The sequence below is a fragment of the Daphnia magna genome, unplaced genomic scaffold (genome assembly GCF_020631705.1).
Source record: "Daphnia magna isolate NIES unplaced genomic scaffold, ASM2063170v1.1 Dm_contigs131, whole genome shotgun sequence".
NCBI classification, from domain to species: Eukaryota; Metazoa; Arthropoda; class Branchiopoda; order Diplostraca; family Daphniidae; genus Daphnia; species Daphnia magna.
The window spans coordinates 2,026-146,204 of NW_025533134.1; the positions used below are offsets into that span (position 1 = coordinate 2,026).

Here is a 144,179-nt window from a genome sequence, read left to right on the forward strand (position 1 = left end):
TACACTGTTATACCATGAGTTTTTACTTCTATATGTAAACAGCATCAAATATACTTGTATTCAATGTGAATACACTGTTATACCATGAGTTTTTACTTCTATATGTAAACAGCATCAAATATACTTGTATTCAATGTGAATACACTATTTATACCATGAGTTTTTACTTCTATATGTAAACAGCATCAAATATACTTGTATTCAATGTGAATACACTGTTATACCATGAGTTTTTACTTCTATATGTAAACAGCATCAAATATACTTGTATTCAATGTGAATACACTGTTATACCATAGTTTTCTTCTTATGTAAACAGTGAATACACTGTTATACCATGAGTTTTTACTTCTATATGTAAACAGCATCAAATATACTTGTATTCAATGTGAATACACTGTTATACCATGAGTTTTTACTTCTATATGTAAACTGCATCAAATATACTTGTATTCAATGTGAATACACTGTTATACCATGAGTTTTTACTTCTATATGTAAACAGCATCGAATATACTTGTATTCAATGTGAATACACTGTTATACCATGAGTTTTTACTTCTATATGTAAACAGCATCAAATATACTTGTATTCAATGTGAATACACTGTTATACCATGAGTTTTTACTTCTATATGTAAACTGCATCAAATATACTTGTATTCAATGTGAATACACTGTTATACCATGAGTTTTTACTTCTATATGTAAACTGCATCGAAATATACTTGTATTCAATGTGAATACACTGTTATACCATGAGTTTTTACTTCTATATGTAAACAGCATCAAATATACTTGTATTCAATGTGAATACACTGTTATACCATGAGTTTTTACTTCTATATGTAAACTGCATCAAATATACTTGTATTCAATGTGAATACACTGTTATATACGAAGGTTTTTACTTCTATATGTAAACAGCAACAAATATACTTGTATTCAATGTGAATACACTGTTATACCATGAGTTTTACTTCTACTTTATGTAAACTACATCAAATATACTTGTATTCAATGTGAATACACTGTTATACCATGAGTTTTTACTTCTATATGTAAACAGCATCAAATATACTTGTATTCAATGTGAATACACTGTTATACCATGAGTTTTTACTTCTATATGTAAACAGCATCAAATATACTTGTATTCAATGTGAATACACTGTTATACCATGAGTTTTTACTTTATATGTAAACTGCATCAAATATACTTGTATTCAATGTGAATACACTGTTATACCATGAGTCTTCTATATGTAAACAGCATCAAATATACTTGTATTCAATGTGAATACACTGTTATACCATGAGTTTTTACTTCTATATGTAAACTGCATCGAATATACTTGTATTCAATGTGAATACACTATTATACCATGAGTTTTTACTTCTATATGTAAACAGCATCAAATATACTTGTATTCAATGTGAATACACTGTTATACCATGAGTTTTTACTTCTATATGTAAACAGCATCAAATATACTTGTATTCAATGTGAATACACTGTTATACCATGGTTTTTTACTTCTATATGTAAACAGTGAATACACTGTTATACATGGTTTTACTTCTTATGTATACTGCATCAAATATACTTGTATTCAATGTGAATACACTGTTATACCATGAGTTTTTACTTCTATATGTAAACAGGCATGCAAATATACTTGTATTCAATGTGAATACACTGTTATACCATGAGTTTTTACTTCTATATGTAAACTGCAGTATCAAATATACTTGTATTCAATGTGAATACACTGTTATACCATGAGTTTTTACTTCTATATGTAAACTGCATCAAATATACTTGTATTCAATGTGAATACACTGTTATACCATGAGTTTTTACTTCTATATGTAAACAGCATCAAATATACTTGTATTCAATGTGAATACACTGTTATACCATGAGTTTTTACTTCTATATGTAAACAGCATCAAATATACTTGTATTCAATGTGAATACACTGTTATACCATGAGTTTTTACTTCTATATGTAAACAGCATAAATATACTTGTATTCAATGTGAATACACTGTTATACCATGAGTTTTTACTTCTATATGTAAACAGCATCAAATATACTTGTATTCAATGTGAATACACTATTATACCATGAGTTTTCTTCTATATGTAAACAGCATCAAATATACTTGTATTCAATGTGAATACACTGTTATACCATGAGTTTTTACTTCTATATGTAAACAGCATCAAATATACTTGTATTCAAGTGAATACACTGTTAAATTTTTTTATATGTAACATTTTTATACCATGAGTTTTTACTTCTATATGTAAACTGCATCAGAATATACTTGTATTCAATGTGAATACACTGTTATACCATGAATTTTTACTTCTATATGTAAACAGCATCAAATATACTTGTATTCAATGTGAATACACTGTTATACCATGAGTTTTTACTTCTATATGTAAACAGCATCAAATATACTTGTATTCAATGTGAATACACTGTTATACCATGAGTTTTTACTTCATATATGTAAACAGCATCAAATATACTTGTATTCAATGTGAATACACTGTTATACCATGAGTTTTTACTTCTATATGTAAACAGCATCAAATATACTTGTATTCAATGTGAATACACTGTTATACCATGAGTTTTTACTTCTATATGTAAACAATATAAAAAGTGAATACACTGTTATACCATGAGTTTTTACTTCTATATGTAAACTGCATCAAATATACTTGTATTCAATGTGAATACACTGTTATACCATGAGTTTTTACTTCTATATGTAAACAGCATCAAATATACTTGTATTCAATGTGAATACACTGTTATACCATGAGTTTTTACTTCTATATGTATAACTGCATCAAATATACTTGTATTCAATGTGAATACACTGTTATACTATGAGTTTTTTACTTCTATATGTAAACTGCATCGAAATATACTTGTATTCAATGTGAATACACTGTTATACCATGAGTTTTTACTTCTATATGTAAACTGCATCAAATATACTTGTATTCAATGTGAATACACTGTTATACCATGAGTTTTTACTTCTATATGTAAACAGCATGGAAATATACTTGTATTCAATGTGAATACACTGTTATACCATGAGTTTTTACTTCTATATGTAAACAGCATCAAATATACTTGTATTCAATGTGAATACACTGTTATACCATGAGTTTTTACTTCTATATGTAAACAGCATCAAATATACTTGTATTCAATGTGAATACACTGTTATACCATGAGTTTTTACTTCTATATGTAAACTGCATCAAATATACTTGTATTCAATGTGAATACACTGTTATACATGAATTTTCTTCTATATGTAAACAGTGAATACACTGTTATACCATGAGTTTTTACTTCTATATGTAAACAGCATCAAATATACTTGTATTCAATGTGAATACACTGTTATACCATGAGTTTTTACTTCTATATGTAAACTGCATCAAATATACTTGTATTCAATGTGAATACACTGTTATACCATGAGTTTTTACTTCTATATGTAAACAGCATCAAATATACTTGTATTCAATGTGAATACACTGTTATACCATGAGTTTTTACTTCTATATGTAAACTGCATCAAATATACTTGTATTCAATGTGAATACACTGTTATACCATGAGTTTTTACTTCTATATGTAAACAGCATCAAATATACTTGTATTCAATGTGAATACACTGTTATACCATGAGTTTTTACTTCTATATGTAAACAGCATCAAATATACTTGTATTCAATGTGAATACACTGTTATACCATGAGTTTTTACTTCTATATGTAAACTGCATCAAATATACTTGTATTCAATGTGAATACACTGTTATACCATCAGTTTTTACTTCTATATGTAAACAGCATCAAATATACTTGTATTCAATGTGAATACACTGTTATACCATGAGTTTTTACTTCTATATGTAAACTGCATCAAATATACTTGTATTCAATGTGAATACACTGTTATACCATGAGTTTTTACTTCTATATGTAAACAGCATGCAAATATACTTGTATTCAATGTGAATACACTGTTATACCATGAGTTTTTACTTCTATATGTAAACAGCATCAAATATACTTGTATTCAATGTGAATACACTGTTATACCATGAGTTTTTACTTCTATATGTAAACAGCATCAAATATACTTGTATTCAATGTGAATACACTTTATACCATGAGTTTTTACTTCTATATCTAAACAGTGAATACACTGTTATACCATGAGTTTTTACTTCTATATGTAAACTGCATCAAATATACTTGTATTCAATGTGAATACACTGTTATACCATGAGTTTTACTTCTATATGTAAACAGCATCAAATATACTTGTATTCAATGTGAATACACTGTTATACCATGAGTTTTTACTTCTATATGTAAGCATGGATCAAATATACTTGTATTCAATGTGAATACACTGTTATACCATGAGTTTTTACTTCTATATGTAAACAGCATCAAATATACTTGTATTCAATGTGAATACACTGTTATACCATGAGTTTTTACTTCTATATGTAAACAGCATCAAATATACTTGTATTCAATGTGAATACACTGTTATACCATGAGTTTTTACTTCTATATGTAAACAGCATCAAATATACTTGTATTCAATGTGAATACACTGTTATACCATGAGTTTTTTCTTCTATATGTAAACAGTGAATACACTGTTATACCATGAGTTTTTACTTCTATATGTAAACAGCATCAAATATACTTGTATTCAATGTGAATACACTGTTATACCATGAATTTTTACTTCTATATGTAAACTGCATCAAATATACTTGTATTCAATGTGAATACACTGTTATACCATGAGTTTTTACTTCTATATGTAAACAGCATCAAATATACTTGTATTCAATGTGAATACACTGTTATACCATGAGTTTTTACTTCTATATGTAAACAGCATCAAATATACTTGTATTCAATGTGAATACACTGTTATACCATGAGTTTTTACTTCTATATGTAAATACAGCATCAAATATACTTGTATTCAATGTGAATACACTGTTATACCATGAGTTTTTACTTCTATATGTAAACAGCATCAAATATACTTGTATTCAATGTGAATACACTGTTATACCATGAGTTTTTACTTCTATATGTAAACAGCATCAAATATACTTGTATTCAATGTGAATACACTGTTATACCATGAGTTTTTACTTCTATATGTAAACTGCATCAAATATACTTGTATTCAATGTGAATACACTGTTATACTACCATGAGTTTTTTACTTCTATATGTAAACAGCATCAAATATACTTGTATTCAATGTGAATACACTGTTATACCATGAGTTTTTACTTCTATATGTAAACTGCATCAAATATACTTGTATTCAATGTGAATACACTGTTATACCATGAGTTTTTACTTCTATATGTAAACAGCATCAAATATACTTGTATTCAATGTGAATACACTGTTATACCATGAGTTTTTACTTCTATATGTAAACAGCATCAAATATACTTGTATTCAATGTGAATACACTGTTATACCATGAGTTTTTACTTCTATATGTAAACTGCATCAAGAATATACTTGTATTCAATGTGAATACACTGTTATACCATGAGTTTTTACTTCTATATGTAAACAGCATCAAATATACTTGTATTCAATGTGAATACACTGTTATACCATGAGTTTTTACTTCTATATGTAAACAGCATCAAATATACTTGTATTCAATGTGAATACACTGTTATACCATGAGTTTTTACTTCTATATGTAAACAACGCATCAAATATACTTGTATTCAATGTGAATACACTGTTATACCATGAGTTTTTACTTCTATATGTAAACTGCATCAAATATACTTGTATTCAATGTGAATACACTGTTATACCATGAGTTTTTACTTCTATATGTAAACAGCATCAAATATACTTGTATTCAATGTGAATACACTGTTATACCAGTGAGTTTTTACTTCTATATGTAAACAGCATCAAATATACTTGTATTCAATGTGAATACACTGTTATACCATGAGTTTTTACTTCTATATGTAAACAGCATCAAATATACTTGTATTCAATGTGAATACACTGTTATACCATGAGTTTTTACTTCTATATGTAAACAGCATCAAATATACTTGTATTCAATGTGAATACACTGTTATACCATGAGTTTTTACTTCTATATGTAAACTGCATCAAATATACTTGTATTCAATGTGAATACACTGTTATACCATGAGTTTTTACTTCTATATGTAAACTGCATCAAATATACTTGTATTCAATGTGAATACACTGTTATACCATGAGTTTTTACTTCTATATGTAAACAGCATCAAATATACTTGTATTCAATGTGAATACACTGTTATACCATGAGTTTTTACTTCTATATGTAAACTGCATCAAATATACTTGTATTCAATGTGAATACACTGTTATACCATGAGTTTTTACTTCTATATGTAAACAGCATCAAATATACTTGTATTCAATGTGAATACACTGTTATACCATGAGTTTTTACTTCTATATGTAAACAGCATCAAATATACTTGTATTCAATGTGAATACACTGTTATACCATGAGTTTTTACTTCTATATGTAAACTGCATGAAATATACTTGTATTCAATGTGAATACACTGTTATACCATGAGTTTTTACTTCTATATGTAAACTGCATCAAATATACTTGTATTCAATGTGAATACACTGTTATACCATGAGTTTTTACTTCTATATGTAAACAGCATCAAATATACTTGTATTCAATGTGAATACACTGTTATACCATGAGTTTTTACTTCTATATGTAAACAGTGAATACACTGTTATACCATGAGTTTTTACTTCTATATGTAAACTGCATCAAATATACTTGTATTCAATGTGAATACACTGTTATACCATGAGTTTTTACTTCTATATGTATACTGCATCAAATATACTTGTATTCAATGTGAATACACTGTTATACCATGAGTTTTTACCAATATATTTAAACAGCATCAAATATACTTGTATTCAATGTGAATACACTGTTATACCATGAGTTTTTACTTCTATATGTAAACAGCATCAAATATACTTGTATTCAATGTGAATACACTGTTATACCATGAGTTTTTACTTCTATATGTAAACAGCATCAAATATACTTGTGTTCAATGTGAATACACTGTTATACCAAGAGTTTTTACTTCTATATGTAAACAGCATCAAATATACTTGTATTCAATGTGAATACACTGTTATACCATGAGTTTTTACTTCTATATGTAAACTGCATCAAATATACTTGTATTCAATGTGAATACACTGTTATACCATGAGTTTTACTTCTATATGTAAACTGCATCAAATATACTTGTATTCAATGTGAATACACTGTTATACCATGAGTTTTTACTTCTATATGTAAACAGCATCAAATATACTTGTATTCAATGTGAATACACTGTTATACCATGAGTTTTTACTTCTATATGTAAACAGTGAATACACCTGTTATACCATGAGTTTTTACTTCTATATGTATACTGCATCAAATATACTTGTATTCAATGTGAATAACTGTTATACCATGAGTTTTTACTTCTATATGTAAACTGCATCAAATATACTTGTATTCAATGTGAATACACTGTTATACCATGAGTTTTTACTTCTATATGTAAACAGCATCAAATATACTTGTATTCAATGTGAATACACTGTTATACCATGAGTTTTTACTTCTATATGTAAACAGCATCAAATATACTTGTATTCAATGTGAATACACTGTTATACCATGAGTTTTTACTTCTATATGTAAACAGCATCAAATATACTTGTATTCAATGTGAATACACTGTTATACCATGAGTTTTTACTTCTATATGTAAACAGCATCAAATATACTTGTATTCAATGTGAATACACTGTTATACCATGAGTTTTTACTTCTATATGTAAACAGCATCAAATATACTTGTATTCAATGTGAATACACTGTTATACCATGAGTTTTTACTTCTATATGTAAACAGCATCAAATATACTTGTATTCAATGTGAATACACTGTTATACCATGAGTTTTTACTTCTATATATGTAAACAGCATCAAATATACTTGTATTCAATGTGAATACACTGTTATACCATGAGTTTTTACTTCTATATGTAAACAGCATCAAATATACTTGTATTCAATGTGAATACACTGTTATACCATGAGTTTTTACTTCTATATGTAAACTGCATCAAATATACTTGTATTCAATGTGAATACACTGTTATACCATGAGTTTTTACTTCTATATGTAAACTGCATCAAAAATACTTGTATTCAATGTGAATACACTGTTATACCATGAGTTTTTACTTCTATATGTAAACTGCATCAAATATACTTGTATTCAATGTGAATACACTGTTATACCATGAGTTTTTACTTCTATATGTAAACAGCATCAAATATACTTGTATTCAATGTGAATACACTGTTATACCATGAGTTTTTACTTCTATATGTAAACAGGATCAAATATACTTGTATTCAATGTGAATACACTGTTATACCATGAGTTTTTACTTCTATATGTAAACTGCATCAAATATACTTGTATTCAATGTGAATACACTGTTATACCATGAGTTTTTACTTCTATATGTAAACAGGATCAAATATACTTGTGTTCAATATGAATACACTGTTATACCATAGAGTTTTTACTTCTATATGTAAACAGCATCAAATATACTTGTATTCAATGTGAATACACTGTTATACCATGAGTTTTTACTTCTATATATGTAAACAGCATCAAATATACTTGTATTCAATGTGAATACACTGTTATACCATGAGTTTTTACTTATATGTAAACAGCATCAAATATACTTGTATTCAATGTGAATACACTGTTATACCATGAGTTTTTACTTCTATATGTAAACTGCATCAAATATACTTGTATTCAATGTGAATACACTGTTATACCATGAGTTTTTACTTCTATATGTAAACTGCATCAAATATACTTGTATTCAATGTGAATACACTGTTATACCATGAGTTTTTACTTCTATATGTAAACAGCATCAAATATACTTGTATTCAATGTGAATACACTGTTATACCATGAGTTTTTACTTCTATATGTAAACAGTGAATACACTGTTATACCATGAGTTTTTACTTCTATATGTAAACTGCATCAAATATACTTGTATTCAATGTGAATACACTGTTATACCATGAGTTTTTACTTCTATATGTAAACTGCATCAAATATACTTGTATTCAATGTGAATACACTGTTATACCATGAGTTTTTAGTTCTATATATATAATCAACATCAAATATACTTGTATTCAATGTGAATACACTGTTATACCATGAGTTTTTACTTCTATATGTAAACAGCATCAAATATACTTGTATTCAATGTGAATACACTGTTATACCATGAGTTTTTACTTCTATATGTAAACAGCATCAAATGTACTTGTATTCAATGTGAATACACTGTTATACCATGAGTTTTTACTTCTATATGTAAACAGGATCAAATATACTTGTATTCAATGTGAATACACTGTTATACCATGAGTTTTTACTTCTATATGTAAACATGCATCAAATATACTTGTATTCAATGTGAATACACTGTTATACCATGAGTTTTTATTTCTATATGTAAACAGCATCAAATATACTTGTATTCAATGTGAATACACTGTTATACCATGAGTTTTTACTTCTATATGTAAACAGCATCAAATATACTTGTATTCAATGTGAATACACTGTTATACCATGAGTTTTTACTTCTATATGTAAACAGCATCAAATATACTTGTATTCAATGTGAATACACTGTTATACCATGAGTTTTTACTTCTATATGTAAACTGCATCAAATATACTTGTATTCAATGTGAATACACTGTTATACCATGAGTTTTTACTTTCTATATGTAAACAGCATCAAATATACTTGTATTCAATGTGAATACACTGTTATACCATGAGTTTTTACTTCTATATGTAAACTGCATCAAATATACTTGTATTCAATGTGAATACACTGTTATACCATGAGTTTTTTACTTCTATATGTATACTGCATCAAATATACTTGTATTCAATGTGAATACACTGTTATACCATGAGTTTTTACTTCTATATGTAAACAGCATCAAATATACTTGTATTCAATGTGAATACACTGTTATACCATGAGTTTTTACTTCTATATGTAAACAGCATCAAATATACTTGTATTCAATGTGAATACACTGTTATACCATGAGTTTTTACTTCTATATGTAAACAGTGAATACACTGTTATACCATGAGTTTTTACTTCTATATGTAAACTGCATCAAATATACTTGTATTCAATGTGAATACACTGTTATACCATGAGTTTTTACTTCTATATGTAAACTGCATCAAATATACTTGTATTCAATGTGAATACACTGTTATACCATGAGTTTTTACTTCTATATGTAAACAGCATCAAATATACTTGTATTCAATGTGAATACACTGTTATACCATGAGTTTTTACTTCTATATGTAAACAGCATCAAATATACTTGTATTCAATGTGAATACACTGTTATACCATGAGTTTTTACTTCTATATGTAAACAGCATCAAATATACTTGTATTCAATGTGAATACACTGTTATACCATGAGTTTTTACTTCTATATGTAAACAGCATCAAATATACTTGTATTCAATGTGAATACACTGTTATACCATGAGTTTTTACTTCTATATGTAAACATGCATCAAATATACTTGTATTCAATGTGAATACACTGTTATACCATGAGTTTTTACTTCTATATGTAAACTAGCATCAAATATACTTGTATTCAATGTGAATACACTGTTATACCATGAGTTTTTACTTCTATATGTAAACTGCATCAAATATACTTGTATTCAATGTGAATACACTGTTATACCATGAGTTTTATCTCTATATGTAAACTGCATCAAATATACTTGTATTCAATGTGAATACACTGTTATACCATGAGTTTTTACTTCTATATGTAAACAGCATCAAATATACTTGTATTCAATGTGAATACACTGTTATACCATGAGTTTTTACTTCTATATGTAAACAGCATCAAATATACTTGTATTCAATGTGAATACACTGTTATACCAAGAGTTTTTACTTCTATATGTAAACAGCATCAAATATACTTGTATTCAATGTGAATACACTGTTATACCATGAGTTTTTACTTCTATATGTAACAGTGATCTTTATGAGTTTTTACTTCTATATGTATACTGCATCAAATATACTTGTATTCAATGTGAATACACTGTTATACCATGAGTTTTACTTCTATATGTATACTGCATCAAATAGTACTTGTATTCAATGTGAATACACTGTTATACCATGAGTTTTTACTTCTATATGTAAACAGCATCAAATATACTTGTATTCAATGTGAATACACTGTTATACCATGAGTTTTTACTTCTATATGTAAACTGCATCAAATATACTTGTATTCAATGTGAATACACTGTTATACCATGAGTTTTTACTTCTATATGTAAACTGCATCAAATATACTTGTATTCAATGTGAATACACTGTTATACCATGAGTTTTTACTTCTATATGTAAACTGCATCAAATATACTTGTATTCAATGTGAATACACTGTTATACCATGAGTTTTTACTTCTATATGTAAACAGCATCAAATATACTTGTATTCAATGTGAATACACTGTTATACCATGAGTTTTTACTTCTATATGTAAACAGCATCAAATATACTTGTATTCAATGTGAATACACTGTTATACCATGAGTTTTTACTTCTATATGTAAACAGCATCAAATATACTTGTATTCAATGTGAATACACTGTTATACCATGAGTTTTTACTTCTATATGTAAACAGCATCAAATATACTTGTATTCAATGTGAATACACTGTTATACCATGAGTTTTTCCTTCTATATGTAAACAGCATCAAATATACTTGTATTCAATGTGAATACACTGTTATACCATGAGTTTTTACTTCTATATGTAAACAGCATCAAATATACTTGTGTTCAATGTAGAATACACTGTTATACCATGAGTTTTTACTTCTATATGTAAACAGCATCAAATATACTTGTATTCAATGTGAATACACTGTTATACCATGAGTTTTTACTTCTATATAATATTTTTTATTCACTTTTCTTTTTAATCTATATATACTCAAATATACTTGTATTCAATGTGAATACACTGTTATACCATGAGTTTTTACTTCTATATGTAAACAGCATCAAATATACTTGTATTCAATGTGAATACACTTCTTTACTGAGTTTTTACTTCTATATGTAAACATGAATACTGTTATACCATGAGTTTTTACTTCTATTTATAAACTGCATCAAATATACTTGTATTCAATGTGAATACACTGTTATACCATGAGTTTTTACTTCTATATGTATACAATATTTGTTGTATTCAATGTGAATACACTGTTATACCATGAGTTTTTACTTCTATATGTAAACAGCATCAAATATACTTGTATTCAATGTGAATACACTGTTATACCATGAGTTTTTACTTCTATATGTAAACAGCATCAAATATACTTGTATTCAATGTGAATACACTGTTATACCATGAGTTTTTACTTCTATTAAATGTAAGCATCAAATATACTTGTATTCAATGTGAATACACTGTTATACCATGAGTTTTTTAGATATGTAAACAGCATCAAATATACTTGTATTCAATGTGAATACACTGTTATACCATGAGTTTTTACTTCTATATGTAAACAGCATCAAATATACTTTATATACTTGTATTCAATGTGAATACACTGTTATACCATGAGTTTTTACTTTTATATGTAAACATATTTTTTTTCTTATGTAACAGTAATATACTTTTTTTTTTTCTTCTTTTTTCAATATTTGTATTCAATGTGAATACACTGTTATACCATGAGTTTTTTTTATATGTATACTGCATAATATACTTGTATTCAATGTGAATACACTTTATACTATGTTTTTTTTATATGTATATTATCTTTTATAATATACTGTTATACCATGAGTTTCTACTTCTATAAGTAAACAGGATCAAATATACTTGTATTCAATGTGAATACACTGTTATACCATGAGTTTTTTTTATGTAAACAGCATCAAATATACTTGTATTCAATGTGGATACACTGTTATACAATGAGTTTTTACTTCTATATGTAAACAGCATCAAATATACTTGGGTTCAATGTGAGAACACTGTTATACCATGAGTTTTTACTTCTATATGTAAACAGCATCAAATATACTTGTATTCAATGTGAATACACTGTTATACCATGAGTTTTTACTTCTATATATTTAAACAACATCAAATATAGTTGTATTCAATGTGAATACACTGTTATACCATGAGTTTTTACTTCTATATGTAAACAGCATCTAATATACTTGTATTCAATGTGAATACACTATTATACCATGAGTTCTTACTTCTATATGTATACTGCATCAAATATACTTGTATTCAATGTGAATACACTGTTATACCATGAGTTTTAACTTCTATATGTATACTGCATCAAAATATACTTGTATTCAATGTGAATACACTGTTATACCATGATTTTTTACTTCTATATGTATTCTGCATCAAATATCCTTGTATTCAATGTGGATACACTGTTATACCATGAGTTTTTACTTCTATATGTAAACAGCATCAAATATACTTGTATTCAATGTGAATACACTGTTATACCATGAGTTTTTACTTCTATATGTAAACAGGATCAAATATACTTGTATTCAATGTGAATACACTGTTATACCATGAGTTTTTACTTCTATATGTATACTGCATCAAATATACTTGTATTCAATGTGAATACACTGTTATACAATGAGTTTTTACTTCTATATGTAAACAGGATCAAATATACTTGGGTTTAATATGAATACACTGTTATACCAAGAGTTTTTACTTCTATATGTAAACAGCATCAAATATATTTGTATTCAATGTGAATACACTGTTATACCATGAGATTTACTTTTATATGTATACTGCATCAAATATAGTTGTATTCAATGTGAATACACTGTTATACCATGAGTTTTTACTTCTATATGTAAACAGCATCAAATATACTTGTATTCAATGTGAATACACTGTTATACCATGAGTTTTTACTTCTATATATTTAAACAACATCAAATATAGTTGTATTCAATGTGAATACACTGTTATACCATGAGTTTTTACTTCTATATGTAAACAGCATCAAATATACTTGTATTCAATGTGAATACACTATTATACCATGAGTTTTTACTTCTATATGTATACTGCATTAAATATACTTGTATTCAATGTGAATACACTGTTATACCATGAGTTTTTACTTCTATATGTAAACAGTGAATACACCGTTATACCATGAGTTTTTACTTCTATATGTATACTGCATCAAATATACTTGTATTTAATGTGAATACACTGTTATACCATGAGTTTTTACTTCTATATGTATACTGCATCAAATATACTTGTATTCAATGTGAATACACTGTTATACCATGAGTTTTTACTTCTATATATTTAAACAACATCAAATATAGTTGTATTCAATGTGAATACACTGTTATACCATGAGTTTTTACTTCTATATGTAAACAGCATCAAATTTACTTGTATTCAATGTGAATACACTGTTATACAATGAGTTTTTACTTCTATATGTAAACAGGATCAAATATACTTGGGTTCAATGTGAATACACTGTTATACCAAGAGTTTTTACTTCTATATGTAAACAGCATCAAATATACTTGTATTCAATGTGAATACACTGTTATACCATGAGTTTTTACTTCTATATGTATACTGCATCAAATATACTTGTATTCAATGTGAATACACTGTTATACCATGAGATTTACTTCTATATGTATACTGCATCAAATATAGTTGTATTCAATGTGAATACACTGTTATACCATGAGTTTTTACTTCTATATGTAAACAGCATCAAATATACTTGTATTCAATGTGAATACACTGTTATACCATGAGTTTTTACTTCTATATGTAAACAGTGAATACACCGTTATACCATGAGTTTTTACTTCTATATGTATACTGCATCAAATATACTTGTATTTAATGTGAATAAACTGTTATACCATGAGTTTTTACTTCTATATGTATACTGCATCAAATATACTTGTATTCAATGTGAATACACTGTTATACCATGAGTTTTTACTTCTATATGTAAACAGCATCAAATTTACTTGTATTCAATGTGAATACACTGTTATACCATGAGTTTTTACTTCTATATGTAAACAGCATCAAATATACTTGTATTTAATGTGAATACACTGTTTTACCATGAGTTTCTACTTCTATAAGTAAACAGGATCAAATATACTTGTATTCAATGTGAATACACTGTTATACCATGAGTTTTTACTTCTATATGTAAACAGCATCAAATATACTTGTATTCAATGTGAATACACTGTTATACAATGAGTTTTTACTTCTATATGTAAACAGCATCAAATATACTTGGGTTCAATGTGAGAACACTGTTATACCATGAGTTTTTACTTCTATATGTAAACAGCATCAAATATACTTGTATTCAATGTGAATACACTGTTATACCATGAGTTTTTACTTCTATATATTTAAACAACATCAAATATAGTTGTATTCAATGTGAATACACTGTTATACCATGAGTTTTTACTTCTATATGTAAACAGCATCAAATATACTTGTATTCAATGTGAATACACTGTTATACCATGAGTTTTTACTTCTATATGTATACTGCATCAAATATACTTGTATTCAATGTGAATACACTGTTATACCATGAGTTTTAACTTCTATATGTATACTGCATCAAAAATACTTGTATTCAATGTGAATACACTGTTATACCATGATTTTTTACTTCTATATGTATTCTGCATCAAATATACTTGTATTCTATGTGGATACACTGTTATACCATGAGTTTTTACTTCTATATGTAAGCAGCATCAAATATACTTGTATTCAATGTGAATACACTGTTATACCATGAGTTTTTACTTCTATATGTAAACAGGATCAAATATACTTGTATTCAATGTGAATACACTATTATACCATGAGTTTTTACTTCTATATGTATACTGCATCAAATATACTTGTATTCAATGTGAATACACTGTTATACAATGAGTTTTTACTTCTATATGTAAACAGGATCAAATATACTTGGGTTTAATATGAATACACTGTTATACCAAGAGTTTTTACTTCTATATGTAAACAGCATCAAATATACTTGTATTCAATGTGAATACACTGTTATACCATGAGTTTTTACTTCTATATATTTAAACAACATCAAATATAGTTGTATTCAATGTGAATACACTGTTATACCATGAGTTTTTACTTCGATATGTAAACAGCATCAAATATACTTTTATTCAATGTGAATACACTGTTATACCATGAGTTTTTACTTCTATATGTATACTGCATCAAATATACTTGTATTCAATGTGAATACACTGTTATACCATGAGATTTACTTCTATATGTATACTGCATCAAATATAGTTGTATTCAATGTGAATACACTGTTATACCATGAGTTTTTACTTCTATATGTAAACAGCATCAAATATACTTGTATTCAATAAGAATACACTGTTATACCATGAGTTTTTACTTCTATATGTAAACAGTGAATACACCGTTATACCATGAGTTTTTACTTCTATATGTATACTGCATCAAATATACTTGTTTTTAATGTGAATACACTGTTATACCATGAGTTTTTACTTCTATATGTATACTGCATCAAATATACTTGTATTCAATGTGAATACACTGTTATACCATGAGTTTTTACTTCTATATATTTAAACAACATCAAATATAGTTGTATTCAATGTGAATACACTGTTATACCATGAGTTTTTACTTCTATATGTAAACAGCATCAAATTTACTTGTATTCAATGTGAATACACTGTTATACCATGAGTTTTTACTTCTAAATGTAAACAGCATCAAATGTACTTGTATTCAATGTGAATACACTGTTATACCATGAGTTTCTACTTCTATAAGTAAACAGGATCAAATATACTTGTATTCAATATGAATACACTGTTATACCATGAGTTTTTACTTCTATATGTAAACATGATCAAATATACTTGTATTCAATGTGAATACACTGTTATACCATGAGTTTTTAATTCTATATGTAAACAGCATCAAATATACTTGTATTCAATGTGAATACACTGTTATACCATGAGTTTTAACTGCTATATGTAAACAGCATCAAATATACTTGTATTCAATGTGAATACACTGTTATACCATGAGTTTTTACTTCTATATGTAAACAGCATCAAATATACTTGTATTCAATGTGAATACACTGTTATACCATGAGATTTACTTCTATATGTATACTGCATCAAATATAGTTGTATTCAATGTGAATACACTGTTATACCATGAGTTTTTACTTCTAGATGTAAACAGCATCAAATATACTTGTATTCAATGTGAATACACTGTTATACCATGATTTTTCACTTCTGTATGTATACTGCATCAAATATACTTGTATTCAATGTGAATACACTGTTATACCATTAGATTTACTTCTATATGTATACTGCATCAAATATACTTGTATTCAATGTGAATACACTGTTATACCATGAGTTTTTACTTCTATATGTAAACAGCATCAAATATACTTGTATTCAATGTGAATACACTGTTATACCATGAGTTTTTACTTCTATCTGTAAACAGCATCAAATATACTTGTATTCAATGTGAATACACTGTTATACCATGAGTTTTTACTTCTATATGTAAACAGTGAATACACCGTTATACCAAGAGTTTTTACTTCTATATGTATACTGCATCAAATATACTTGTATTTAATGTGAATACACTGTTATACCATGAGTTTTTACTTCTATATGTATACTGCATCAAATATACTTGTATTCAATGTGAATACACTGTTATACCATGAGTTTTTACTTCTATATGTAAACAGCATCAAATTTACTTGTATTCAATGTGAATACACTGTTATACCATGAGTTTTTACTTCTATATGTAAACAGCATCAAATATACTTGTATTTAATGTGAATACACTGTTATACCATGAGTTTCTACTTCTATAAGTAAACAGGATCAAATATACTTGTATTCAATGTGAATACACTGTTATACCATGAGATTATGTAAACAGCATCAAATATACTTGTATTCAATGTGAATACACTGTTATACAATGAGTTTTTACTTCTATATGTAAACAGCATCAAATATACTTGGGTTCAATGTGAGAACACTGTTATACCAAGAGTTTTTACTTCTATATGTAAACAGCATCAAATATACTTGTATTCAATGTGAATACACTGTTATACCATGAGATTTACTTTTATATGTATACTGCATCAAATATAGTTGTATTCAATGTGAATACACTGTTATACCATGAGTTTTTACTTCTATATGTAAACAGCATCAAATATACTTGTATTCAATGTGAATACACTGTTATACCATGAGTTTTTACTTCTATATGTAAACAGTGAATACACCGTTATACCATGAGTTTTTACTTCTATATGTATACTGCATCAAATATACTTGTTTTTAATGTGAATACACTGTTATACCATGAGTTTTTACTTCTATATGTATACTGCATCAAATATACTTGTATTCAATGTGAATACACTGTTATACCATGAGTTTTTACTTCTATATATTTAAACAACATCAAATATAGTTGTATTCAATGTGAATACACTGTTATACCATGAGTTTTTACTTCTATATGTAAACAGCATCAAATTTACTTGTATTCAATGGGAATACACTGTTATACCGTGAGTTTTTACTTCTAAATGTAAACAGCATCAAATATACTTGTATTCAATGTGAATACACTGTTATACCATGAGTTTCTACTTCTATAAGTAAACAGGATCAAATATACTTGTATTCAATATGAATACACTGTTATACCATGAGTTTTTACTTCTATATGTAAACAGGATCAAATATACTTGTATTCAATGTGAATACACTGTTATACCATGAGTTTTTACTTCTATATGTAAACAGCATCAAATATACTTGTATTCAATGTGAATACACTGTTATACCATGAGTTTTCACTTCTGTATGTATACTGCATCAAATATACTTGTATTCAATGTGAATACACTGTTATACCATGAGATTTACTTCTATATGTATACTGCATCAAATATACTTGTATTCAATGTGAATACACTGTTATACCATGAGTTTTTACTTCTATATGTAAACAGCATCAAATATACTTGTATTCAATGTGAATACACTGTTATACCATGAGTTTTTACTTCTATATGTAAACAGAATCAAATATACTTGTATTCAATGTGAATAAACTGTTATACCTTGAGTTTTTACTTCTATATGTATACTGCATCAAATATACTTGTATTCAATGTGAATACACTGTTATACAATGAGTTTTTACTTCTATATGTAAACAGGATCAAATATACTTGGGTTCAATGTGAATACACTGTTATACCAAGAGTTTTTACTTCTATATGTAAACAGCATCAAATATACTTGTATTCAATGTGAATACACTGTTATACCATGAGTTTTTACTTCTATATGTATACTGCATCAAATATACTTGTATTCAATGTGAATACACTGTTATACCATGAGATTTACATCTATATGTATACTGCATCAAATATAGTTGTATTCAATGTGAATACACTGTTATACCATGAGTTTTTACTTCTATATGTAAACAGCATCAAATATACTTGTATTCAATGTGAATACACTGTTATACCATGAGTTTTTACTTCTATATGTAAACAGTGAATACACCGTTATACCAAGAGTTTTTACTTCTATATGTATACTGCATCAAATATACTTGTATTTAATGTTAATACACTGTTATACCATGAGTTTTTACTTCTATATGTATACTGTATTGACTCCGCAGACGACAAGTCGAGCAGACGACGCTGAGAGGAGCAAGTGAGTCAGTCTTGGCTAGCTAGCCTATTCATCACGTTGTGCTCTCGTCCCCTCCCGTCTCGAGTTAAGGTAATACACTGTTTACCCCCATTACGCTGGTCTAAACATGGCGCAGTTGGTGCTTACCTATTTCCCCCGAGTTTGAGGTGTTCCTAACCGTGTTGTTTTAATATCCTAGTTGTTTCTTTCGTGTTTTCGCCGGCAAACGTGCACCTCACGTGGCGCCGCACATTTCGGCCGCTAGGTGCGCAAAACCAAAGTCCAGCTCCCACCGGTCAATATTGCCCCCCCCTCCCAACAGTTACCTTATGGTACAATCGAGTTGACGAGCAACGTTTTATTCCCTTCACAGCGTGTCGGAATTCAAGCTTTCTCTCCCTTTGACCGCCATCGTCAAACCGGGCCTCGTCAACACGCGACAACGGTGACGCTGTTGCCGCCATTCGCAGCTTTCCGCGGTAGTTACCCCACGCCTCCGCCAGGGGCGCCACGAGGCAACGAGATTATCGACTATGGCCAACGCAATAGCAGCAGCAGCCGCAGCAGCAGCCGCAGCAGCCCATCAAGCACCACCAGTCAATCCACCAAGGGCTTTTAAGCCTTACGGCTCACCACCACCGTTCGACCTGGAAGCTGAACGCGATTCCTTTCCGGTATGGGAAGAAAGATGGAACATCTTTTTGGCTCTGTCCACAATAGATGAAGTACTCGACGCTGCCGCACGCCCCGCCTACAAAACGAACCAACTGAAATCGTGCCTGTCAACCGCTACGTTGCAGGCCGTCCTATCAGCGGGGCTTACGTCAGCCCAACTGGCAGACCATCTTGAAATCATCAACCTTCTCCGCACCCGCTGCAACGCCGGTCGAAATCGGCACGTATGGCGACACCAGTTTGCGTTATGCTTCCAGCTGCCCAATCAATCAGCGGATAACTGGTTATGCAACCTTCGCGACATCAGCCGCAAATGCGACTTTGGATCAGACTGCTGTGCCCGCTGCGAACCAACTCGCATCTTGGGCCAACTGATTTCCGGCGTAGCAGACAACACAGTCCGCATCAAGCTATTAGAACTAGGTGACGCACTTACCCTCGATCAGGCGCTCACCATACTCTGATCGGCCGAAACATCCCGCCTGCAGGCCGCGTCACTTCAACAAAGCGACCACGCTATCAACGCTATCCGACGCTCCGCTTATAAATCCAGCAAGTCACCAACACGCGACGACAAACAGACACGCTTTGCATCGGACAACAAGTCTCGCGGCCGTACGTCAGCTCCATGCCGATATTGTGGCGGGCCCCGACGACACGGCACAACTCAGTGCCCGGCGTTCGGGAAAATCTGCGACAATTGCGGAAAAGACAATCACTTTGCATCGGTTTGTGAGAGCGAACCCAAGAAGGTGGGTAGCATTCACGTTCAACGAGTGGCAGCGATCACCGAGGAGGAGTCAGTGGCCATTAGCATCGCGGCCCATCCAAATGGGCCAACAGTGACCACCCGAGGGCTACCAGACACCGGATCTCAATTAGATGCCATCCCACACTCTCTCTACCGTATTTCATTCCCAGATATTCCACTCCGCCCAGGGGTTGCAGCTCGCACCGCCACGGGAAACGCTATCACTTGCGTCGGATCATTCGCCGCAACAGTCGATTGGCTAGCAGATGACGGGGTGTCCCGCCCGGTCGCCACCACCCTATACGTGCTGGAAGACCTACAACAGCCAGTACTCTGCTCAGAGACTCAGAGAAAACTAGGCATGCTCCACTCCAAATACCCGCACGCCCGCATCAACCACATAACTTCTAGACCCACGTTCCAGCCATCGGAGGCGCAGAAAGAAGCGGACCTGGCGTCACTCATGGCAGAAGCCCCACGCGTGTTTGATGGAGTCTGTCGGGTAATGGCTGGACCTCCTTGCCACTTTGTGTTGAAAGAAGGAGCAGTCCCCCTGAAAATTCGTGGCTCCCGCCCGATATCGGAACCACTCCGAATACCTTTTCGCGACGAACTGGCGAACCAACTCAAACAAGGAATAATCCGGAAAGTACGACCGGAAGAAGTTACGCCCTGGATACACAGGGTAGTCGTCGTCCCTAAGAAGCAGGGCGGCATTCGCTTCTGCCCCGACTATCGCCCGATCAACAAATTTCTCATTGGCTCGAAGTTCGACAACCCGACGCCTTTCCAATCGGTGCGTTCCATCCCCCAAGGAATGAATTTTTTTACGGTGGTGGATGCACTAAAGAGCTATCATCAATGCGCGCTCGACGAGGAATCCATGGCGCTCACCACGTTCTCCACGCCGGAGGGCCTCTACCAGTACACACGCCTTCCCATGGGAATATGCCACGCCGGCGATGATTACGGTCGCCGATTTTCCGACATTTTCGGACATATCCCCAACACCGCCCGCTGCATGGAAGACCTGGTAATATATTCGCGCACCTATGAAGAACACGTCGACCTGCTACGTATCCTTTTTAAAACGGCCAACGACAACAATGTATCATTCAACAAGAGAAAAACGGTCTACGCCAAAACAACAGCTATCTTCGCTGGCTACGAAATCTCAGCGAACGGATTCCGGCCCAACCCGGAACTTACACGAGCCATCCGGGAATTCCCCCGGCCGTCCAACGTCACAGACCTGCGTTCGTTTTACGGCCTTTGCCAACAAGTGGGGAATTTCAGCGACAAGATCGCGGCAGCTTTGGCCCCGTTATCTCCACTTTTAAAGAAGAATATTGCCTGGGAGTGGTCCGCCGATCATGAACAAGCATTCGGCGCCGCCCGCAGTACACTAGCCATCGTTCCAGACCTCGCCTTTTACGACCCGGGCCATCCAACATCCTTAGCAGTCGACGCATCTCTGTTAAACGGCCTTGAATTTATCTTAAAGCAACAAAACGAGTCTGGTACGTGGCACGTCGTGCAAGCTGGCTCCAGATTCCTCCGTCCGCCTGAAACGAGATACGCCATGATAGAGCTGGAATGCCTGGCCACATCTTGGGGCATGAAACAAAGCCGCCAATTCATAGAAGGTCTCCCCAATTTCGACTTGGTTACAGATCACCGCCCCCTAGTGCCGATCCTCAACGACTACGCTTTAGACAAGCTCGACAACCCGCGGCTCCTTCGACTACGTCTTCAGATGGCGCGATACAATTTTACCGCTCGGTGGGTGCCGGGAAACTGCAATATCGAGGCCGACGCTCTCTCGCGTTCACCAATTTCTCCAGGCACACCTGCGGACGAGCTTGGGGAGGGACCCCAAACATTCACGGCCAGGATCGCCATGATCGGGGCCATCGCCGAATCTCCCGCCACAAACATCGACATTACGCTTGAAAAAGTGAAACTAGCAGCCACAGCAGATCCAGTATTAGTGGCGCTGCGCACCACCATACGGGAAGGTTTTCCAAACGAAAAGAGCAATCTGCCTCTCGCCCTTCGCCCGTACTGGGACGCTCGCCACCAACTCGCCATAGACGACGCCGATGACATGCTCGTTTATGGCGCACGCATCGTCCTTCCACGATCCATGGTGAAAGAAACGATCCAGACACTTGTCGGCATGCACCAGGGCGCCTCAAAGATGCGCCAACGAGCCAGGCTATCGCTCTACTGGCCCCATATGGACGTCGATATTGCCCACGCTGCAGCCTCATGCGAAGAATGCGTAAGCCAACTTCCTTCTTTACCGGCGGAATCCCTGCAACACCACGAACCAGCGACTCGGCCGTTTGAATTTCTTCACGCGGATCTCGGCGAGGTAGAAGGCCGGCACTTCCTGGTCATAGTCGACCAGTTCAGTGGTTGGCCGGCCGTCATCATGTTCGCAGACAAAAACACACTCGCCCGGCGTCTCATCAACGCGTTCCGTACATTCTTTACGGACACCGGGGGAGCCCCAGTAAAGATTTATGCTGACAACAGCCCATTTGGAGCAGCCGAACTCCAATCTTTCCTGCGAGACTGGGGCGTATCATTCGGATCTTCCTCCCCCCACTATCACCAATCCAACGGCTGGGCGGAAGCGGCCATAAAATCTATGAAAAAGCTCGTCATCGGCTCCAGAACCGGGGGCCAACCGGATCCGGACAAGCTGGCAAAGGCCATTTTGCTATTCCGAAACGCCCCGCGTTATGGTGGGGCCTCCCCGGCCCAGCTAGTGTTCAACCGGCCCATCCGTGACAGCTTGCCCGCCCACCGACGATCCTTCGCCCCCGAGTGGCAGAGAGCAGCCGACGTTCTGGATCAGCGGATGCATCGCGCATTGGCGCTAACAACATCCCGTTATAACGCCACCGCTCATCATTTAGCCGCGTTCCCGCTTGGCGCTCATGTGCTCGTGCAGCATCACGCGACAAAGCGATGGGACACCCCCGCCGTCGTCGTAGAGGTAGGCGACAACCGCGACTACATCGTCAAAACGGAATCAGGACGCCTATACCGCCGAAACCGCCGCCTACTCCGCCAACGCATGGTGGTCATGCCGGGAACCGCGGTACCGACGAACGTCCCAGCCCAAATCGCCCCAGCTCCAGCCCCGGAGCCAGACATCGAGCAGCACCAGAGACAACAACGTTGGCCCAGGAACTACGGCCCGGCAACTCGACGTTCAGCCAGAACACACAGCGCCCCGCTTCGCTACCCGGTCTAGCGCCGGAACATGCGAGCCGCAACACGGGTTTTTCTTTTTCTTTTAACACCCTCCCGCTCCGTTTTTCGTTTTTTTTTGTCCCCCTTCGTCTCAACAAACCAGCATTCTCATTTCGGCTCTTTTTATTATTCATGCCCCCCGCCTCAAACCTATTATGGCTACCAGGCCATGTATGTATCCAAACGCTATGTGTCCCTCAAACCATTCTCATCCGTTTCCCTCGCCAATTGAAAACAAAAAAAAAAAAAAAAAAAAAATTAACAAACAAACAAACACGGAAAGAAAGGGCATGTATTGACTCCGCAGACGACGAGTCAAGCAGACGACGCTGAGAGGAGCAAGTGAGTCAGTCTTGGCTAGCTAGCCTATTCATCACGTTGTGCTCTCGTCCCCTCCCGTCTCGAGTTAAGGTAATACACTGTTTACCCCCATTACGTTGGTCTAAACATATACTGCATCAAATATACTTGTATTCAATGTGAATACACTGTTATACCATGAGTTTTTACTTCTATATGTAAACAGCATCAAATTTACTTGTATTCAATGTGAATACACTGTTATACCATGAGTTTTTACTTCTATATGTAAACAGCATCAGATATTCTTGTATTCAATGTGAATAGACTGTTATACCATGAGTTTCTACTTCTATAAGTAAACAGGATCAAATATACTTGTATTCAATGTGAATACACTGTTATACCACGAGTTTTTACTTCTATATGTAAACAGCAACAAATATACTTGTATTCAATGTAAATACACTGTTATACCATGAGTTTTTACTTCTATATGTAAACAGCATCAAATATACTTGTATTCAATGTGAATACACTGTTATACCATGAGTTTCTACTTCTATAAGTAAACAGGATCAAATATACTTGTATTCAATGTGAATACACTGTTATACCATGAGTTTTTACTTCTATATGTAAACAGTATCAAATATACTTGTATTCAATGTGAATACACTGTTATACCATGAGTTTTTACTTCTATATGTAAACAGCATCAAATATACTTGTATTCAATGTGAATACACTGTTATACCATGAGTTTTTACTTCTATATGTAAACAGCATCAAATATACTTGTATTCAATGTGAATACACTGTTATACCATGAGTTTCTACTTCTATAAGTAAACAGGATCAAATATACTTGTATTCAATGTGAATACACTGTAATACCATGAGTTTTTACTTCTATATGTAAACAGCATCAAATATACTTGTATTCAATGTGAATACACTGTTATACAATGAGTTTTTACTTCTATATGTAAACAGCATCAAATATACTTGGGTTCAATGTGAGAACACTGTTATACCATGAGTTTTTACTTCTATATGTAAACAGCATCAAATATACTTGTATTCAATGTGAATACACTGTTATACCATGAGTTTTTACTTCTATATGTAAACAGCATCAAATTTACTTGTATTCAATGTGAATACACTGTTATACCATGAGTTTTTACTTCTATATGTAAACAGCATCAGATATTCTTGTATTCAATGTGAATAGACTGTTATACCATGAGTTTCTACTTCTATAACTAAACAGGATCAAATATACTTGTATTCAATGTGAATACACTGTTATACCACGAGTTTTTACTTCTATATGTAAACAGCAACAAATATACTTGTATTCAATGTAAATACACTGTTATACCATGAGTTTTTACTTCTATATGTAAACAGCATCAAATATACTTGTATTCAATGTGAATACACTGTTATACCATGAGTTTCTACTTCTATAAGTAAACAGGATCAAATATACTTGTATTCAATGTGAATACACTGTTATACCATGAGTTTTTACTTCTATATGTAAACAGCATCAAATATACTTGTATTCAATGTGAATACACTGTTATACCATGAGTTTTTACTTCTATATGTAAACAGCATCAAATATACTTGTATTCAATGTGAATACACTGTTATACCATGAGTTTTTACTTCTATATGTAAACAGCATCAAATATACTTGTATTCAATGTGAATACACTGTTATACCATGAGTTTCTACTTCTATAAGTAAACAGGATCAAATATACTTGTATTCAATGTGAATACACTGTAATACCATGAGTTTTTACTTCTATATGTAAACAGCATCAAATATACTTGTATTCAATGTGAATACACTGTTATATAATGAGTTTTTACTTTTATATGTAAACAGCATCAAATATACTTGGGTTCAATGTGAGAACACTGTTATACCATGAGTTTTTACTTCTATATATAAACAGCATCAAATATACTTGTATTCAATGTGAATACACTGTTATACCATGAGTTTTTACTTCTATATATTTAAACAACATCAAATATAGTTGTATTCAATGTGAATACACTGTTATACCATGAGTTTTTACTTCTATATGTAAACAGCATCAAATATACTTGTATTCAATGTGAATACACTGTTATACCATGAGTTTTTACTTCTATATGTATACTGCATCAAATATACTTGTATTCAATGTGAATACACTGTTATACCATGAGTTTTAACTTCTATATGTATACTGCATCAAATATACTTGTATTCAATGTGAATACACTGTTATACCATGATTTTTTACTTCTATATGTATTCTGCATCAAATATACTTGTATTCAATGTGGATACACTGTTATACCATGAGTTTTTACTTCTATATGTAAACAGCATCAAATATACTTGTATTCAATGTGAATACACTGTTATACCATGAGTTTTTACTTCTATATGTAAACAGGATCAAATATACTTGTATTCAATGTGAATACACTGGTATACCATGAGTTTTTACTTCTATATGTATACTGCATCAAATATACTTGTATCCAATGTGAATACACTGTTATACAATGAGTTTTTACTTCTATATGTAAACAGCATCAGATATTCTTGTATTCAATGTGAATAGACTGTTATACCATGAGTTTCTACTTCTATAAATAAACAGGATCAAATATACTTGTATTCAATGTGAATACACTGTTATACCACGAGTTTTTACTTCTATATGTAAACAGCAACAAATATACTTGTATTCAATGTAAATACACTGTTATACCATGAGTTTTTACTTCTATATGTAAACAGCATCAAATATACTTGTATTCAATGTGAATACACTGTTATACCATGAGTTTCTACTTCTATAAGTAAACAGGATCAAATATACTTGTATTCAATGTGAATACACTGTTATACCATGAGTTTTTACTTCTATATGTAAACAGCATCAAATATACTTATATTCAATGTGAATACACTGTTATACCATGAGTTTTTACTTCTATATATTTAAACAACATCAAATATAGTTGTATTCAATGTGAATACACTGTTATACCATGAGTTTTTACTTCTATATGTAAACAGCATCAAATATACTTGTATTCAATGTGAATACACTGTTATACCATGAGTTTTTACTTCTATATGTATACTGCATCAAATATACTTGTATTCAATGTGAATACACTGTTATACCATGAGTTTTAACTTCTATATGTATACTGCATCAAATATACTTGTATTCAATGTGAATACACTGTTATACCATGATTTTTTACTTCTATATGTATTCTGCATCAAATATACTTGTATTCAATGTGGATACACTGTTATACCATGAGTTTTTACTTCTATATGTAAACAGCATCAAATATACTTGTATTCAATGTGAATACACTGTTATACCATGAGTTTTTACTTCTATATGTAAACAGGATCAAATATACTTGTATTCAATGTGAATACACTGGTATACCATGAGTTTTTACTTCTATATGTATACTGCATCAAATATACTTGTATCCAATGTGAATACACTGTTATACAATGAGTTTTTACTTCTATATGTAAACAGCATCAGATATTCTTGTATTCAATGTGAATAGACTGTTATACCATGAGTTTCTACTTCTATAAATAAACAGGATCAAATATACTTGTATTCAATGTGAATACACTGTTATACCACGAGTTTTTACTTCTATATGTAAACAGCAACAAATATACTTGTATTCAATGTAAATACACTGTTATACCATGAGTTTTTACTTCTATATGTAAACAGCATCAAATATACTTGTATTCAATGTGAATACACTGTTATACCATGAGTTTCTACTTCTATAAGTAAACAGCATCAAATATACTTGTATTCAATGTGAATACACTGTTATACCATGAGTTTTTACTTCTATATGTAAACAGCATCAAATATACTTATATTTCAATGTGAATACACTGTTATACCATGAGTTTTTACTTCTATATGTAAACAGCATCAAATATACTTGTATTCAATGTGAATACACTGTTATACCATGAGTTTTTACTTCTATATGTAAACAGCATCAAATATACTTGTATTCAATGTGAATACACTGTTATACCATGAGTTTTTACTTCTATAAGTAAACAGGATCAAATATACTTGTATTCAATGTGAATACACTGTAATACCATGAGTTTTTACTTCTATATGTAAACAGCATCAAATATACTTGTATTCAATGTGAATACACTGTTATACAATGAGTTTTTACTTCTATATGTAAACAGCATCAAATATACTTGGGTTCAATGTGAGAACACTGTTATACCATGAGTTTTTACTTCTATATGTAAACAGCATCAAATATACTTGTATTCAATGTGAATACACTGTTATACCATGAGTTTTTACTTCTATATATTTAAACAACATCAAATATAGTTGTATTCAATGTGAATACACTGTTATACCATGAGTTTTTACTTCTATATGTAAACAGCATCAAATATACTTGTATTCAATGTGAATACACTGTTATACCATGAGTTTTTACTTCTATATGTATACTGCATCAAATATACTTGTATTCAATGTGAATACACTGTTATACCATGAGTTTTAACTTCTATATGTATACTGCATCAAATATACTTGTATTCAATGTGAATACACTGTTATACCATGATTTTTTACTTCTATATGTATTCTGCATCAAATATACTTGTATTCAATGTGGATACACTGTTATACCATGAGTTTTTACTTCTATATGTAAACAGCATCAAATATACTTGTATTCAATGTGAATACACTGTTATACCATGAGTTTTTACTTCTATATGTAAACAGGATCAAATATACTTGTATTCAATGTGAATACACTGTTATACCATGAGTTTTTACTTCTATATGTAAACAGCATCAAATGTACTTGTATTCAATGTGAATACACTGTTATACCATGAGTTTTTACTTCTATATGTAAACACGATCAAATATACTTGTATTCAATGTGAATACACTGTTATACCATGAGTTTTTACTTCTATATGTAAACAGTGAATACACCGTTATACCATGAGTTTTTACTTCTATATGTATACTGCATCAAATATACTTGTATTTAATGTGAATACACTGTTATACCATGAGTTTTTACTTCTAAATGTATACTGCATCAAATATACCTGTATTCAATGTGAATACACTGTTATACCATGAGTTTTTACTTCTATATATTTAAACAACATCAAATATAGTTGTATTCAATGTGAATACACTGTTATACCATGAGTTTTTACTTCTATATGTAAACAGCATCAAATTTACTTGTATTCAATGTGAATACACTGTTATACCATGAGTTTTTACTTCTATATGTAAACAGCATCAACTATACTTGTATTCAATGTGAATACACTGTTATACCATGAGTTTCTACTTCTATAAGTAAACAGGATCATATATACTTGTATTCAATATGAATACACTGTTATACCATGAGTTTTTACTTCTATATGTAAACAGGATCAAATATACTTGTATTCAATGTGAATACACTGTTATACCATGAGTTTTTACTTCTATATGTAAACAGCATCAAATATACTTGTATTCAATGTGAATACACTGTTATACCATGAGTTTTTACTTCTGTATGTATACTGCATCAAATATACTTGTATTCAATGTGAATACACTGTTATACCATGAGATTTACTTCTATATGTATACTGCATCAAATATACTTGTATTCAATGTGAATACACTGTTATACCATGAGTTTTTACTTCTATATGTAAACAGCATCAAATATACTTGTATTCAATGTGAATACACTGATATACCATGAGTTTTTACTTCTATATGTAAACAGAATCAAATATACTTGTATTCAATGTGAATAAACTGTTATACCTTGAGTTTTTACTTCTATATGTATACTGCATCAAATATAGTTGTATTCAATGTGAATACACTGTTATACAATGAGTTTTTACTTCTATATGTAAACAGGATCAAATATACTTGGGTTCAATGTGAATACACTGTTATACCAAGAGTTTTTACTTCTATATATAAACAGCATCAAATATGCTTGTATTCAATGTGAATACACTGTTATACCATGAGTTTTTACTTCTATATGTATTCTGCATCAAATATACTTGTATTCAATGTGAATACACTGTTATACCATGAAATTTACATCTATATGTATACTGCATCAAATATAGTTGTATTCAATGTGAATACACTGTTATACCATGAGTTTTTACTTCTATATGTAAACAGCATCAAATATACTTGTATTCAATGTGAATACACTGTTATACCATGAGTTTTTACTTCTATATGTTAACAGTGAATACACCGTTATACCAAGAGTTTTTACTTCTATATGTATACTGCATCAAATATACTTGTATTTAATGTTAATGCACTGTTATACCATGAGTTTTTACTTCTATATGTATACTGCATCAAATATACTTTTATTCAATGTGAATACACTGTTATACCATGAGTTTTTACTTCTATATGTATACTGCATCAAATATACTTGTATTCAATGTGAATACACTGTTATACCATGAGATTTACTTCTATATGTATACTGCATCAAATTTAGTTGTATTCAATGTGAATACACTGTTATACCATGAGTTTTTACTTCTATATGTAAACAGCATCAAATATACTTGTATTCAATGTGAATACACTGTTATACCATGAGTTTTTACTTCTATATGTAAACAGCATCAAATATACTTGTATTCAATGTGAATACACTGTTATACCATGAGTTTCTACTTCTATAAGTAAACAGGATCAAATATACTTGTATTCAATGTGAATACACTGTTATACCACGAGTTTTTACTTCTAAATGTAAACAGCAACAAATATACTTGTATTCAATGTAAATACACTGTTATACCATGAGTTTTTACTTCTATAGGTAAACAGCATCAAATATACTTGTATTCAATGTGAATACACTGTTATACCATGAGTTTTTACTTCTATATGTAAACAGCATCAAATGTACTTGTATTCAATGTGAATACACTGTTATACCATGAGTTTTTACTTCTATATGTAAACACGATCAAATATACTTGTATTCAATGTGAATACACTGTTATACCATGAGTTTTTACTTCTATATGTAAACAGTGAATACACCGTTATACCATGAGTTTTTACTTCTATATGTATACTGCATCAAATATACTTGTATTTAATGTGAATACACTGTTATACCATGAGTTTTTACTTCTAAATGTATACTGCATCAAATATACCTGTATTCAATGTGAATACACTGTTATACCATGAGTTTTTACTTCTATATATTTAAACAACATCAAATATAGTTGTATTCAATGTGAATACACTGTTATACCATGAGTTTTTACTTCTATATGTAAACAGCATCAAATTTACTTGTATTCAATGTGAATACACTGTTATACCATGAGTTTTTACTTCTATATGTAAACAGCATCAACTATACTTGTATTCAATGTGAATACACTGTTATACCATGAGTTTCTACTTCTATAAGTAAACAGGATCATATATACTTGTATTCAATATGAATACACTGTTATACCATGAGTTTTTACTTCTATATGTAAACAGGATCAAATATACTTGTATTCAATGTGAATACACTGTTATACCATGAGTTTTTACTTCTATATGTAAACAGCATCAAATATACTTGTATTCAATGTGAATACACTGTTATACCATGAGTTTTCACTTCTGTATGTATACTGCATCAAATATACTTGTATTCAATGTGAATACACTGTTATACCATGAGTTTTACTTCTATATGTATACTGCATCAAATATACTTGTATTCAATGTGAATACACTGTTATACCATGAGTTTTTACTTCTATATGTAAACAGCATCAAATATACTTGTATTCAATGTGAATACACTGTTATACCATGAGTTTTTACTTCTATATGTAAACAGAATCAAATATACTTGTATTCAATGTGAATACACTGTTATACCTTGAGTTTTTACTTCTATATGTATACTGCATCAAATATACTTGTATTCAATGTGAATACACTGTTATACAATGAGTTTTTACTTCTATATGTAAACAGGATCAAATATACTTGGGTTCAATGTGAATACACTGTTATACCAAGAGTTTTTACTTCTATATATAAACAGCATCAAATATGCTTGTATTCAATGTGAATACACTGTTATACCATGAGTTTTTACTTCTATATGTATTCTGCATCAAATATACTTGTATTCAATGTGAATACACTGTTATACCATGAAATTTACATCTATATGTATACTGCATCAAATATAGTTGTATTCAATGTGAATACACTGTTATACCATGAGTTTTTACTTCTATATGTAAACAGCATCAAATATACTTGTATTCAATGTGAATACACTGTTATACCATGAGTTTTTACTTCTATATGTTAACAGTGAATACACCGTTATACCAAGAGTTTTTACTTCTATATGTTCAGGTTGCCCATCATCATTCAGGTTGCCCATCGGGATGGCCGAGCCATCCCTCGAGCAACCAATAATTGCACTCAAACGTTCCGTTCCCCTTAATGGTGATTTTAAAGCTGTACGCTGCTGTCGTTATCTTGAAAAGCGATTTCAGATGGGGCAATGGGTCTATGATAAAATCTAGCGAAGGTAGATTCTCTTGACCACTGGACAGCCGTAAGAACGGATTCAATTGGCACGCCTGAAGCGACTGCCCTTGAGGCCGCTGCACCTCTCGTTGAATGTGCAGAGAAGGTTTGTGTGTCCACTCCGGCCCTCTCCATGTAAGATTTAATCCACCTCGCTACTGTAGATGCCGAGACCGGGCGATATGGGGCGATGTTGCTAATCAATAGCCTGTCTACGTTGCCGGCCGGTCTGATGGGGTCTGTGACGTAAATGTAAAACCCTAGGCAGTCTACCGGGCAAACTATTTTGTCCGGGCATCGAGGGATCTTGATTGAGGAAAGCGGGCCTTGGTGCTGGGTCTTTCTTGGCTTCGACAAAAAAAGAGTTGCGGCTCCATCGTCGAATCGAACGGAGCTCCTCTCGATTGCCGCGATTTCGGATACGCGCAGCAGGGAAGTAAGCGCTATTAACGTGGTCAGTTTGGCCGACATCCTATTGAGGCGGAGTGATTCGTTCTCACCATCCGCCTTGGCGAAATCTAACACGACATTAGGGTCCCATGTAAAGCTATATTTAGGTTTAGGAGGGTTTAAATTATAGGTGGCTCTTAATAATTTGACTACTAGCGGATGTGAACCTACTTGGAAGTGGTCGATTGGCCCTAAGGTCATCGACAGCATTGATCTGTGAAGATTATTGTCTGTGTTGATTAACTGTATGACTTACCCATCTCAAAAAGATGAGTCAGGTATGAGAGGACCGAGCTCAAAGTGCTAGACATGGGATTGGTATGCTGTTCAGCACACCAATCTGACCAAGAGTGCCAGGCGGCCTGGTATGCAGTATTCGTGGCTGGACGGCTTCCTGCCAGCAAAAGGTCGACCACTTTTGACGGAAGGCCTTGGTCTGACAGGCTTGTCCTGATAACATCCAGGCGGATAGAAGAAGCTGACTTTTCTCTACCAGTGGATGGTAGTCGCCCTGGGCTGAAAGCAAAATATCAGATTTGGGCGGGAGGATGCGCGGGGTATCGCACGCTAATTCCAGCAGCGACGGGAACCAAATTTGGCTGGGCCATACTGGGCAGATGAGAAGCAGTCTTGCTTCTTCCGCTTTCACTTTGGCCAGGCAACGGGAGATCATAGAGAAGGGGGGAAAGGCGTAAGCTTTAAACTCTCCCCAGTTCTTCGAAAAAGCATTGACTGCCCATGCTCCCGGTTGAGGCCGCCAAGAAATGAAGCGGTCATGATGGTGGTTCCAACTTGCCGAAAACAAGTCGACGTCTGTCGCCCATATGTTATCGATCGCCTGGAAGGATCGACGGCAAAGCATCCAGTCGCTACTGTCTGACGCCGCTCTCGACTCTTCGTCCGCCTCGACATTAAGTTTCCCCGGAAGAAAAAATGCTTCGAGCGAAATGCTGCGTTCCTCACAGAATGAGTTGAGCAGATTAGCCAGAATCGATAGACCAATCGATCTTGTGCCGCCCCCCTTGTTGATATAGCAAACGGCCGTGCTATTATCAAGGTAGAGTTTGATTGCGATTTTCGATGAACTGCCGGCGAATGACTTGACTGCGTGAAAAGCAGCCAAGATTTCGAGCTCGTTAATGTGGCGATTTCTATCTGCTGCGGTCCACGGACCTCTGGTTCTAACGTCGTCGCAAACAGCGCCCCACCCTGACAGTGATGCGTCTGAATAGATTTTTAAATGAAGGGAGCGTGGGAAAAAAGGTTTTCCGTTTACAATTTGCAAGTTGTTAATCCACCAATCCAAGTTGCTCCGCGCTTCCGCCGGGAGTATAATTCTTTTTGACAAATCACGGTCCCATTTGTGCAATTGTTGTATATGGAAATCCTGAATTTGTCTGTAGTGCATCTGCGCAAAAGGAATGGAATGGATGGCCCACGCGAAGTTGCCTAAAATTTTAGAGATATCCCTTAAAGTGATATCTTTACTTCCGAGCGCCTTTTTGCAGAGTTTCAAAACCTGGTCCATTTTTTCCTGGGGGAGCGCGAAGGAAAGTTTGGTGGAATCTACCACTACACCTAGATAGTCTATGCGTTGGACTGGCTGCTTGATTGATTTTGCTTCGTTAATAACGAAACCAAGTGAGGTCAGCGTTTCCGCCACCACTGCGCAGTGGTCTAACGCTTCCGAAAAGGAACGGCTCAGAATCAGGATGTCGTCAAGGTAGATGATTCGCCTGATTCCTTTTGATCTAAGATGGCCCATGACTACCTTCATAACCTTAGTGAATACCCTCGGTGCGGCCGACAGTCCGAATGGGAGGCAAGTAAATTGAAATTTTTTATCCCCCCAACAAAAACGGAGAAATTTTTTGTGCTCTTTTAGCACCGGGATGAACAAATAGGCGTCTTTAAGGTCTATTTTGGTCATAAAGTCTCCCGGTTCTAAAAGTTGCTTGACTGCGTCGAGGCCTTCCATTTTAAAATGGAAGTATGCGACGAAGTTGTTGAGCGCTTTTAAGTTAACAATGGGCCTATAGCCCCCCGCTTTTTTTGGTATTACAAAAAGGGCACTAAAAAATCCGTCCGAATCGGATGTCTCCTCAATGGCCTTTTTTTCTAATAAGCTAACCACTTCCTCGTCGCAAACCTTTCCCATTTCCTCTGACATACGAATCATCGGTGGGGGAAAGGGTTGAAAAGGGACGGACAAAAAATCAATTCGAAGGCCATTTGAAATGGTCGAAAGAACCCACGGGTCCGACGACAAACGCCCCCAGTTTGTCTGAAAAAAGCGTAGTCTTCCCCTGCAAAACGAGGCTGGAGGGGGATGGGGTATGCTAACAATTAAATCATTTTGAGTGGTTACATACCTTCTCCCACGTCCGCCGCCTCGATCGTTGTCGAATGGAAATTGCCCTCTGCCTCCTCTGCCGGATTTCGATCGTGTTACCGGTCCTGCAGCTGTTTTGGGGGCTGGGCCTGGTGGACCACGACGGCTTAGTTTTTCGTCTTGGTCCGCTTCTTTCAACATGGCTTCGAGGAAGCGTTTGCCAAACAGTGACGAAACTGTTTGCTTGCTTGAAAAGGATTTGGGGTCCTCCAGCAAGTAGTCAGAGCGAGGGTCGGTATGGTTGAGGATGTTCCGGCGTCTTCTACGGTTGATGTCGTAGGACGCTGCGGCTGTTAGCTCCAGCGCCACTTTAACGTTTTCGGACACCTCTTCCATGTCCAGCGGGCGACCCTGCTTCGTCAGCTGGTGGAGATAGACAAGCGGTCCTGCTATGTCCAGCACTTTAAGCTGTACCGAAAGCCACGTTTTCTCTGCCGCCTCGGCTGGTTTGTGGGCGGCGGACTCTTTTAGTCGCCTGGTCATCCAGTCGTCCAGACGTGGAGGAGCCAGGCTGAATTCTTTCTTCTCGAATTCAATCGGGTATTTGTCTGCAAAACCCTTCAGTTCGGCTGGCGTGACGCTCTTGTTAAGCCAGTCGGCGAGGTTTCTCGAATCTTCTTTCGAGACCAGGACTTTTCTTGGATGCTGAGATCTTTCCGATGTCCCGGCTGACGGCGGCGGCGACGGTGGAAGTGCATTTCTCGTGGCGGGAGGCGCCGGAACTACGGGCGTCTGGGACGGTCTGGAGCGGTGCGGGGACCTGGATCTGGGGCGTGCATCGCGGTTGCGACGTTCTTCCCTCGACCGACGATCGGCCTCTTGCTCTCGTCGAAGGCGACCCTCGCGATCCCGCTGCTGGTGGCGTTCTTGCCTCTCCCGTCGACGTCGCTCCGTTTCTTCCTGCCTCTCCCTGTCACGTTGCTGCCTCTCAATTTCCCGTTGCTGCCGCATCCTCTCGATCTCTGCATAGGCTCGGCGTTCCGCCGACGACTCACTTGGCACTGACACTTCATCATCTTGACTAACTTCACCAACTTGATCTACGTCAATTAAATCTACAAAATTATCAACGCGCGGGTCCAAGGACGGGACGGCAGACTGTGCTCTTCTACGCCTGCCGTTCCCGCCTCTGGCCTCGTTAGGATCAATTGACATCTTAACTATTCCGGAGCTGAAACAGGTCTGACGGTTCTGGGGCCTCCCATGACATAAGAAAAGAAAGTGCGCTATCGCGCTATCTATGAAATAGCTGACAAATACAGTGTCAACACCCTTAAGGGGAACGGAACGTTTGAGTGCAATACACTGTTATACCATGATTTTTTACTTCTATATGTATTCTGCATCAAATATACTTGTATTCAATGTGAATACACTGTTCTACCATGAGTTTTTACTTCTATATGTATACTGCATCAAATATACTTGAATTCAATGTGAATACACTGTTATACAATGAGTTTTTACTTCTATATGTAAACAGGATCAAATATACTTGGGTTCAATATGAATACACTGTTATACCAAGAGTTTTTACTTCTATATGTAAACAGAATCAAATATACTTGTATTCAATGTGAATACACTGTTATATCATGGGTTTTTACTTCTATATATTTAAACAACATCAAATATAGTTGTATTCAATGTGAATACACTGTTATACCATGAGTTTTTACTTCTATATGTAAACAGCATCAAATATACTTGTATTCAATGTGAATACACTGTTATACCATGAGTTTTCACTTCTATATGTAAACAGGATCAAATATACTTGTATTCAATGTGATTAAACAGTTATACCTTGAGTTTTTACTTCTATATGTATACTGCATCAAATATACTTGTATTCAATGTGAATACACTGTTATACAATGAGTTTTTACTTCTATATGTAAACAGGATCAAATATACTTGGGTTCAATGTGAATACACTGTTATACCAAGAGTTTTACTTCTATATGTAAACAGCATCAAATATACTTGTATTCAATGTGAATACACTGTTATACCATGAGTTTTTACTTCTATATATTTAAACAACATCAAATATAGTTGTATTCAATGTGAATACACTGTTATAGCATGAGTTTTTACTTCTATATGTAAACAGCATCAAATTTACTTGTATTCAATGTGAATACACTGTTATACCATGAGTTTTTACTTCTATATGTAAACAGCATCAAATATACTTGTATTCAATGTAAATACACTGTTATACCATGAGTTTTTACTTCTATATGTATACTGCATCAAATATACTTGTATTCAATGTGAATACACTGTTATACCATGAGTTTTTACTTCTATATGTATTCTGCATCAAATATACTTGTATTCAATGTGGATACACTGTTATAGCATGAGTTTTTACTTCTATATGTAAACAGCATCAAATATACTTGTATTCAATGTGAATACACTGTTATACCATGCGTTTTTACTTCTATATGTAAACAGGATCAAATGTACTTGTATTCAATGTGAATATACTGTTATGCCATGAGTTTTTACTTCTATATGTATTCTGGATCAAATATACTTGTATTTAATGTGAATACACTGTTATACCATGAGTTTTTACTTCTATATGTAAACAGCATCAAATTTACTTGTATTCAATGTCAATACACTGTTATACCATGAGTTTTTACTTCTATATGTAAACAGCATCAAATATACTTGTATTCAATGTGAATACACTGTTATACCATGAGTTTTCACTTCTGTATGTATACTGCATCAAATATACTTGTATTCAATGTGAATACACTGTTATACCATGAGTTTTTACTTCTATATGTATACTGCATCAAATATACTTGTATTTAATGTGAATACACTGTTATACCATGAGTTTTTACTTCTATATGTAAACAGCATCAAATATACTTGTATTCAATGTGAATACACTGTTATACCATGAGTTTTCACTTCTATATGTAAACAGGATCAAATATACTTGTATTCAATGTGAATAAACAGTTATACCTTGAGTTTTTACTTCTATATGTATACTGCATCAAATATACTTGTATTCAATGTGAATACACTGTTATACAATGAGTTTTTACTTCTATATGTAAACAGGATCAAATATACTTGGGTTCAATGTGAATACACTGTTATACCAAGAGTTTTACTTCTATATGTAAACAGCATCAAATATACTTGTATTCAATGTGAATACACTGTTATACCATGAGTTTTTACTTCTATATATTTAAACAACATCAAATATAGTTGTATTCAATGTGAATACACTGTTATAGCATGAGTTTTTACTTCTATATGTAAACAGCATCAAATTTACTTGTATTCAATGTAAATACACTGTTATACCATGAGTTTTTACTTCTATATGTAAACAGCATCAAATATACTTGTATTCAATGTAAATACACTGTTATACCATGAGTTTTTACTTCTATATGTATACTGCATCAAATATACTTGTATTCAATGTGAATACACTGTTATACCATGAGTTTTAACTTCTATATGTATAGTGCATCAAATATACTTGTATTCAATGTGAATACACTGTTATACCATGAGTTTTTACTTCTATATGTATTCTGCATCAAATATACTTGTATTCAATGTGGATACACTGTTATAGCATGAGTTTTTACTTCTATATGTAAACAGCATCAAATATACTTGTATTCAATGTGAATACATTGTTATACCATGAGTTTTTACTTCTATATGTAAACAGGATCAAATGTACTTGTATTCAATGTGAATATACTGTTATGCCATGAGTTTTTACTTCTATATGTATTCTGGATCAAATATACTTGTATTCAATGTGAATACACTGTTATACCATGAGTTTTCACTTCTGTATGTATACTGCATCAAATATACTTGTATTCAATGTGAATACACTGTTATACCATGAGTTTTTACTTCTATATGTATACTGCATCAAATATACTTGTATTTAATGTGAATACACTGTTATACCATGAGTTTTTACTTCTATATGTAAACAGCATCAAATATACTTGTATTCAATGTGAATACACTGTTATACCATGAGTTTTCACTTCTATATGTAAACAGGATCAAATATACTTGTATTCAATGTGAATAAACAGTTATACCTTGAGTTTTTACTTCTATATGTATACTGCATCAAATATACTTGTATTCAATGTGAATACACTGTTATACAATGAGTTTTTACTTCTATATGTAAACAGGATCAAATATACTTGGGTTCAATGTGAATACACTGTTATACCAAGAGTTTTACTTCTATATGTAAACAGCATCAAATATACTTGTATTCAATGTGAATACACTGTTATACCATGAGTTTTTACCTCTATATATTTAAACAACATCAAATATAGTTGTATTCAATGTGAATACACTGTTATAGCATGAGTTTTTACTTCTATATGTAAACAGCATCAAATTTACTTGTATTCAATGTGAATACACTGTTATACCATGAGTTTTTACTTCTATATGTAAACAGCATCAAATATACTTGTATTCAATGTGAATACACTGTTATACCATGAGTTTTCACTTCTGTATGTATACTGCATCAAATATACTTGTATTCAATGTGAATACACTGTTATACCATGAGATTTACTTCTATATGTATACTGCATCAAATATACTTGTATTCAATGTGAATACACTGTTATACCATGAGTTTTTACTTCTATATGTAAACAGCATCAAATATACTTGTATTCAATGTGAATACACTGTTATACCATGAGTTTTTACTTCTATATGTAAACAGCATCAAATATACTTGTATTCAATGTGAATAAACTGTTATACCTTGAGTTTTTACTTCTATATGTAAACAGCATCAAATATACTTGTTTTCAATGTGAATACACTGTTATACCATGAATTTTTACTTCTATATATTTAAACAACATCAAATTTACTTGTATTCAATGTGAATACACTGTTATACCATGAGTTTTTACTTCTATATGTAAACAGCATCAAATATACTTGTATTCAATGTGAATACACTGTTATACCATGAGTTTTTACTTCTATATGTAAACAGCATCAAATTTACTTGTATTCAATGTGAATACACTGTTATACCATGAGTTTTTACTTCTATATGTAAACAGCATCAAATATACTTGTATTTAATGTGAATACACTGTTATACCATGAGTTTTTACTTCTATATGTAAACAGCGTCAAATATACTTGTATTCAATGTGAATACACTATTATACCATGAGTTTTTACTTCTATATGTAAACAGCATCAAATATACTTGTATTCAATGCGAATACACTGTTATACCATGAGTTTTTACTTCTATATATTTAAACAGCATCAAATATAGTTGTATTCAATGTGAATACACTGTTATACCATGAGTTTTTACTTCTATATGTAAACAGCATCAAGTATACTTGTATTCAATGTGAATACACTGTTATACCATGAGTTTTTACTTCTATATGTAAACAGCATCAAATATACTTGTATTTAATGTGAATACACTGTTATACCATGAGTTTTTACTTCTATATGTAAACAGCATCAAATATACTTGTATAAAATGTGAATACACTGTTATACCATGAGTTTCTACTTCTATATGTAAACAGGATCAAATATACTTGTATTCATTGTGAATACACTGTTATACCATGAGTTTTTACTTCTATATGTAAACAGCATCAAATATACTTGTATTCAATGTGAATACACTGTTATACCATGAGTTTTTACTTCTATATGTAAACAGCGTCAAATATACTTGTATTCAATGTGAATACACTGTTGTACCATGAGTTTTTACTTCTATATGAATACTGCATCAAATATACTTGTATTTAACGTGAATACACTGTTATACCATGAGTTTTAACTTCTATATGTATACTGCATCAAATATACTTGTATTCAATGTGAATAACCTGTTATACCATGATTTTTTACTTCTATATGTAATCTGCATCAAATATACTTGTATTCAATGTGGATACACTGTTATACCACGAGTTTTTACTTCTATATGTAAACAGTATCAAATATACTTGTATTCATTGTGAATACACTGTTATACCATGAGTTTTTACTTCTATATGTAATCAGCATCAAATATACTTGTATTCAATGTGAATACACTGTTATACCATGAGTTTTTACTTCTATATGTAAACACCATCAAATATACTTGTATTCAATGTGAATACACTGTTATACCATGAGTTTTTACTTCTATATGTAAACAGCATCAAATATACTTGTATAAAATGTGAATACACTGTTATACCATGAGTTTCTACTTCTATATGTAAACAGGATCAAATATACTTGTATTCATTGTGAATACACTGTTATACCATGAGTTTTTACTTCTATATGTAAACAGCATCAAATATACTTGTATTCAATGTGAATACACTGTTATACCATGAGTTTTTACTTCTATATGTGAACAGCGTCAAATATACTTGTATTCAATGTGAATACACTGTTGTACCATGAGTTTCTACTTCTATATGAATACTGCATCAAATATACTTGTATTTAACGTGAATACACTGTTATACCATGAGTTTTAACTTCTATATGTATACTGCATCAAATATACTTGTATTCAATGTGAATAACCTGTTATACCATGATTTTTTACTTCTATATGTATTCTGCATCAAATATACTTGTATTCAATGTGGATACACTGTTATACCATGAGTTTTTACTTCTATATGTAAACAGCATCAAATATACTTGTATTCAATGTGAATACACTGTTATACCATGAGTTTTTACTTCTATATGTAAACAGCGTCAAATATACTTGTATTCAATGTGAATACACTGTTGTACCATGAGTTTTTACTTCTATATGAATACTGCATCAAATATACTTGTATTTAACGTGAATACACTGTTATACCATGAGTTTTAACTTCTATATGTATACTGCATCAAATATACTTGTATTCAATGTGAATAACCTGTTATACCATGATTTTTTACTTCTATATGTATTCTGCATCAAATATACTTGTATTCAATGTGGATACACTGTTATACCACGAGTTTTTACTTCTATATGTAAACAGTATCAAATATACTTGTATTCATTGTGAATACACTGTTATACCATGAGTTTTTACTTCTATATGTAATCAGCATCAAATATACTTGTATTCAATGTGAATACACTGTTATACCATGAGTTTTTACTTCTATATGTAAACACCATCAAATATACTTGTATTCAATGTGAATACACTGTTATACCATGAGTTTTTACTTCTATATGTAAACAGCATCAAATATACTTGTATAAAATGTGAATACACTGTTATACCATGAGTTTCTACTTCTATATGTAAACAGGATCAAATATACTTGTATTCATTGTGAATACACTGTTATACCATGAGTTTTTACTTCTATATGTAAACAGCATCAAATATACTTGTATTCAATGTGAATACACTGTTATACCATGAGTTTTTACTTCTATATGTGAACAGCGTCAAATATACTTGTATTCAATGTGAATACACTGTTGTACCATGAGTTTCTACTTCTATATGAATACTGCATCAAATATACTTGTATTTAACGTGAATACACTGTTATACCATGAGTTTTAACTTCTATATGTATACTGCATCAAATATACTTGTATTCAATGTGAATAACCTGTTATACCATGATTTTTTACTTCTATATGTATTCTGCATCAAATATACTTGTATTCAATGTGGATACACTGTTATACCATGAGTTTTTACTTCTATATGTAAACAGTATCAAATATACTTGTATTCATTGTGAATACACTGTTATACCATGAGTTTTTACTTCTATATGTAATCAGCATCAAATATACTTGTATTCAATGTGAATACACTGTTATACCATGAGTTTTTACTTCTATATGTAAACACCATCAAATATACTTGTATTCAATGTGAATACACTGTTATACCATGAGTTTTTACTTCTATATGTAAACAGCATCAAATATACTTGTATTCAATGTGAATACACTGTTATACCATGAGTTTTTACTTTTATATGTAAACAGCATCAAATATACTTGTATTCAATGTGAATACCCTGTTATACCATGAGTTTTTACTTCTATATGTATACTGCATCAAATATACTTGTATTCAATGTGAATATACTGTTATACCATGAGTTTTTACTTCTATATGTATACTGCATCAAATATACTTGTATTCAATGTGAATACACTGTTATACCATGAGTTTTTACTTCTATATGTATACTGCATCAAATATACTTGTATTCAATGTGAATACACTGTTATACCATGAGTTTTTACTTCTATATGTATACTGAATCAAATATACTTGTATTCAATGTGAATACACTGTTTTACCATGAGTTTTTACTTCTATATGAATAGAAGCGGCGGTTCAAGCCCCGTATAAGACAAACTTTTTTCCTGTGTTTATGACATAAAATATATTAGTATCGATCACTAATAATATTTTTATAATAACATATGATTATGCGTTTTTATTTGAATGTTTTCATACGTGCTTGTTTGGTGTAATCATTACAATGACGGGTGAAAGAGTTTGACATCGTGATTGTTAGATAATTCTGTAAATTTTCTTCTTCGCCTGGGGGGGGGGAAGGGTTCGGGTGTCTAAGAAAAATACAACACACACTTTTTTCCAGACATTTATTCCTATCGCCAGAAGCATTACAGAGAGGTGTCTACACTTAAACTACCCAGCCTCCGCTTATGGTGGTTTTCCGCCAAATCCACCCTTCCTCTATTGAAAAAAAGTATACAGTTAATATTACCTACCCATAGATGGCTTTAAAAAAAAAAATCGGTGTTCACCTTTTTGTGCATCATACTGTACATTGAATCAAACGGTACATACCCTTTGTATCCAAAGGGTATGTACCGTTTTACATACCAGGTATATACAGATTGGGATTCAAAAAAAACTATTTGATTTTTAGGATATTCGGATGTAAATTGTATGCTACAATATTGGTGCACACGGTGCATTAAATGTGTATGTACTATTGATACCGAAATTGCTTTAGAAATAATAAATCCAAACGCTGATTAAATCCGGTTAAAAAACTTTATTGTTTAAGCACCGACATGTTATTGGTAAACACGTGAAACTAATAAAGTTAAACTAGGGGTTTCGGAACGGCACGGCACGCCGGCGTGCAAACTTGACATGGTTTGTTCTTGAACATTGAAGTATGTCTTGACTCTTGGTTTTGGATTTTAAATAATCCATGAGAAGGAGTAATTCTTGATTTAACAATGTTTAAATTGAATTTGAGAACGTGGGTAACCCGTGCGAAAAATATAGCTAGCCGTCCCCTCCACTTACTAGCGACAAGCGTGTAATTCTTAAGCATAATGAAAAACAGCTAGCTACAAGGAGAATCCTAACAATTTGAGGTTATCCCATAAAGAAACAAGGTAAAAACTAGGTTGCGGGTAGCTCGAAGAAAAAACTCTTACCGATTTTTACTCATCGAATGGTTGTTTATCGACACTGATGCATTAGCTTTCAGAAAACCACTATGTTGTGCGCATTGAACTACCTTGCACATTTTAGCTACAGAAAATAGTTGTTCGTGACTTGTATATGAACAACATATGTATAACTACCATGTTAATTACATAAAATGTTCTTGCTCTTTTCTTGTTCGTATTTTTTCCATAACCAATATTTAATTAATAACCATTCATAGAATTATTATTAACCGTGGTTTGAAGAATTAATATAACATAAAACCCATTCCCAAAATGAAGATATTGTAATTCAGATTTTTACTTTTTATTGTATTTAATGCTCGCATGTATACATAAGATTAAACATTCAGTATTAGCAAACAGGTTTAAGATCCAAATTAATCACTTTCAAAGTGATTTACCAATGCGGTAATTAGATAAGTATCTGTTAACACATTATTCATCGCCAAAACACACTTTTTCTTAATTTGCAAAGGATCAAAAGCCAACTGATGTTTTGATTTTCCCACAAGTCGTGTTGTTTGTCCGTGAGTTGGACTAAAATCGATTCCGTTCAAAGAGGGAGGCAAAAACGTTTGCTTCGATTCTGAACCATATTTTCTACCTATAATGAATGTCATGAATATCGATGGAAAATAAACTATGCTGTCAATAGCAACAAAGTCTCCGCTTTCAAGTAATGCACAGTAATTTATTCTTTTTGGCGATTTCTCATAATCGGTAGTAGTGAAAACAGAGCCAATAGAATGAAGTTGGAACCGAGGAAAAAAATCAAAACTTTCTTGGAAATCTAATTGGTCTAAAAGATTATAAAACTCTGGGAGGTATCGCATCTTATTTCTTACTGCCACTTCCTCGCTGACTGACAATTTACGACTGCTTGATCCACCAATTAATTTGACTGCACCCGAATTAGTGATCTTTCCCTTACCCAGTTGACGCACAGAGTCGTTGGATAAATGAAGTAATTCTTTAAAAAGGTTTTCGACATTTGGTGGGACCTCTTCATTTGTCAGTAAACTAATTGCCTCCTCTCTAACTGCCAAATTCATTAGATAATTAGTACTCATTTGTTCGGTAATTGCCTGAGTCCCTTTGCACATTGAAATTAATACCCCATTAAACCATTCAGGTATATAAGCCGATGTTGCCCACAAACACCCCCATTTCATTACACATTCTGGCAAATGAATCAAAAAATGCATATTGATTCCAATGTGTTCGATCCCGTAAAGAATTTCTGAATCAATGACAAATTTGTGAAACAGAGCCTCTACTTTGGAAACATCAGCCACATTCACACGTTCTTGTAACAACAGGGACATGCCGTAAACGAGGCCTGAGAAATGTTCAAAAAAAGGTGATGGTAAGAGACCCTCTAACAGATGGAAATAGTATAGGACAAAAGTACGATACATAGAAGCCTTCCAGTCAGTCAAATCGTTGAGTGAATCAATGGTGCGGGATATATCATATGGAGGTTTGGCTTGAGAAAGGCGGGCATTGATAACTGCTAGATAGTAACCTATATACCATTTTTCCTTATGTTTCTTATCAGTCCAAAGCTTGATGAACATCTTGAAAACACCAAGGCAACAAGAGTGCATATACTCCGGGACGTATGCTTCGACATGATCAAAATCAGCCAATTTTTGGAAGGGATTAGGGCCGACAATTCCATGGACTGGTTTATTTTTCAACATACCAACCAGTTCTAGATCCTTTTTGTGCTGTTCCATGGATCTTGGCTTGAAGGTTGGGTAGGAATTTGGCTGCGGATATACCCGGACACTCCCTTTTCCTTTTGGCACTCGCTCACCAGGATGAAGGCAAAAGTCGCATCCAAACTCGCCGTTGAATTGGGTTGAATTGCGAACAAGTGGACGAGCGACAGTATCAGTAGAAATAATCAAGACGCGTACTTTGTAGATAATTCCGTTCACTTCTATGCCATGTTTTTGAAGCTTATTCAGTTCTTCAATGGCTTGTTCAAGCAGAGTATCTCTAGGGGGTTTTTTGTTACCGTACCATAGGGCTAATAGTATAATGCAGGATCGTCGTGTCTTGAAACTTGCTTCATTGATTATCCCCATCAGAGGCCAAATTCCGAACTTGCTAGATTTAAACTTTTGAGCTCCATCAGTATTGATCTGCGTGGTAATGGTGTTTTCATCGATAACACCGGCCTCTTGTAGTCTTCTGTAATTTCCGCCAGAGTTAACATCGCTGCGAGTGTCAGGATCATCTGAAGGGCTTGTTGATTTTTGCTGTTTATTATGATAAGTTTTGATGTAATAAGAAATCTGTTCTGCAATCGGAAGTTGAAGAATGTAGCAGTCACTTGAGCGATTATTTGTGGATTTGTGTCCACAAGGTTGTTTTTCGACAGGGACTTTTTTGTCGTCCAACACAAGGTGAGAATTACAATCCTTTAACCTACAGACGAAGGTCTTTTTAATAGTTGTCTTCAGGTGACAGTATTTTGATAGCAGGTTGTGCTCACTTGTTAGTTTTCTTATGCTAGTCTTTGTAGCCACCATCAATATTTTGAGATGATGCTGTAAGGCAGCCTTAGTCAAATGATCTCTCTTGTAGAAGAGTATGCAAAGTAATGGCAGGTATACCGATGAATCAGTTTTTGTTTTTCCCTAAAATGTATGTTTTTATTAGTATAACCACCAATTAATAAAAAAATTACTATAATATACTTGATATCCTAAATCTTCTTCTTCCATTTCATCACAGCTGCCATCATCTATCATGCTATCGGTATCTCCCCAACTTTCATCATCTATTAATTCATTTGACTTTTCCAGTGGTGGGATGCTAGACATATCTTGAAATACACTATCTGAAGCTTGGTGTGAAGTTTCGCTACCTGCTGCAGCATGAATTATTGCTTGATGTTCACCATCTTCTGCTTGAAGAGGCAATATTGTCTGAGTATCACCGTGTAATGGAGATTCAACTGTAATGTCTCTAGCTTCTTCTCTAGTAAAAACAGTAGTCTATACAAAAAATAAATAAATAATTGTGAAATCCTTAATATTAATTGGAAAGTCTGCATACTTCTTTGTTAATTGTCTCGCAATCAGGATTCAACAATTTATTAACTAATTCAGAGGCTTTCTTTCTCCCCATTCTGTTGAGAGTCCATCTGGAATATCCAGCTCTTTTTTTGTTTTGACGGAAACTCATGGTTAGAAAGAGAATTTAGTCTTAATGTAATGATTAAAATCCAAATTCAGTACAAAATCATTTTTAAAAAAGATCACAATTTTTATTCTGTCATCACTAATCACGATTTTCTATTTTGTCTGCTATACAAGCTTGTCATATTGTTTTCCCCAGCAATAAGTCTTATTATTACATACAATACGTAAATTTCCACATCAAAATTTCACCGAAATTTATTTAATGTTTTTAATATAGTTTATTCTGAATTCACTTTTATCTAAATTAAAATTATGAATTTTTCCCATTTGTTATATTAAATGCAACCTTGTGGCAGCAGAAAATAGCGCCAAAAAACTCTCATCACATATTAAAGTCTGCTAAGTTTTGGCCTATGCGAGGTATATATATGGTTCATCGTCGGTATTTTTTAAATAATTTGATGTTTATCAGCATTTTACTCATTATTGTCAAAAATTGTTGCTTTTGATCGAGAAAGGTAATTCAAGGCGTCATTATATTGGCAATTATTAGTCAAGAACACTGTGTAATGTTTTATTTCTTAGAAATGGAGAAATCGTCAAAGCATGCTTCACTTCCATTGGTTTTGTTCGAATTTTCAGATAATTTTAATGACTCTGTTTTTGGTGTTGGAACACTAAGTTCCATTTTTAAACCTCCCCTTCCAGACAGTTTGAGTGAAAGTGTTCTTGTGGTGCATTCTTGGATCTCAGACAACGAACAACTCACTATTCGGTATAAAACTTCTACCTTTTTATCCATTAAGAGATGTTCAAACTCTTTTACTTATCGTTTTAGGTGGCACAAGAGAACTAAGAACAATTGGAATGACAAAATCTATGGAAGTAATTCAACTGAAGGGCCGGATGATGAATTTAGATCTGGTCGACCACTCATGTTATCTGGTAAGTTCAAAGTCTTGTTCGTCCTTGTTTCCCTGGTATTTTTTTGGACTATTATTACTGTGTCATTAATTCTAATTTCTATGTATTTACAGAGGACAAAGATTTTCTTAAGAAAAATCTACTGCAATTTAAAAAGAAATCCCTGTCGAAAGATGTCACACAGCATAGTAATAATGCAAGCAAAGGTAAACGATCAACAACGAGCAAACCGAATACCACAACATCAAGCTCGGCTGCTATTGCAACCAAAAGCAAGCCTTTGTCTCTTAACCAAACTGCACGAGAGGATGACGATCATACCAAGAAGACTCGAAGTCGTCGTCACCTAGATTTTTATCAAGCAGAAAGTGCAGCTTGCATAGGTGGCAAAGAAAACGATGAAGATCAAACAACCAGCACATCATTGGAAAAGGATGACTCAGCTCGAATTAAACGTCGGTTGGAACAAGTTAGTTATATTCGACTGACTTTGTATTCTGACTCGAACTGATTTTGTTTAAGTAATATGATTATTTGAATATTTGTTTGTTTGTGTATTATAGGAAAACGATGAACTTAAGAAAAAAGTTGCTCGTCTGGAAAGCGAAAAGGAAGAAGAGCGAAAAATTCTTAATGGACAGATAACGGAACTCGAAATACAATTGAATACACTCGAAGATGTCTGCAAAGAAAAAACCAACGACGTATCTGGCCTAAATGATACGCTAGAGAAAATGCACTCCGATCAACTTCTTCCAACAGTTCTTATTCAACGTGAGTATGAAGAATTGCAATAAAATAATAACATCTGCTAACACCGTTACCAATAATACTATTTAGATATCACGGGCCTTATTGATGTCATCAAGGCCGATTCTGAGAAAAGGCAGGCGGAGCTTTCGCGTCTACAGTCAATGAAACTGACCACTGTCCCTGCATCTGCCGTTTCAACTCCTTGTTCTTCTCCACACGCTACTCCCTCGAAGCGATTAGTAAGGAACATAGTTTATTCTTTTTAAAAGTAGGAAAATAAACTAATAGTCCATATACATTCATTTAGGTAAAGCGTGATGGTGATGTATTTATTGATCGAGATGCACTTAAAAATGCCGTTGCCTATGGATCTACTGCTAATACGGATCATAACCTAAACTTAATGATCAACACGATCTTGGATGCATTCTTCACACAAAGCCAATTGGCAGGCTATAGTTTATCGGGAAAGGCGTGCCCAAATATGAAGGGGAGTAAACCGAAGCCCAAGATTCCCTCAAACATCATTCAAGCTCTCAAAAGTACTTTTTTAATTCAAAGCCCTTTTTATTCCACAATATGACAATTTTTTTTCTTAGATTTTGTGCGAAGAAATTGGAAAGAATGGTACAAATTGGTACCAACTGACAAAGCAATAAACAGTGGCGTGGGTGCTAAACTTCGTTCATGTCATACGGCAGCTAAGAACAAACGAAAAAAATCATCACTTACCAAACAGCCTTTGTTTATCGGAGATAATGACAGCGAAGATGACAACGGTAATTCTAAAGATGGTGTTGACGATAACGAAGACAATATTTCCGTACGTAGTTCTGATTTTGAAAATGAAGACTCGTCATCACAAGCTGCCGAAGAAAACGACGTTATCTAGCTTATATGTGTTCTCCACTGTCATTTATCATCTTCCACAGCTTTTGGTCTGATTGTCAACTTGATTTATTTATTATTCCAGTTTCGGCGTTTTAATAACCTGCCCCTTTTTTATAACCGTTAGCTTTTATTGTTCGTCGTTGATATTATGTATACTGCCTCCGGCCTCTCTACTTACGGTTAATTTTCTTTGTGACTTATTTAATTAAGTCATATATGGAAGAGTTTTTGTATGCGCAATAACAAACTCATGTGCAATAAACAGAAATAAAAATGAATCTTTATTTTCGATTAGTGATTTTTTATCATTATTAATTAACTGTTCTATGTAGGTTAAAATTAAGTATTTTAAATGCTGTTGTTTAGCTAGCTTAAAAGTAGGTTTTTTCATAAAACCAAGAAACTAGCTTTATTATTAAATACTCGATTTCACCAAGTAAAAATCTTGCTCGTGGGGGTGCAAAGCTAGCACGCAAAAAACATGCTATTGCCACTTGACACCAACCTTTTTTACCAACTAGCTACTAGCTAGTTTTCAACTACATTTTTCGCACGGGAAAGGCATGATTGTCCTTCACACATCAACTACATCGACATTATTCAATCCACATCATCAGTGGGACGTCCATGGGTGCTTGCTGAGCGCTTACTCTTATTGCGAACTTTTTCAGGAGCACGAATGAACAATTTTTTAGTCTCAAATTCGAACACCGCATCTGTGAGATTTTTGTAAGTAGCGTTCATTTTGATTCCCTCTGTAACGATAAACAAAATGAATATAAAAAAGCGAAAATGTTTATAAAAACGCTTACTGAAAACGGAATCCGTGACCGATGACAATTCGAGTCCATGTTTTTGGTGATTCCCTCTTTTTACACCCTTCCAATTACAGGCTGCGCGACACTCAACTGAAGTTATTTTAATCCAAGCACGACAAATCGCATCTGATTCTGACTGACCACCGCAAGACTTCACCAACTGAGACTAAAAAAGTTTAACATTTCAATATTTTGTAATGTGTAACTTCAGGTAAACTATTACCACAATGCGTCCTTTAGATTGGTCTTCTTGAAGTAATTCTTCAAGATTAATGAATTCTGTAACGCTGGAAACAGGAAAATTGGCTGGAAAATTTTCCACGTCATCAGCTTCAACAGTTCCTGTCTGATTGTCAACCTTCTTGTCGATTGCTAAAATCTTACGATCCTTCTCCTTCATTGTAGCGTTAACTTGCTTCAGGGCACGAAGAATTTCAAAATCTTTTTGGGATACCACAAAACGTGTAGACGTTTCCTGCAAGATAAACACTATTATTTAGAAGTACATCATGAGAAAATTCAAATGTAATTGGAAAATACCGCTGTCTCAGATAAACCAGCAACGACCATCGGTCTATCACTTGAGCCAGGAGCGACCAGCTGTGGTCCACATGGTCTACATGCTGCCAAAGTCTCACGTGGTATTTGTTCAGGATGACGCCAAGAATTATTATTATCGCCAGCATCACTGCCAGACTGTGGTGAATTGGCTGGTAGACGTGTACACGTTCCCTGCAAGATGAACACCATTATTATAAAGTACATCATGAGAGAATTAAAATGAAATCGGTAACTACCGCTGTCCCAGATGAACCAGCAACGACCATCTGTCTATCACTTGAGCCAGGAGCGACCAGCTGTGGTCCACATGGTCTACGAGCTGCCAAAGTATCACGTGGTATTTGTTCAGGAAGATGCCAAGAATTATTATTATCGCCAGCATCACTGCCAGACTGTGGTGAATTGGCTGGTAGACGTGTACACGTTCTCTGCAAGATGAACACTATTACTATAAAGAACATCATGAGAGAATTAAAATGAAATCGGTAACTACCAATGTCCCAGATGAACCAGCAACGACCATATCACTTGAGCCAGGAGCGACCAGCTGCTGTACACATGATCTACCAGCGGCCAAAGTCTCACGTGGTATTTGTTCACGAAGACGCAAAGAAGAATAATACTCGCCAGGATCACTGCCAGACTGTGGTGAATCGGTTGGTATAGCTGAAATTAAAATACAGCACATAAATTTAAAAAAAAAGTAAAGCTCTGCATTTAACTCAACGCGGAAACTTACATTCAGTAAGGACTTGACCACATATCTCTTGAGCTTTTGACATGCTTTCAATGTCATTGGTTGGTAGTGAACTGTAAAATCCTGGTGAACTTTCATCATTTACTAATAGGACAAGTGTAATGTAATACCATAGGCTTAATAATTTAAAAAAATGAAATTACGTGAAGTTGACTGGGCGACCGGCAATGTCAAGTACGGGACAGGTGGCAACCCATTTTCAAGAAGTTGTGTAGCAGATAACTCTTCATCTTCGCTAGACATGTCTTGATGGTTGGCAGTTACAGGAGAAAATGGTCTCGTCACCCTGCAAATCCGCTTACCCCTTCCAAGATCTTCTGGTTCGGAAGCAAAATCAGTGTTTTCAGTGGCAGGAATTTCTTTGGCTCTTGCTTCGTTGTAACTTTCTAAATAAAGAAAAGAAGGCATTACAAAATAATGAAAATTTTAATAGAAACAAGGAATTCTTTCACTTACCAAAAGTTTTTCGCAGATTTGCATAAAATGTGCCCCACTGTTTATTGGGTTGCGTCCTGTTCTTACTTTGCTTTGTTGGTTGAAACTGTGGCCACACACAGCATAATCTATCTTCTAGGTAGTAACACCAGATATCTGGCACCACACATACTTGCAATCCAACAGGTGTGTGTAAGTCTACAATGTAGAACTCCCCTTTCTGAAAACAGAATGAATGGCTTTAAATAAAGTAGCACAGAGAAATTTAAAATGAAAAAAAAAATATATCTTTGAAGAACATTGATGTCTTTTACACTGCCTAAAATAAGATCGAGAAAATAAGATCTTCAGTAGACCAGAAAGCTGGACAATGGCGACCGGCCCATGCTTTAAGAATGACGCTTGGCTTTTTTTACAGTATAGGCATTTATGGTTGCCAGGTTTATAAAAGAAATTTGATTGAAAAACTGGAAAAAACATTTTAATTTGTTTACGACAATAAAAGAGTTTCAACACAAAAATAAAAGGTTATAATATTACAATTTTCCAAATATTTTTCCAAATATTTCTTTACAAGGAGTTAATTGTAAAATAAATCTAAATAAACCCCACTTCACGTCATGCAACGCCGTTGAGTAGACGCCATTGACAGATTCGTGACGTTATTTTAACGCAGCTAACCATCTAGATAGTAAAGTTTTGACAAATAAAAAGTGATAATTAGAAATATTTTAATTGATTGTGTTAAAATGAGTGTTCCGATTGAACTAAAACGTAAGCGGAGGCAGAAAGATGTAGTGTCCAATAGGCAAACTAGAAATAGAATCAATGCTGAAATGAAAAGTTACTCGACCCAATCAAAAGTTACGATATCTGAAGCAATGTCGCCACAAGCTGCTTCTATGTAAGGTTTACATAACACAACTTTTAATTATTACCAGTTTTTTTTTATTTTCTTCTTTGTATCAACAGTACAGAAGGACCTTGTGGGAAAAATGAAATCCCTTCGTTCAATGTTGATCAAGAAAACATAAGGATTTTAAATCCTGACACTTCTGCTGCTACAGTGCTGAACTATCTGGATTACGTAGATGAAATTGTTGATCCTGAAATGTGTTTTAATCCCTCCAAAGGAAATACTTGCTATATTTCTGTTCCATCAGCAGGTACTGTTAAAATTCATTATCAAAGTTTGACGTAACATGAAATGTGAACTAAATGTCCTTTTCTTCTTAGATGTTGATCAAATTTTTGAGAAAGACCCTAGCAGTGAAGATGAATTTGATGACGCTGTTTCTCAAATAATATTGTCGGATGACGAAGAAGATGAAGTGGGCTTAGAATACCAAAGTGCAATTGATTGGGATTTTTACTCTGATTGTGAAGAAGAAGATGATTCATCATTCCAAACGAAACCAGTTGCTGTTGAAGACGGTGAAACTGCAGTGAAAAACAAGATCGCAGAATGGGTCGTCAGTTGTCGAATTCCTCATCTTCATGTGAATTCTCTGTTGAGAATTTTAAAAACTGAAGCGAACCTACAATACCTTCCTCTTGATACAAGGACTCTGCTAAAGTCGAAGAGAGGAAAGCTAACATTCATTGATGTGCCCCCCGGAAAGTATTATCACATAGGAGTCGAACAATTGTTGATTTCATTTCTGCTGGAACTGAAATCTCAAGGAATACCCATTCCAAATCACATATGTTTATTCTTCAATGTTGATGGCATTCCATTGAGTAGTAGTAGTTCCAGTGAATTCTGGCCTATTCTTTTCCGTGTAGTCGGTGAGTGTGAACATAATAAAAATTTATGCACAAAACTTATTTAATTGACAAATGTTTTATAACTAGGATTCCCTAACGTATTTGTTGCCGGTATCTACCATGGCCCCGGAAAACCTAAGGATGTTAATCAATTTCTTTCGTCGTTTTGGAAGGACATTATGGACTTGAAATCAAGAGGCCTCACCTTTATGGGTACACGAGTTGCAGTTTCAGTAACCGGTATGTCTTGTGCTGCCCCTGCCACTACGTTCTTGGTAAATATTGCCACTCACAATGCGTATTATGGTTGTCGGAAGTGTACAACAAAGGGCAGTTGGGTTCGTAACGTATATAAAGATTTAGCGCCCAAAGGGGGAGGTAGAGTAACATACCCGGATATAGATGCAATTCTACGAACAGATTGCTCTTTTCGTAGTAGATCGCAGATTCAACATCACGATAAAAATGGTATTCGTTCTATTATTGAAGACATTTTTTATGATATCGTTAAAGCTGTCGTCATAGATCCAATGCACTGCGTGTACATTCACAAGAAGCTGGTGGGAATATGGTTTAACGATCCTTTCGATAACGTAAGAATGTCAGCAGAACAACTTTCAAAGATTTCAATGTTTCGTGAATGGCTTCGCCAATATGTTCCATCTGACTTCGTTCGAAAACCTAGATCCGTTAAAGATTTTCCACGCTGGAAAGCCACAGAACATAGACTTGATCTGAATTATCTAGGACCTATAGTATATAAATTTTACCTTAATCAAAAGTGCTACGACCATTTCATCTTGCTTCACGTAGCCATTCGTTTGTTGTCCAATAAGGATTTTTGTCATAAATATGCGAACTACGCCAATGATCTCTTGCGACTCTTCGTAAGAGCTAGCTCAAAAATTTATGGTGATAAATTTGTTTCATTCAATGTGCACTGTCTTATTCATTTGGTGGAAGACGTCAAAAATCACGGTTCTCTTGATGAATTCAGTGCCTTTTGTTACGAAAATAAATTACAAGTAATAAAAAACATGTTGAAAAAGAGCGGTAGACCGTTACAGCAAATCGTGCGTAGGTTGGACGAGGAGAATCGCGTTTTATCGTCATTAAGACAATCACAGTGCATTAATCTAGATCGGTTTACACTACAAGACAGTCATTGTTGCGGTCCAATGGTGGAAGGTTTGACTTGTGTGGAACAATTTAAAAAACTTTCTTTCAAAAATACTTTTATTAGTTCCTGCATACCAGATAACTGCGTGTTCATCGATGATGCTAGTAATTCATTCAAAGTTGTTTTAGTACAAAACTGGATAAGAACAAGTGACAGGGAGATTCTTTTATTGGGAAGGAGATACTTGAAACATGAAGACTTGTATACTTATCCGCTTCCCTCATCGCAATTTCACGAAATAGTGGTTTCTCGTCTGTCAAATGCTCTGGAATGTTACTCGTTAACATCTGTAAAATTTAAAGCCGTTCACGTTCCAAACTGGATCGTTCTTGGTAAATCCTTTAATGAATATTAATGTAAATTGAATTTGTAATAAAATGTTTATCTGCTTTATATAAATACAAATCGTGATTTAAAAAAAGTGTGTACTTTTTACAGTTTCTAAATAATGGCTCACGCTATTTAAACCACTAAGCCCATGCATGTTTTTTTTATGAATTCTTATATACTGGCGTCATCCAACTATAAATGAGTCTAGTATGAACCAGACTACATACTGGTGTGTATGTACACTAAATATTCGTTCCCTGTCCTAAACAGGATTACAAGAGCTATTTTCATGTCGGAGTTGGTACGTAAAATGAATACTAAAACCCCATATCCAAACAATATAACAAGGATATACAAACTGGATTAATCGGGTGATCGAATCATAATCCGATTTCGTACATAACAAGAATGTACTATAGTAATACCATCGGATTCATAGTTTTATAATCCAGGTTTGTATGCATCCATCACGTGGATTGTTGGATGAAAAAATAGGTTAAAACTACATCCGCCCTTTTACATTCATTTAACGTACTACGAATGTACAAAGTAGAACGTCCGTTATTTATTTTATTTCGTTCAATTTTTTACATTTCTGTTATATACCGTGGCCATCCCACACGGATGAGTATGGAAAACTGATGAAAGAACATTCATATTATGTTATTTGGATCCTCTGTGTTAGTAGGGCTATACCATGAGTATCTACTTCTATATGTAAACAGGATCAAATATACTTGTATTCATTGTGAATACACTGTTATACCATGAGTTTTTACTTCTATATGTAAACAGCATCAAATATACTTGTATTCAATGTGAATACACTGTTATACCATGAGTTTTTACTTCTATATGTAAACAGAATCAAATATACTAGTATTCAATGTGAATACACTGTAATACCATGATTTTCTACTTCTATATGTAAATTCAATGTGAATACACTGTTATACCATGAGTTTTTACTTCTATATGTATACTGCATCAAATATACTTGTATTCAATGTGAATACACTGTTATATCATGAGTTTTAACTTCTATGTATATACTGCATCAAATATACTTGTATTCAATGTGAATACACTGTTATACCATGATTTTTTACTTCTACATGTAGTCTGCATCAAAAATACTTGTATTCAATGTGGATACACTGTTATACCATGAGTTTTTACATCTATATGTAAACAGAAACAAATATACTTGTATTCAATGTGAATACACTGTTATACCATGAGTTTTTACTTCTATATGTAAACAGCATCAAATATACTTGTATTCAATGTGAATACACTGTTATAACATGAGTTTTTACTTCTATATGTATACTGCATCAAATATACTTGTATTCAATGTGAGTACACTGTCATACCATGAGTTTTTACATCTATAGGTCAACAGCATCAAATATACTTGTATTCAATGTGAATACACTGTTATACCACGAGTTTTTACTTCTATATGTAAACAGCATCAAATATACTTGTATTCAAAGTGAATACACTGTTATACCATGAGTTTTTACTTCTATATGTAAACAGCATCAAATATACTTGTATTCAATGTGAATACACTGTTATACCATTAGTTTTCCCTTCTATATGTATTCTGCATCAAATATACTTGTATTCAATGTGAATACACTGTTATACCATGAGTTTCTACTTCTATATGTAAACTGGATCTAATATACTTGTATTCAATGTGAATACACTGTTATACCGAGAGTTTCTACTTCTATATGTATTCTGCATCAAATATACTTGTATTTAATGTGAATACACTGTTATACCATGAGGTTTTACTTCTAAATGTAAACAGCATCAAATATACTTGTATTCAATGTGAATACAATGTTATACGATGAGTTTTTACTTCTATATTTAAACAGCATCAAATATACTTGTATTCAATGTGATACACTGTTATACCATCAGTTTTTACTTCTATATGTAAACAGGATCAAATATACTTGTATTCAATGTGAATACACTGTTAGACTATGAGTTTTTACTTCTATATGTATACTGCATCAAATATGCTTGTATTCAATGTGAATACACTGTTATACCATGAGTTTTTACTTCTATATGTAAACAGCATCAAATATACTTGTATTTAATGTGAATACACTGTTATACCATGAGTTTTTACTTCTATATGTAAACAGCATCAAATATACTTGTATTCACTGTGAATACACTGTTATACCATGAGTTTTAACTTCTATATATTTAAACAGCATCAAATATAGTTGTATTCAATGTGAATACACTGTTATACCATGAGTTTTTACTTCTATATGTAAACAGCATCAAATATACTTGTATTCAATATGAATACACTGTTATACCACGAGTTTTTACTTCTATATGTAAACAGCATCAAATATACTTTTATTCTATGTGAATACACTGTTATACCATGAGATTTACTTCTATATGTATACTGCATCAAATATAATTGTATTCAATGTGAATACAATTCTATACCATGAGTTTTTACTTCTATATGTAGACAGCATCAAATATACTTGTATTCAATGTGAATACACTGTCATACGATGAGTTTTTACTTCTATATGTAAGCAGCATCAAATATACTTGTATATATGTGAATACACTGTTATACCATTAGTTTTCCCTTCTATATGTATTCTGCATCAAATATACTTGAATTTAATGGGAATACACTGTTATACCATGAGTTTCTACTTCTATATGTATACTGCATCAAATATACTTGTATTCAATGTGAATACACTGTTATACCATGAGTTTTTACTTCTATATGTATTCTGCATCAAATATACTTGTATATAATGTGAATACAATGTTATACCATGAGTTTTTACTTCTATATGTAAACAGCATCAAATATACTTGTATTCAATGTGAATACACTGTTATACCATGAGTTTTTACTTCTATATGTATACTGCATCAAATAAACGTGTATTCAATGTGAATACACTGTTATACCATGAGTTTTTACTTCTATATGTAAACTGGATCTAATATACTTGTATTCAATGTGAATACACTGTTATACCGAGAGTTTCTACTTCTATATGTATTCTGCATCAAATATACTTGTATTTAATGTGAATACACTGTTATACCATGAGGTTTTACTTCTAAATGTAAACAGCATCAAATATACTTGTATTCAATGTGAATACAATGTTATACGATGAGTTTTTACTTCTATATTTAAACAGCATCAAATATACTTGTATTCAATGTGATACACTGTTATACCATCAGTTTTTACTGCTATATGTAAACAGGATCAAATATACTTGTATTCAATGTGAATACACTGTTAGACTATGAGTTTTTACTTCTATATGTATACTGCATCAAATATGCTTGTATTCAATGTGAATACACTGTTATACCATGAGTTTTTACTTCTATATGTAAACAGCATCAAATATACTTGTATTTAATGTGAATACACTGTTATACCATGAGTTTTTACTTCTATATGTAAACAGCATCAAATATACTTGTATTCAATGTGAATACACTGTTATACCATGAGTTTTAACTTCTATATATTTAAACAGCATCAAATATAGTTGTATTCAATGTGAATACACTGTTATACCATGAGTTTTTACTTCTATATGTAAACAGCATCAAATATGCTTGTATTCAATGTGAATACACTGTTATACCATGAGTTTTTACTTCTATATGTAAACAGCATCAAATATACTTTTATTCTATGTGAATACACTGTTATACCATGAGATTTACTTCTATATGTATACTGCATCAAATATAATTGTATTCAATGTGAATACAATTCTATACCATGAGTTTTTACTTCTATATGTAGACAGCATCAAATATACTTGTATTCAATGTGAATACACTGTCATACGATGAGTTTTTACTTCTATATGTAAACAGCATCAAATATACTTGTATGTATGTGAATACACTGTTATACCATGAGTTTTACTTCTATATGTAAACAGCATCAAATATACTTGTATTCAATGTGAATACACTGTTATACCATTAGTTTTCCCTTCTATATGTATTCTGCATCAAATATACTTGAATTTAATGGGAATACACTGTTATACCATGAGTTTCTACTTCTATATATAAACAGCATCAGATATACTTGTATTCAATGTGAATACACTGTTATACCATGAGTTTTTACTTCTATATGTATTCTGCATCAAATATACTTGTATATAATGTGAATACAATGTTATACCATGAGTTTTTACTTCTATATGTAAACAGCATCAAATATACTTGTATTCAATGTGAATACACTGTTATACCATGAGTTTTTACTTCTATATGTATACTGCATCAAATAAACGTGTATTCAATGTGAATACACTTTTATTTTATGAGTAATTACTTCTATATGTATACTGCATCAGATATACTTGTATTCAATGTAAAACACTATTATACCATGAGTTTTTACTTCTATATGTATTCTGCATCAAATATTCTTGTATTCAATGTGAATACACTGTTATACCATGAGTTTTTACTTCTATATGTAAACAGCATCAAATATACTTGTATTCAATGTGAATACACTGTTAAACCACGAGTTTTTACTTCTATATGTAAACAGGATCAAATATACTTGTATTCAATGTGAATACACTGTTACACCATGAGTTTTTACTTCTATATGTAAACAGCATCAAATATACTTGTATTCAATGTGAATACACTGTTATACCATGAGTTTCTACTTCTATATGTAAACAGGATCAAATATACTTGTATTCAATGTGAATACACTTGTAATAGACCGCAGCAACTCCTCCCAGCAGCAGCAGCCCCACCCAGCAAGAAGGTCGTTACGAATGCAACCTTCCCTGCGGATAATAGTTTATGATAAAAGTAAAAGTTATTGTAAACCCCTCCCTTCTTAACCTTCATTCTTTTGGTATATAAGCGCATGGTTGTATCGTCTTAAGTAGAGTTAGTTTACTGGCAAATACACAGTCTAGAAACTATTACATTTGGAGGTCCCAACGAGACACAGGCTAACCAACGAGACACACGGCTAACCAACGAGACACACGGCTAACCAACGAGACAGCAAGAATAACAACGAGACTCTGGAAGAAAAGTTTCTGATCTGTGCTTCATTTGCTAGCTGCAAGTATTCAACGTTTCTATCACCAAGTCTTCAAGCAACCGACATCGGAACATCATCGAGGTAAGCGAATGCCGTCTGATTCACCTGTACAAAAGACTGCTCTCAACGAGAACACACTACTACCTTTATACCCCGTACTACAAGAATCTGATTTAACCGACCAAGACCCAAACCTAAGTCACCATCGAGAACAATTTTTGGACCATTGGAAGACCTTAATAGACGTAGAATTTAAGCAAGACTTAGAAAGAAGTAAAGCATACCAGACAACCTCAACAACTGAAAATATCCAACAGTTACAAACACAGAAACAAGAAGCAAGTCAGGCGACGCAAAATTCGCTGCATTTTTACACTTATTACCTTCTAGAAAATACTTTAAAAGTAACAGATGGTGTAACAGCAGAAACCATTGCTAATGCTACTAAAACACTCAAAGACGATATAGTCGTACAAGGTGGGAACACCAGAACACTCGATAGTTTACTCCAACAGCTACACACATTGCACGGAAAAGAAAAAGAATTTTTGTTCGGTACCATCAGTGTATTGCAGAAAGAGTCCGTAATTGCACTAATTGAAGATAAAAAGCAGATATCTACGCTAAAATTTGAACTTTCAAACGCGCAAAAACAATTGGAGAGTAACAAAAAGAAGGCAAAGAGTTCCAAATACACTTTAAGCAGTTCGTTAGAGCAACTTCAAGAAAACAACGAGGCTCTGAAAAACTCCCTTGAAAAAGCCAATTCCCGAATCGCCGACCTAGAACAAAACCTTGAAGTCACCTTAGCAACCGAGAGCCAATTGCAGAATCTTCTCAAAAGAAAAGAGGAAAACAACGCAGCTGTCGAGACCGAAGGGCAAGAAATAATTAACAAACTTGAAGGTGAGAAGACCAGACTGATCCAGAAACTCAGCAGTGCGGAAAACCAGATAAAACAAGTATCAGAAACAGCAGAGCAGCTCCAGAAAGAGATAAAAGTTTTGGCAGACAGAAGACTCGACAAGGCTTCAACAGAGAAAATCAATTTAAAGAAAAACTTGCTAGATTTTACTTCGAAGAACAAGAACCTTGAAAAAGACCTTCAAGAACTACAAGATCGGGTACAAGGACAAGAAAATCAAATAATAATTCTAGAAAACCGGGTGAAAGAATACAAAAAACTTCAAGTTAAATTCATCGAGACTGAAGACTCCAACGACTCAAGGCTAGACGAGGACGAACCAGGAGAAATAACCAAACTAGTGGGAGATATAAACGAACTGACCTTGCCGACAGACAGTGGAGACAAGTCACTCCACTACGAGCTGGAAATAGAACAAGCAAACGATTTTGAACAAACAATAGAAAACCTGAAAACGCAAATAGAACACTTAAACAAAACAATCATCTATTTGGAGCAAGAAAATCAACAGCTAAAAAAGAAGGTCGACATGGGCGTAAAACACGACGACGAGGACACTTCGGAAAAAACGTTTGCGAATACTCGCAAGAAAAATCCCAAGGATGACGATATTCCAGAAACTGAGCAGGACGACGAAGACGCAAAGAAAGTGAACAGGTACTTCACTCAGCCAATAGTGAAGGCCTTAGGAGAGCTATTCTCCAGAGAAGACAAAAAGGCAATCCCAATCTTTAAAGGAAAAAGCACTGATAAACTAATATCAGAGTAGCTACGCGGCGCCGAACACGTAGCACGAAATAATGAATGGGACAACAATAAAAAAATACGTTTCTTTTCTGATCGATTTAAAGGCGAAGCCTTCGAATGGCATGAAAACTACGCTGAGGAAGAAGGCGATGATCTAAATTACCAGGATTGGAAAGAAGCACTAATAACAAGATTTCAAGACACCTACGACTTAGCTACGCTGGAGAAAAAAATTTCAAAATTAACTCAAAAACCGGAAGAAAACTGCAGAGCTTTTGTGTCAAGGTTAAATAATCTTTACGATACCATCGCTGGTAAAGAAGAAAGGGCTGACCATAACCAAACTATTATTGAAGGACAATTACTAAACAAAGTGAAAAAGATGAGGGATCACAGAAAAAGCAAAATCCTACTACAAGGATTACTACCAAAGTATAAAGCAAAACTTTATCTACGAATGCCAGAAAACACAGAAGACTTTGACGCATTATGTAAACAACTTTTCATTTCTGAAAAAATTCTACACACAAAAGAAGCTACAGACGACAAGGAGATGTCAGCTGTTATAGCTGGGATAACGCATCACGAAAAACAACAAGACGATAAAATCCAACTACTTGAGCAAAAATTATCAGAGGCTCTGTCAGAATTAAAATGTACTAATACGAAACGTGGATCCTCACAGGAAAACGACGTTACCATAGCTGCAACTGACCAATACGAAAACAGAAGACCACGTCCAAGTGAACGTTACTCAAGATCACGTGATTCGCGAGTGCGATTTGCTGACAGTCATAACAGCCGAGAATCAAGTCGAGAAAGAAGTCTAAGTAGAAACAGGGACAACAGCCCCTACCGCAGAGATTACAATTTGTCAGGACGAAGAAATTATAATCCTTCAGGATACAGGCAAACCAGATTTCCATCTCACCAACGTCCCCCATATCGGAACGACTACCCCAACCGGCAAGAAAACTACAACGGACCAAACAACTACAGACCACAAGCACGTTATAACAGCAACCAACATCTACAGCAACAACAGCACACTAGCAACAACCCTCGAACTACTGAAAATCGAGAAATAACCTGCTACAAGTGTAACAGAAGAGGACATATTGCAAGAGAATGTTGGACAGATATGGCACGTACCAACAACCAAGGTCCCCGATAAACACCATAAAACCAATCAGTAACTCCCAACTAACATACAATTTAGGATCAGATGTAGAAGTAGAAATTCCAAAACTGATACGTATTCCCGTTAGAATTTTTAATAAGGAAATCAAAGCTTTAGTGGACACAGGCGCAGCAGCTAGTTTAGTATCCAGTAAAATATTAGATACTCTAGAATGTAATGAGAACTTAAAACAAGTAGAAAATGCGAATCATCCTATTTTTAGAACGGTGTCGGGACAAGAACTTAAATCGATAGGGAAATTTGAATTTTCAGTTATTATCAATGATAACCATCACTTTTATGTTATGAAAAACTTAAATGAACAATGCATCTTAGGATTAGATTTCTTATCTAACAATAATGTGAAGATTAACACTAGAAATCGTCAAATATGTTATGATCACTTTGGAGTAGAACATAATTTTGGAAGTAATACCATGCCCATTTATAGCGTAACATTTAGCAAAGCAGGCATCCCTATACCACTAATCCCCAATTGATAGAGAAGACGAAGATCTTACACAACAAGATTATCGTAATTTAGAATCCTTCACTCAATTAGACTTTAATAATAAAACTAAGCAGATAGCTAAGATTGCTGAAAAAGAAGAACAAGCACTCAATGTATCAGACGACATACAAACTAAAATTAAAATTTTACTAAAGAAACACGAAGATCTTTTCGCAGACCAAGAATCCGACTTGGGTCTAGCTACACAAGTGAAACATCACATCAACATAGGCCATAACGCTCCCATTAATCAAAGACTACGAAGAACACCCAAATCCCTAAAACTTGTTGTTAAGACTAAAATAGAGGTAATGCTAAGTAACAAAATAATAAGAGAAAGCCACATTCCTTTTACTGCCGCCATAGTAATGGTACCTAAAAAAGATGGAGAGATGCGAATGTGCATCGATTACAGAGCTTTGAACAAAATTACTGTTAAGGATAAGTACCCTCTACCTAGGATAGATGACACAATTGACGCGTTGTGCGGATCTGTTTATTTTTCAACATTGGACTCACTAAGCGGCTACTGGCAGATAGAAATAGAAGAAAGTGATAAACACAAAACAGCTTTCATTTGTGAATTTGGCCAATACGAATTTAATCGAATGCCATATGGTTTAACAAATGCCCCCAGCACTTTCAAAGAGCAATGAATAACATCTTGAAAACGGTATTGTACAAATTCGCATTGGTTTACCTAGATGACATCATAGTGTTCAGTAATTCAATTACTGATCATGTAACACACTTGGAAGCAGTTTTTAGACTCCTTAAACAAGCGGGTTTAAAGTTGAAAAGGAAGAAGTGCGAATTTTTTAAAGAAGAATTAGATTATTTAGGATACATCGTATCCGGGAAAGGAATAACACCAAGTACAAAAAAGTTAGACGCGATTATTAAATATCCCGCTCCCAAAAACGTAAAAGAATTCAGCTCATTTTTAGGTCTAGCCAGCTACTACAGAAAATTCATTCGGGCTTTTGCTGATAAAGCCCATCCACTAACTGCGCTCACTAGAAAGTCAGCGGAATGGAAATGGGGGGGAGGAACAAAGGGACGCCTTTGAATGTATTAAGAACTGTCTCATCACTAGACCTGTTTTAGGTTATCCGGATTTTTCTCGAGAATTTATCATCTACACGGATGCTTCAGGATATGGAATAGGAGCAGTCTTGGCTCAAATACAACCTCCACCTCAATCAGCGGATTTAGCGGAGTCCGACGGACAGGACCTTCGTAAATCATACGGCGTAGAAGTCGTCATAGCCTATACCTCTAAACATCTGAACGACCGCGAGGCCAAGTGGTCAACCACAGAGAAAGACGCATACGCAATAATCCACGCCATCGACGTGTTTAGGACGTACCTATACGGGCGTAAGTTTACCGTATTTACAGATCATAGACCTTTAGAATGGTTAATGAGTAAGACAGAACCAGCAGGAAGATTAGCTCGATGGGCTCTTAAGATCCAAGAATTTGATATCATTATTGGGTACCGACCAGGAAAGTCACACCAAAATTCTGACACACTTAGTCGCACCCCAATAGTGACGCTAGCGAAAGTAGAAACAAGGTCAACAGGTACAAAAGAGGAACCAGAAGTAAAAAACGAAACCAATGAAACTAAAACAAAACAAGTAATTTTTGAAACGGAAAGTAATCAGTCCAAGGACACGGAAAAATGGATAGAACTCCAACACAAAGATGAGTATTGCAGAACAATATTAAAAGAAATGGCAAAGGCCAATCCAAGTAAGGACGTTAAAAATAAATTTAAAATAAACGACAAAGGATTATTAGTAGATACCAGAGGAAGAATTGTAACGCCAGTAAGACTGGTGCCACAAATTTTAAAGGAAAATCACGATCACATATTGGCAGGACATTTAAGAGTAGGAAAAACGTTGGCTAGACTTCAAAGACAGTACACATGGCCATGCATGCGTACCTCCGTAATAGAATACGTTAAAAGTTGTTTGATGTGCAATAAAAGAAAAGCGGTAGGTGGAAGTAAAGCACCATTGCACCCTTTGCCTTTAGTTGAAGGAATATGGGAAAGGATCACTATGGATATAGTGGGCCCAATTCAAGAAAGCGCTAAGGGATACAGATATATATTAGTTATATCAGATTATGCCAGTAGGATTGTTTTTACAGTTCCAATGAGAAATCAAACTGCCCAAACAATTGCGAAGATTTTAGTTAATAAAATATTTACTAAATATGGATCTCCAGAGGTAGTTCTAACAGACCAAGGTACTAACTTTCTATCCAGTCTGATACAAGAGGTGTGTAAACTATTCAAAGTCAAACAAATAAGGACTACGGCCTATCATCCACAAACTGAAGGATTAGTTGAGAGGTTCAATAGAACTCTCTGTGACATGCTAGCTTGTTATGTCTCAGACCAACCTGCTAACTGGAACAAATACTTTCCGTTCGTTACTTTTGCTTACAACACAGCAAAACAAGCTTCAACTCAAGAAACACCATTCTTTCTATTCTTCGGACGAGAATACGAGATATATATATACAACTACGAGATCCAACACACTGAAAACAAAAAACTTAAATCTATCGTACATACCAACCGTCTCAAACTTTACATACCAAGAAAGCAAGAAACAACTAAGGAAGAAGAAATACTACAAAACCTACCAGAAAATGTTGAAGCCCAACGACGACCAACAATTCACCAACGCCGACCAGGCCGACCAAGGAAGCAGCAGCTGATACATCCAGTGAAGATGAACATCAAACCACGCAGGAACGAAGGAGAACCAAAAAACCATACAATACCTAACCTTTACCGTAACCAAAACCGAAACGATCCTATAACGAATCACCAATACCACTTAAGAAGACGATATCAAGGACCGGATTACTAAACATTTTCATTTTTCACAGATGCAGACATTACTCTTCCTTCTTTGCCTCCTTCATTCACTTAACCCTACTTACCCTATCTACGCATCCGTCTGCGATTGTAACAACATGAAAATACGAGGAATCCTAGACTTCGAATTGCCTTACTACTGTGACAATGAAAAACCAGAAACACAACACTTACCAAGGATACCAACTACTTACACCTTAGTAACCAAGCAAAAACCAGCAGCCACTTGGAAAGGATGGACATGTCGACAGTGGACTAAAACAAAGAAAATAACCGAATCGTTCTGGATCGGATCCTTCGATACAGTTTATTCCCAAGAAACAATACTAATCACCCCTTTGGAATGCTGGCGGATGGTTAACGATAAAAAATGTGGCGACAATAACATGCAAACCGGACCGACGGGACTCAGTTTCACAGCCACTCCTACAGGAGAATGTAAATGGTACGCCATCAAGGAATACTAAACACTCAACTGTATAGCGGAACAGATCACGCTACGTCAGGAGAAACCAGATAGTCCAATCGAAAGCCCTTTCGGATTACTAAACACCACCCAACAGGAAGGACAATTCATCCAAAATCAAAATACAATCGTGTGGGGAGAAAGAACAACCAACAGTTCATACACTCAGACGTTACTAAAAGGACAAGGATACCTGGAAATTCCTCGAGAACCAGAGTCGGATAACTCCAGCCGCCTTTACGACACCAGTCGACAGATTGAAATATCTTTTCTTAACAAACCAGATAAGGACATCGTACCAATAGGATATTAAGTGGTTGGAATCCCTCTAACGTACTTGACGTTTCCTGCAGAAACAACAAAAATTTTGTATGAAATGTTCAAGAACACAATCGCAACATGCCTTAAAAATACCAACCTTGCCACACCCGTGTGTGAAGACTACAGAGAGTTGTACAAATCCAGACCACAACGTTCTCTTCTTCAAGAAGTTCACTTTCTCTTCGACACCCAAGTCGAAGACGAACAACTTGGGATTCGTCTCTACAGTATTTCATACGCCTGGGGAACTCTAAGATTGGCACATAGAAGACCAAAGATAATCAAGGAAGATGGAAAAATCGTACAAAAGGATGCAACAATATACATTACTTACGAATCCGGAAGCAGAAACCCTTTGACAACGTACAATCAACTTTCAAAGGACGACCCTCTCCCATCAGGATCGAAATTTGAGTACATTGTCGACCAAACGATACGCGTACAAAATACTCATATCTGCATCACGGAGACAACACACGACTACGTATTTGCTACAGCCTGTTCGGAGGAATCAACGAGATGGATTTTAGAAAAAGAGAACAGCTATCTAATTTCCCAAGAATCAGAAATGTGTCTTACCGTAGGGGTCGACGAAACCTTAAAATTGGAAAAGTGTGCGTTTGAAGGAGATACCAGGAAAAACCAGCAGTGGTTCTTTCAAACAATAAATACCAATCCGGATGTTATAGAAAATTTTCCCGACGTAACATTGCAGGATATTCAAGAAGTCCGATTAGAACAACGAAGAGCAATTACAACCACAATCAACTCACCCATATTTGGCAGTATCTTGAAAGCAAATCACGGCAGTGGAAACATCATCTGGGACATGATCGCCTGGGGATTGTTGAAAAATGGACAATATGCAAACGGGAAATGTGTCACACATCATGGGCTTGAAAAACAGCTAACCATGGAAGATTGTGACACAGATTGGACAAAATGTCAAGAAGAACTAAAAACATTTATCACAAGTAACGATCCCCTGGTGCAATCACAAGTATCCGTAGGAAACTGCAGTAAAGCAACTAACAAAGGCCAAGCTTTCGAGTATACGTCTGATTTCACCATTAGACCGTTCAACACTAATGCTTGCGTCAAGGCAAACACAACGATGCTTATTCTACAGGAATGCGCCAACACCAGTTCAATTTGGGGCACTTTCGAACACACAGGACAGCTCATGGCAACAGACAGAACTGGCCTACATTCACCGGCGTCAGACAGAAAATGTCTTACACTAAAAGTAGGACGTCTGAGTTTAGGACATTGCCACGGTTCAAGTAGAAAACAACAGTTTAACTTCGAATATCGAAACCCGCACCAAATACGGACGCTTTCAGCAGCAGCCATTATAGCGCTTCACACTCAACAATCATTGGACGGAACACAACTCCCACTTATACCCCCTCTTCTCAAAAGAGAAAGTAAAGCAAACAACGAAAACTTAACCACGCCCACCACACAAAAATCTATCTCATCTACTTCCAGCACCACAACGACAGTAAAACCGACTACAAAATTAAGCACAACCACAATGAAAACAACAATAGCCACAACAGCCATAAAAACGACCGTTAAAAGCACACCACCGACAACTAGGCCTACAACAACTACTAAGCCAACGACTACCACAACTAAGCCTACGACTACCACAACTAAGCCTACGACTACCACAACCAAGCCTACAACTACAACAACAAAGCCTACAACTACAACAAATAAGCCTACTACTACCACTACTACGCCTACAACTACAACAACAAAGTCTACGACTACAACTACTACGCCTACAACTACAACAACAAAGCCTACAACTACAACAAATAAGCCTACAACTACAACCATCCTGCCTAGAACTACAAATACCACAGCTACAGCTACAACTACTGAGCCAACAACTACAACCACTAGGCCTACAACTCCAAGTACTGAACCTACATTGCCATCAACTACAACTAAAACCACGTCCACTACACAATCATCAACGACAACTATAGCGACAACAACAACTGAATCAATAAGCAATTCAAAAACACCTCCCACAACAACTGAAAAAATAGAAGATCCTCCAGTTACGAGAAATCACATCAGTATGGAAGATGCAATAATAGAAATTATTGATGACACTGAAAAAACATCTCAGCAAGAAATACCCGAGGCAGCATCTTTAACACTAGAACAAGTACCGGAGGTACTAAAAGATGAAACAGAAAGCGGTCTACCCCAAAATATAGAAGAATTCAGTGACAAAATTAAATTCGAAATTTCAAAAATGCATGAGCAATATCAAATAAGTATAGAAACAGAACACGAAAACAAACTTGCAAAAGAAATCCGCGACGTATATTGTCAACTATCAACGATAAAGAAAACTCAAGCGGTGATTCTAGCTCAAAGTAACGGAATTCTTGCTGCTTCAGCGCTCGGATTACCCATCTGTACGAGACTGCAAGGCTTCGGACAAGCGATGACACTTCAACAATGTGAAACCAAACGGATTTTCATCTCCGCAAAAGAAGCCAAATGTGGATTTCAACCATTCTTTACCTATGAAGATAAAAACTGCACAATTGGAGTAGATGGATGGTCCATACACCCATATTCCGATTGCTTTTGGAAAACTCATTTGGTAAATTTAAATGGATTCCATCACACCTGGGAACATAATTCAACAGACGGAGAATGGATAAAACAAAAAGCAAGCATTCACATGCCGAACTTAGACCTTATCACAGAGTTCGAAGAGTTGCACCTGAATGACTTCGACTACAGTCTGAAGAGCCATCCAGCGCATGAAACAATGGAAATGGAGCAATTGAATATCCCAAACGATTTAGTAGGACTAATGCAGGAATCAAATTTAAAATCAGTTTCTGACATAGTGATGTCAGAAAAACAGGATAATCAGATAGGAACCATGTTCTCATGGTTCGACACATTAAAAATTATTATCCTATCTATTATCGGATTCATTATATTCATCGTATGCTTACGCATATTGATCGTTTGTGACCCTTTCACAAGAATTTTGGAAAAAATTCGCCAAGCTAGAAGATTAAGACGATATGGAATCAATATGGAAGAAGCGCACGAATTAACTTCAATGATCCCAAATTCAAGCACTCAACCACCAGAAGAAATAATAGAACAACCATTCACTAGGATGACGGCTCCTACACCTCTTACCATGGAAAGACCCACACAATCACGCACAGCTCAACCAAGCGCGCCGAAACAACGTAATATTTACCCTATTATGGAAGAAAACTGGGAATCCGATCAAGCTCGCAAATGCACAGGAAAACACACGACTTGCACTTACGTTGTGGGTTATGGAAGGGTATGGGAAGACCTTTGCAGATGCTCAACGGAAACTGAATCTAAAAACAACTAACCTTTAAAAAAAAATTATAAAAATAGCAACAAGCAATAAAAAGCAAACACAAAAACGAACGAAGACAGGAAAACCAAGAACCGACGTAAAAGAGCGTCGAGAAAGAACTAAAGGAAGAAAAGAAAAGAAAAGCATACAAAAAAAAATGATTGAAATCTGTCGTAGCATTCCAGTAAAAAGGAACGTAGACCATCATTTATTAACTAACATTTTATTAGCCTAAAGACAATGAATAATGGTACAGGAAACATATCTTGTATTTTGTTCCTCATATTGTAGCCCAACAAACAAGAATAACGGTGAAAGAAAGAAAGTAGGTGACGGCAAAAAACAAGTTTTCACCTAACCATTGCCACGCCACATGCCGAAGAGAAGTAAGGAGAAGAAGAAAATCAGAAGAAAAAGAGGAAAATTGGAGGACCAATTTCTTCTTGCCGAAGGGGGGAAGGAATGTAATAGACCGCAGAAACTGCTCCAAGCAACAGCAGCCCCACCCAGCAAGAAGGTCGTTACGAATGCAACCTTCCCTGCGGATAATAGTTTATGATAAAAGTAAAAGTTATTGTAAACCCCTCCCTTCTTAACCTTCAATCTTTTGGTATATAAGCGCATGGTTGTATCGTCTTAAGTAGAGTTAGTTTACTGGCAAATACACAGTCTAGAAACTATTACACACTGTTATACCATGAGTTTTTACTTCTATATGTATTCTGCATAAATATACTTGTATTCAATGTGAATACACTGTTATACCATGAGTTTTTACTTCTATATGTAAACAGCATCAAATAAACTTGTATTCAATGTGAATACACTGTTATACCATGAGTTTTTACTTCCATATGTATACTGCATCAAATATACTTGTATTCAATGTGAATACACTGTTATACCATGAGTTTTTACTTCTATATGTAAACAGCAACAAATATACTTGAATTCAATGTGAATACACTGTTATACCATGAGTTTTTACTTCTATATGTATACTGCATCAAATATACTTGTATTCAATGTGAATACACTGTTATACCATGAGTTTCTACTCCTGTATGTAAACAGGATCATTTATACTTGTATTCAATGTGGATACACTGTTATACCATAAGTTTTCACTTCTATATGTATTCTGCATCAAATATACTTGTATTCAATGTGAATACACTGTTATACCACGAGTTTTTACTTCTATATGTAAACAGCATCAAATATACTTGTATTCAATGTGAATACACTGTTATACCATGAGTTTTTACTTCTATATGTAAACAGCATCAAATATACTTGTATTCAATGTGAATACACTGTTATACCATGAGTTTCTACTTCTATATGTAAACAGGATCAAATATACTTGTATTCAATGTGAATACACTGTTATACCATGAGTTTTTACTTCTATATGTATACTGCATCAAATATACTTGTATTCAATGTGAATACACTGTTATACCATGAGTTTCTACTCCTGTATGTAAACAGGATCATTTATACTTGTATTCAATGTGGATACACTGTTATACCATAAGTTTTCACTTCTATATGTATTCTGCATCAAATATACTTGTATTCAATGTGAATACACTGTTATACCACGAGTTTTTACTTCTATATGTAAACAGCATCAAATATACTTGTATTCAATGTGAATACACTGTTATACCATGAGTTTTTACTTCTATATGTAAACAGCATCAAATATACTTGTATTCAATGTGAATACACTGTTATACCATGAGTTTCTACTTCTATATGTAAACAGGATCAAATATACTTGTATTCAATGTGAATACACTGTTATACCATGAGTTTTTACTTCTATATGTAAACAGCATCAAATATACTTGTATTCAATGTGAATACACTGTTATATCATGAGTTTTTACTTCTATATGTAAACAGCATCAGATATACTTGTATTCAATGTGAATACACTGTTATACCATGAGTTTTTACTTCTATATGTTAACAGCATCAAATATACTTGTATTAAATGTCAATACACTGTTATACCATGAGTTTTTACTTCTATATGTAAACAGCATCAAATATACTTGTATTCAATGTGAATACACTGTTATACCATGAGTTTCTACTTCTATATGTAAACAGGATCAAATATACTTGTATTCAATGTGAATACACTGTTATACCATGAGTTTTTACTTCTATATGTAAACAGCATCAAATATACTTGTATTCAATGTCAATACACTGTTATACAATGAGTTTTTACTTCTATATGTAAACAGCATCAAATATACTTGTATTCAATGTGAATACACTGTTATACCATGAATTTTTACTTCTATATGTAAACAGCATCAAATATACTTGTATTAAATGTCAATACACTGTTATACCATGAGTTTTTACTTCTATATGTAAACAGCATCAAATATACTTGTATTCAATGTGAATACACTGTTATACCATGAGTTTTTACTTCTATATGTATACTGCATGAAATATACTTGTATATATGTGAATACACTGTTATACCATGAGTTATTACTTCTATATGTATACTGCATCAAATATACTTGTTTTCAATGTGAATACACTGTTATAACATGAGTTTTTACATCTATATGTATACTGCATCAAATATACTTGTATTCAATGTGAATACACTGTTATACCATGAGTTTTTACTTCTATATGTATACTGGATCAAATATACTTGTATTCAATGTGAGTACACTGTTATACCATGAGTTTTTTTCGATATGTAAACAACATCAAATATACTTGTATTTAATGTGAATACACTGTTATACTATGAGTTTTTACTTCTAAATTTAAACAGCATCAAATATACTTGTATTCAATGCGAATACACTGTTATACCATGAGTTTTTACTTCTAAATGTAAACAGCATCAAATATACTTGTATTCAATGTGAATACACTGTTATACCATGAGTTTTTACTTCTATATGTATACTGCATCAAATATACTTGTATTCAATGTGAATACACTGTTATATTATGAGTTTTTACTTCAATATGTATACTGCATCAAATATACTTGTATTCAATGTGAAAACACTGTTATACCATGAGTTTTTACTTCTATATGTATACTGCATCAAATATACTTGTATTCAATGTGAATACACTGTTATGCCATGAGTTTTTACTTCTATATGTAAACAGCATCAAATATACTTGTATTCAATGTGAATACACTGTTAAACCATGTGTTTTTACTTCTATATGTAAACAGGATCAAATATACTTGTATTCAATGTGAATACACTGTTATACCATGAGTTTTTACTTATATATGTATTCTGCATCAAATATACTTGTATTCAATGTGAATACACTGTTATATTATGAGTTTTTACTTCTATATGTAAACAGCATCAAATATACTTGTATTCAATGTGAATACACTGTTATACCATGAGTTTTTACTTCTATATGTATACTGCATCAAAAATACTTGTATTCAATGTGAATACACTGTTATACCATGAGTTATTTTTCGTTAGGTAAACAGCATCAAATATACTTGTATTCAATGTGAATACACTGTTATACCAGGAGTTTTTACTTCTAAATGTAAACAGCATCAAATATACTTGTATTCAATGTGAATACACTGTTATACCATGAGTTTCTACTTCTATATGTAAACAGGATCAAATATACTTGTATTCAATGTGAATACACTGTTATACCATGAGTTTTTACTTCTATATGTATACTGCATCAAATATACTTGTATTCAATGTGAATACACTGTTATACCATGAGTTTCTACTCCTGTATGTAAACAGGATCATTTATACTTGTATTCAATGTGGATACACTGTTATACCATAAGTTTTCACTTCTATATGTATTCTGCATCAAATATACTTGTATTCAATGTGAATACACTGTTATACCACGAGTTTTTACTTCTATATGTAAACAGCATCAAATATACTTGTATTCAATGTGAATACACTGTTATACCATGAGTTTTTACTTCTATATGTAAACAGCATCAAATATACTTGTATTCAATGTGAATACACTGTTATACCATGAGTTTCTACTTCTATATGTAAACAGGATCAAATATACTTGTATTCAATGTGAATACACTGTTATACCATGAGTTTTTACTTCTATATGTAAACAGCATCAAATATACTTGTATTCAATGTGAATACACTGTTATATCATGAGTTTTTACTTCTATATGTAAACAGCATCAGATATACTTGTATTCAATGTGAATACACTGTTATACCATGAGTTTTTACTTCTATATGTTAACAGCATCAAATATACTTGTATTAAATGTCAATACACTGTTATACCATGAGTTTTTACTTCTATATGTAAACAGCATCAAATATACTTGTATTCAATGTGAATACACTGTTATACCATGAGTTTCTACTTCTATATGTAAACAGGATCAAATATACTTGTATTCAATGTGAATACACTGTTATACCATGAGTTTTTACTTCTATATGTAAACAGCATCAAATATACTTGTATTCAATGTCAATACACTGTTATACAATGAGTTTTTACTTCTATATGTAAACAGCATCAAATATACTTGTATTCAATGTGAATACACTGTTATACCATGAATTTTTACTTCTATATGTAAACAGCATCAAATATACTTGTATTAAATGTCAATACACTGTTATACCATGAGTTTTTACTTCTATATGTAAACAGCATCAAATATACTTGTATTCAATGTGAATACACTGTTATACCATGAGTTTTTACTTCTATATGTATACTGCATGAAATATACTTGTATATATGTGAATACACTGTTATACCATGAGTTATTACTTCTATATGTATACTGCATCAAATATACTTGTTTTCAATGTGAATACACTGTTATAACATGAGTTTTTACATCTATATGTATACTGCATCAAATATACTTGTATTCAATGTGAATACACTGTTATACCATGAGTTTTTACTTCTATATGTATACTGGATCAAATATACTTGTATTCAATGTGAGTACACTGTTATACCATGAGTTTTTTTCGATATGTAAACAACATCAAATATACTTGTATTTAATGTGAATACACTGTTATACTATGAGTTTTTACTTCTAAATTTAAACAGCATCAAATATACTTGTATTCAATGCGAATACACTGTTATACCATGAGTTTTTACTTCTAAATGTAAACAGCATCAAATATACTTGTATTCAATGTGAATACACTGTTATACCATGAGTTTTTACTTCTATATGTATACTGCATCAAATATACTTGTATTCAATGTGAATACACTGTTATATTATGAGTTTTTACTTCAATATGTATACTGCATCAAATATACTTGTATTCAATGTGAAAACACTGTTATACCATGAGTTTTTACTTCTATATGTATACTGCATCAAATATACTTGTATTCAATGTGAATACACTGTTATGCCATGAGTTTTTACTTCTATATGTAAACAGCATCAAATATACTTGTATTCAATGTGAATACACTGTTAAACCATGTGTTTTTACTTCTATATGTAAACAGGATCAAATATACTTGTATTCAATGTGAATACACTGTTATACCATGAGTTTTTACTTATATATGTATTCTGCATCAAATATACTTGTATTCAATGTGAATACACTGTTATATTATGAGTTTTTACTTCTATATGTAAACAGCATCAAATATACTTGTATTCAATGTGAATACACTGTTATACCATGAGTTTTTACTTCTATATGTATACTGCATCAAAAATACTTGTATTCAATGTGAATACACTGTTATACCATGAGTTATTTTTCGTTAGGTAAACAGCATCAAATATACTTGTATTCAATGTGAATACACTGTTATACCAGGAGTTTTTACTTCTAAATGTAAACAGCATCAAATATACTTGTATTCAATGTGAATACACTGTTATACCATGAGTTTTTACTTCTATATGTATACTGCATCAAATATACTTGTATTCAATGTGAATACACTGTTATACCATGAGTTTCTACTTCAATATGTAAACAGGATCAAATATACTTGTATTCAATGTGAATACACTGTTATACCATGAGTTTTCCCTTCTATTTGTATTCTGCATCAAATATACTTGTTTTCAATGTGAATACACTGTTATAACATGAGTTTTTACTTCTATATGTAAACAGCATCAAATATACTTGTATTCAATGTGAATACACTGTTATACCATGAGTTTTGAATTCTATATGTATACTGCATCAAATATACTTGTATTCAATGTGAATACACTGTTATACCAGGAGTTTTTACTTCTATATGTATACTGCATCAAATATACTTGTATTCAATGTGAATACACTGTTATACCATGAGTTTTTACTTCTATATGTAAACAGCATCAAATATACTTGTATTCCACGTGAATACACTGTTATACCATGAGTTTTTACTTCTATATGAAAACAGCATCAAATATACTTGTATTCAATGTGAATACACTGTTATACCATGAGTTTCTACTTCTATATGTATACTGCATCAGATATACTTTTATTCAATGTAAATACACTGTTATACCATGAGTTTCTACTTCTATATCTAAACAGGATTAAATATACTTGTATTCAATGTGAATACACTGTTATAGTATGAATTTTTACTTCTATATGTATTCTGCATCAAATATACATGTATTCAATTTGAATACACTGTTATACCATGAGTTTCTACTTCTATATGTAAACAGGATCAAATGTACTTGTATTCAATGTGAATACACTGTTATAGCATGAGTTTTACTTCTATATGTATTCTGCATCATATATACTTGTATTCAATGTGAATACACTGTTATACCATGAGTTTTTACTTCGATATGTAAACAGCATCAAATATACTTGTATTCAATGTGAATACACTGTTATACCATGAGTTTTTACTTCTATATGTATACTGCATCAAATATACTTGTATTCAATGTGAATACACTGTTATACCATGAGTTTTTACTTCTATATGTAAACAGCATCAAATATACTTGTATTCCACGTGAATACACTGTTATACCATGAGTTTTTACTTCTATATGAAAACAGCATCAAATATACTTGTATTCAATGTGAATACACTGTTATACCATGAGTTTCTACTTCTATATGTATACTGCATCAGATATACTTTTATTCAATGTAAATACACTGTTATACCATGAGTTTCTACTTCTATATCTAAACAGGATTAAATATACTTGTATTCAATGTGAATACACTGTTATAGTATGAATTTTTACTTCTATATGTATTCTGCATCAAATATACATGTATTCAATTTGAATACACTGTTATACCATGAGTTTCTACTTCTATATGTAAACAGGATCAAATGTACTTGTATTCAATGTGAATACACTGTTATAGCATGAGTTTTACTTCTATATGTATTCTGCATCATATATACTTGTATTCAATGTGAATACACTGTTATACCATGAGTTTTTACTGCGATATGTAAACAGCATCAAATATACTTGTATTCAATGTGAATACACTGTTATACCATGAGTTTTTACTTCTATATGTATACTGCATCAAATATACTTGTATTCAATGTGAATACACTGTTATATCATGAGTTTTTTTCGTTATGTAAACAGCATCAAATATACTTGTATTCAATGTGAATACACTGTTATACCATGAGTTTTTACTTCTATATGTATACTGCATCAAATATACTTGTATTCAATGTGAATACACTGTTATATCATCAGTTTTTACTTCTATATGTATTCTGCATCAAATATACTTGCATTCAATGTGAATACACTGGTATACCATGAGTTTTTAGGTCTCTATGTAAACAGCATCAAATATACTTGTATTCAATGTGAGTACACTGTTATACAATGAGTTTTTACTTCTATATGTATACTGCATCAAATATACTTGTATTCAATGTGAATACACTGTTATACCATGAGTTTTTACTTCTATATGAAAACAGCATCAAATATACTTGTATTCAATGTGAATACACTGTTATACCATGAGTTTCTACTTCTATATGTATACTGCATCAAATATACTTTTATTCAATGTGAATACACTGTTATACCATGAGTTTTTACTTCTATATTTAAACAGCATCAAATATACTTGTATTCAATGTGAATACACTGTTATACCATGAGTTTTTACTTCTATATGTTAACAGCATCAAATATACTTGTATTCAATGTGAATACACTGTTATACCAAGAGTTTTTACTTCTATATGTATACTGCATCAAATATACTTGTATTCAATGTGAATACACTGTTATACCATGAGTTTCTACTTCTATATTGTCGCAGTTATTGAGGCCCCATGGACTAGTTGTCACGTCCGGCGCTTCTGTATCGGTTTTTGACCGCAATTCTACCCGAGATTTCCGGCAGTCTTGTCAGCAGATATTTCTCCTGGTAGCTGCTGTCTACGTTAGTGCATAAATACTTGTGTGTGTCCCTTGCTGCGGCCCCCAGTCTAGTTGTAACTGTTTTTTAGTACTGTGTGTGTGTGAGCGCATCGACAGTGAATACAATCTTAATCGCTACTTGAGTCTCAGCATTATTCCTCCGTGCTACATGGTGGAGATGCAGAACTTGTGGTAAGTCGTTGCGCTGTTTCATTCTAGTGTGCTCTAGTTGTGTGGAGGCGGAGGCTGTTAGGGGCTTCCGAGAGTCGTCGACCCAACTGGCCTACGCGCCTTAAATTGTTGGGGTACGAAGCCACAGCACCAGCCGTGTGACGGGCGATTAGGGTGCGATAGCGCGGGGACGGCTATAAGAATTTCTGGGGAGGTAGGTGGGACCTAGTGGTGATTAAGGGGGCGTGGAGGCGGACAGTGGTGCGCTGCAAGGCGGTAGATCACCGCCGGTAACGATTGAATAATCGGGAGTTAGGACGAAGAGGGGTTCGTCGGGAAGCGACAGGTGGTCGTGGGTGACGATCTAGGGATCGTGGGTAGACGGAGTGTTATCCGTCAGGCAACGACGGTCGGTCTTTGGTGGGGGAGGGGGGAAATTCCCTGCTTTCTCGGCGGTAGATCACCGCCGATAACGATTGAAAAATCGGGAGTTAGGACGAAGAGGGGTTCTTCGGGAAGCGGCAGGTGGTCGTGGGTGACGATCTAGGGATCGTGGGTAGACGGAGTGTCATCCGTCAGACAACGACGGTCGGTCGTTGGTGGGGTAGTAGGAGTTTCGGTGGTAGATAAGTGGGGGTACTGGAAGAGGCAGGGGAAGACAGCGCCCTCGAGACGAATTTGGGCGATTTACGCCAAGGAGTGATAAGGCAATCGTAGGCAGTGCCAGCGGAATCCTCAGTCGTTTGGACGACGTTGTAGGGGAGCCGGGAGGATTAGCCGAGAAAGAAGACCGTTCACGGGTTACAGCAAGGGAAAGTAATTTGGGACAACACCAGGCTAGTATTAGCGAGGAAGAAACTGTAGCGTGGGCTGACGGCGAGGACAGCTCCGATTCGGAAAGCATTGAAGGTGGGTTAGATTGGGATTTTGAGGCTTTTCGGCGCAGATCCTCGGTGGTAAGCGCTCGATTGCTACGCAGCAGGGCCGCCAGAAATTCTGTTGTAGCCGGGGTAGTCGCACCCCTTAATCCCGTAGGGATGGCAACCCAGATTAAATTCCAGACTCCCCCCCCCCCATTCACCGGGCGGGATGGGGAAGACGTAGTAAGTTGGATCCATTGCTACGAGAAGGTGGGGAGATACAACCGGTGGGGCGAAAACGAGCTCAGGGACCACATCGAGATGTCGTTAGAAGGGGCTTCGGGTAAATGGTATGCATGCATGGAGGCATCAGGCAACCTTCCCGCTGCGTGGTCAGACGCACAAGGGCCCCCGGTGGTCGCAGGAGTAAAATCAGCGCTGTTGACACATTTTACGCCCGTAAACTATGTCCAACATAACGAGGTTAAACTGCGCGGGAGGAAGCAGGGAATTGAAGAATCGACTCTAGAATGCTACTACGACGTGCTCGATCTATGCCGTAGGGTAGATCCGCATATGGCTGAGGCCACGAAGCTAGCATTCCTCTGGCAGGGTTTGCGTCCTAGTGTCCTAGAAAAACTATGGAGTTTAAAGCCCACCAACTGCAATGAGTTTCTCCAAGAAGTAAAACGCTTCCAGGAGATGACCGATCGAGGGAAGCAAGACGAGTGGGCGATGGGAGTGATAGGAAGGAAGGAAAGAACCAAGCATAGCCCAGCGGGGCAGCAAGATACGTCCGTAGCTACAAGGTTGGAGAAAATCGAAAAGATGTTTGAAGACTTAATGCAGAAAAGAGATAATTTGAACCAAGGGAGAAACATTAATAGAGGGAGAGATCCAAAGGCCACGCCTAATTGGACAACCGATAGTAAGCCCATTTGTTTCAGGTGCAGGCAGCCGGGGTACCTAAAACCAAATTTCCAGATTCCCATAGAAAATCGGCAAGGAAAGGGGATTGGGGGGAACCACCGTGCTACGGGAGATACTCAAAAGACTAACCCCACGTTCCTCAGCCTGCTAAGGGAAGAGAGCGGACTAAGTTTTCCCTTACTTCGCATTGACGTAACGAAACTTGTCATCCAGGATAATATGTGTAATGGGAGAAAGATACCCGCTGTCATTGACACGGGGGCAGCCGTGTCCGTGTGTTCACCCGGGGTAGCCACGTTATTACGCCTTGAGATAAAACCCTGGCTAGCGAACTGGCTCGTGTCAATTAACGGCCAGGAAATACGTCCCGGAGGAGCGATAGAGTTGGAAATATCGGATGGCGAGTCAAAAGTAGTCGGCGGAGTTCTGGTGTTAGAAATGGGGGGAATTGACCTCTTGCTCGGTAAAGACTTCCTGGAGAGATTTGGAACGAGAATGAAAATAGGGGCTCTGCCTGAATTCATCATTGGAGACATTGCAATGGGGATGATGGCAGAAAAAGAGATTGAAACACCCGAGCTGGTGTCCCGAGTAGGGCGCATGATACCCGCACGTTCATCGGTGGTGGTCGAAATAGAGTTGACATCAGGAATCCCGGGGAAGAACGGGGCAATGATAGAGCCCTGGACTAGCTTACTGGAGCGGAAAGGCGTCTCAACGGGGCGACTGTTGGTAGCGGATTGCGAGACGTTCAATCAAGTACTGGTAACCAATTTCTCAGATCGCAACCAGTGGGTACCGAGAAACATGGTCCTGGGGACGCTAGAAGAGATCACCTTAGCTGAAGAGGGTACGGATAGCGAGGGGGAAGTGGTGGCGTTTGCTGCCCTGGAAGCACCCAAATGTTCACGAGAAGTGTTCGGAAAGTTGTCTCGAAGGAAATTGGTGTGGAAAGTCACGACAAGATTGCTGGGGTACTTCAAGATTTTGAGGACTGTTTCGCCGGGGAAAATGACAGACTCAGGGTGTGCAACGTAGCGGAGTATGCGATCGAGACAGGGGACTGTCGTCCCATCCGACAAAGCCCTTACTCGAGCGCGTGGAAAGAACGGGAGCCAATGCAGACGCTTGTTCAAGAGATGGAAGACGCTGGAGTAATAGAGAAGTGCAATGGACCCTGGAGTTCACCAGTGGTACTTGTGCGGAAGAAGGACGGGGCCTGGCGGTTCTGTGCGAATTACAGAAAGTTAAACGCGGTGACACTGAAAGATTTGTAACCCCTTACCCAGAATTGAAGAAACCCTAGCGAGATTGGAGGGTTCGGCTTTTTTTTTCAATCATGGATTTGCAATCGGGTTATTGGCAGGTCCCCATAAAGCAGAGTGATCGCCCTAAGTCAGCTTTTATAACAGCGGATGGTCTTTATCAGTTTAAGGTGATGGCTTTTGGGTTGTGTGCGGCGCCTGGTACGTCCAGAGAATGATGGACCTGGTTCTCAGTGGGTTGAGATGGTCCGCGTGCCTAGTGTATTTGGACGACATTATTGTGTATTCCCAAACGGTGGAAGAACATGTGAAGAGACTCCGAAGTGTATTTGAGTGTCTTAAGTTCGCGAATCTAAAGTTGAAGCTGAAGAAATGCTTATTTGCACAAACCAGACTGCTAGCTCTAGGTCACGTCGTGGATAAGGATAAAATCGCCCCGGATCCTGAGAAGATTTGTGCGGTTCGAGAATTCCCTAGACCACCGGCCAACGCGACTAATGCCCAGAAAATTTAACATGTGAGGATCTTTATCGGGCTATGTTCGTATTACCGGCGATTTATCAGCAATTTTGCAAAAATTGCAAAGCCGTTACACGACCTCACGAAACAGGGAAAATCCTTTTGTTGGGGAGAAGAACAAGAAGGAAGCTTTAATGCGCCAAAGGAGCGTTTGATTGAGGCGACCCAATTAGCATATCCCGATTATGGGAAGCCGTTTGACATTCATCCCGATGCCTGTGAATACGGGATAGGAGCGGCGCTAGTACAGAAAACGGGAGAGGGAGAGAGACCGGTAGCCTTTGCAAGTCGTTTGCTATCAGCTACTGAACGTAACTACTCAATAACCGAGAAAGAAAGCATTGCGCTTGTCTGGGCAATGAAAAAATTTCACTGCTACATTTGGGGGATGACGATGAGAGTAGTGACGGACCACCATGCTCTGTGCTGGTTAACTACGAAGAAGGATCTGGCTGGAAGGCTAGCCCGTTGGGCACTGCTGGTACAGGGTTATGAACCCCAGGTGTTGTACAAAAGGGGGAAATTACACGAGGATGCGGACGCGTTGTCACGGTACCCAGTAGGCCCCGCAGAAGAAGAAGAGTAGAGCGATTCCCTGCTACCTGTGCTGCTAGTCACACTCAACGGGGACTTGGAGGGAATTTGCGTGGGACAAGAATCTGTCCCACAATGGAAAAAAGCATTAATGGTACTAGAACAACGGTCTGACGCCCCATTCAAAAATTTTGTATTGCAACAAGAATTGCTTTATGTGAGGACAATTGGGCAACAGGGGAGCAGGCTTCGACTATGTGTCCCACCGAACTACAGACAAGTTGTCTTGAAAGCGTGCCACGATGACATTACCGCTGGGCACCTCGGGGTGCGTCGGACAGCAGATCGGATCAAAGCTCGCTACTACTGGCCGAAATTGGAGAAACATCTGTTGGGATACGTGCAGGCCTGTGTGCTGTGTCAGGCACGAAAATCACCTCCCATGAAACCACAGGGCTACATGGAAGTAATAAGAGTAGAACGACCCTTTGAGAAGGTGGGGATTGATGTTTTAGGACCATTTCCGGTGACGGGTGGGGGCAATCGGAACATCATTGTAGCGGTAGATTATCTCTCAAAATGGGCCGAGACGCGGGCCCTACCCACCGCTACGGCTAAAGATGCAGCAGAATTTTTGGTTAAGGACGTGGTACTCCGCCATGGGGCACCGGAAAGCATCGTCACCGACTGTGGGAAGTGTTTCATTGCAGAATGTATTAAGTCCATAATGGCCGCTCTGGCGGTAAACCACCGAGCTACTACTCCATACCATCCGCAGTCAAATGGTTTAGTGGAGAGGTGAAACCATACTTTGGCAGACATGTTGTCAATGTATGTGAATAAGGCACATACAGACTGGGATACCATCCTACCCTATGTCACTTTTGCTTATAATTCAAGCCGCCAGGAATCAACTCGCAGAACGCCTTTTTTTCTTTTGTATGGTAGGGAGGCAATACTACCCATAGATGTCATGATGAATGGGAACCCGAATCCGGTGAAACATGACGGGCAAGACAAGGTGGTGAAAAAACTAGGGGAAGCTCAGCAAGTGGTGGCCCAATGGTTACATAGAGTGCAAGAAAAACAAAAGGACGCTTATGATGCAGGACGAAGAGTGGCAACAGATTTCAAGGTTGGGGATGAAGTCCTGGTGTATAAACCTTTTCGCAAAATAGGGCGGTCTGAAAAGTTACTATATCGATGGCGAGGACCCTACGTGGTTGTCCGTGAAACTTCGTCGTTAAATTACGAGGTAAAGTTGCCACGGGCGCGGAAATCAGAAATTGTTTACGTGGTCAGCATGAAAAAATTTGCTAGAGGTTCGCCAGAGGTGACGGGTAGGCCTAACGAAGAAAACTTCCTAGGGGATACTTTAGCAGTAACGCCGCCACTGGAGGGGAGTCAACGGCTAGTAACAACTGAGCCCCGACGTGGAAAAGACCCAATCGGTGAGCTGCGTCAGCAGAGAGAGGAGAATGGGGAAAGAACTGCACGGCTAGAAACAATCCAGGAGGAGCCAGAGGAGGAGGAGGGTGTCAATCTCGAAATATCCCGCCCGGAACCACAAGCACCTGAGCAAAGTAGGGGAGGGGAGAGGAGATCGGAGAGAAGTCGAAAACAACCCAAGCGCTATGGCAACCCAATAACCTTCAGCCCCTTTATGCTACTCCTGACGCTACTATGTGGGGTAATGCCATGTGGGGCATCTCCTCGGGAGAGATTCGTAAGGAGTGGGTTAGTTTTTCAAAATCTTGGGGAAGTCAGCTTCAGCGATTCGGAATAGGTAGTCGTGACTGAGGTGTCTTTTCGACAAGTTGAGGCTACCCTGGGCCATCTTGGACAATGGCTGGCGGAGAAACTAACACAGCATGAAGGTGGGCCGCTAAACGAGGACTTTAAGATCGGTAATGGAATCAAAGAACAATTAACGGAACGAGCGACAAGCTGCCTAGAGGAACTAGGGGTAGTCAAGAGTAGATTCAATCACCTGAAGGAGGCCATATCCGGGAAACAGCAGAGGGCCAAGAGAGGATTAATTGATGCCGGTGGGAGTGCCCTGAAATGGCTTTTCGGTGTAGCGACGGATCGAGAACTGCACACAAAGAAAGCATCAACTGGACACTCCCAACAGGATCGATAGACAAGCCCCAAAAATCGACGTCGACGTCACTACAGGCTATGATCGCCTCGACCCTTGGAAAAAACAAGGCAGCCAGAACAATGGCCGATATAGTTGGGAAATCTATACGTCAGCTGAAAGAAGAGGATGAAACCCGAATACGTCTACAGTCAACCCCGCTGTCTTACCCATACGAGTTGTTGATGGGTACGATACTCACGGTTATGGCAAATCTCACTTTGTGGTTTCTATTTTACAGGGGAAAGCAAAAACATGACCGGGGAAGAATCGAGGTGAGAAAGTGACTCGAGGTGTTGGAGACCACAGGCAGCGTGGAAGGTGCAGGTGACGGAGAGCAGGCTGCACAACGGAGCACTCAACTGGCTAAGTTGGAGGTTCGAATAATAGAACATGAGCAGCACTGGTTGGAGACGCTTCGAAGTCTGGAGCAGTTAACTAAATAGAAGCGGCAAATCCCCCTACTGATGTTATTCCATGTTCTGATGACTGTTTTATTTGTTCTTGATGCTTCGCATAGTGTTGATCTTGTAATGGGTAGATCAGATCAAATGACTTCCATAGTTAGCTTTGAACCGTAGGCCTTAGTGGGAAACAGTAGTAAAGCGAATTGTAGAAATTTTAGCTAAAGGGGGAAGTCTCGAAATTTAGTTTCGTTTTTCTGGTTAAAAATAAATAATAGCGGTCGGGACGAATCGCTATCTAGGGAGGGAGATGTCGCGGTTATTGAGGCCCCATGGACTAGTTGTCACGTCCGGCGCTTCTGTATCGGCTATTGACCGCAACTCTACCCGAGATGTCCGGCAGTCTTGTCAGCAGATATTTTCCCCTGTAGCTGCTGTCTACGTTAGTGCATAAATAATTGTGTGTGTCCCTTGCTGCGGCCCCCAGTCTAGTTGTAACTGTTTGTTAGTACTGTGTGTGTGTGAGCGCATCGACAGTGAATACAATTTTAATCGCTACTTGAGTCTCAGCATTATTCCTCCGTGCTACAATATGTAAACAGGATCAAATATACTTGTATTCAATGTGAATACACTGTTATACCATGAGTTTTTACTTCTATATGTATTCTGCATCAAATATACTTGTATTCAATATGAATACACTGTTATACCATGAGTTTCTACTACTATATGTAAACAGGATCAAATATACTTGTATTCAATGTGAATACACTGTTTTACCATGAGTTTTTACTTCTATATGTATACTGCATCAAATGTACTTGTAATCAATGTGAATAAACTGTTATACCATGAGTTTTTACTTCTATATGTATACTGCATCAAATATACTTGTATTCAATGTGAATACACTGTTATACCACAAGTTTTTACTTCTATATGTATACTGCATCAAATATACTTGAATTCAATGTGAATACACTGTTATACCATGAGTTTTTACTTCTATATGTATACTGCATCAAATGTACTTGTATTCAATGTGAATACACTGTTATACCATGAGTTTTTACTTCTATATGTATACTGCATCAAATATACTTGTATTCGATGTGAATACACTGTTATACCATGAGTTTTTCCTTCTATATGTATACTGCAGCAAATATACTTGTATTCAATGTGAATACACTGTTATACCATGACCTTTTACTTCTATATGTAAACAGCATCAAATATACTTGTATTCAATGTGAATACACTGTTATACCATGAGTTTTTAATTCTATATGTATACTGCATCAAATATACTTGTATTCAATGTGAATACACTGTTATACCATGAGTTTTTACTTCTATATGTAAACAGAATCAAATATACTGGCATTCAATGTGAATAAACAGGTATACCATGAGTTTGTACGTCTATATGTAAACAGCATCAAATATACTTGTATTCAATGTGAGTACACTTTTATACAATTAGTTTTTACTGCTATATGTATACTGCATCAAATATACTTGTATTCAATGTGAATACACTGTTATACCATGAGTTTTTACTTCTATATGAAAAAAGCATCAAAAATACTTGTATTCAATGTGAATACACTGTTATACCATGAGTTTTTAGTTCTATATGTATACTGTATCAAATATACTTTTATTCAATGTGAATACACTGTTATACCATGAGTTTCTACTTCTATATGTAAACAGGATCAAATATACTTGTATTCAATGTGAATACACTGTTATAGCATGAATTTTTACTTCTATATGTATTCTGCATCAAATATACTTGTATTCAATGTGCATACACTGTTATACCATGAGTTTCTACTTCTATATGTAATTAGGATCAAATAAACTTGTATTCAATGTTAATACACTGTTATAGCATGAGTTTTTACTTCTATATGTATTCTGCATCAAATATACTTGTATTCAGAGTTGAAACTAGCTCACCGAAACGTGAGCTTAGCTCAAGCTCTCCGCTCACGGCCTAAAAGTGAGCGGAGCTCAAGCTCAAGCTCACACAAAAAAAGTTGAGCTTCGCTCAAGCTCACGTTCGCTCAAGCTCATTTCCAAGTTCATTTTATTAATAGAGAACCTTTGACAACTGACAATCAAAACAGTGTATTTTTTTCAGATTTGCTTTCATGAGAAAGCGGTCAATGCTCAATGGTCTAACATTGAATGAGAATGAGAAATCTGCCAGAATCATGCCCATCGCTGCCAGAATCATTATTCTCTACATTTACAGTTTCACAATCAACTTGATCATCACCACCTACAGCACCCACATGACTTTGACTTTGTAAACTTGTAGAAGCTGTTCGCTTTTTTGACGCCATTTCTCCTTGGTCTCTACTCTCTAAAGAGTTTAAGACTTTCAGTTTCAGATTTCCTGGTTTTAATTTGAACAAAAATTAGTGTGAATTAAGCAATTAACTACAGAAAACCAATATTTAAGACACAACTCACAAATTTATGTTTTTATTTGTTCAGTTCAATCACTAAGCTGTAACTGTAAGCTTAAGCAACTAGTATAGGCTAGGCTATTAGCAAGTAGCACAGACAGCTTTCCACCTACAAACGTGGAGATTTGTCTCATTTCGGCAACCACTTTCAATTTTGGCCGCTAGATGGCGCCACAAGCGTGAGCTTCCGCTCATGAGGCAAAAGCTCAAGCTCAAGCTCACACTTTTTCAAAAAGAGCGAAGCTCAAGCTCAAAGCTCACAAAATGAGTGAGCTTTTGAGCTAAAGCTCAAGCTCTCGTGAAGCTCGTTTCAACTCTGCTTCTATTCAATGTGAATACACTGTTATCCCATGAGTTTTCACTTCGATATGTAAACAGCATCAAATATACTTGTATTCAATGTGAATACACTGTTATACCATGAGTTTTTACTTCTATATGTATACTGCATCAAAAATACTTGTATTCAATGTGAATACACTGTTATACCATGAGTTTTTTTTCGTTAGGTAAACAGCATCAAATATACTTGTTTTCAATGTGAATACACTGTTATAACATGAGTTTTTACTTCTATATGTAAACAGCATCAAATATACTTGTATTCAATGTGAATACACTGTTATACCATGAGTTTTGAATTCTATATGTATACTGCATCAAATATACTTGTATTCAATGTAATTACACTGTTATACCATGAGTTTTTACTTCTATATGTATACTGCATCAAATATACTTGTATTCAATGTGAATACACTGTTATATCATCAGTTTTTACTTCTATATGTATTCTGCATCAAATATACTTGTATTCCACGTGAATACACTGTTATACCATGAGTTTTTACTTCTATATGAAAACAGCATCAAATATACTTGTATTCAATGTGAATACACTGTTATACCATGAGTTTTTAGTTCTATATGTATACTGCATCAAATATACTTTTATTCAATGTGAATACACTGTTATACCATGAGTTTCTACTTCTATATGTAAACAGGATCAAATATACTTGTATTCAATGTGAATACACTGTTATAGCATGAATTTTTACTTCTATATGTATTCTGCATCAAATATACTTGTATTCAATGTGAATACACTGTTATACCATGAGTTTTGAATTCTATATGTATACTGCATCAAATATACTTGTATTCAATGTGAATACACTGTTATACCACGAGTTTTTACTTCTATATGTATACTGTATCAAATATACTTGTATTCTATGTGAATACACTGTTATACCATGAGTTTTTACTTCTATATGTATACTGCAACAAATATACTTTTATTCAATGTGAATACACTGTTATACCATGAGTTTCTACTTCTATAAGTAAACAGGATCAAATGTACTTGTATTCAATGTGAATACACTGTTATAGCATGAGTTTTACTTCTATATGTATTCTGCATCAAACATACTTGTATTCAATGTGAATACACTGTTATACCATGAGTTTTTACTTCGATATGTAAACAGCATCAAATATACTTGTATTCAATGTGAATACACTGTTATACCATCAGTTTTTACTTCTATATGTATTCTGCATCAAATATACTTGCATTCAATGTGAATACACTGGTATACTATGAGTTTTTAGTTCTCTATGTAAACAGCATCAAATATACTTGTATTCAATGTGAGTACACTGTTATACAATGAGTTTTTACTTCTATATGTATACTGCATCAAATATACTTGTGTTCAATGTGAATACACTGTTATACCATGAGTTTCTACTTCTATATGTAAACAGGATCAAATATACTTGTATTCAATGTGAATACACTGTTACAGCATGAATTTTTACTTCTATATGTATTCTGCATCAAATATACTTGTATTCAATGTGAATACACTGTTATACCATGAGTTTCTACTTCTATATGTAATTAGGATCAAATATACTTGTATTCAATGTGAATACACTGTTATAGCATGAGTTTTTACTTCTATATGTATTCTGCATCAAATATACTTGTATTCAATGTGAATACACTGTTATACCATGAGTTTTTACTTCGATATGTAAACAGCATCAAATATACTTGTATTCAATGTGAATACACTGGTATACCATGAGTTTTTAGGTCTCTATGTAAACAGCATCAAATATACTTGTATTCAATGTGAGTACACTGTTATACAATAAGTTTTTACTTCTATATGTATACTGCATCAAATATACTTGTGTTCAATGTGAATACACTGTTATACCATGAGTTTTTACTTCTATATGTAAACAGCATCAAATATACTTGTATTCCACGTGAATACACTGTTATACCATGAGTTTTTACTTCTATATGAAAACAGCATCAAATATACTTGTATTCAATGTGAATACACTGTTATACCATGAGTTTTTAGTTCTATATGTATACTGCATCAAATATACTTTTATTCAATGTGAATACACTGTTATACCATGAGTTTCTACTTCTATATGTAAACAGGATCAAATATACTTGTATTCAATGTGAATACACTGTTACAGCATGAATTTTTACTTCTATATGTATTCTGCATCAAATATACTTGTATTCAATGTGAATACACTGTTATACCATGAGTTTCTACTTCTATATGTAATTAGGATCAAATATACTTGTATTCAATGTGAATACACTGTTATGGCATGAGTTTTTACTTCTATATGTATTCTGCATCAAATATACTTGTATTCAATGTGAATACACTGTTATACCATGAGTTTTTACTTCGATATGTAAACAGCATCAAATATACTTGTATTCAATGTGAATACACTGTTATACCATGAGTTTTTACTTCTATATGTATACTGCATCAAATATACTTGTATTCAATGTGAATACACTGTTATACCATGAGTTTTGAATTCTATATGTATACTGCATCAAATATACTTGTATTCCACGTGAATACACTGTTATACCATGAGTTTTTACTTCTATATGAAAACAGCATCAAATATACTTGTATTCAATGTGAATACACTGTTATACCATGAGTTTTTAGTTCTATATGTATACTGCATCAAATATACTTTTATTCAATGTGAATACACTGTTATACCATGAGTTTCTACTTCTATATGTAAACAGGATCAAATATAATTGTATTCAATGTGAATACACTGTTACAGCATGAATTTTTACTTCTATATGTATTCTGCATCAAATATACTTGTATTCAATGTGAATACACTGTTATACCATGAGTTTCTACTTCTATATGTAATTAGGATCAAATATACTTGTATTCAATGTGAATACACTGTTATGGCATGAGTTTTTACTTCTATATGTATTCTGCATCAAATATACTTGTATTCAATGTGAATACACTGTTATACCATGAGTTTTTACTTCGATATGTAAACAGCATCAAATATACTTGTATTCAATGTGAATACACTGTTATACCATGAGTTTTTACTTCTATATGTATACTGCATCAAATATACTTGTATTCAATGTGAATACACTGTTATACCATGAGTTTTTACTTCTATATGTAAACAGCATCAAATATACTTGTATTCAATGTGAATACACTGTTATACCATGAGTTTTGAATTCTATATGTATACTGCATCAAATATACTTGTATTCAATGTGAATACACTGTTATAGCATGAATTTCTACTTCTATATGTATTCTGCATCAAATATACTTGTATTCAATGTGAATACACTGGTATAACATGAGTTTCTACTTCTATATGTAAACAGGATCAATGTACTTGTATTCAATGTGAATACACTGTTATAGCATGAGTTTTACTTCTATATGTATTCTGCATCAAATATACTTGTATTCAATGTGAATACACTGTTATACCATGAGTTTTTACTTCGATATGTAAACAGCATCAAATATATTTGTATTCAATGTGAATACACTGTTATACCATGAGTTTTTACTTCTATATGTATACTGCATTAAATATACTTGTATTCAATGTGAATACACTGTTATACCATGAGTTTTTACTTCTAAATGTAAACAGCATCAAATATACTTGTATTCAATGTGAATACACTGTTATACCATAAGTTTTTACTTCTATATGTATTCTGCATCAAATATACTTGTATTCAATATGAATACACTGTTATACCATGAGTTTTTACTTCTATATGTAAACAGGATCAAATATACTTGTATTCAATGTGAATACACTGTTATAACATGAATTTTTACTTCTATATTGTAGCGCCAATGTACTTTGTCGCTTAGCGCCGGATGCTAAGAGATGCAAATGTGCGATGTCAATGGACTTTGCCACTCTGGCCGGATGTCAGAGGACTCAAAAGCCCGTCTATGACCGGCCAGAGGGGCAGTACAATGTAGTGATTCAGTCTACTTGTTGGTGCTGTCAGTGCTGTCTCTGTGTAATGCTGTATGTGTGGGTCGTGTAAGCTGTCTATGACTGAATACATCCCTGAAACCCAGTGAATCTGTTACATGGTGGAGATGCTACTGCGTTGTTCACTGATCAGGTACACGTTTTAACTCAGGTAGGCGTTCGCTGTGAGGGGTCTCTGGAAATCGAACTCGGCAATTTATTGCCGGGCACGAGACCACAGCAACGGTCTGGGAGAGCGTGTATTTGGAAGTGGGATCGCAGCGGATCCTCGTGTGAATGTCACACGGGAGAGGTGTGATAATAGACGCTGGGGAAAGGAGCCGTAGACGAGCAGCAGAAGAGGCCGCCAAGGAGATTCAGACCTATTACTTGGGTTTGAGGGCGGCAACACCTCTAGCACGATCTTCAACAGGATTGCAGGCAGCAAGCGCTGCTTCATCTCGGTCAAAGGGCCGTTCGAGAGGCCCTCCTGGAGAAGTGAGTGACCTCACTTTGGGACAGAAAGGTACGTGGTTGTCCAGGGAAGTTTCCCTACCGCGGGAGGTTCCAGATCCGTCACAATTCCAGTCTGATTCCGAGCCACGGGGCGAGGAATTCGAGGACGCACAGAGCTGCCAGGATTCTGGGAATCTGGAAGCAGGGGGGCTATGACGGAAGGGACATACGAGTCCGTAGCTGCACGTAAGCAGCACGAGGGGGCTCGTGAGGTAGGGAACGAAGGAGGGGTTAACGCACGTACCGGAGCGGGTAACGAGAAGCGACAGGAAGTGCGGGTCGTCGATCGTGATCAGGGATCGCGCACGCGTCAGGCGGAGTTCGACGACCGCGAGTCGCTTATCCCGCAGGTGTCAGTCTCCAGTGTCCAGGAAAGGATCGACGAGCAGCGGAGGAAGTCGTACGACCCAAATTCGCTCGGAACGCAGGGGTCGGTGACTGGAAACCGAGAGGTGTGGCAGGGGTCAGCGTGGGCGGAAGGCGCTGCCGACAGGAAACGCATAGTTAGCGTGGAAGCCGATACCTCCGGGGTCATCAACAGATCGTCGGGTAGCGACAGCGGACAGCCGTTGGAAGCGAGGAACGACGAGCAGCGAGGGGTGGGCTTGGAAAGAAGAAGCCTGCGCGAAGGCCTACGGCCTAGAGCGTTTAGTACTCCACAGGAAGCGGCAACGGTGAGACAGGGACGCGGCGGATTCAGCGTAGGAGGATCGCCAAGCCGACAGTCTCTGGAAGATCCTGAACTCGAGTGGGACCCGTTTTTGGAAGAGGAGGAAGACATGGCGGAACGCCCAATGTTCCACTACAAGGAGCCGGAAAAGTTCCGGGGCACGCCAAAGGAAAACGCAATGGAGTGGATAGACCGGTTCGAAAGGATTGGTCGCCATAATCGTTGGTCGAATAACGATCTTGCAAGGGCTATTGATGTTTCGCTCGAGGGTGCTGCCTACAAATGGATTGTAGGCCTTGAGGCGAGAAACGCACGCCCAGAGCACTGGGAGGACCGGGAGGTCCAAGTAGCCGGAACTGAGGACGAGCCAGCACACTACAGAGAGGTGCGTGGGCTCAAGACGCTTTTCCTGAAGCAGTTCGTGGCGGTAAACCTGAAGCGGCAGACGGAAAGGAAGCTGCGCATGCGGGTCCAAGGAAAGGAGGAAGACATCACGGAATAATACCATGATGTTATGGATATGTGCCGCATGGTTCAGCCAGACATGGCTGAAGAGGTGCGCATAGACCACCTTTTCAGGGGATTGAGCCCGGCTCTCTACGAGAGGCTTTACGTGTTGGGCATTAAATCGTGTGAAGAATTCCTGGAGGAGGCGAGACTTCACGCAGATGCCGTAAAAACAGCCTATGAGAGGGGGTACGAGGATGCGCGTAGAGAGCGCGAGAAGCCGGCAGTCGGGGCAGTAGGCCTTGACAAGGTGCAAGACCTACAGCGCCAGATTCAAGAACTGAGGGACGAGCTAGCCCGGGCAGGAGATCCTTCGAAGAGGAAGGAAAAAGAAGAGGATCAAGGCCAGCCCGGTCCGAATGCAGTCATTTGAATATTGGTGTTTAACCCGGATTAGTTTTACCAAATGGTAAAGTAGAAAACATAGGGGACTCTATTTGTTATGCCTTGTGGGGTTTGTTATCCAGTTTAGGGAACCCATGTCAGTAGGTAGGAGGGGGGATGTAGCGCCAATGTACTTTGTCGCTTAGCGCCGGATGCTAAGAGATGCAAATGTGCGATGTCAATGGACTTTGCCACTCTGGCCGGATGTCAGAGGACTCAAAAGCCCGTCTATGACCGGCCAGAGGGGGCAGTACAATGTAGTGATTCAGTCTACTTGTTGGTGCTGTCAGTGCTGTCTCTGTGTAATGCTGTATGTGTGGATCGTGTAAGCTGTCTATGACTGAATACATCCCTTAAACCCAGTGAATCTGTTACAATATGTATACTGCATCAAATATACTTGTATTCAATGTGAATACACTGTTATACCATCAGTTTTTACTTCTATATGTATTCTGCATCAAATATACTTGCATTCAATGTGAATACACTGGTATACCATGAGTTTTTAGGTCTCTATGTAAACAGCATCAAATATACTTGTATTCAATGTGAGTACACTGTTATACAATGAGTTTTTACTTCTATATGTATACTGCATCAAATATACTTGTATTCAATGTGAATACACTGTTATACCATGAGTTTTTTTCGTTAGGTAAACAGCATCAAATATACTTGTATTCAATTTGAATACACTGTTATACCATGAGTTTTATTTCTAAATGTAAAAAACATCAAATATACCTGTATTCAATGTGAATACACTGTTATACCATGAGTTTTTACTTCTATATGTATATTGCATCAAATATACTTGTATTCAATGTGAATACACTGTTATACCACAAGTTTTTACTTCTATATGTGTACTGCATCAAATATACTTGTATTCAATGTGAATACCCTGTTATACCATGAGTTTTTACTTCGATATGTAAACAGCATCAAATATACTTGTATTCCACGTGAATACACTGTTATACCATGAGTTTTTACTTCTATATGAAAACAGCATCAAATATACTTGTATTCAATGTGAATACACTGTTATACCATGAGTTTTTAGTTCTATATGTATACTGCATCAAAAATACTTTTATTCAATGTGAATACACTGTTATACCATGAGTTTCTACTTCTATATGTAAACAGGATCAAATATACTTGTATTCAATGTGAATACACTGTTACAGCATGAATTTTTACTTCTATATGTATTCTGCATCAAAAATACTTGTATTCAATGTGAATACATTGTTATACCATGAGTTTCTACTTCTATTTATAATTAGGATCAAATATACTTGTATTCAATGTGAATACACTGTTATAGCATGAGTTTTTACTTCTATATGTATTCTGCATCAAATATACTTGTATTCAATGTGAATACACTGTTATACCATGAGTTTTTACTTCGATATGTAAACAGCATCAAATATACTTGTATTCAATGTGAATACACTGTTATACCATGAGTTTTGAATTCTATATGTATACTGCATCAAATATACTTGTATTCAATGTGAATACACTGTTATACCATGAATTTTTACTTCTATATGTATACTGCATCAAATATACTTGTATTCAATATGAATACACTGTTATACCATGAGTTTTTACTTTTATATGTATACTGCATCAAATATACTTTTATTCAATGTGAATACACTGTTATACCATGAGTTTCTACTTCTATATGTAAACAGGATCAAATATACTTGTATTCAATGTGAATACACTGTTATAGCATGAATTTCTACTTCTATATGTATTCTGCATCAAATATACTTGTATTCAATGTGAATACACTGTTATACCATCAGTTTTTACTTCTATATGTATTCTGCATCAAATATACTTGCATTCTATGTGAATACACTGGTATACCATGAGTTTTTAGGTCTCTATGTAAACAGCATCAAATATACTTGTATTCAATGTGAGTACACTGTTATACAATAAGTTTTTACTTCTATATGTATACTGCATCAAATATACTTGTATTCAATGTGAATACACTGTTATACCATGAGTTTTTTTTCGTTAGGTAAACAGCATCAAATATACTTGTATTCAATGTGAATACACTGTTATACCATGAGTTTTACTTCTAAATGTAAAAAGCATCAAATATACCTGTATTCAATGTGAATACACTGTTATACCATGAGTTTTTACTTCTATATGTATACTGCATCAAATATACTTGTATTCAATGTGAATACACTGTTATACCACAAGTTTTTACTTCTATATGTGTACTGCATCAAATATACTTGTATTCAATGTGAATAACCCTGTTATACCATGAGTTTTTACTTCTATATGTATACTGCATCAAATATACTTGTATTCGATGTGAATACACTGTTATACCATGAGTTTTTACTTCTATATGTATACTGCATCAAATATACTTGTATTCAATGTGAAAACACTGTTATACCATGAGTTTTTACTTCTATATGTATACTGCATCATATATACTTGTATTCAATGTGAATACACTGTTATACCATGATTTTTTACTTCTATATGTATACTGCATCAAATATACTTGCATTCAATGTGAATACACTGTTATACCATGAGTTTTTACTTCTATATGTATACTGCATCAAATATACTTTTATTCAATGTGAATACACTGTTATACCATGAGTTTCAACTTCTATATGAAAACAGGATCAAATATACTTTTATTCAATATGAATACACTGTTATAGCATGAATTTTTACTTCTCTATGTATTCTGAATCAAATATACTTGTATTCAATGTGAATACACTGTTATACCATGAGTTTCTACTTCTATATGAAAACAGGATCAAATATACTTTTATTCAATATGAATACACTGTTATAGCATGAATTTTTACTTCTATATGTATTCTGCATCAAATATACTTGTATTCAATGTGAATAGACTGTTATACCATGAGTTTCTACTTCTATATGTAAACAGGATCAAATGTACTTGTATTCAATGTGAATACACTGTTATAGCATGAGTTTTACTTCTATATGTATTCTGCATCAAATATACTTGTATTCAATGTGAATACACTGTTATCCCATGAGTTTCTACTTCTATATGTATAATGCATCAAATATACTTGTATTCAATGTGAATACACTGTTATACCATGAGTTTTTACTTCTATATGTATACTGCAACAAATATACTTTTATTCAATGTGAATACACTATTATACCATGAGTTTCTACTTCTATATGTAAACAGGATCAAATATACTTGTATTCAATGTGAATACACTGTTATAGCATGAATTTCTACTTCTATATGTATTCTGCATCAAATATACTTGTATTTAATGTGAATACACTGTTATACCATGAGTTTCTACTTCTATAAGTAAACAGGATCAAATGTACTTGTATTCAATGTGAATACACTGTTATAGCATGAGTTTTACTTCTATATGTATTCTGCATCAAATATACTTGTATTCAATGTGAATACACTGTTATACCATGAGTTTTTACTTCGATATGTAAACAGCATCAAATATACTTGTATTCAATGTGAATACACTGTTATAACATGAGTTTTTACTTCTATATGTATACTGCATCAAATATACTTGTATTCAATGTGAATACACTGTTATACCATCAGTTTTTACTTCTATATGTATTCTGCATCAAATATACTTGCATTCCATGTGAATACACTGGTATACCATGAGTGTTTAGGTCTCTATGTAAACAGCATCAAATATACTTGTATTCAATGTGAGTACACTGTTATACAATGAGTTTTTACTTCTATATGTATTCTGCATCAAATATACTTGTGTTCAATGTGAATACACTGTTATACCATGAGTTTTTACTTCTATATGTAAACAGCATCAAATATACTTGTATTCCACGTGAATACACTGTTATACCATGAGTTTTTACTTCTATATGAAAACAGCATCAAATATACTTGTATTCAATGTGAATACACTGTTATACCATGAGTTTTTAGTTCTATATGTATACTGCATCAAAAATACTTTTATTCAATGTGAATACACTGTTATACCATGAGTTTCTACTTCTATATGTAAACAGGATCAAATATACTTGTATTCAATGTGAATACACTGTTACAGCATGAATTTTTACTTCTATATGTATTCTGCATCAAAAATACTTGTATTTAATGTGAATACATTGTTATACCATGAGTTTCTACTTCTATATATAATTAGGATCAAATATACTTGTATTCAATGTGAATACACTGTTATAGCATGAGTTTTTACTTCTATATGTATTCTGCATCAAATATACTTGTATTCAATGTGAATACACTGTTATACCATGAGTTTTTACTTCGATATGTAAACAGCATCAAATATACTTGTATTCAATGTGAATACACTGTTATACCATGAGTTTTGAATTCTATATGTATACTGCATCAAATATACTTGTATTCAATGTGAATACACTGTTATACCATGAATTTTTACTTCTATATGTATACTGCATCAAATATACTTGTATTCAATATGAATACACTGTTATACCATGAATTTTTACTTCTATATGTATACTGCATCAAATATACTTTTATTCAATGTGAATACACTGTTATACCATGAGTTTCTACTTCTATATGTAAACAGGATCAAATATACTTGTATTCAATGTGAATACACTGTTATAGCATGAATTTCTACTTCTATATGTATTCTGCATCAAATATACTTGTATTCAATGTGAATACACTGTTATACCATCAGTTTTTACTTCTATATGTATTCTGCATCAAATATACTTGCATTCAATGTGAATACACTGGTATACCATGAGTTTTTAGGTCTCTATGTAAACAGCATCAAATATACTTGTATTCAATGTGAGTACACTGTTATACAATGAGTTTTTACTTCTATATGTATACTGCATCAAATATACTTGTATTCAATGTGAAAACACTGTTATACCATGAGTTTTTACTTCTATATGTATACTGCATCATATATACTTGTATTCAATGTGAATACACTGTTATACCATGAGTTTTTACTTCTATATGTATACTGCATCAAATATACTTGCATTCAATGTGAATACACTGTTATACCATGAGTTTTTACTTCTATATGTATACTGCATCAAATATACTTTTATTCAATGTGAATACACTGTTATACCATGAGTTTCTACTTCTATATGAAAACAGGATCAAATATACTTTTATTCAATATGAATACACTGTTATAGCATGAATTTTTACTTCTATATGTATTCTGCATCAAATATACTTGTATTCAATGTGAATACACTGTTATACCATGAGTTTCTACTTCTATATGAAAACAGGATCAAATATACTTTTATTCAATATGAATACACTGTTATAGCATGAATTTTTACTTCTATATGTATTCTGCATCAAATATACTTGTATTCAATGTGAATACACTGTTATACCATGAGTTTCTACTTCTATATGTAAACAGGATCAATGTACTTGTATTCAATGTGAATACACTGTTATAGCATGAGTTTTACTTCTATATGTATTCTGCATCAAATATACTTGTATTCAATGTGAATACACTGTTATACCATGAGTTTTTACTTCGATATGTAAACAGCATCAAATATATTTGTATTCAATGTGAATACACTGTTATACCATGAGTTTTTACTTCTATATGTATACTGCATCAAATATACTTGTATTCAATGTGAATACACTGTTATACCATGAGTTTTTACTTCTAAATGTAAACAGCATCAAATATACTTGTATTCAATGTGAATACACTGTTATACCATAAGTTTTAACTTCTATATGTATTCTGCATCAAATATACTTGTATTCAATATGAATACACTGTTATACCATGAGTTTCTACTTCTATATGTAAACAGGATCAAATATACTTGTATTCAATGTGAATACACTGTTATAACATGAATTTTTACTTCTATATGTATACTGCATCAAATATACTTGTATTCAATGTGAATACACTGTTATACCATCAGTTTTTACTTCTATATGTATTCTGCATCAAATATACTTGCATTCAATGTGAATACACTGGTATACCATGAGTTTTTAGGTCTCTATGTAAACAGCATCAAATATACTTGTATTCAATGTGAGTACACTGTTATACAATGAGTTTTTACTTCTATATGTATACTGCATCAAATATACTTGTATTCAATGTGAATACACTGTTATACCATGAGTTTTGAATTCTATATGTATACTGCATCAAATATACTTGTATTCCACGTGAATACACTGTTATACCATGAGTTTTTACTTCTATATGAAAACAGCATCAAATATACTTGTATTCAATGTGAATACACTGTTATACCATGAGTTTTTAGTTCTATATGTATACTGCATCAAATATACTTTTATTCAATGTGAATACACTGTTATACCATGAGTTTCTACTTCTATATGTAAACAGGATCAAATATAATTGTATTCAATGTGAATACACTGTTACAGCATGAATTTTTACTTCTATATGTATTCTGCATCAAATATACTTGTATTCAATGTGAATACACTGTTATACCATGAGTTTCTACTTCTATATGTAATTAGGATCAAATATACTTGTATTCAATGTGAATACACTGTTATGGCATGAGTTTTTACTTCTATATGTATTCTGCATCAAATATACTTGTATTCAATGTGAATACACTGTTATACCATGAGTTTTTACTTCGATATGTAAACAGCATCAAATATACTTGTATTCAATGTGAATACACTGTTATACCATGAGTTTTTACTTCTATATGTATACTGCATCAAATATACTTGTATTCAATGTGAATACACTGTTATACCATGAGTTTTTACTTCTATATGTAAACAGCATCAAATATACTTGTATTCAATGTGAATACACTGTTATACCATGAGTTTTGAATTCTATATGTATACTGCATCAAATATACTTGTATTCAATGTGAATACACTGTTATAGCATGAATTTCTACTTCTATATGTATTCTGCATCAAATATACTTGTATTCAATGTGAATACACTGGTATAACATGAGTTTCTACTTCTATATGTAAACAGGATCAATGTACTTGTATTCAATGTGAATACACTGTTATAGCATGAGTTTTACTTCTATATGTATTCTGCATCAAATATACTTGTATTCAATGTGAATACACTGTTATACCATGAGTTTTTACTTCGATATGTAAACAGCATCAAATATATTTGTATTCAATGTGAATACACTGTTATACCATGAGTTTTTACTTCTATATGTATACTGCATTAAATATACTTGTATTCAATGTGAATACACTGTTATACCATGAGTTTTTACTTCTAAATGTAAACAGCATCAAATATACTTGTATTCAATGTGAATACACTGTTATACCATAAGTTTTTACTTCTATATGTATTCTGCATCAAATATACTTGTATTCAATATGAATACACTGTTATACCATGAGTTTCTACTTCTATATGTAAACAGGATCAAATATACTTGTATTCAATGTGAATACACTGTTATAACATGAATTTTTACTTCTATATTGTAGCGCCAATGTACTTTGTCGCTTAGCGCCGGATGCTAAGAGATGCAAATGTGCGATGTCAATGGACTTTGCCACTCTGGCCGGATGTCAGAGGACTCAAAAGCCCGTCTATGACCGGCCAGAGGGGCAGTACAATGTAGTGATTCAGTCTACTTGTTGGTGCTGTCAGTGCTGTCTCTGTGTAATGCTGTATGTGTGGGTCGTGTAAGCTGTCTATGACTGAATACATCCCTGAAACCCAGTGAATCTGTTACATGGTGGAGATGCTACTGCGTTGTTCACTGATCAGGTACACGTTTTAACTCAGGTAGGCGTTCGCTGTGAGGGGTCTCTGGAAATCGAACTCGGCAATTTATTGCCGGGCACGAGACCACAGCAACGGTCTGGGAGAGCGTGTATTTGGAAGTGGGATCGCAGCGGATCCTCGTGTGAATGTCACACGGGAGAGGTGTGATAATAGACGCTGGGGAAAGGAGCCGTAGACGAGCAGCAGAAGAGGCCGCCAAGGAGATTCAGACCTATTACTTGGGTTTGAGGGCGGCAACACCTCTAGCACGATCTTCAACAGGATTGCAGGCAGCAAGCGCTGCTTCATCTCGGTCAAAGGGCCGTTCGAGAGGCCCTCCTGGAGAAGTGAGTGACCTCACTTTGGGACAGAAAGGTACGTGGTTGTCCAGGGAAGTTTCCCTACCGCGGGAGGTTCCAGATCCGTCACAATTCCAGTCTGATTCCGAGCCACGGGGCGAGGAATTCGAGGACGCACAGAGCTGCCAGGATTCTGGGAATCTGGAAGCAGGGGGGCTATGACGGAAGGGACATACGAGTCCGTAGCTGCACGTAAGCAGCACGAGGGGGCTCGTGAGGTAGGGAACGAAGGAGGGGTTAACGCACGTACCGGAGCGGGTAACGAGAAGCGACAGGAAGTGCGGGTCGTCGATCGTGATCAGGGATCGCGCACGCGTCAGGCGGAGTTCGACGACCGCGAGTCGCTTATCCCGCAGGTGTCAGTCTCCAGTGTCCAGGAAAGGATCGACGAGCAGCGGAGGAAGTCGTACGACCCAAATTCGCTCGGAACGCAGGGGTCGGTGACTGGAAACCGAGAGGTGTGGCAGGGGTCAGCGTGGGCGGAAGGCGCTGCCGACAGGAAACGCATAGTTAGCGTGGAAGCCGATACCTCCGGGGTCATCAACAGATCGTCGGGTAGCGACAGCGGACAGCCGTTGGAAGCGAGGAACGACGAGCAGCGAGGGGTGGGCTTGGAAAGAAGAAGCCTGCGCGAAGGCCTACGGCCTAGAGCGTTTAGTACTCCACAGGAAGCGGCAACGGTGAGACAGGGACGCGGCGGATTCAGCGTAGGAGGATCGCCAAGCCGACAGTCTCTGGAAGATCCTGAACTCGAGTGGGACCCGTTTTTGGAAGAGGAGGAAGACATGGCGGAACGCCCAATGTTCCACTACAAGGAGCCGGAAAAGTTCCGGGGCACGCCAAAGGAAAACGCAATGGAGTGGATAGACCGGTTCGAAAGGATTGGTCGCCATAATCGTTGGTCGAATAACGATCTTGCAAGGGCTATTGATGTTTCGCTCGAGGGTGCTGCCTACAAATGGATTGTAGGCCTTGAGGCGAGAAACGCACGCCCAGAGCACTGGGAGGACCGGGAGGTCCAAGTAGCCGGAACTGAGGACGAGCCAGCACACTACAGAGAGGTGCGTGGGCTCAAGACGCTTTTCCTGAAGCAGTTCGTGGCGGTAAACCTGAAGCGGCAGACGGAGAGGAAGCTGCGCATGCGGGTCCAAGGAAAGGAGGAAGACATCACGGAATAATACCATGATGTTATGGATATGTGCCGCATGGTTCAGCCAGACATGGCTGAAGAGGTGCGCATAGACCACCTTTTCAGGGGATTGAGCCCGGCTCTCTACGAGAGGCTTTACGTGTTGGGCATTAAATCGTGTGAAGAATTCCTGGAGGAGGCGAGACTTCACGCAGATGCCGTAAAAACAGCCTATGAGAGGGGGTACGAGGATGCGCGTAGAGAGCGCGAGAAGCCGGCAGTCGGGGCAGTAGGCCTTGACAAGGTGCAAGACCTACAGCGCCAGATTCAAGAACTGAGGGACGAGCTAGCCCGGGCAGGAGATCCTTCGAAGAGGAAGGAAAAAGAAGAGGATCAAGGCCAGCCCGGTCCGAATGCAGTCATTTGAATATTGGTGTTTAACCCGGATTAGTTTTACCAAATGGTAAAGTAGAAAACATAGGGGACTCTATTTGTTATGCCTTGTGGGGTTTGTTATCCAGTTTAGGGAACCCATGTCAGTAGGTAGGAGGGGGATGTAGCGCCAATGTACTTTGTCGCTTAGCGCCGGATGCTAAGAGATGCAAATGTGCGATGTCAATGGACTTTGCCACTCTGGCCGGATGTCAGAGGACTCAAAAGCCCGTCTATGACCGGCCAGAGGGGGCAGTACAATGTAGTGATTCAGTCTACTTGTTGGTGCTGTCAGTGCTGTCTCTGTGTAATGCTGTATGTGTGGATCGTGTAAGCTGTCTATGACTGAATACATCCCTTAAACCCAGTGAATCTGTTACAATATGTATACTGCATCAAATATACTTGTATTCAATGTGAATACACTGTTATACCATCAGTTTTTACTTCTATATGTATTCTGCATCAAATATACTTGCATTCAATGTGAATACACTGGTATACCATGAGTTTTTAGGTCTCTATGTAAACAGCATCAAATATACTTGTATTCAATGTGAGTACACTGTTATACAATGAGTTTTTACTTCTATATGTATACTGCATCAAATATACTTGTATTCAATGTGAATACACTGTTATACCATGAGTTTTTTTCGTTAGGTAAACAGCATCAAATATACTTGTATTCAATTTGAATACACTGTTATACCATGAGTTTTATTTCTAAATGTAAAAAACATCAAATATACCTGTATTCAATGTGAATACACTGTTATACCATGAGTTTTTACTTCTATATGTATATTGCATCAAATATACTTGTATTCAATGTGAATACACTGTTATACCACAAGTTTTTACTTCTATATGTGTACTGCATCAAATATACTTGTATTCAATGTGAATACCCTGTTATACCATGAGTTTTTACTTCGATATGTAAACAGCATCAAATATACTTGTATTCCACGTGAATACACTGTTATACCATGAGTTTTTACTTCTATATGAAAACAGCATCAAATATACTTGTATTCAATGTGAATACACTGTTATACCATGAGTTTTTAGTTCTATATGTATACTGCATCAAAAATACTTTTATTCAATGTGAATACACTGTTATACCATGAGTTTCTACTTCTATATGTAAACAGGATCAAATATACTTGTATTCAATGTGAATACACTGTTACAGCATGAATTTTTACTTCTATATGTATTCTGCATCAAAAATACTTGTATTCAATGTGAATACATTGTTATACCATGAGTTTCTACTTCTATTTATAATTAGGATCAAATATACTTGTATTCAATGTGAATACACTGTTATAGCATGAGTTTTTACTTCTATATGTATTCTGCATCAAATATACTTGTATTCAATGTGAATACACTGTTATACCATGAGTTTTTACTTCGATATGTAAACAGCATCAAATATACTTGTATTCAATGTGAATACACTGTTATACCATGAGTTTTGAATTCTATATGTATACTGCATCAAATATACTTGTATTCAATGTGAATACACTGTTATACCATGAATTTTTACTTCTATATGTATACTGCATCAAATATACTTGTATTCAATATGAATACACTGTTATACCATGAGTTTTTACTTTTATATGTATACTGCATCAAATATACTTTTATTCAATGTGAATACACTGTTATACCATGAGTTTCTACTTCTATATGTAAACAGGATCAAATATACTTGTATTCAATGTGAATACACTGTTATAGCATGAATTTCTACTTCTATATGTATTCTGCATCAAATATACTTGTATTCAATGTGAATACACTGTTATACCATCAGTTTTTACTTCTATATGTATTCTGCATCAAATATACTTGCATTCTATGTGAATACACTGGTATACCATGAGTTTTTAGGTCTCTATGTAAACAGCATCAAATATACTTGTATTCAATGTGAGTACACTGTTATACAATAAGTTTTTACTTCTATATGTATACTGCATCAAATATACTTGTATTCAATGTGAATACACTGTTATACCATGAGTTTTTTTTCGTTAGGTAAACAGCATCAAATATACTTGTATTCAATGTGAATACACTGTTATACCATGAGTTTTACTTCTAAATGTAAAAAGCATCAAATATACCTGTATTCAATGTGAATACACTGTTATACCATGAGTTTTTACTTCTATATGTATACTGCATCAAATATACTTGTATTCAATGTGAATACACTGTTATACCACAAGTTTTTACTTCTATATGTGTACTGCATCAAATATACTTGTATTCAATGTGAATACCCTGTTATACCATGAGTTTTTACTTCTATATGTATACTGCATCAAATATACTTGTATTCGATGTGAATACACTGTTATACCATGAGTTTTTACTTCTATATGTATACTGCATCAAATATACTTGTATTCAATGTGAAAACACTGTAAAACCAAAGTTTTTACTTCTATATGTATACTGCATCATATATACTTGTATTCAATGTGAATACACTGTTATACCATGATTTTTTTTTTTCATATGTATACTGCATCAAATATACTTGCATTCAATGTGAATACACTGTTATACCATGAGTTTTTACTTCTATATGTATACTGCATCAAATATACTTTTATTCAATGTGAATACACTGTTATACCATGAGTTTCAACTTCTATATGAAAACAGGATCAAATATACTTTTATTCAATATGAATACACTGTTATAGCATGAATTTTTACTTCTCTATGTATTCTGAATCAAATATACTTGTATTCAATGTGAATACACTGTTATACCATGAGTTTCTACTTCTATATGAAAACAGGATCAAATATACTTTTATTCAATATGAATACACTGTTATAGCATGAATTTTTACTTCTATATGTATTCTGCATCAAATATACTTGTATTCAATGTGAATAGACTGTTATACCATGAGTTTCTACTTCTATATGTAAACAGGATCAAATGTACTTGTATTCAATGTGAATACACTGTTATAGCATGAGTTTTACTTCTATATGTATTCTGCATCAAATATACTTGTATTCAATGTGAATACACTGTTATCCCATGAGTTTCTACTTCTATATGTATAATGCATCAAATATACTTGTATTCAATGTGAATACACTGTTATACCATGAGTTTTTACTTCTATATGTATACTGCAACAAATATACTTTTATTCAATGTGAATACACTATTATACCATGAGTTTCTACTTCTATATGTAAACAGGATCAAATATACTTGTATTCAATGTGAATACACTGTTATAGCATGAATTTCTACTTCTATATGTATTCTGCATCAAATATACTTGTATTTAATGTGAATACACTGTTATACCATGAGTTTCTACTTCTATAAGTAAACAGGATCAAATGTACTTGTATTCAATGTGAATACACTGTTATAGCATGAGTTTTACTTCTATATGTATTCTGCATCAAATATACTTGTATTCAATGTGAATACACTGTTATACCATGAGTTTTTACTTCGATATGTAAACAGCATCAAATATACTTGTATTCAATGTGAATACACTGTTATAACATGAGTTTTTACTTCTATATGTATACTGCATCAAATATACTTGTATTCAATGTGAATACACTGTTATACCATCAGTTTTTACTTCTATATGTATTCTGCATCAAATATACTTGCATTCCATGTGAATACACTGGTATACCATGAGTGTTTAGGTCTCTATGTAAACAGCATCAAATATACTTGTATTCAATGTGAGTACACTGTTATACAATGAGTTTTTACTTCTATATGTATTCTGCATCAAATATACTTGTGTTCAATGTGAATACACTGTTATACCATGAGTTTTTACTTCTATATGTAAACAGCATCAAATATACTTGTATTCCACGTGAATACACTGTTATACCATGAGTTTTTACTTCTATATGAAAACAGCATCAAATATACTTGTATTCAATGTGAATACACTGTTATACCATGAGTTTTTAGTTCTATATGTATACTGCATCAAAAATACTTTTATTCAATGTGAATACACTGTTATACCATGAGTTTCTACTTCTATATGTAAACAGGATCAAATATACTTGTATTCAATGTGAATACACTGTTACAGCATGAATTTTTACTTCTATATGTATTCTGCATCAAAAATACTTGTATTTAATGTGAATACATTGTTATACCATGAGTTTCTACTTCTATATATAATTAGGATCAAATATACTTGTATTCAATGTGAATACACTGTTATAGCATGAGTTTTTACTTCTATATGTATTCTGCATCAAATATACTTGTATTCAATGTGAATACACTGTTATACCATGAGTTTTTACTTCGATATGTAAACAGCATCAAATATACTTGTATTCAATGTGAATACACTGTTATACCATGAGTTTTGAATTCTATATGTATACTGCATCAAATATACTTGTATTCAATGTGAATACACTGTTATACCATGAATTTTTACTTCTATATGTATACTGCATCAAATATACTTGTATTCAATATGAATACACTGTTATACCATGAATTTTTACTTCTATATGTATACTGCATCAAATATACTTTTATTCAATGTGAATACACTGTTATACCATGAGTTTCTACTTCTATATGTAAACAGGATCAAATATACTTGTATTCAATGTGAATACACTGTTATAGCATGAATTTCTACTTCTATATGTATTCTGCATCAAATATACTTGTATTCAATGTGAATACACTGTTATACCATCAGTTTTTACTTCTATATGTATTCTGCATCAAATATACTTGCATTCAATGTGAATACACTGGTATACCATGAGTTTTTAGGTCTCTATGTAAACAGCATCAAATATACTTGTATTCAATGTGAGTACACTGTTATACAATGAGTTTTTACTTCTATATGTATACTGCATCAAATATACTTGTATTCAATGTGAAAACACTGTTATACCATGAGTTTTTACTTCTATATGTATACTGCATCATATATACTTGTATTCAATGTGAATACACTGTTATACCATGAGTTTTTACTTCTATATGTATACTGCATCAAATATACTTGCATTCAATGTGAATACACTGTTATACCATGAGTTTTTACTTCTATATGTATACTGCATCAAATATACTTTTATTCAATGTGAATACACTGTTATACCATGAGTTTCTACTTCTATATGAAAACAGGATCAAATATACTTTTATTCAATATGAATACACTGTTATAGCATGAATTTTTACTTCTATATGTATTCTGCATCAAATATACTTGTATTCAATGTGAATACACTGTTATACCATGAGTTTCTACTTCTATATGAAAACAGGATCAAATATACTTTTATTCAATATGAATACACTGTTATAGCATGAATTTTTACTTCTATATGTATTCTGCATCAAATATACTTGTATTCAATGTGAATACACTGTTATACCATGAGTTTCTACTTCTATATGTAAACAGGATCAATGTACTTGTATTCAATGTGAATACACTGTTATAGCATGAGTTTTACTTCTATATGTATTCTGCATCAAATATACTTGTATTCAATGTGAATACACTGTTATACCATGAGTTTTTACTTCGATATGTAAACAGCATCAAATATATTTGTATTCAATGTGAATACACTGTTATACCATGAGTTTTTACTTCTATATGTATACTGCATCAAATATACTTGTATTCAATGTGAATACACTGTTATACCATGAGTTTTTACTTCTTAATGTAAACAGCATCAAATATACTTGTATTCAATGTGAATACACTGTTATACCATAAGTTTTAACTTCTATATGTATTCTGCATCAAATATACTTGTATTCAATATGAATACACTGTTATACCATGAGTTTCTACTTCTATATGTAAACAGGATCAAATATACTTGTATTCAATGTGAATACACTGTTATAACATGAATTTTTACTTCTATATGTATACTGCATCAAATATACTTGTATTCAATGTGAATACACTGTTATACCATCAGTTTTTACTTCTATATGTATTCTGCATCAAATATACTTGCATTCAATGTGAATACACTGGTATACCATGAGTTTTTAGGTCTCTATGTAAACAGCATCAAATATACTTGTATTCAATGTGAGTACACTGTTATACAATGAGTTTTTACTTCTATATGTATACTGCATCAAATATACTTGTATTCAATGTGAATACACTGTTATACCATGAGTTTTTTTTCGTTAGGTAAACAGCATCAAATATACTTGTATTCAATGTGAATACACTGTTATACCATGAGTTTTACTTCTAAATGTAAAAAACATCAAATATACCTGTATTCAATGTGAATACACTGTTATACCATGAGTTTTTACTTCTATATGTATATTGCATCAAATATACTTGTATTCAATGTGAATACACTGTTATACCACAAGTTTTTACTTCTATATGTGTACTGCATCAAATATACTTGTATTCAATGTGAATACCCTGTTATACCATGAGTTTTTACTTCGATATGTATACTGCATCAAATATACTTGTATTCGATGTGAATACACTGTTATACCATGAGTTTTTACTTCTATATGTATACTGCATCAAATATACTTGTATTCAATGTGAAAACACTGTTATACCATGAGTTTTTACTTCTATATGTATACTGCATCATATATACTTGTATTCAATGTGAATACACTGTTATACCATGATTTTTTACTTCTATATGTATACTGCATCAAATATACTTGCATTCAATGTGAATACACTGTTATACCATGAGTTTTTACTTCTATATCTATACTGCATCAAATATACTTTTATTCAATGTGAATACACTGTTATACCATGAGTTTCAACTTCTATATGAAAACAGGATCAAATATACTTTTATTCAATATGAATACACTGTTATAGCATGAATTTTTACTTCTATATGTATTCTGCATCAAATATACTTGTATTCAATGTGAATACACTGTTATACCATGAGTTTCTACTTCTATATGAAAACAGGATCAAATATACTTTTATTTAATATGAATACACTGTTATAGCATGAATTTTTACTTCTATATGTATTCTGCATCAAATATACTTGTATTCAATGTGAATACACTGTTATACCATGAGTTTCTACTTCTATATGTAAACAGGATCAATGTACTTGTATTCAATGTGAATACACTGTTATAGCATGAGTTTTACTTCTATATGTATTCTGCATCAAATATACTTGTATTCAATGTGAATACACTGTTATACCATGAGTTTTTACTTCGATATGTAAACAGCATCAAATATATTTGTATTCAATGTGAATACACTGTTATACCATGAGTTTTTACTTCTATATGTATACTGCATCAAATATACTTGTATTCAATGTGAATACACTGTTATACCATGAGTTTTTACTTCTAAATGTAAACAGCATCAAATATACTTGTATTCAATGTGAATACACTGTTATACCATAAGTTTTAACTTCTATATGTATTCTGCATCAAATATACTTGTATTCAATATGAATACACTGTTATACCATGAGTTTCTACTTCTATATGTAAACAGGATCAAATATACTTGTATTCAATGTGAATACACTGTTATAACATGAATTTTTACTTCTATATGTATACTGCATCAAATATACTTGTATTCAATATGAATACACTGTTATACCATCAGTTTTTACTTCTATATGTATTCTGCATCAAATATACTTGCATTCAATGTGAATACACTGGTATACCATGAGTTTTTAGGTCTCTATGTAAACAGCATCAAATATACTGGTATTCAATGTGAATACACTGTTATGGCATGAGTTTTTACTTCTATATGTATTCTGCATCAAATATACTTGTATTCAATGTGAATACACTGTTATACCATGAGTTTTTTTCGTTAGGTAAACAGCATCAAATATACTTGTATTCAATGTGAATACACTGTTATACCATGAGTTTTACTTCTAAATGTAAAAAACATCAAATATACCTGTATTCAATGTGAATACACTGTTATACCATGAGTTTTTACTTCTATATGTATATTGCATCAAATATACTTGTATTCAATGTGAATACACTGTTATACCACAAGTTTTTACTTCTATATGTGTACTGCATCAAATATACTTGTATTCAATGTGAATACCCTGTTATACCATGATTTTTTACTTCGATATGTATACTGCATCAAATATACTTGTATTCGATGTGAATACACTGTTATACCATGAGTTTTTACTTCTATATGTATACTGCATCAAATATACTTGTATTCAATGTGAAAACACTGTTATACCATGAGTTTTTACTTCTATATGTATACTGCATCATATATACTTGTATTCAATGTGAATACACTGTTATACCATGATTTTTTACTTCTATATGTATACTGCATCAAATATACTTGCATTCAATGTGAATACACTGTTATACCATGAGTTTTTACTTCTATATCTATACTGCATCAAATATACTTTTATTCAATGTGAATACACTGTTATACCATGAGTTTCAACTTCTATATGAAAACAGGATCAAATATACTTTTATTCAATATGAATACACTGTTATAGCATGAATTTTTACTTCTATATGTATTCTGCATCAAATATACTTGTATTCAATGTGAATACACTGTTATACCATGAGTTTCTACTTCTATATGAAAACAGGATCAAATATACTTTTATTTAATATGAATACACTGTTATAGCATGAATTTTTACTTCTGTATGTATTCTGCATCAAATATACTTGTATTCAATGTGAATACACTGTTATACCATGAGTTTCTACTTCTATATGTAAACAGGATCAATGTACTTGTATTCAATGTGAATACACTGTTATAGCATGAGTTTTACTTCTATATGTATTCTGTATCAAATATACTTGTATTCAATGTGAATACACTGTTATACCATGAGTTTTTACTTCGATATGTAAACAGCATCAAATATATTTGTATTCAATGTGAATACACTGTTATACCATGAGTTTTTACTTCTATATGTAAACAGCATCAAATATACTTGTATTCAATGTGAATACACTGTTATACCATGAGTTTTGAATTCTATATGTATACTGCATCAAATATACTTGTATTCAATGTGAATACACTGATATACCATGAATTTTTACTTCTATATGTATACTGCATCAAATATACTTGTATTCAATATGAATACACTGTTATACCATGAGTTTTTACTTCTATATGTAAACTGCATGGAATATACTTGTATTCAATGTGAATACACTGTTATACCATGAGTTTCTACTTCTATATGTAAACAGGATCAAATATACTTGTATTCAATGTGAATACACTGTTATAGCATGAATTTCTACTTCTATATGTATTCTGCATCAAATATACTTGTATTCAATGTGAATACACTGGTATAACATGAGTTTCTACTTCTATATGTAAACAGGATCAATGTACTTGTATTCAAAGTGAATACACTGTTATAGCATGAGTTTTACTTCTATATGTATTCTGCATCAAATATACTTGTATTCAATGTGAATACACTGTTATACCATGAGTTTTTACTTCGATATGTAAACAGCATCAAATATATTTGTATTCAATGTGAATACACTGTTATACCATGAGTTTTTACTTCTATATGTATACTGCATCAAATATACTTGTATTCAATGTGAATACACTGTTATACCATGAGTTTTTACTTCTAAATGTAAACAGCATCAAATATACTTGTATTCAATGTGAATACACTGTTATACCATAAGTTTTAACTTCTATATGTATTCTGCATCAAATATACTTGTATTCAATATGAATACACTGTTATACCATGAGTTTCTACTTCTATATGTAAACAGGATCAAATATACTTGTATTCAATGTGAATACACTGTTATAACATGAATTTTTACTTCTATATGTATACTGCATCAAATATACTTGTATTCAATGTGAATACACTGTTATACCATCAGTTTTTCCTTCTATATGTATTCTGCATCAAATATACTTGCATTCAATGTGAATACACTGGTATACCATGAGTTTTTAGGTCTCTATGTAAACAGCATCAAATATACTGGTATTCAATGTGAATACACTGTTATGGCATGAGTTTTTACTTCTATATGTATTCTGCATCAAATATACTTGTATTCAATGTGAATACACTGTTATACCATGAGTTTTTTTTCGTTAGGTAAACAGCATCAAATATACTTGTATTCAATGTGAATACACTGTTATACCATGAGTTTTACTTCTAAATGTAAAAACATCAAATATACCTGTATTCAATGTGAATACACTGTTATACCATGAGTTTTTACTTCTATATGTATATTGCATCAAATATACTTGTATTCAATGTGAATACACTGTTATACCACAAGTTTTTACTTCTATATGTGTACTGCATCAAATATACTTGTATTCAATGTGAATACCCTGTTATACCATGATTTTTTACTTCGATATGTATACTGCATCAAATATACTTGTATTCGATGTGAATACACTGTTATACCATGTGTTTTTACTTCTATATGTATACTGCATCAAATATACTTGTATTCAATGTGAAAACACTGTTATACCATGAGTTTTTACTTCTATATGTATACTGCATCATATATACTTGTATTCAATGTGAATACACTGTTATACCATGATTTTTTACTTCTATATGTATACTGCATCAAATATACTTGCATTCAATGTGAATACACTGTTATACCATGAGTTTTTACTTCTATATCTATACTGCATCAAATATACTTTTATTCAATGTGAATACACTGTTATACCATGAGTTTCAACTTCTATATGAAAACAGGATCAAATATACTTTTATTCAATATGAATACACTGTTATAGCATGAATTTTTACTTCTATATGTATTCTGCATCAAATATACTTGTATTCAATGTGAATACACTGTTATACCATGAGTTTCTACTTCTATATGAAAACAGGATCAAATATACTTTTATTTAATATGAATACACTGTTATAGCATGAATTTTTACTTCTATATGTATTCTGCATCAAATATACTTGTATTCAATGTGAATACACTGTTATACCATGAGTTTCTACTTCTATATGTAAACAGGATCAATGTACTTGTATTCAATGTGAATACACTGTTATAGCATGAGTTTTACTTCTATATGTATTCTGCATCAAATATACTTGTATTCAATGTGAATACACTGTTATACCATGAGTTTTTACTTCGATATGTAAACAGCATCAAATATATTTGTATTCAATGTGAATACACTGTTATACCATGAGTTTTTACTTCTATATGTATACTGCATCAAATATACTTGTATTTAATGTGAATACACTGTTATACCATGAGTTTTTACTTCTATATGTAAACAGCATCAAATATACTTGTATTCAATGTGAATACACTGTTATACCATGAGTTTTGAATTCTATATGTATACTGCATCAAATATACTTGTATTCAATGTGAATACACTGATATACCATGAATTTTTACTTCTATATGTATACTGCATCAAATATACTTGTATTCAATATGAATACACTGTTATACCATGAGTTTTTACTTCTATATGTATACTGCATCAAATATACTTTTATTCAATGTGAATACACTGTTATACCATGAGTTTCTACTTCTATATGTAAACAGGATCAAATATACTTGTATTCAATGTGAATACACTGTTATAGCATGAATTTCTACTTCTATATGTATTCTGCATCAAATATACTTGTATTCAATGTGAATACACTGGTATAACATGAGTTTCTACTTCTATATGTAAACAGGATCAATGTACTTGTATTCAATGTGAATACACTGTTATAGCATGAGTTTTACTTCTATATGTATTCTGCATCAAATATACTTGTATTCAATGTGAATACACTGTTATACCATGAGTTTTTACTTCGATATGTAAACAGCATCAAATATATTTGTATTCAATGTGAATACACTGTTATACCATGAGTTTTTACTTCTATATGTATATTGCATCAAATATACTTGTATTCAATGTGAATACACTGTTATACCACAAGTTTTTACTTCTATATGTGTACTGCATCAAATATACTTGTATTCAATGTGAATACCCTGTTATACCATGAGTTTTTACTTCGATATGTATACTGCATCAAATATACTTGTATTCGATGTGAATACACTGTTATACCATGAGTTTTTACTTCTATATGTATACTGCATCAAATATACTTGTATTCAATGTGAAAACACTGTTATACCATGAGTTTTTACTTCTATATGTATACTGCATCATATATACTTGTATTCAATGTGAATACACTGTTATACCATGATTTTTTACTTCTATATGTATACTGCATCAAATATACTTGCATTCAATGTGAATACACTGTTATACCATGAGTTTTTACTTCTATATCTATACTGCATCAAATATACTTTTATTCAATGTGAATACACTGTTATACCATGAGTTTCAACTTCTATATGAAAACAGGATCAAATATACTTTTATTCAATATGAATACACTGTTATAGCATGAATTTTTACTTCTATATGTATTCTGCATCAAATATACTTGTATTCAATGTGAATACACTGTTATACCATGAGTTTCTACTTCTATATGAAAACAGGATCAAATATACTTTTATTCAATATGAATACACTGTTATAGCATGAATTTTTACTTCTATATGTATTCTGCATCAAATATACTTGTATTCAATGTGAATACACTGTTATACCATGAGTTTCTACTTCTATATGTAAACAGGATCAATGTACTTGTATTCAATGTGAATACACTGTTATAGCATGAGTTTTACTTCTATATGTATTCTGCATCAAATATACTTGTATTCAATGTGAATACACTGTTATACCATGAGTTTTTACTTCGATATGTAAACAGCATCAAATATATTTGTATTCAATGTGAATACACTGTTATACCATGAATTTTTACTTCTATATGTATACTGCATCAAATATACTTGTATTCAATGTGAATACACTGTTATACCATGAGTTTTTACTTCTAAATGTAAACAGCATCAAATATACTTGTATTCAATGTGAATACACTGTTATACCATAAGTTTTTACTTCTATATGTATTCTGCATCAAATATACTTGTATTCAATATGAATACACTGTTATACCATGAGTTTCTACTTCTCTATGTAAACAGGATCAAATATACTTGTATTCAATGTGAATACACTGTTATAATATGAATTTTTACTTCTATATGTATACTGCATCAAATATACTTGTATTCAATGTGAATACACTGTTATACCATCAGTTTTTACTTCTATATGTATTCTGCATCAAATATACTTGCATTCAATGTGAATACACTGGTATACCATGAGTTTTTAGGTCTCTATGTAAACAGCATCAAATATACTTGTATTCAATGTGAGTACACTGTTATACAATGAGTTTTTACTTCTATATGTATACTGCATCAAATATACTTGTATTCAATGTGAATACACTGTTATACCATGAGTTTTTTTTCGTTAGGTAAACAGCATCAAATATACTTGTATTCAATGTGAATACACTGTTATACCATGAGTTTTACTTCTAAATGTAAAAACATCAAATATACCTGTATTCAATGTGAATACACTGTTATACCATGAGTTTTTACTTCTATATGTATATTGCATCAAATATACTTGTATTCAATGTGAATACACTGTTATACCACAAGTTTTTACTTCTATATGTGTACTGCATCAAATATACTTGTATTCAATGTGAATACCCTGTTATACCATGAGTTTTTACTTCTATATGTATACTGCATCAAATATACTTGTATTCGATGTGAATACACTGTTATACCATGAGTTTTTACTTCTATATGTATACTGCATCAAATATACTTGTATTCAATGTGAAAACACTGTTATACCATGAGTTTTTACTTCTATATGTATACTGCATCATATATACTTGTATTCAATGTGAATACACTGTTATACCATGATTTTTTACTTCTATATGTATACTGCATCAAATATACTTGCATTCAATGTGAATACACTGTTATACCATGAGTTTTTACTTCTATATCTATACTGCATCAAATATACTTTTATTCAATGTGAATACACTGTTATACCATGAGTTTCAACTTCTATATGAAAACAGGATCAAATATACTTTTATTCAATATGAATACACTGTTATAGCATGAATTTTTACTTCTATATGTATTCTGCATCAAATATACTTGTATTCAATGTGAATACACTGTTATACCATGAGTTTCTACTTCTATATGAAACAGGATCAAATATACTTTTATTCAATATGAATACACTGTTATAGCATGAATTTTTACTTCTATATGTATTCTGCATCAAATATACTTGTATTCAATGTGAATACACTGTTATACCATGAGTTTCTACTTCTATATGTAAACAGGATCAAATGTACTTGTATTCAATGTGAATACACTGTTATAGCATGAGTTTTACTTCTATATGTATTCTGCATCAAATATACTTGTATTCAATGTGAATACACTGTTATCCCATGAGTTTCTACTTCTATATGTAAACAGGATCAAATGTACTTGTATTCAATGTGAATACACTGTTATAGCATGAGTTTTACTTCTATATGTATTCTGCATCAAATATACTTGTATTCAATGTGAATACACTGTTATACCACGAGTTTTTACTTCTATATGTATACTGCATCAAATATACTTGTATTCAATGTGAATACACTGTTATACCATGAGTTTTTACTTCTATATGTATACTGCAACAAATATACTTTTATTCAATGTGAATACACTATTATACCATGAGTTTCTACTTCTATATGTAAACAGGATCAAATATACTTGTATTCAATGTGAATACACTGTTATAGCATGAATTTCTACTTCTATATGTATTCTGCATCAAATATACTTGTATTCAATGTGAATACACTGTTATACCATGAGTTTCTACTTCTATAAGTAAACAGGATCAAATGTACTTGTATTCAATGTGAATACACTGTTAAAGCATGAGTTTTACTTCTATATGTATTCTGCATCAAATATACTTGTATTCAATGTGAATACACTGTTATACCATGAGTTTTTACTTCGATATGTAAACAGCATCAAATATACTTGTATTCAATGTGAATACACTGTTATAACATGAGTTTTTACTTCTATATGTATACTGCATCAAATATACTTGTATTCAATGTGAATACACTGTTATACCATCAGTTTTTACTTCTATATGTATTCTGCATCAAATATACTTGCATTCCATGTGAATACACTGGTATACCATGAGTTTTTAGGTCTCTATGTAAACAGCATCAAATATACTTGTATTCAATGTGAGTACACTGTTATACAATGAGTTTTTACTTCTATATGTATACTGCATCAAATATACTTGTGTTCAATGTGAATACACTGTTATACCATGAGTTTTTACTTCTATATGTAAACAGCATCAAATATACTTGTATTCCACGTGAATACACTGTTATACCATGAGTTTTTACTTCTATATGAAAACAGCATCAAATATACTTGTATTCAATGTGAATACACTGTTATACCATGAGTTTTTAGTTCTATATGTATACTGCATCAAAAATACTTTTATTCAATGTGAATACACTGTTATACCATGAGTTTCTACTTCTATATGTAAACAGGATCAAATATACTTGTATTCAATGTGAATACACTGTTACAGCATGAATTTTTACTTCTATATGTATTCTGCATCAAAAATACTTGTATTCAATGTGAATACATTGTTATACCATGAGTTTCTACTTCTATATATAATTAGGATCAAATATACTTGTATTCAATGTGAATACACTGTTATAGCATGAGTTTTTACTTCTATATGTATTCTGCATCAAATATACTTGTATTCAATGTGAATACACTGTTATACCATGAGTTTTTACTTCGATATGTAAACAGCATCAAATATACTTGTATTCAATGTGAATACACTGTTATACCATGAGTTTTGAATTCTATATGTATACTGCATCAAATATACTTGTATTCAATGTGAATACACTGTTATACCATGAATTTTTACTTCTATATGTATACTGCATCAAATATACTTGTATTCAATATGAATACACTGTTATACCATGAGTTTTTACTTTTATATGTATACTGCATCAAATATACTTTTATTCAATGTGAATACACTGTTATACCATGAGTTTCTACTTCTATATGTAAACAGGATCAAATATACTTTTATTCAATGTGAATACACTGTTATACCATGAGTTTATACTTCTATATGTAAACAGGATCAAATATACTTGTATTCAATGTGAATACACTGTTATACCATGAGTTTTTTTTCGTTAGGTAAACAGCATCAAATATACTTGTATTCAATGTGAATACACTGTTATACCATGAGTTTTACTTCTAAATGTAAAAAGCATCAAATATACCTGTATTCAATGTGAATACACTGTTATACCATGAGTTTTTACTTCTATATGTATACTGCATCAAATATACTTGTATTCAATGTGAATACACTGTTATACCACAAGTTTTTACTTCTATATGTGTACTGCATCAAATATACTTGTATTCAATGTGAATACCCTGTTATACCATGAGTTTTTACGTCTATATGTATACTGCATCAAATATACTTGTATTCGATGTGAATACACTGTTATACCATGAGTTTTTACTTCTATATGTATACTGCATCAAATATACTTGTATTCAATGTGAAAACACTGTTATACCATGAGTTTTTACTTCTATATGTATACTGCATCATATATACTTGTATTCAATGTGAATACACTGTTATACCATGAGTTTTTACTTCTATATGTATACTGCATCAAATATACTTGCATTCAATGTGAATACACTGTTATACCATGAGTTTTTACTTCTATATGTATACTGCATCAAATATACTTTTATTCAATGTGAATACACTGTTATACCATGAGTTTCTACTTCTATATGAAAACAGGATCAAATATACTTTTATTCAATATGAATACACTGTTATAGCATGAATTTTTACTTCTATATGTATTCTGCATCAAATATACTTGTATTCAATGTGAATACACTGTTATACCATGAGTTTCTACTTCTATATGAAAACAGGATCAAATATAGTTTTATTCAATATGAATACACTGTTATAGCATGAATTTTTACTTCTATATGTATTCTGCATCAAATATACTTGTATTCAATGTGAATACACTGTTATACCATGAGTTTCTACTTCTATATGTAAACAGGATCAAATGTACTTGTATTCAATGTGAATACACTGTTATACCATGAGTTTTTACTTCTATATGTATACTGCAACAAATATACTTTTATTCAATGTGAATACACTGTTATACCATGAGTTTCTACTTCTATATGTAAACAGGATCAAATATACTTGTATTCAATGTGAATACACTGTTATAGCATGAATTTCTACTTCTATATGTATTCTGCATCAAATATACTTGTATTCAATGTGAATACACTGTTATACCATGAATTTCTACTTCTATAAGTAAACAGGATCAAATGTACTTGTATTCAATGTGAATGCACTGTTATAGCATGAGTTTTACTTCTATATGTATTCTGCATCAAATATACTTGTATTCAATGTGAATACACTGTTATACCATGAGTTTTTACTTCGATATGTAAACAGCATCAAATATACTTGTATTCAATGTGAATACACTGTTATACCATCAGTTTTTACTTCTATATGTATTCTGCATCAAATATACTTGCATTCCATGTGAATACACAGGTATACCATGAGTTTTTAGGTCTCTATGTAAACAGCATCAAATATACTTGTATTCAATGTGAGTACACTGTTATACAATGAGTTTTTACTTCTATATGTATACTGCATCAAATATACTTGTGTTCAATGTGAATACACTGTTATACCATGAGTTTTTACTTCTATATGTAAACAGCATCAAATATACTTGTATTCCACGTGAATACACTGTTATACCATGAGTTTTTACTTCTATATGAAAACAGCATCAAATATACTTGTATTCAATGTGAATACACTGTTATACCATGAGTTTTTAGTTCTATATGTATACTGCATCAAAAATACTTTTATTCAATGTGAATACACTGTTATACCATGAGTTTCTACTTATATATGTAAACAGGATCAAATTTACTTGTATTCAATGTGAATACACTGTTACAGCATGAATTTTTACTTCTATATGTATTCTGCATCAAAATACTTGTATTCAATGTGAATACATTGTTATACCATGAGTTTCTACTTCTATATATAATTAGGATCAAATATACTTGTATTCAATGTGAATACACTGTTATAGCATGAGTTTTTACTTCTATATGTATTCTGCATCAAATATACCTGTATTCAATGTGAATACACTGTTATACCATGAGTTTTTACTTCGATATGTAAACAGCATCAAATATACTTGTATTCAATGTGAATACACTGTTATACCATGAGTTTTGAATTCTATATGTATACTGCATCAAATATACTTGTATTCAATGTGAATACACTGTTATAGCATGAATTTTTACTTCTATATGTATACTGCATCAAATATACTTGTATTCAATATGAATACACTGTTATACCATGAGTTTTTACTTCTATATGTATACTGCAACAAATATACTTTTATTCAATGTGAATACACTGTTATACCATGAGTTTCTACTTCTATATGTAAACAGGATCAAATGTACTTGTATTCAATGTGAATACACCGTTATAGCATGAGTTTAACTTCTATATGTATTCTGCATCAAATATACTTGTATTCAATGTGAATACACTGTTATACCATGAGTTTTTACTTCTAAATGTAAACAGCATCAAATATACTTGTATTCAATGTGAATACACTGTTATACCATAAGTTTTTACTTTTATATGTATTCTGCATCAAATATACTTGTATTCAATATGAATACACTGTTATACCATGAGTTTCTACTTCTATATGTAAACAGGATCAAATATACTTGTATTCAATGTGAATACACTGTTATAACATGAGTTTTTACTTCTATATGTATACTGCATCAAATATACTTGTATTCAATGTGAATACACTGTTATACCATCAGTTTTTACTTCTATATGTATTCTGCATCAAATATACTTGCATTCAATGTGCATACACTGGTATACCATGAGTTTTTAGATCTCTATGTAAACAGCATCAAATATACTTGTATTCAATGTGAGTACACTGTTATACAATGAGTTTTTACTTCTATATGTATACTGCATCAAATATACTTGTATTCAATGTGAATACACTGTTATACCATGAATTTTTTTTTCGTTAGGTAAACAGCATCAAATATACTTGTATTCAATGTGAATACACTGTTATACCATGAGTTTTACTTCTAAATGTAAAAAGCATCAAATATACCTGTATTCAATGTGAATACACTGTTATACCATGAGTTTTTACTTCTATATGTATACTGCATCAAATATACTTGTATTCGATGTGAATACACTGTTATACCATGAGTTTTTACTTCTATATGTATACTGCATCAAATATACTTGTATTCAATGTGAAAACACTGTTATACCATGAGTTTTTACTTCTATATGTATACTGCATCATATATACTTGTGTTCAATGTGAATACACTGTTATACCATGAGTTTTTACTTCTATATGTATACTGCATCAAATATACTTGCATTCAATGTGAATACACTGTTATACCATGAGTTTTTACTTCTATATGTATACTGCATCAAATATACTTTTATTCAATGTGAATACACTGTTATACCATGAGTTTCTACTTCTATATGAAAACAGGATCAAATATACTTTTATTCAATATGAATACACTGTTATAGCATGAATTTTTACTTCTATATGTATTCTGCATCAAATATACTTGTATTCAATGTAAATACAATGTTATACCATGAGTTTCTACTTCTATATGAAAACAGGATCAAATATACTTTTATTCAATATGAATACACTGTTATAGCATGAATTTTTACTTCTATATGTATTCTGCATCAAATATACTTGTATTCAATGTGAATACACTGTTATACCATGAGTTTCTACTTCTATATGTAAACAGGATCAAATGTACTTGTATTCAATGTGAATACACTGTTATAGCATGAGTTTTACTTCTATATGTATTCTGCATCAAATATACTTGTATTCAATGTGAATACACTGTTATCCCATGAGTTTCTACTTCTATATGTAAACAGGATCAAATGTACTTGTATTCAATGTGAATACACTGTTATAGCATGAGTTTTACTTCTATATGTATTCTGCATCAAATATACTTGTATTCAATGTGAATACACTGTTATACCACGAGTTTTTCCTTCTATATGTATACTGCATCAAATATACTTGTATTCAATGTGAATACACTGTTATACCATGAGTTTTTACTTCAAATTGTATACTGCAACAAATATACTTTTATTCAATGTGAATACACTGTTATACCATGAGTTTCTACTTCTATATGTAAACAGGATCAAATATACTTGTATTCAATGTGAATACACTGTTATAGCATGAATTTCTACTTCTATATGTATTCTTCATCAAATATACTTGTATTCAATGTGAATACACTGTTATACCATAAGTTTCTACTTCTATAAGTAAACAGGATCAAATGTACTTGTATTCAATGTGAATACACTGTTATACCATGAGTTTTACTTCTATATGTATTCTGCATCAAATATACTTGTATTCAATGTGAATACACTGTTATACCATGAGTTTTTACTTCGATATGTAAACAGCATCAAATATACTTGTATTCAATGTGAATACACTGTTATAACATGAGTTTTTACTTCTATATGTATACTGCATCAAATATACTTGTATTCAATGTGAATACACTGTTATACCATCAGTTTTTACTTCTATATGTATTCTGCATCAAATATACTTGCATTCAATGTGAATACACTGGTATACCATGAGTTTTTAGGTCTCTATGTAAACAGCATCAAATATACTTGTATTCAATGTGAGTACACTGTTATACAATGAGTTTTTACTTCTATATGTATACTGCATCAAATATACTTGTGTTCAATGTGAATACACTGTTATACCATGAGTTTTTACTTCTATATGTAAACAGCATCAAATATACTTGTATTCCACGTGAATACACTGTTATACCATGAGTTTTTACTTCTATATGAAAACAGCATCAAATATACTTGTATTCAATGTGAATACACTGTTATACCATGAGTTTTTAGTTCTAAATGTATACTGCATCAAATATACTTTTATTCAATGTGAATACACTGTTATACCATGAGTTTATACTTCTATATGTAAACAGGATCAAATATACTTGTATTCAATGTGAATACACTGTTACAGCATGAATTTTTACTTCTATATGTATTCTGCATCAAATATACTTGTATTCAATGTGAATACACTGTTATACCATGAGTTTCTACTTCTATATGTAATTAGGATCAAATATACTTGTATTCAATGTGAATACACTGTTATAGCATGAGTTTTTACTTCTATATGTATTCTGCATCAAATATACTTGTATGCAATGTGAATACACTGTTATACCATGAGTTTTTACTTCGATATGTAAACAGCATCAAATATACTTGTATTCAATGTGAATACACTGTTATACCATGAGTTTTTACTTCTATATGTATACTGCATCAAATATACTTGTATTCAATGTGAATACACTGTTATACCATGAGTTTTTTTTCGTTAGGTAAACAGCATCAAATATACTTGTATTCAATGTGAATACACTGTTATACCATGAGTTTTTACTTCTAAATGTGAACAGCATCAAATATACTTGTATTCAATGTGAATACACTGTTATACCAGGAGTTTTTACTTCTATATGTATACTGCATCAAATATACTTGTATTCAATCTGAATACACTGTTATACCATGAGTTTTTACTTCTATATGTATACTGCATCAAATATACTTGTATTCAATGTGAATAAACTGTTATACCACAAGTTTTTACTTCTATATGTGTACTGCATCAAATATACTTGTATTCAATGTGAATACCCTGTTATACCACAAGTTTTTACTTCTATACGTTTACTGCATCAAATATACTTGTATTCAATGTGAATACCCTGTTATACCATAAGTTTCTACTTCTATATGTAAACAGGATCAAATATACTTGTATTCAATGTGAATACACTGTTATAGCATGAATTTATACTTCTATATGTATTTTGCATCAAATATACTTGTATTCAATGTAAATACACTGTTATACCATGAGTTTCTACTTCTATAAGTAAACAGTATCAAATGTACTTGTATTCAATGTGAATACACTGTTATAGCATGAGTTTTACTTCTATATGTATTCTGCATCAAATATACTTGTATTCAATGTGAATACACTGTTATAACATGAGTTTTTACTTCTATATGTATACTGCATCAAATATACTTGTATTTAATGTGAATACACTGTTATACCATCAGTTTTTACTTCTAAATGTATTCTGCATCAAATATACTTGCATTCAATGTGAATACACTGGTATACCATGAGTTTTTAGGTCTCTATGTAAACAGCATCAAATATACTTGTATTCAATGTGAGTACACTGTTATACAATGAGTTTTTACTTCTATATCTATACTGCATCAAATATACTTGTGTTCAATGTGAATACACTGTTATACCATGAGTTTTTACTTCTATATGTAAACAGCATCAAATATACTTGTATTCCACGTGAATACACTGTTATACCATGAGTTTTTACTTCTATATAAAAACAGCATCAAATATACTTGTATTCAATGTGAATACACTGTTATACCATGAGTTTTTAGTTCTATATGTATACTGCATCAAATATACTTTTATTCAATGTGAATACACTGTTATACCATGAGTTTCTACTTCTATATGTAAACAGGATGAAATGTACTTGTATTCAATGTGAATACACTGTTATAGCATGAGTTTTACTTCTATATGTATTCTGCATCAAATATAATTGTATTCAATGTGAATACACTGTTATACCATGAGTTTTTACTTCGATATGTAAACAGCATCAAATATTCTTGTATTCAATGTGAATACACTGTTATACCATGAGTTTTTACTTCTATATGTATACTGCATCAAATAAACTTGTATTCAATGTGAATACACTGTTATACCATGAGTTTTTTTCGTTAGTAAACAGCATCAAATATACTTGTATTCAATGTGAATACACTGTTATACCATGAGTTTTTACTTCTATATGTATTTTGCATCAAATATACTTGTATTCAATATGAATACACTGTTATACCATGAGTTTCTACTTCTATATGTAAACAGGATCAAATATACTTGTATTCAATGTGAATACACTGTTATAACATGAGTTTTTACTTCTATATGTATTCTGCATCAAATATACTTGTATTCAATGTGAATACACTGTTATACCATGAGTTTTTACTTCTATATGTAAACAGCATCAAATATACTTGTATTCAATGTGAATACCCTGTTATACCATGAGTTTTCACTTCTATATGTATTCTGTATCAAATATACTTGTATTCAATGTGAATACACTGTTATACCATGAGTTTTTACTTCTATATGTAAACAGCATCAAATATACTTGTATTCAATGTGAATACACTGTTATACCATTAGTTTTTACTTCTATATGAAAACAGAATCAAATATACTTGTATTCAATGTGAATACACTGTTCTACCACAAGTTTTTACTTCTATATGTATACTGCATCAAATGTACTTGTATTCAATGTGAATACACTGTTATACCATGAGTTTTTACTTTTATATGTATTCTGCATCAAATATACTGGTATTCAATGTGAATACACTGTTATACCATGAGTTTTTACTTCTATTTGTATACTGCATCAAATATACTTGTATTCAATGTGAATACACTGTTATACCATGAGTTTTTTCGTTATGTAAACAGCATCAAATATACTTGTATTCAATGTGAATACACTGTTATACCATGAGTTTTTACTTCTAAATGTAAACATCATCAAATATACTTGTATTCAATGTGAATACACTGTTATACCAGGAGTTTTTACTTCTATATGTATACTGCATCAAATATACTTGTATTCAATGTGAATACACTGTTATACCATGAGTTTTTACTTCTATATGTAAACAGCATAAAATATACTTGTATTCAATGTGAATATACTGTTATCCCATGAGTTTTTACTTCTAAATGTAAATAGCATCAAATACACTTGTATTCAATGTGAATACACTGTTATATCACGAGTTTTTACTTCTATATGTATACTGCATCAAAAATACTTGTATTCAATGTGAATACACTTTTATACCACAAGTTTTTACTTCTATATGTATACTGCATCAAATATACTTGTTTTCAATGTGAATACACTGTTATACCATGAGTTTTTACTTTTATATGTATTCTGCATCAAATATACTGGTATTCAATGTGAATACACTGTTATACCACGAGTTTCTACTTCTATATGTAAACAGGATCAAATATACTTGTATTCAATGTGAATACACTGTTATAGCATGAGTTTTTACTTCTATATGTATACTGCATCAAATATACTTGTATTCAATGTGAATACACTGTTATACCATGAGTTTTTTCGTTATGTAAACAGCATCAAATATACTTGTATTCAACGTGAATACACTGTTATACCATGAGTTTTTACTTCTAAATTTAAACAGCATCAAATATACTTGTATTCAATGTGAATACACTGTTATACCAGAAGTTTTTACTTCTATATGTATACTGCATCAAATATACTTGTATTCAATGTGAATACACTGTTATACCATGAGTTTTTACTTCTATATGTATACTGCATCAAATATACTTGTATTTAATGTGAATACACTGTTATACCATGAGTTTTTACTTCTATATGTATACTGCATCAAATATACTTGTATTCAATGTGAATACACTGTTATACCATGAGTTTTCACTTCTATATGTATTCTGCATCAAATATACTTGTATTCAATGTGAATACACTGTTATACCATGAGTTTTTAATTCTATATGTTTACTGCATCAAATATACTTGTATTCAATGTGAATACACTATTATACCATGAGTTTTTAATTCTATATGTATACTGCATCAAATATACTTGTATTCAATGTGAATACACTGTTATACCATGAGTTTTTACTTCTATATGTAAACAGCATCAAATATACTTGTATTCCACGTGAATACACTGCTATACCATGAGTTTTTCCTTCTATATGTTAACAGCATCAAATATACTTGTATTCAATGTGAATACACTGTTATACCATGAGTTTTTACTTCTATATGTATACTGCATCAAATATACTTGTATTCAATGTGAATACACGGTTATACCATGAGTTTCTACTTCTATATGTAAACAGGATCAAATATACTTGTATTCAATGTGAATACACAGTTATAGCATGAGTTTTTACTTCTATATGTATCCTGCATCAAATATACTTGTATTCAATGTGAATAAACTGTTATACCTTGAGTTTCTACTTCTATAGGTAAACAGGATCAAATATACTTGTATTCAATGTGAATACACTGTTATAGCATGAGTTTTTACTTCTATATGTATTCTGCATCAAATATACTTGTATTCAATGTGAATACACTGTTATACCATGAGTTTTTACTTCTATATGTAAACAGCATCAAATATACTTGTATTCAATGTGAATACACTGTTATACCATGAGTTTTTACTTCTATATGTATACTGCATAAAATATAATTGTATTCAATGTGAATACACTGTTATACAATGAGTTTTTACTTCTATATGTGTACTGCATCAAATATACTTGTATATATGTGAACACACTGTTATACCATGAGTTTTTACTTCTATATGTATACTGCATCAAATATACTTGTATTTTTTATGAATACACTGTTATACCATAAGTTTCTACTTTTATATGTTAACAGTATCAAATATACTTCTATTCAATGTGACTTCACTGTTATACCATGAGTTTTCACTTCTATATGTATTCTGCATCAAATATACTTGCATTCAATGTGAATACACTGTTATACCATGAGTTTTTACGTCTATATGTAAACAGCATAAAAAATACTTGTATTCAATGTGAATACACTGTTATACAATGAGTTTTAATTCTATATGTATACTGCATCAAATATACTTTTATTCAATGTGAATACACTGTTATACAATGAGTTTTTACTTCGATATGTAAACAGCATCAAATATACTTGTATTCAATGTGAATACACTGTTATTCCATAAGTTTTTACTTCTATATGTAGTCTGCATCTCATATACTTGCATTCAATGTGAATACACTGTTATATCATGAGTTTTTACTTCTATATGTAAACAGCATCAACTATACTTGTATTCAATGTGAATACAGTGTTATACCATGAGTTTTTACTTCTATATGTATACTGAATCAAATATACTTGTATTCAATGTGAATACACGGTTATACCATGAGTTTTTTTTTCGATTTGTAAACAGCATCAAATATACTTGTATTCAATGTGAATACTCTGTTATACCATGAGTTTTTACTTCGATATGTAAACAGCATCAAATATACTTGTATTCAATGTGAATACACTGTTATACCATGAGCTTTTACTTCTATATGTATACTGCATCAAATATACTTGTATTTAATGTGAATACACTGGTATACCATGAGTTTTTTTTCGATATGTAAACAGCATCAAATATACTTGTATTCAATGTGAATACACTGTTATACCATGAGTTTTTACTTTTATATGTAAACAGCATCAAATATACTTGTATTCAATGTGAAAACACGGTTATACCATGAGTTTTGACTTCTATATGTATACTGCATCAAATATACTTGTATTCAATGTGAATACACTGTTATACCACGAGTTTTTACTTCTACATGTTAACAGCATCAAATATACTTGTATTCAATGTGAATACACTGTTATACCATGAGTTTTTTTTTCTATATGAAAACAGCAACAAATATACTTGTATTCAATGTTAATACACTGTTATACCACGAGTTTTTACTTCTATATGTAAACAGGATCAAATATACTTGTATTCAATGTGAATACACTGTTATACCACGAGTTTTTACTTCTATATGTATTCTGCATCAAATATACTTGTATTCAATGTGAATACACTGTTATACCATGAGTTTTTACTTCTATATGTAAATAGCATCAAATATACTTTTATTCAATGCGAATACAATGTTATACCATGAGTTTTTACTTCTATATGTAAACAGCATCAAATATACTTTTATTCTATGTGAGTACAATAATATATCATGAGTTTTTACTTCTATATGTAAATAGGATCAAATGTACTTGTATTTAATGTGAATACATTGTTATACAATGAGTTTTTACTTCTATATGTATACTGCATCAAGTATACTTGTATTCAATGTGAATACACTGTTATACCATGAGTTTTTACTTCTATATGTAAACAGCATCAAATATACTTGTATTCCACGTGAATACACTGTTATACCATGAGTTTTTACTTCTATATGAAAACAGCATCAAATATACTTGTATTCAATGTGAATACACTGTTATACCATGAGTTTTTACTTCTATATGTATACTGCATCAAATATACTTTTATTCAATGTGAATACACTGTTATACCATGAGTTTTTCCTTCTATATGTAAACAGGATCAAATATACTTGTATTCAATGTGAATACACTGTTATACCATGAGTTTTTACTTCTATATGTATTCTGCATCAAATATACTTGTATTCAATGTGAATACACTCTTATACCATGAGTTTCTACTTCTATATGTATACAGCATCAAATATACTTGTATTCAATGTGAATACACTGTTATAGCATGAGTTTTTTCTTCTATATGTATTCTGCATCAAATATACTTGTATTCAATGCGAATACACTGTTACATCATGAGTTTCTACTTCTATATGTAAACAGGATCAAATATACTTTTATTCAATGCGAATACAATGTTATACCATGAGTTTTTACTTCTATATGTAAACAGCATCAAATATACTTTTATTCTATGTGAATACAATAATATATCATGAGTTTTTACTTCTATATGTAAATAGGATCAAATATACTTGTATTCAATGTGAATACATTGTTATACCATGAGTTTTTACTTCTATATGTATACTGCATCAAGTATACTTGTATTCAATGTGAATACACTGTTATACCATGAGTTTTTACTTCTATATGTAAACAGCATCAAATATACTTGTATTCCACGTGAATACACTGTTATACCATGAGTTTTTACTTCTATATGAAAACAGCATCAAATATACTTGTATACAATGTGAATACACTGTTATACCATGAGTTTTTACTTCTATATGTATACTGCATCAAATATACTTTTATTCAATGTGAATACACTGTTATACCATGAGTTTTTCCTTCTATATGTAAACAGGATCAAATATACTTGTATTCAATGTGAATACACTGTTATACCATGAGTTTTTACTTCTATATGTATTCTTCATCAAATATACTTGTATTCAATGTGAATACACTCTTATACCTTGAGTTTCTACTTCTATAGGTATACAGCATCAAATATACTTGTATTCAATGTGAATACACTGTTATAGCATGAGTTTTTACTTCTATATATATTCTGCATCAAATATACTTGTATTCAATGTGAATACACTGTTATATCATGAGTTTCTACTTCTATATGTAAACAGGATCAAATATACTTTTATTCAATGCGAATACAATGTTATACCATGAGTTTTTACTTCTATATGTAAACAGCATCAAATATACTTTTATTCTATGTGAATACAATAATATATCATGAGTTTTTACTTCTATATGTAAATAGGATCAAATATACTTGTATTCAATGTGAATACATTGTTATACAATGAGTTTTTACTTCTATATGTATACTGCATCAAGTATACTTGTATTCAATGTGAATACAGTGTTATACCATGAGTTTTTACTTCTATATGTAAACAGCATCAAATATACTTGTATTCCACGTGAATACACTGTTATACCATGAGTTTTTACTTCTATATGAAAACAGCATCAAATATACTTGTATACAATGTGAATACACTGTAATACCATGAGTTTTTACTTCTATATGTATACTGCATCAAATATACTTTTATTCAATGTGAATACACTGTTATACCATGAGTTTTTCCTTCTATATGTAAACAGGATCAAATATACTTGTATTCAATGTGAATACACTGTTATACCATGAGTTTTTACTTCTATATGTATTCTGCATCAAATATACTTGTATTCAATGGGAATACACTGTTATACCTTGAGTTTTTTTCGTTAGGTAAACAGCATAAAATATACTTGTATTCAATGTGAATACACTGTTATAGCATGAGTTTTTACTTCTATATGTATTCTGCATCAAATATACTTGTATTCAATGTGAATACACTGTTATATCATGAGTTTCTACTTCTATATGTAAACAGGATCAAATATACTTTTATTCAATGCGAATACATGTTATACCATGAGTTTTACTTCTATATGTAAACAGCATCAAATATACTTTTATTCTATGTGAATACAATAATATATCATGAGTTTTTATTTATATGTAAATAGGATCAAATATACTTGTATTCAATGTGAATACATTGTTATACAATGAGTTTTTACTTCTATATGTATACTGCATCAATATACTTGTATTCAATGTGAATACATGTTATACCATGAGTTTTTACTTCTATATGTAAACAGCATCAAATATACTTGTATTCCACGTGAATACACTGTTATACCATGAGTTTTTACTTCTATATGAAACAGCATCAAATATACTTGTATACAATGTGAATACACTGTAATACCATGAGTTTTTACTTCTATATGTATACTGCATCAAATATACTTTTATTCAATGTGAATACACTGTTATACCATGAGTTTTTCCTTCTATATGTAAACAGGATCAAATATACTTGTATTCAATGTGAATACACTGTTATACCATGAGTTTTTACTTCTATATGTATTCTGCATCAAATATACTTGTATTCAATGGGAATACACTGTTATACCACGAGTTTTTTTTCGTTATGTAAACAGCATAAAATATACTTGTATTCAATGTGAATACACTGTTATAGCATGAGTTTTTACTTCTATATGTATTCTGCATCAAATATACTTGTATTCAATGTGAATACACTGTTATATCATGAGTTTCTACTTCTATATGTAAACAGGATCAAATATACTTGTATTCAATGTGAATACACTGTTATACCATGAGTTTCTACTTCCATATGTATTCTGCATCAAATATACTTGTATTCAATGGGAATACACTGTTATACCACGAGTTTTTTTTTCGTTATGTAAACAGCATAAAATATACTTGTATTCAATGTGAATACACTGTTATACCATGAGTTTTTACTTTGATATGTAAACAGCATCAAATACACTTGTATTCAATGTGAATACACTGTTATACCATGAGTTTTTACTTCTATAGCTAAACATCATCAAATATACTTGTATTCAATGTGAATACACTGTTATACCATGAGTTTCTACTTCTATATGTAAACAGGATCAAACATACTTGTATTCAATGTGACTACACTGTTATACCATGAGTTTTTACTTCTATAAGTATTCTGCATCAAATATACTTGCATTCAATGTGAATACACTGTTATACCATGAGTTTTTACGTCTATATGTAAACAGCATCAAAAATACTTGTATTCAATGTGAATACACTGTTATACAATGAGATTTAATTCTATATGCATACTGCATCAAAAAATACTTGTATTCAATGTGAATACACTGTTATACCATGAGTTTTTTTTTCGATATGTAAACAGCATCAAATATACTTCTATTAAATGTGAATACACTGTTATACAATGAGTTTTTACTTCGATATGTAAACAGCATCAAATATACTTGTATTCAATGTGAATACACTGTTATACCATGAGTTTTTACTTCTATATCTAGTCTGCATCTCATATACTTGCATTCAATGTGAATACACTGTTATATCATGAGTTTTTACTTCTATATGTAAACAGCATCAACTATACTTGTATTCAATGTGAATACACTGTTATACCATGAGTTTTTACTTCTATACGTAGATTGCATCTCATATACTTGCATTCAATGTGAATACACTGTTATATCATGAGTTTTTACTTCTATATGTAAACAGCATCAACTGTACTTGTATTCAATGTGAATACACTGTTATACCATCAGTTTTTTTTCGATATGTAAACGGCATCAAATATACTTGTATTCAATGTGAATACACTGTTATATCATGAGTTTCTACTTCTATATGTAAACAGGATCAAATATACTTGTATTCAATGTGAATACACTGTTATACCATGAGTTTCTACTTCCATATGTATTCTGCATCAAATATACTTGTATTCAATGGGAATACACTGTTATACCACGAGTTTTTTTTCGTTATGTAAACAGCATAAAATATACTTGTATTCAATGTGAATACACTGTTATAGCATGAGTTTTTACTTCTATATGTATTCTGCATCAAATATACTTGTATTCAATGTGAATACACTGTTATATCATGAGTTTCTACTTCTATATGTAAACAGGATCCAATATAGTTGTATTCAATGTGAATACACTGTTATACCATGAGTTTCTACTTTCATATGTATTCTGCATCAAATATACTTGTATTCAATGGGAATACACTGTTATACCACGAGTTGTTTTTCGTTATGTAAACAGCATAAAATATACTTGTATTCAATGTGAATACACTGTTATACCATGAGTTTTTACTTTGATATGTAAACAGCATCAAATACACTTGTATTCAATGTGAATACACTGTTATACCATGAGTTTTTACTTCTATAGGTAAACATCATCAAATATACTTGTATTCAATGTGAATACACTGTTATACCATGAGTTTCTACTTCTATATGTAAACAGGATCAAACATACTTGTATTCAATGTGACTACACTGTTATACCATGAGTTTTTACTTCTATATGTATTCTGCATCAAATATACTTGCATTCAATGTGAATACACTGTTACACCATGAGTTTTTACGTCTATATGTAAACAGCATCAAAAATACTTGTATTCAATGTGAATACACTGTTATACAATGAGATTTAATTCTATATGCATACTGCATCAAAAAATACTTGTATTCAATGTGAATACACTGTTATACCATGAGTTTTTTTTCGATATGTAAACAGCATCAAATATACTTGTATTAAATGTGAATACACTGTTATACAATGAGTTTTTACTTCGATATGTAAACAGCATCAAATATACTTGTATTCAATGTGAATACACTGTTATACCATGAGTTTTTACTTCTATATGTAGTCTGCATCTCATATACTTGCATTCAATGTGAATACACTGTTATATCATGAGTTTTTACTTCTATATGTAAACAGCATCAACTATACTTGTATTCAATGTGAATACACTGTTATACCATGAGTTTTTACTTCTATACGTAGATTGCATCTCATATACTTGCATTCAATGTGAATACACTGTTATATCATGAGTTTTTACTTCTATATGTAAACAGCATCAACTGTACTTGTATTCAATGTGAATACACTGTTATACCATCAGTTTTTTTTCGATATGTAAACGGCATCAAATATACTTGTATTCAATGTGAATACACTGTTATACAATGAGTTTTTACGTCGATATGTAAACAGCATCAAATATACTTGTATTTCACGTGAATACACTGTTATACCATGAGTTTTTACTTCTATATGAAAACAGCATCAAATATACTTGTATTCAATGTGAATACACTGTTATACCATGAGTTTTTACTGCTATATGTATACTGAATCAAATATACTTGTATTCAATGTGAATACACGGTTATACCATGAGTTTTTTTTCGATATGTAAACAGCATCAAATATACTTGTATTCAATGTGAATACACTGTTATACCATGAGTTTTTCCTTCTATATGTAAACAGGATCAAATATACTTGTATTCAATGTGAATACACTGTTATACCATGAGTTTTTACTTCTATATGTATTCTGCATCAAATATACTTGTATTCAATGTGAATACACTGTTATACCATGAGTTTTTACTTTTATATGTAAACAGCATCAAATATACTTGTATTCAATGTGAAAACACGGTTATACCATGAGTTTTGACTTCTATATGTATACTGCATCAAATATACTTGTATTCAATGTGAATACACTGTTATACCACGAGTTTTTACTTCTACATGTTAACAGCATCAAATATACTTGTATTCAATGTGAATACACTGTTATACCACGAGTTTTTTTTTCTATATGAAAACAGCAACAAATATACTTGTATTCAATGTGAATACACTGTTATACCACGAGTTTTTACTTCTATATGTAAACAGGATCAAATATACTTGTATTCAATGTGAATACACTGTTATACCACGAGTTTTTACTTCTATATGTATTCTGAATCAAATATACTTGTATTCAATGTGAATACACTGTTATACCATGAGTTTTTACTTCTATATGTAAATAGCATCAAATATACTTTTATTCAATGCGAATACAATGTTATACCATGAGTTTTTACTTCTATATGTATCCTGCATCAAATATACTTGTATTCAATGTGAATAAACTGTTATACCTTGAGTTTCTACTTCTATAGGTAAACAGGATCAAATATACTTGTATTCAATGTGAATACACTGTTATAGCATGAGTTTTTTCTTCTATATGTATTCTGCATCAAATATACTTGTATTCAATGTGAATACACTGTTATATCATGAGTTTCTACTTCTATATGTAAACAGGATCAAATATACTTTTATTCTATGTGAATACAATAATATATCATGAGTTTTTACTTCTATATGTAAATAGGATCAAATAAACTTGTATTCAATGTGAATACATTGTTATACAATGAGTTTTTACTTCTATATGTATACTGCATCAAGTATACTTGTATTCAATGTGAATACACTGTTATACCATGAGTTTTTACTTCTATATGTAAACAGCATCAAATATACTTGTATTCCACGTGAATACACTGTTATACCATGAGTTTTTACTTGTATATGAAAACAGCATCAAATATACTTGTATACAATGTGAATACACTGTTATACCATGAGTTTTTACTTCTATATGTATACTGCATCAAATATACTTTTATTCAATGTGAATACACTGTTATACCATGAGTGTTTCCTTCTATATGTAAACAGGATCAAATATACTTGTATTCAATGTGAATACACTGTTATACCATGAGTTTTTACTTCTATATGTATTCTGCATCAAATATACTTGTATTCAATGTGAATACACTCTTATACCATGAGTTTCTACTTCTATATGTATACAGCATCAAATATACTTGTATTCAATGTGAATACACTGTTATAGCATGAGTTTTTACTTCTATATGTATTCTGCATCAAATATACTTGTTTTCAATGTGAATACACTGTTATATCATGAGTTTCTACTTCTATATGTGAACAGGATCAAATATACTTTTATTCAATGCGAATACAATGTTATACCATGAGTTTTTACTTCTATATGTAAACAGCATCAAATATACTTTTATTCTATGTGAATACAATAATATATCATGAGTTTTTACTTCTATATGTAAATAGGATCAAATATACTTGTATTCAATGTGAATACATTGTTATACAATGAGTTTTTACTTCTATATGTATACTGCATCAAGTATACTTGTATTCAATTTGAATACACTGTTATACCATGAGTTTTTACTTCAATATGTAAACAGCATCAAATATACTTGTATTCCACGTGAATACACTGTTATACCATGAGTTTTTACTTCTATATGAAAACAGCATCAAATATACTTGTATACAATGTGAATACACTGTTATACCATGAGTTTTTACTTCTATATGTATACTGCATCAAATATACTTTTATTCAATGTGAATACACTGTTATACCATGAGTTTTTCCTTCTATATGTAAACAGGATCAAATATACTTGTATTCAATGTGAATACACTGTTATACCATGAGTTTTTACTTCTATATGTATTCTGCATCAAATATACTTGTATTCAATGTGAATACACTCTTATACCATGAGTTTCTACTTCTATATGTATACAGCATCAAATATACTTGTATTCAATGTGAATACACTGTTATAGCATGAGTTTTTACTTCTATATGTATTCTCCATCAAATATACTTGTATTCAATGTGAATACACTGTTATATCATGAGTTTCTACTTCTATATGTAAACAGGATCAAATATACTTGTATTCAATGTGAATACACTGTTATACCATGAGTTTCTACTTCCATATGTGTTCTGCATCAAATATACTTGTATTCAATGGGAATACACTGTTATACCACGAGTTTTTTTTCGTTATGTAAACAGCATAAAATATACTTGTATTCAATGTGAATACACTGTTATACCATGAGTTTTTACTTTGATATGTAAACAGCATCAAATACACTTGTATTCAATGTGAATACACTGTTATACCATGAGTTTTTACTTCTATAGGTAAACATCATCAAATATACTTGTATTCAATGTGAATACACTGTTATACCATGAGTTTCTACTTCTATATGTAAACAGGATCAAACATACTTGTATTCAATGTGACTACACTGTTATACCATGAGTTTTTACTTCTATATGTATTCTGCATCAAATATACTTGCATTCAATGTGAATACACTGTTATACCATGAGTTTTTACGTCTATATGTAAACAGCATCAAAAATACTTGTATTCAATGTGAATACACTGTTATACAATGAGATTTAATTCTATATGCATACTGCATCAAATATACTTGTATTCAATGTGAATACACTGTTATAACATGAGTTTTTTTTCGATATGTAAACAGCATCAAATATACTTGTATTAAATGTGAATACACTGTAATACAATGAGTTTTTACTTCGATATGTAAACAGCATCAAATATACTTGTATTCAATGTGAATACACTGTTATACCATGAGTTTTTACTTCTATATGTAGTCTGCATCTCATATACTTGCATTCAATGTGAATACACTGTTATATCATGAGTTTTTACTTCTATATGTAAACAGCATCAACTATACTTGTATGCAATGTGAATACACTGTAATACCATGAGTTTTTACTTCTATAGTAGTCTGCATCTCATTTACTTGCATTTAATGTGAATACACTGTTATATCATGAGTTTTTACTTCTATATGTAAACAGCATCAACTATACTTGTATTCAATGTGAATACACTGTTATACCATGAGTTTTTACTGCTATATGTATACTGCATCAAATATACTTGTATTCAATGTGAATACACGGTTATACCATGAATTTTTTTTTCGATTTGTAAACAGCATCAAATATACTTGTATTCAATGTGAATACTCTGTTATACCATTAGTTTTTACTTCGAT

The 144,179-nt window shown here is 33.1% G+C and overlaps 6 protein-coding genes and 1 long non-coding RNA gene across 8 annotated transcripts; 3 read left to right on the forward strand and 4 right to left on the reverse strand.

Moving 5' to 3' along the window:
- Positions 1–20,750: 20,750 nt before the first annotated feature.
- Positions 20,751–24,911, forward strand: LOC116933219. Its single transcript, XM_045167046.1, has 2 exons — positions 20,751–21,338; positions 21,381–24,911. Exons 1-2 carry the CDS (start codon positions 20,751–20,753, stop codon positions 24,909–24,911), a joined length of 4,119 nt encoding a protein of 1,372 aa, XP_045022981.1.
- A 9,755-nt stretch (positions 24,912–34,666) lies between these two features.
- LOC116934295 lies at positions 34,667–36,349 on the reverse strand. The gene has a single exon (XM_045167051.1). The coding sequence runs from the start codon at positions 36,347–36,349 to the stop codon at positions 34,667–34,669; it is 1,683 nt and encodes a 560-aa protein (XP_045022986.1).
- Positions 36,350–36,372: 23 nt separating this feature from the next.
- On the reverse strand, positions 36,373–37,918 carry LOC123466993 (vicilin-like seed storage protein At2g18540). Its single transcript, XM_045167047.1, has 2 exons — positions 36,744–37,918; positions 36,373–36,534 (listed from the first exon to the last, which is right to left on the reverse strand). Exons 1-2 carry the CDS (start codon positions 37,916–37,918, stop codon positions 36,498–36,500), a joined length of 1,212 nt encoding a protein of 403 aa, XP_045022982.1. The 3' UTR covers positions 36,373–36,497.
- Positions 37,919–51,445: 13,527 nt separating this feature from the next.
- LOC123466995 lies at positions 51,446–52,293 on the forward strand. Its single transcript, XM_045167050.1, has 2 exons — positions 51,446–51,666; positions 51,724–52,293. Exons 1-2 carry the CDS (start codon positions 51,528–51,530, stop codon positions 52,014–52,016), a joined length of 432 nt encoding a protein of 143 aa, XP_045022985.1. The 5' UTR covers positions 51,446–51,527; the 3' UTR covers positions 52,017–52,293.
- A 262-nt stretch (positions 52,294–52,555) lies between these two features.
- LOC123466270 lies at positions 52,556–55,005 on the reverse strand. 2 transcript variants are annotated; one of them, XM_045167049.1, is made up of 10 exons: positions 54,873–55,005; positions 54,608–54,806; positions 54,295–54,537; positions 54,134–54,235; positions 53,888–54,060; positions 53,631–53,822; positions 53,374–53,565; positions 53,057–53,308; positions 52,828–52,993; positions 52,556–52,770 (listed from the first exon to the last, which is right to left on the reverse strand). In XM_045167049.1, exons 1-10 carry the CDS (start codon positions 54,885–54,887, stop codon positions 52,616–52,618), a joined length of 1,689 nt encoding a protein of 562 aa, XP_045022984.1. In that variant the 5' UTR covers positions 54,888–55,005; the 3' UTR covers positions 52,556–52,615. The 2 variants fall into 2 exon arrangements, with proteins under 2 accessions (XP_045022984.1, XP_045022983.1); XM_045167048.1 differs by having other exon boundaries at positions 52,557–52,770; positions 52,828–52,999.
- A 3,067-nt stretch (positions 55,006–58,072) lies between these two features.
- On the forward strand, positions 58,073–85,147 carry LOC123466996. Its single transcript, XM_045167052.1, has 5 exons — positions 58,073–58,092; positions 70,398–71,976; positions 72,271–73,063; positions 82,769–84,786; positions 84,860–85,147. Exons 1-5 carry the CDS (start codon positions 58,073–58,075, stop codon positions 85,145–85,147), a joined length of 4,698 nt encoding a protein of 1,565 aa, XP_045022987.1.
- A 5,682-nt stretch (positions 85,148–90,829) lies between these two features.
- LOC123466994 lies at positions 90,830–91,281 on the reverse strand. Its single transcript, XR_006641588.1, has 2 exons — positions 91,194–91,281; positions 90,830–91,116 (listed from the first exon to the last, which is right to left on the reverse strand). It is a non-coding gene; the product is annotated as an uncharacterized LOC123466994 (long non-coding RNA).
- Positions 91,282–144,179: the final 52,898 nt, after the last annotated feature.

Bases quoted from the DNA above. Each gene is read 5' to 3' on its own strand.
- LOC116933219 (XM_045167046.1), top strand. From the start codon at position 20,751: ATGGCCAACGCAATAGCAGCAGCAGCCGCAGCAGCAGCCGCAGCAGCC. The intron at 21,339-21,380 runs GCGCTCACCATA...TCCCGCCTGCAG, and splicing joins ACGCACTTACCCTCGATCAG to GCCGCGTCACTTCAACAAAG.
- LOC116934295 (XM_045167051.1), bottom strand. From the start codon at position 36,349: ATGGAAGGCCTCGACGCAGTCAAGCAACTTTTAGAACCGGGAGACTTT.
- LOC123466993 (XM_045167047.1), bottom strand. From the start codon at position 37,918: ATGTCAATTGATCCTAACGAGGCCAGAGGCGGGAACGGCAGGCGTAGA. The intron at 36,535-36,743 runs GTATGTAACCAC...TTCGTATGTCAG, and splicing joins GGCGGCGGACGTGGGAGAAG to AGGAAATGGGAAAGGTTTGC.
- LOC123466995 (XM_045167050.1), top strand. From the start codon at position 51,528: ATGATCAACACGATCTTGGATGCATTCTTCACACAAAGCCAATTGGCA. The intron at 51,667-51,723 runs GTACTTTTTTAA...TTTTTTTCTTAG, and splicing joins CATCATTCAAGCTCTCAAAA to ATTTTGTGCGAAGAAATTGG.
- LOC123466270 (XM_045167048.1), bottom strand. The intron at 54,236-54,294 runs GTAATTTCATTT...TTGTCCTATTAG, and splicing joins GGTCGCCCAGTCAACTTCAC to TAAATGATGAAAGTTCACCA. The intron at 53,309-53,373 runs GTATTTTCCAAT...TTTATCTTGCAG, and splicing joins CTGGTTTATCTGAGACAGCG to GAAACGTCTACACGTTTTGT.
- LOC123466996 (XM_045167052.1), top strand. From the start codon at position 58,073: ATGAACCAGACTACATACTG. The intron at 73,064-82,768 runs GTGACCCTTTCA...AGGCAATCGTAG, and splicing joins CTTACGCATATTGATCGTTT to GCAGTGCCAGCGGAATCCTC. The intron at 84,787-84,859 runs GTGTGGAAAGTC...GGAAAATGACAG, and splicing joins AGTTGTCTCGAAGGAAATTG to ACTCAGGGTGTGCAACGTAG.